Source organism: Scyliorhinus torazame, chromosome 15 (assembly GCF_047496885.1).
Source record: "Scyliorhinus torazame isolate Kashiwa2021f chromosome 15, sScyTor2.1, whole genome shotgun sequence".
NCBI classification, from domain to species: Eukaryota; Metazoa; Chordata; class Chondrichthyes; order Carcharhiniformes; family Scyliorhinidae; genus Scyliorhinus; species Scyliorhinus torazame.
In genome coordinates, this window is record NC_092721.1 from 69641973 (window position 1) to 69786151 (window position 144179).

The window sequence follows — 144179 nt, forward strand, 5'->3', positions numbered from 1 at the left end:
TGATCAGTGTTCCGGGTTCAACTATTTACAATCAATGTTAATAGCTTGGATGAAGGGACAACTGTTTTGTAGCCACATTTGGTGACGATGCTAAGATCAATGGGAAAGCAAATTGTGAAGTTGATATCTGGGGCGAGATCCTCCGACCCCCCGCCGGGTCGGAGAATCGCTGGGGGTTGGCGTGAATCCCGCCCCCACCGGTTGCCGAATTCTCCGGCACCGGATATTTGGCGGGGGCGGGAATCGCACCGTGCCGGTTGGCGGGCCCCCACCCCCGCGATTCTCCGGCCCGGATGGGCCGAAGTCCCGCCGCTAAAATGCCTGTCCCGCCGGCGTAGATTAAACCACCTACCTTACCGGCGGGACAAGGCGGCGCGGGCGGGCTCCGGGGTCCTGGGGGGGGGGCGCGGAGCCATCTGGCCCCGGGGGGTGCCCCCACGGTGGCCTGGCCCGCGATCGGGGCCCACCGATCCGCGAGCGGGCCTCTGCCATGGGGGCACTCTTTCCCTTCCGCCTCCGCCACGGTCTCCACCATGGCGGAGGCGGAAGAGACTCCCTCCACTGCGCATGCGTGGGAATGCCGTCAGCGGCCGCTAACGCTCCCGCGCATGCGCTGCCTGGAGATGTCATTTCCGCGCCAGCTGGCGGGGCACCAAAGGCCTTTTCCGCCAGCTGGCGGGGCGGAAATTCATCTGGCGCCGGCCTAGCCCCTTAATGTTGGGGCTCGGCCCCCAAAGATGCGGAGCATTCCGCACCTTTGGGACGGCGCGATGCCTGACTGATTTGCGCCATTTTGAGCGCCAGTCGGCGGACATCGCGCCGATACCGGAGAATTTTGCCCAAAGAATCTACAAAGGGATGTCAATAGGTTAAGTAAGTGGGCAAAATATTGGCAGCTGGTGTATAATTTGGAGAACGTCTCCACTTTGGCAGGAAGAATAGAAAAGCAGAATATTATCTACATGGTGAGATACTGCAGAATGCTGTGGTACACAAGGGTTATCTTTTTATTTCAAAAAGGGGATCTTCCGGTCACACCCAGGGCGCACCCCCGCTGTGGAAAACGTGCAGTGGATTCAATTGAAAATCCCATTGACAACAGTGGGACCAGAAGATCCCCACTGCTGGTCAATGGTGGGCTGCCTCCCGCTGCCGAGAAACACGATGCGGGGAGGCCATAGAACCCTGCCCATAATTTTGGCCTGTAGACTGCTGCTACTGGCCTTTATTGCAATAGAGCTGAGCATTAATGTTGGGCAGTATCTCCAGAACTTTATAGGGCAATGGTAAAACCACACCTAGAGTACTGTGCACAATTTTGGTCACGTTACATGAGGAGAGACACACTTGTATTGGAAGCAGTTCTAAGATGGCTCACGAGGCTGATATTTAAAATATATTTTTCTCGGATGCAAGCATCACTGGCTTGGCCATTCCTAATTGTCCTCGAGAAGTTGGTGCTGAACTGCCTTCTTGAACCACTGAAGTCCATGTAGTGTAGGTACAGCCACAGTGCTGCTAGCAGGGGAGTTTCAGGTTTTGATCCAGTGACAGTGAATGAAAAGTCATATATTTCCGAATCAGGATTGTGGGTGGTTTAAAGGAGAACTTCCAGGTGATGGTTTATCAATTTGTCTGCTTCCCTTGTCCTTCTAGATGTCATGGGTTTGAAAGGTACTGTCTCAGGAGGCTTGGTGAGTTCCTGCAATGCAACTTGTAGACAGCTACCACTGCGCTGGTGGTAGAAAGTGTGAATATTTGTGGATGCAGTGCCAATGAAATGGGCTACTTTGTCCTGGATGGTGCCAAACATCTTGAATGTTGTTGAAGCTGCACTGATCCAGGTGAGTGGAGAGTATTCCATCACATTCTTGACTTGTGCCTTGTAAATGGTGGACTTGGAGGTATGGTGGAATGGCTTTGGGAGTCAGGAGGTAAGGTACTAGGATTCCTAGCTTCTGAGCTGCACTTTTAGCCACAGTATTTATTTCACTGGTCCGGTTCAGTTTCTGTTTGATGGTAATGCCATAGATGATAGTAGAGGATTCAGCGATGGTGGTCCCATTGAATGTCATGGGACAATGGTTGGATTTTCTCTTGTTTAAGATGGTCATTGTGTGGCGCAATGTTACTTTCCACTTGTCAGCCAAGGCTTGGATATTGTCAAGATCTTTGTGCAATTTGTGCATGGACTGCTTCAATATCTGAGGAATCATGAATGGTGCTGAACATTGTGCAACCGTCAATAGGGATTTGCCTTATAATGAAAGACTGAGAAACAGATTGAAAGTATAGTTGGGACTGAAGCATATTAAATTATTACTGATTCTTGTTAGGCCAGTAGTAAACAGGCTACTGGACTTAAAAAGATCCATACCTGCAGAGAATTCTGATGGAGTCAGATTACATCAGATTATTTCACCTTGCACATGACACATGAAGAAAGCTGTTAAAATTAATAGTTAATTGTTGAGCTCTGCAAGGATGTTATATTTATATGCTTCCACGTGGCAGCAGTGTGTTGAGGCAGGTGCTGAGTTCTTCTCTATTTTTGTAATGCTGCCTCGCTATTTGGAAGCACAGCGTAGAATAGAAGCACTCTGTGTGTGCATTTTTGCCATTTGTTCTGTGACAAGAACAATCTTTCAGAAAAATTAATTGATTAATTATAAATAACTAAAAATCAAACTGTGTTAAATGTCTAATTTAAATGTTTTAGTTTTAAGTAGGGTTCAGTATAGATGTGTAAAGAACCATTGTTGGGTCCCACTGCATGTGTCATTGTTGCAATTTTACATTAAAAACTATCACAATGACAATGGAAGCTGATGTGAATATAGTGTAAAAAATAACCCACGATAATTCACCAATGTATAATCAAAAAAGGCGATATCAAAAGAACAGGTTTTAAGGAGTTCAGGGACGTGGTGAGGTGAAGGGGTTTAGGAAACGTGGGGTCTATGCAGGTGAATACAATAACAATAACTGATATTTATACATGCGCTTCACAGGAGCATTATCAAACAAAATCTGACACTGAACCACTAAAGGTAATATTGGCGCAGATCACAGGATCCCTGCCGTGCTGAAGGAGGTCATTCGGCCCATCAAATCTGATCCGACCCTTCGAAAGAACACCCTACCTAGGCCCACTTCCCCACCCCCTTTCCCCATAACCCCACCTAACCTTTGGACACGAAGGGCAATTTTACCATGGCCAATTCACCTAATCTGCACATCTTTGGACTGTGGGAGAAAACCGGAGCACCTGGAGGTAACCCACGCAGACACGAGGAGAATGTGCAAACTCCACACGACAGTCACCCAAGGTTGGAATCGAACCCGGGTACCTGTCTCTGTGAGGCAGCAGTGCTAACCACTGTACCGTCATGCACAGTGATTAAAGGTTTGGTTAAAGTGGTAAGTTTCAAGGAGCATCTTACATGAGGAAAAAGAGGAAAAAAACCAGAGAGATTTAGGAAGGTAATTCCAGCGGTTAAGGCCTTGACAGCTGAAAGCACAACTGCCAATGGTGGGGAGATGAAAAGCTGGGATGCTCAAGATACCAGAATTGTCGGAAGACAGGTATCTTGGAGAGCTGCAGGCTGTGGGTGATTCCAGATAGAGGGAGGTGCAAGGCCGTGGAAGACAAGGGTGAGAATTTTAAGGGCGCTGCCTGACGGGGGCCAACGTGGGCCAGCAAGCACAAAGTTGGTGGGTTAACAGCATTTGGCATGAATTAGGACACACAGCAGAGTTTTGTATGATCTCAAGTTTATTGAACATAGTACAACAGCCAGGAGAAATTTGGAATAATAAGTTTGGAGATAACGAAGTCATGGATGAGTGTTTCATCAGCTGATGAGTTGAGGAAGCGTTGGTATTTGGGGGATACTAGAGAGGTGGAAAAAGAAGTCTATGTGATGGTGTAAGTATGCAGTCAGAAGCTTAGCTTTGGGTCAAATTTGACACTAAGTTTGCAAATTGTCTGGTTCAGCCTTCAACAGTTTCTAGCAAGAGGGATGAAATCAATGGCCAGGAATCAGAGTTTGCGAATGTGACCAAAGACGATGGCTTCAGCTTTCCCAATGATCTGGACGAAGGTATAGGCGGTCTGATTAGCAAGTTTGCAGATGATACTAAGATTGGTGGAGTTTCAGATAGCGAGGGAGACTGTCAGAGAATACAGCAAAATATAGATAGATTGGAGAGTTGGGCAGAGAAATGGCAGATGGAGTTCAATCCAGGCAAATGCGAGGTGATGCATTTTGGAAGATCCAATTCAAGAGCGGACTACACGGTCAATGGAAGAGTCCTGGGGAAAATTGATGTACAGAGAGATCTGGGAGTTCAGGTCCATTGTACCCTGAAGGTGGCAACGCAGGTCGATAGAATGGTCAAGAAGGCATATAGCATGCTTGCCTTCATCGGACGGGATATTGAGTACAAGAGTCGGCATGTCATGTTACAGTTGTATAGGACTTTGGTTAGGCCACATTTGGAATACTGCGCGCAGTTCTGGTCGCCACATTACCAGAAGGATGCGGATGCTTTAGAGAGGGTGCAGAGGAAGTTCACCAGGATGTTGCCTGGTATGGAGGGTGCTAGCTATGAAGAAAGGTTGAGTAGATTAGGATTGTTTTCATTGGAAAGACGGAGGTTGAGGGGGGACCTGATTGAGGTCTACAAAATTATGAGAGGTATGGACAGGGTGGATAGCAACAAGCTTTTTCCAAGAGTGGGGGTGTCAATTACAAGGGGTCACGAATTCAAAGTGAGAGGGAAAATGTTTAAGGGAGATGTGCGTGAAAAGTTTTTTTACGCAGAGGGTGGTGGGTGCCTGGAACGCTTTGCCAGCGGAGGTGGTAGAGGTAGGCAAGATAGCATCATTTAAGATGCATCTAGACAGATATATGAACGGGCGGGGAACAGAGGGAAGTAGATCCTTGGAAAATAGGTGACAGGTTTAGGTAAAGGATCTGGATTGGCGCAGGCTGGGAGGGCCGAAGGGCCTGTTCCTGTGCTGTAATTTTCTTTGTTCTTTGTTCGTTGTTCATTGGAGGAAATTTCTGCTCATTTAGTACTGGCTGTCGGACACCAGCCTGTCAATTTTGAGATAGTGGAGAGATTGAGAGAGGTGGTGGTGAGGTAGAACTTTGTGTATGTGTGCACATGTGGGTAGGCGGGGGGGGAGGGAAGAGTTTGTAAAAGTCTGATGGCATATCCATGGCCCTTCAGGAATATTCCTTGCAGCCAATTGAGAGACAGGACAGACTGCCTGGCTCACTGGGTGAAAAATGTGCAGTGAAAGAAGGAAGTTTAAAAAAAATGGACACATACCTTCCCAGACAAGAGCCATGGAGGGAGGGCAATGACAGCAACATATGACCAGAGCCAGGGTAACTAACCATGACAGAATCACCACAGAGCACAGTGTTGTAGTCACCACTGATTGTATGATAATTGTTATTAGAGGTAATACGATAAGGCTCCTGTACTACAGGTACGGGGATAAATCCCTGCCAGCTGGCTCTGCCCAGTAGGCAGAATATAAATGTGTCTGCACACCGAACTGCTCTCATCCTGGTAGCAGCTGCAGGAGGCCACACATCTCTGCTTAATAAAGCCTTGATTACTCTTGTCGTAATTGATAGTGCATCAATTTATTAAGCAGAGATGTATTACAGCGATGGAACTACGCATCAAGCCTGATCGCCTACAGCTGCACCCTCAAGTAGCCAATGCCACGTCGGCCTTCAACCACTGGCTAGCTTGCTTCGAAAGCTACATCAGATCATCGACTGAACAAACCCTCAGACGCACAGAAGCTCCAGATCCTGTACTCACGGGTGAGCTCCGATAGTTTTCCCCTTATCCGGGATGCGTCCACTTGCACTGAAGCTATGGAGCTTCTGAAAGGACACCATATCCGGCCGATCAACAAACTCTATGCCAGGCACCTCCTGCCCACGAGGCAGCAACTCCCCGGTGAGTCATTAGACAATTTCTGGTGTGCCCTGCACATCCTGGCGAGGAACTGCGATTGCCAGACAGTTTCGGCTTTCAAACATACAGAACTCTTAATCAGGGACGCTTTTGTTATGGGCATGGGGTCGGCGTACATCCGCCAGCGCCTATTAGAAGGGGGTACGATCAATTTTGCAGCGACCAGACAGCTCGTGAACTCGCTAAAGGTAGCCTCCCATAAAATACAGTCGTATTCCCCCGACCGCACGGCGCCCTCATGGACATCATGGGCCCCACCAGCTGCTGCCCCCGGCCCACCGCAAATCTGCGCCGCGCGGCAGCCAGCCAACCCTGGGGGGGGGCCCAAATGATATTTCTGTGGGCAGACCAAACACCCCCGGCAGCGTTGCCCAGTGTGCAATCTGCAAGACCTACGGGAAGAAGGGACATTTTGCTGCTGTGTGCCAGGCCTGGTCGATCGCAGCTGTATCTAGGCCCAGCGTTCCTGCACCCCCCACGTGCGACCCATGGGCGCCACCATCTTCCTCCCAGCAGACCACGTGCGGCCCGTGGGCGCCGAAGGATGCCGCCTCAGGACCCCTGCTCATCGGGGACTTTGTCTGGCCATTCATTGCCTGCCACTGCCGCCGACCAGCCCGGGGCCTACCACCACCAGCCGCAGCTCGCCTCCATCACGCTCAACCAGTCCCAGCCGCACAACCTCGCAACCGCGACAACGACGGTGAAAGTCGATGGGCACAAGATCTCCTGCCTTCTTGATTCCGGGAGCACGGAAAGCTTCATCCACCCCTCTACGGTAAAGCACTGCTCCCTCGCGGTACACCCCGTTACCCAGAAAATCTCCCTGGCCTCCGATTCCCATTCCGTGGAAATCCGGGGGTACTGCATCGCCACCCTCACCGTCCAGGGCTCAGAGGTCAGCAACTTCCGGCTCTACATCCTCCCCGACCTCTGCGCTGCCCTGTTACTTGGCCTGGACTTCCAATGCAACCTCCAAAGCCTAACTCTAAAATTCGGCGGATGCCTACCACCCCTCACAGTATGCTGCCTCACGACCCTTAAGGCCGACCCACCGTCCATGTTTGCAAACCTCACCCCGGATTGCAAACCTGTCGCCACCAGGAGCAGACGGTACAGTGCCCAGGACAGGACCTTCATCGGAGGTCCAGCGGCTGCTGCAGGGAGGCATCATTGAGGCCAGCAACAGCCCCTGGAGAGCCCAAGTGGTAGTAGTAAAGACTGGGGAGAAACACAGGATAGTCATTGACTACAGTCAGACCATCAATCGGTACACGCAGCTCGTGCGTACCACCTCCCACGCATATCTGATACGGTCAATCAGATTGCACAGTACCGGATCACAGTACCGCGTTCGAAGCAGACCGCCGCCTTTACCATTTCTCGGTCTTCCAACGTGAGATGGACCAAATGGTCGACCGGTACGGGCTGCGGGCCATCTTCCCGTACCTGGTCAACGTCACCATCTGCGGCCACGACGTTAACCTTCGCAAATTTCTCCACACCACCAAACACCTTAATCTCACGTACAATAAGGAGAAGTGCGTGTTCCGCACCAACTGCTTAGCCATCCTTAGCTATGTTGTGGAAAATGGAGTTCTAAGGCCCGACCCCGACCGCATGCGCCCCCTCATGGAACTCTGCCTCCCCCACTGCCCCAAGGCCCTGAAAAGATGCCTGGGGTTTTTCTGCTATTATGCCCAGTGGGTCCCTAACTATGCGGACAAGGCCCGCCCACTCATCCACTCCACCGTTTTCCCCCTGATGGCTGAGGCCCGCCAGGCCTTCAACCGCATCAAGGCAGACCTCGCCAAGGCCGCGATGCACGCGGTCGACGAGACCCTCCCCTTTCAGGTTGAGAGCGCTGCATCGGACGTCGCTCTGGCCGCCACCCTCAACCAGGCAGGCAGACCCGTGGCATTCTTGTCCTGCACACTCCATGCCTCCGAATTTTGTCACTCCTCTGTCGAAAAGGAGGCCCAAACCATCGTGGAAGCTGGGCGGCATTGGAGGCATTACCTGGCCGGCAGGAGATTCAATCTCCTCACTGACCAACGGTCGGGTGCCTTCATGTTTAACAATACGCAGCGGGGCAAGATCAAAAACAATAAAATCTTAAGGTGGAGGATCGAGCTCTCCACCTACAATTACGAGATTTTGTATCGCCCCGGGAAGCTCAACGAGCCCCCCGATGCCCTATCCCGAGTTACATGTGCCAGCGCACATGTGGACCGACTCCGGGCCCTACACGATGGTCTATGTCACCCAGGGGTCACCCGGTTCTTTCACTTCATAAAGACCCGCAACCTGTCCTACTCCATTGCGGAGGTCAGGGCTGTCACCAGAGATTGCCAGGTCTGCGCGGAGTGCAAACCGCACTTCTACCGGCCAGACCGAGCGCACCTGGTGAAGGCCTCCCGCCCCTTTGAACGCCTCAGCATGGACTTCAAAGGGCCCCTCCCCTCCACTGACCGAAACACGTATTTGATAAATACTCCCGATTCCCCTTCGCCATCCCATGCCCAGATATAACGTCTGCCATGGTCATTAAAGCACTCAACAGCATCTTCGCCCTGTTCAGTTTCCCCGCTTACATCCACGGTGACCGGGGATCCTCCTTTATGAGTGATGAGCTGCGTCAGTTCCTGCTCAGCAAGGGCATTGCCTTGAGCAGGACCACCAGCTACAACCCCCGGGGAAATGGGCAGGTGGAGAGGGAGAATGGGATGGTCTGGAAGGCCGTCCTGCTGGCCCTGCGGTCTAAAAATCTCCCGGTCTCCCGCTGGCAGGAGGTCCTCCCTGACGTGCTCCACTCCATTCGATTGCTACTCTGCACTGCAACTAATGAAACCCCCCATGAAGTCTCCTTGCCTTCCCCAGGAAGTCCACCTCCGGGGTTTCGCTCCCAACATGGCTGGCAGCTCCTGGACCTGTCCTTCGCAAACACGTGTGGATCCACAAGGTGGACCTGTTGGTCGAAAGGGTACAACTACTGCACGCGAAGCCGCAGTGGCGTACCCCGACGGGCGCCAGGACACAGTCTCCCTCAGGGACCTGGCACCAGCTGGATCCCCACCCACGGCCCACCACCCGACACCCCCTCCCCCTCCGATTGCCCCGGCGCCACCCACCCTCCCCCCAGCGCACCTCACTACAGCCCCCGCCCCAGGATGATCCATCCTCCCACTGGTTCCACCCGGGGATGAAGATGAGGACAACATGCTCCCGGAGTCACAGGCAACCAAGTCGGTGCCTGCATCACCACCGGGACCGAGGCGCTCACAGCGGAGAATTAAGGCATCCGACTGGCTGAATTCGTACATTTTCACCAAACTGTAAATTTTTCACAGACCTGTAAATTTTTCCACCACCCCCGCTGGACTCATTTTAAACGGGGTGAATGTGGTAGTCACCACTGATTGTATAATAGTTGTTAATAGAGGTAATACGGTGAGGCCTGCTGCCTCCACCCAGTAGGCGGAGTATAAATGTGTGTGCACACCGAACTGCTCCCATTCTGGTAGCAGCTGCAGGAGGCCACACAACTCTGCTTAATAAAGCCTCGATTACTCTCTACTCTCGTCTCATCATAATTGACAGTGCATCACACAGCAATATGGAGGAGGAGCTATTAGCCTGAGCACACGGTTTACTGACTTTGAAGAAGATATCTCGGCAATGAACAAGGTGCAGTGCAGGCGAAGAGTCTGAATGCCAAAAGAAATGATTCGAGACATCTGTGCCATGATGAAGAAAGATTGTGTGCCACACTCAACTGATCCCAAACCCTGCTTGCAGTGAACGTCATCGTGGCCCTCGATTTCTTCTTTTTTCAAATTTAAAGTGCCCAATTTGTTTCTTCCACTTAAGGGGCAATTTAGCGTGGCCAGTCCACCTACCCTGAACATCTTTGGGTTGTGGGGGTGAGACCCACACAGACATGGGGAGAATGTGCAAACACCACACAGACAGTGATCCGTGATTGGGATCGAACCCTGGTTCTCAGTGCTGCGAGACAGTAGTGCTAACCACTGCATCACCGTGCCGTCTCAATTTCCACGCGGCCGTCTCCATCCAGGGGTTTGCTGCATCTCTGTGGCAAATCTCAATCATCTGTCCACTGATCACTGGTGCACGTGACAGCAGTGTGTGACATCTGCAGTGTACAGTACACGATGACATTGCAGCACAATGAGGATTGGTGTCAACCCGTGGCCTCTACCATCGAGCTGGAGAAAGGCTTCAATCACAGGGGAGATTCCACAAATGCAAGCTTCGCTCAAAGACACATCACATGCTGACCTGCTGAGCAGCCACTGCATCATCACCGTGGTACACTTGTGTGTATCTGACTGTCTTCAATGCAGCATTCAGGGTAGAACCAAACCAGATGGATTGGATGTTATGAAGAAATGGGATCATTGCTACTTACTCAAATCTACCCATTGATGGACAACAAATGCTGGAATGGCTTGTTATGTTCTTGGTGGACCACCTTCTCTAAATATCTTGATAAAGATCTATACTTCCATTGCGAACATGCATGGCCAAAATGTTTACGCTTGTACCATCATTTAGGCGTGGACTACTGTCTGCGGTCTCCATTGCCACTGGTAAAAACACATTGCTTCTTGTACACCTGGGTAATTGTAGCTATTAGTATTCAGTGACACACCAACACATCCATTGTAGAAAGTACATAGGGCAGGATTCGCAGTTTCTGAGTCTAAGGGTGGGATTCTCCGTTGGCTGACGGTGAAATCGGGAAAGGCGAGTGGGCGGAGAATAGGTTCCGACGCCAAAATCGCGGCTAGCGCCGATTCTCCATCACCTCGACAGCGGCGCCTATGAATTCCAAGTACAGTAGACACCGTTTGGATATCATTAGCGGGCCAGATGGTGCAGTTCATGTGTGCTGGCAGTAGGGGTGCGTGCAGCCTCTGCCATCTGCCCATACCACACGACACCCTGGAGCTCGGGTCGGAGGATGACAGTGATTTCCTCTCACAGCTGTCTCCAACACCCTTCACCATCCCAGAGTCATAGAATCAGAGAATTTACAGTGCAGAAGGAGGCCATTTGGCGCATCGAGTCTGCACCGGCCCTTGGAAAGAGCACCCTACCCAAGCCCACACTCCATCCTATCCCTGTAACCCAGTAACCCTACCTAACCTTTTTGGACACTAAGGGGCAATTGAGCATGGCCAATTCACCTAATCTGCACCTCTTTGGACTGGTGGGAGGAAACCGGAGCACCCGGAGGAAACCCACGCAGACATGGGGAGAACGTGCAGAATCTGCACAGACATTGACCCAACCTGGGACCCTGGAGCTATGAAGCAACAGTGCTAACCACTGTGTTACCGTGCTGCTGTGCAAGTCACTCATCTTGGTTTGGGCACTTTGCTGCAGAGGCTCCTGGGCACTGTCTGGTGTGCATCACAAAGTTGACCTGGTACAGCATATGGAGGTAGGAGCCCCTGAGGAGGCAGACGGTCGGAGGGAAGGCCGATCCCAGGGACTAGCTGCCGTCCAGATGGGTTTTGAGATTCTGGAACAAAGTTCCATCCATAGTGGAGATGCAGTCAGAAAGAGAGACAGTCAGCAAAGTCATGCATCCCTTGACCCTCCATTTTCTAAATCTCATGGTCAGCCTGCTTATGACAGCTGACCAACCCTCAACATTCCCACTGCTCAGCGCAGCGTTGATGAGCTGCTGGTCACAACCGGTAATTTGCACAGCCACTTACACTGCCTCATGTCCCCTAATGTTAATCCATTGCATCCAGTCCGGGTGACCTCTCCCTTCACTCCCTCAGTAATGGTCACTCTCAAGTTCAGGTGACAGTAGACGGCCCTGTGTGGCCCCATTGCCATACAGCTCAAAACCTCCATTTGACTGCCACTTCCTTTGAGCTATGTTTGGATATTGAGTCTGAGATATAGCTGGAATCCCATTGATGATGGACAGTTGTTAGGAGGCTCTAGCTTAGCAGAAATTTGAGAGGGCACAGGTGATTGCAGAGGCAAGGAAGGATGCCCAGTGGGATGGTCAGGATTGACCATCACACCACCTTATTCATGATATGTAGCTAAACTCCAAACTGCTGGGCAGCCACTAAAGGACCAGGCACTTTAACAGTGAATTCCAGCCCTTTTGGCTACTACCACCCCCCCACCCCCCCCCCCCACCCCGGCCCTTTCCAGGACATTGACTTGACACTAGTGCTCTGTGCCCGTCAGTGAGTTGCATTCGATTTCGCTACGAGAATGTTTTTTCCTCACGATCCCTCCCTGCCAAATGAGGAACAAGTGGCCGTAACAAAAGGTGTTTGCAATGGGCTCTGCGCGCCTTCTCCTGGGTCTCCCAGGGAGTCTATTGGGGGGGCGTGGGTGTGTGTGTGTGTGGTGGGAGGGGAGTCACCATTGAGTGACCCTTGTACCTTCTTGCCAGAACTGTTGCTGCTTGTGTTGTGGAGAAGTTAATTCTGTGCAGGCATGCGACATTATCTTAAGAAACTGGGGCGTCATTCTCCGACCCCCCCGCCGGGTTGGAGAATCGCCGGGGGCTGCCGTGAATCCCGCCCCCGCCGGTTGCCGAAGTCTCCGGTACCGGATATTCGGCGGGGGCGGGAATCGGGCCGCGCCGGCTGGCGGGCCCCCCCCGCTGGATTCTCCGGCCCGGATGGGCTGAAGTCCCGCCGATAAATTGCCTGTCCCGCCGGCGTGGATTAAACCACATTTTGACGGCGGGACAAGGCGGTGTGGGCGAGCTCCGGGGTCCTGGGGGGGGGCACGGGGTGATCTGACCCAGGGGGGTGCCCCCATGGTGGCCTGGCCTGCGATCGGGGCCCACCGATCCGTGGGCGGGCCTGTGCCGTGGGGCACTCTTTCCCTTCCGCCTCCGCCACGGTCTCCACCATGGCGGAGGCGGAAGAGACTCCCTCCACTGCGCATGCGCGGGAAACTTTCAGCGGCCGCTGACGCTCCCGCGCATGCGCCGCCCCGACATGTCATTTCCGCGCCAGCTGGCGGGGCAACAAAGGCCGTTTCTGCCAGCTGGCGGGGCGGAAATTCCTCCGGCGTCGGCCTAGCCCCTCAATGTTGGGGCTCGGCCCCCAAAGATGCGGAGCATTCCGCACCTTTGGGGGGCGCGATGCCCGGCTGATTGGCGCCATTTTGGGCGCCAGTCGGCGGACATCGCGCCGTTTCGGGAGAATTTCGCCCCTGAAGTGGGGGCACAGCTTAAAAATGAGAGTTATTGAGAGATGTGTGCCTTTGCTGGGAGCTTTGCAGCAATGAAATATGGAGCCAGGGTTTAACACAGAGGTTCTTGTCATGATATTCAAACATACACATCATGATAGACACACCAACAGACAAATCAGAACACACAACACCACAACCAATCACAGAAAGATATAAAAGCACAAACACAACACCTGGTGGTCAGTATTAGCTGGAGAGGAGGACCAGGACAGACCTGCTACACGACACACTCAGGGAGACAGCACGTGCAGAGTATCCAGAACGAACTGTAGATAAGAGTTAAAATAAAATAGAGTTGTACTACATACAACTGTGTTGGCTCATCTGTGCACCAGAGAACCCAACACCACATGGTACAGGAGTGGATCGATACCTGCCGGCATACCTCAGTGTACACAGACAACCAGCAGTGCCCAGGCAAAATGATAGAGCTCCCGGTTCCGCAGCCGCTCCAGTGCCACGGCGATTCCCGTGAAAACTGGCGGCGATTCCGGCAAGTGTTCGAATTGTTCCTGGTGGCAGCTGAACTCCAAGACCTGGATGATAGCGAAAAAATTGAATTTCTCCTCACCATCGCAGGTGCAAGGGCAAGACAAATATTCACAAGGTTCAGGTTCTTCAGGAGGCAGCAAAGGTACGATTACCAGGCAGTCCTGGACAAATTCTCCAAGTACTGTGAAGAAAACGCAATCCAATCGGCAAGTAAAGGTAAGAAAAGCGGCAGTACTCACCTCGTGGCCGGGATCCTGGAGCCCGAATTCCCAGAGGCCGAAATCCCGGGCCTGAGAGAGGGCTGGGTCGAGGTCGGCGGCCATCTTGCTAAAGGTATCACGCTAGCACAGTTGCGCGAGCAGTGCGCAGAACCGGAAGTTTCGTTTGCGCATGCGCGAGATGCTGCGCATGCGCAGTCAAGAAAACGGCCATCGGTAAAGGAACAGCGATCTGAGCATGCGCAGTCGCTTCCTACGTGCTACATACCGAGCGTCAGGATGTCAGAGGCCCCAGACCGCACCAATTTAAAGGGGAAACGTCCCAAATCAAAAAAACAAATCTGTTAAAGCTGTAAAACAACCTTCCCTCACCTGGAATGACAGCACATTGCCGCAAATTGACCCAGGAGATGAATTTGACCTCCGAAGAACCCTCCGACAAGCAGTTACCTACGCACAAGCCGATGATTCCGACCTCGAATACTTCGATGATGATCTTTACAGTGTTTCCGGACCTCGCGAGCCCAATGATAGCTCCGTGGTCCTATACGACTATGACTCGGACGAACCTTTCGTGTTGCACATTGGCGGCCCCCACATTGAATCCGACGCAGATGCGGATTCATTTTTCGGATTTGAGGATCTTCAACCCAGCAGATATGACGTCCCAACTTATCAGTACCGGATGATGCTGCAGCCTGACATTAACAGACAGGGAGCGGTGCAAGCACACGGAGAGCGCCCTGCTGACACTCAGAGCGTGGTCCACGTCCCGCTCAACGTTCCCGACTCTATGAAAGAAGACATGCAAGACTCCAGAGCGCAGTCCTCGCATGAACCAGAAGTGACTCCAGAGTCACAAGCCTCCACACAGAGCTCGTGGACAGACTCCACAATTGCAGAAACGCAAGACTCCAGAGCGCAGTCCTTGCACGAACAAGAAGTGACTCCAGTGTCACAAGCCTCCACAGAGAGCTCGTGGACAGCCTCCACGATAGAAGCAACGCAAGACTCCAATGTGCGGTCCTTGCAGGAACAAGACCATGAGGATCTAGCAACCTCTCCTGACCAACCAGCGGCAGACGATGCAAGTCTGCCATGCTCACATGAACAGCAAGAAGGCTATAACAGCCTACCATGCTCCACTACACAGCAGCATGACCATGACGGTCTCTCATGCTACAATGAAGGGCACAGCGCTGAAGACTGTTCCAGCCCAACTGAAGACAAGCCAAAGGAATCGCCTCTTCCAAGCCCGAAGAAAAAAGGTTTATGCGCTGACCTTCAGGATCATTATAGCCGAACAGAGATTAATAATGCTGCACGGTCACAGAAGGATGCTGAGGATTTGCTAAAGAAATTAATTGAATGTTTAACTTGCAAGGAGCAGACTGAGAATTGCCAGTGATTTAGTACGGATCGAAAAAAATGGACAAGACATTGATCCTCAGGTAATGGAAATAACACAACCTGAATCACATCTACAGCAGGGACAAATGTCTCCCTTCAACACAACGCCGCAAAGTCCCAACTTCGGAGACCAGCAGTTAGTCAGTAATGACTCTTCAAACCTTGAGGGGAACATTAATTGCATTGAACCTATACACACTCCACTGATAAATGAGCAGAACATTGGAGCAAGAATCCTGAGGACACCGACATCGAGTAGCCAGATAACGAATTTAAAACCCGCAGCAGTTTCAAGTGAACCAAGTGTGCTTTCCACTAATGGTGAAGATGCAGATAAGGTCGACCCAATTATCCATTGTACCACACTAACCCCAGTGATTAAGCAGTTATGTATGGGGAGTATAATGTGGGCAATTGAGAACAGTAAAAGAGAGACTGTGACCATGCCAGTCCCAGCAAAATCAGACCCAGAGACCATGAAGGCATGTACATTTGACAAAGATACATATGAGGTACCTGAGAAGAAAAGTGAAACGGAATGTTCTTTGGAAAATAGTACAATGTCGATAGAAACATTGGATCCTATATTCGAGACAATATATATGGGAGAATTTGGGGGTAATAAACAAGGTTCTGCAATGTCTGGGGGAAGATTTAAAATTCCAAAGAAGAAAAGCCCAAATGAAGGACAACGGCAAGACAATGACAGTCCACCGACATGGTGTGCACCACCAGATGAAAACTCTGACAATTTACCCAACCCTAGTGAACAGCAAGCTGCTAATGAGGATCTATCCACGGGATGTGAGACGAGTGACGACAGCATCCCACTTCCCATGCAAAAGGTGCAAGGTGACAGACCTCGCCTAGTGCGTACCGAGGCACTCGACGATCACGGTGGGACCACTGACGACTGCGGTGGCGGCGCACCGCTTCCACCCTCGATGGCTCGAGCCTCTCCACTGGTCGGTGCATTCCTGCATGTTCCGACTCCAGAAGTGCAGCTTCAGGGAAGCTCGGCTGCCTCCAGTGAACCTGTTGGGACTCCGGACAGGGAGCATCGACGGAAGGCAGACCGGACTCCAGATGGGGAGCAGCCAAGCGCCAACTCTGATTCGCGCACGCCAGACCTTGCTCCAGACGGGCGGTGTCGCGGCCTCGGTGATGGCACGCTCAGGGTGACGGCGGATGCCACGGCGACAGGGAATGGATCGCGTGGCAGTCCCACTGGGCCGGCAGTGGCGACCAGCACCGGCGGTCCAAGACGGACACACCAATTCGCGCCATCGCCAGACGTTGATGCGAGCAACAATTCTCTCTCCAAGGCGACATGCTTCGACGTTTCTCTGCGGAGTCGCCCTTCCGGCACAGCAGGTGGCCGGAACCAGCGTGCACGGTCTCGGCCAACTTCCACATCTGGCACAGTCATCGCCTTGCATGATATTAGTGATGGTGCTTCTTCGATGGCAACAACCCATCGGCTACAAGATGCCGTCCACCACAAACATGAAAAGAAAAAAGACTCCACCTTGTTCCTGGCATGCAGGGCGGATGGATTGGTGCGTAGGCGCAATCAGCGAGCTTTGCGCCGCCTTCCACGCTCGCAACTGAACTGTACGCACACGCCGGATCCTCCACTGGTTCCCAAGGATGACTTTGTGGAGATGCCACGGATCATGCCCCTTCCATCGCCACCAGAACCAAACCACAGCCAAGGCAACACTAACAAAGATGTTGAATGTTATATTTGCACGAATGAAAAACCAAGCACTGCACGAAGTACAACAAATGGAAAAGTAGAGACTTCGGCAGCAGCATCACCTCCAACAGTCCAAGGTGAACCAGTGTGAACCCAAATCTCCACAGCTGAACCGGCTTGAGGACCAGCCTATTCTTGAGGCGGTCACCCATTAGACTGGACTTATAACGCTGTTCATACGTTCAAAAAGTCAAACACTTCTGCATTATAACCTGTTGTTGTTTATCGTTCCAGATATCGTCTGACCGGACCACTGTTCAAGTTTTTTTTTCTCTCGCATTCATGTTTTGTTATGGTACAACCTTGTTAGTGTGACGCACCCGACATCGCCCCATGTAAATAGTTACGTCATATACACACGCTGTACACAACACACACACACTCTTAGATGCACTCACGACACGATTATATTTATAACCACGTAGGCACATACCTTTGTAAAAAGGGGGGATGTCATGATATTCAAACACACACATCATGATAGACACACCAACAGACAAATCAGAACACACAACACCACAACCAATCACAGAAAGATATAAAAGCACAAACATGACACCTGGTGGTCAGTATTAGCTGGAGAGGAGGACCAGGACAGACCTGCTACACGACACACTCAGGGAGACAGCACGTGCAGAGTATCCAGAACGAACTGTAGATAAGAGTTAAAATAAAATAGAGTTGTACTACATACAACTGTGTTGGCTCATCTGTGCACCAGAGAACCCAACACCACAGTTCTGTCATTATGCAGTTCAGATCTCCTGGGTGAGTGGGGGATTCATAAACTCATACAGTGTGATACAAATGGGGCTAGGCTGACCTGCGGGGCCAGGAAAAATCGCCTGAGCACTAATAGAGAGTTGGCTGCGTGTCTCATTCTAACCGGAGCTGTGTGGCAAAGAGGGTTTCTGCAGTACCTGGTGCAGCTGGTATTTGTGTAAACTAAGCTCTGCTAATCCCCTGCTTCATCTGCTGTGGAGCTGGCCATCTAACGAGTCCCATGAGGGGTCCCAATGCCTGGGGTCCTCAGATTCAGCTTGACCATGTCCATCTCTTGATCAGAGTGCTGATACCATTATGAGGGTTTCCAGATGGGTGGGGTGTGAGGAACCTACATGAGCAGGAGACCTTACAGCTCTTCAGTGAAACTGAAATCATACAACAGCATTCCCAGTCAGGTGTCTGAAAGTATCATCTAAGCAATGAGGTGCTAGTCTTTCACAGGTCACCAGGCAGAAACCCTTAACCAAGCCTGAATAAAATATGAACGGCACTTAACTACTTGCACCAAGTCATGCCCACGTGACTCCTGTCTGGGGGGTGGGTGGAGCAACACATGAGGTCCTTGAAACAGGCTTCAAATGAATACTGATGAGCACTTTGCATGTTCCCGCTGGCACGGGACTGGATTCCCATTATAGATGGCGGGGCAAGCCAGTGAGAATCCTGATTTTGACCCACGGAACACTGAATTCAGTGGGCCATCACAAATCCTGCTACTGGCGGGCAGCCCTGATGAATCCCGGCCTACAAGTCACCAAGGAGCAGCATACGCTTGAGGCAGAGAAATGCAAGGGCGGTTCCTTGGAAACTTCCAGGCATGATACGATGAAGATGGGAAGCGAGGCCATACTGGAGATTCTCCGGCTACAATAAGATAAGTAAGAGTGGAGCAATGGAAGGACAAGTCTACTGAGTGAGATAATATTGGAGAGACATTGAAGGAGATGGTGTAGTTGCCTGTGCAGAGATGTTGAGGAGGACGAAAGGGATTTAATGCAGTGTAATCACATTAATACATTTATATTATTCATGATTTGGTTGGAACCATTTCAAGTCTGATAGATATGTAAACCAGTTCTGAAAGGTTTAAACAGGTAAATGAAGAAGAGATTGCCACAATTGAGAGGGAACAAAATGTTGAATTTTAGAACAGAAAGATAAGTATGAAGAATAGAAGAGGAGAGTGGGCGATTTGAGGACGTGGTGATGACAGGAGTTTTGAAAGGGATGGGGACAGTACCTGAGGATGCAGAATAATTTATTATATAAGTTGACATAGGGCCAAGAAAGGAAGTTTGGAGGTGAATAGTTTAGGGAGAAATTGGGACTGCAATGTATTTGTTAACAAATACACATTTTGCTTAAACCTTTGTGGTGCTCTGGGTGAGGGAAGCAGATATTTTATACATTCCTCTCTAATGCATACAATTAATTGGGTGAAATAGTGTAAAATGGAATCATTCACAGACAGAATGACAGTTTTTTTTCAGCATCCTAACTTTAACAAAAAAAACACAGAAAGAAGTTCCTTTTATGGGTCAGACAACCTCCTCTTTTCAAACAATGGAGTATGTGTGTTGCCCTGTGCACTCACTGTGGCCTTGAATGGGTTAGTTCTTTTAACTGAGTTTCCAGCACTGAAACAAACAGCAAACATGCACCTCCCCCATGTGTGGCTGAAGATAGTTGAACAAAGAACTCAAATAATCCAAATACTGAGGAGTCTCTGAATTGGTTTCCTTGGTGAAAGGGGACTTGGAGTCTGAGTAGAAAGCCACAGAACTGAGAAATAATTTACCCAGACATAGATTGAGATGGCTGGGAGTATTCTTGCTGTTAACTGGCTCAGGCACCAATTTTCTATCCTATCAGTGTTACAAACAAGCCAGCGCTATGAGGCAGAACGATTAGGCAATAAAAATAAATTAGAGATGCCAAACGATAAAAAATATACCTGGCTGCATTTTGTAATATATATTTTATTGTATTGTGAAGCAGTTGTTCAGCATTTTAGACCCACTGAATGCAATATTTATATAGCCCATAAAATAAGCTTTTAGTACAAAAAAGCAAAGTGATTCTTTAGCTGATGTGAGAAGAGCTCAGATGGCACACGGATATGTGAAAAGAGGTGAAGCTGTTTCAAGTGCCAATGCAAAGTGTGCCGAAGACCACCCTTGCTGCAGCTCAAATAGGCAGCTTTTCAACTGAAGTTAAAACATAGGAAAAGAAGCATCAGCACTTTCAAGGCAAAGATTCAGAAAGATTCACATCCACACCTTGCAGATGAAATGACCTTATTATAAACAGTGGTGCCCTTTGTCTGACATTTTCTCACACAATGAAGCCTTTTACTGCTAAGTTCAATTCCGTTTGATTTAGTTGTGGATGCTATGAATCCAGTGAGGAGGAGAAATGCTGCAGTGATAGACATGGAGCTTCGGAGTTGCTGAGCATTTCGCTAACAACGCAGAAGAAAATTAAATTAAAATTATCCTGATATTGGTGCTGTACCCAGAACAAAATGCTGCTTAATATACATGGGAGATTACACGTGTGCCTGCTCTGCCAGCAGGGATGCTCCAGAGAGAGGGAACTGCGCTCTTGAGATCTTCAACCTGTCTGCTTCTTTAGACAAACTTCTCCATAGCGTCACTAGATCTCGCATTACAGTGAGCTTCTGAACTGTCTTTGTAATTTTGAAAGCCTCAAAATTACTCTCCGAAATAAAAGTGGACTGGAATTAAACATGCCTCTGTCTGTGGGATTCATGGAGGTGCCAGCCAATATTGAAATGAATCTAATTCTCAGAGTGATGTCCTTCAAATTCTGAAGACATTCACCCTGATCCTGCTGATAGTTCTAGATTTGCATTTTTGAAAAGTCTTTGAAATGTGCAAAATACACATCCGATATTGTCTAACGTCTAATGCAGAATATGACAATATTAATGTCATCGCGACACGACGGACTTCCTACAGAAACTCAGCACCCATGGACCAGTTGAACCAGGAACATTCCTCGTCACAATGGACGTCTCGGCACTCTACACCAGCATCCCCCATGACGACGGCATTGCTGCAACAGCCTCAGTACTCAACACCGACAACTGCCAATCTCCAGACGCAATTCTGCAACTCATCCGCTTCATTCTGGATCACAACGTCTTCACCTTCGACAACAAGTTCTTCATCCAGACGCACGGAACAGCCATGGGGACCAAATTCGCACCCCAATACGCCAACATCTTCATGCACAAGTTTGAACAGGACCTACTCACCGCACAGGACCTTCAACCGACGTTATACACCAGATACATCGATGACATTTTTTTCCTTTGGACCCACGGCGAAGAATCGCTGAAACGACTACACGATGACATTAATAAGTTCCATCCAACCATCAGACTCACCATGGACTACTCTCCAAAATCAGTTGCATTCTTGGACACACTCGTCTCCATCAAGGACGTTCACCTCAGCACTTCGCTTTACCGCAAACCCACGGATAACCTCATGATGCTCCACTTCTCCAGCTTCCACCCTAAACACATTAAAGAAGCCATCCCCTATGGACAAGCACTCCGTATACACAGGATCTGTTCAGACGAGGAGGAGCGTAACAGACATCTACAGACGTTGAAAGATGCCCTCGTACGAATGGGATATGGCACTCGACTCATCGATCGACAGTTCCAACGCGCCACAGCGAAAAACCGGACCGACCTCCTCAGAAGACAAACATGGGACTCAACCGACAGAATACCCTTCCTCGTCCAGTACTTCCCCGGAGCGGAGAAACTACATCATCTTCTTCACAGCCTTCAACACGTCATTGATGACGATGAACATCTTGCCAAGGTCATCCCCACTACTTGCCTTCAAACAACCGCGCAACCTCAAACAAACCATTGTTTGCAGCAAACTACCCAGTCTTCAGAACAGTGACCACGACACCACACAACCCTGTCATGGCAATCTCTGCAAGATGTGCCAGATCATCGACATAGATACCACTATTACACGTGAGAACACCACCCACCAGGTACGCGATACATACTCGTGCGACTCGGCCAACGTTGTCTACCTCATACGCTGCAGGAAAGGATGTCCCGAAGCGTGGTACATTGGTGAGACCATGCAGACGCTGCGACAACGAATGAACGGACATCGCGCAACAATACCAGGCAGGAATGTTCCCTTCCAGTCGGGGAACACTTCAGCAGTCAAGGGCATTCAGCCTCTGATCTCCGGGTAAGCGTTCTCCAAGGCGGCCTTCAGGACCCGCGACAACGCAGAATCGCCGAGCAGAAACTTATAGCCAAGTTCCGCACACATGAGTGCGGCCTCAACCGGGACCTGGGATTCATGTCGCATTACATTCATCCCCCACCATCTGGCCTGCGAAATCCTACCAACTGTCCTGGCTTGATACAATTCACACCTCTTTAACCTGGGGTTACCCCATCTCTGGATCTGTAAAGATTTAATCACCTGTTAATGCTCGCATTCCTAGCATTGTTTGGCATCTTTGAATTTGTCTATATATGTGTTTCTGGAACAGACCTCTTCATTCACTTGAGGAAGGAGCAGCGCTCCGAAAGCTAGTGACATCGAAACAAACCTGTTGGACTTTAACCTGGTGTTGTAAGACTTCGTACTTGGTAAATTCAGTCAGTTATCTGGTTTATTGATTTATCTGAATGGGCATATCAAATTTCTTTTAAGGCTGATTCATCTTAAGTACCTCTTCCTTTCTGCAGCTATACCGCAGGTTCATTTACCATATACCATGCAGTACTCTCCAAAAATCTCCAGTCTGTTATCTGGTTTATTGGTTTACCTGAATGGGCATATCAAATTTCTTTTAAGACTGATTCATCTTAATTATCTCTTCCTTTCTGCAGCTATACCGCAGGTTCATTTACCATATACCATGCAGTACTCTCCAAAAATCCCCAAGTATCAGGTCAGATTGAAACCCAGCCACTGCCAACTGTGGACACCTAAAGAAGCAGGTCACCATTGACAGCCTCTGAGTGACAAATGCAAATTGGGGGCTAAAGTCTATTGGTTATCGTGCAGGATTAGGAACTCTGAAGTCAGGAGTGAAAGTCCAGTGATAGTAAGTTTGCAAAATTGAATTCAATAAAATCAGGAAGTTTTTAATCTGCCGCCATAAAAATAACCAGGAAAGCTGCCAACCTGTTGTAAAAACATAGCTGATTCAACTACTTCCCTGTCCGACAAGGAAGGAAGTCTGACACTGTGTGACTCCAGTGATTGGATCTTATTGCCACCACACAAATAAGATAAGAAATCAATATTGGCTTGTCATTTTCAACTGCATTCCAAGAAGAAATGTTTAAGAAAAAGTATTTAAGAAAAACTCATCATATTCCAAGATAAAAGGTTGGGTGCTTTCTTGTGAGGGTTTTCCCATTTGCCTAGTGGAAGAGCCATGGAAAGCAATTGCCATTTACATTTAATTCCATGATTGTTCCATGTATGGCGTCCTATACCTCAAACAATTCACGGAGAGGTAACTTGCTTCAAGATTCTGCTCTGTGGCATTCCAATCGATCACCAGATAATCTGCAAGCAGGGCCTGGATTGAACATTCAAGGCATTGTCTGATCCTGCAGGAAGGGAGAGAGCCCAATTTCAACATGGTGGCTCACCACAATATCCATGGAACAATAGAACCACAGAATACCGACAGTGCAGAAGGAGGCCTTTCATCCGTTGAGTTTGCAGTGGCGCACTCCCCTGCCTTATCCCCGTAAGCTCTCCTAACCTGCACATCTTTGGATTGTGGGAGGAAAGCGGAGCACCCGGAGGAAACCCCGCAGACACGAGGAGAATGTGCACATTCCGCACAGTTACCGAAGGTTGGAATTGAACCCGTGTCCCTGGATCTGTGAGGCAGCAGTGCTAACTACTGTGCCACTGTGCCGCCCCATATTATCTTGTGGTACAATGTTTTTAAGTTTATTCTCACCACCTTTCCTTTCTAAGAGATTCCACAATAACTTGCTCAATTGATTCATTTATTCTGACTAACTTTGGAAATAAATTCGTTTTTCAGAGTATTTGCCCTATAGCCTCTCAGATAGTTTTCGAAGAGTGCATTCATGGCAATGGTTTCTATTTTGCACTTAAGATAGCCGTGAGGACAGTTTCTATTCTCTTTGCTCCCGATTAAGAGTATGAGAACATAGGTTTTACTGTCTTGTTTTTACAGAGGAGTTCACAAACACTTGGTAATTGATTAGCAATATTATAAAATGCAACTTAAAAAATTAAAAAGGGAAAATAGCTGCTCATCAGAATTTTAATAACATGCATTATCATTCGGTGAAGCCGTATATATATATATATATATATATATATGACAGTCAGGCATTTCCCCCTTTATTAGCCAACTGCAGATTCTGGTCTTGCGGCTTACTGCCTTTCCTCTGAATATAATTGATTGGTTTGAAACTGGACTGCAATATGGGCACCTCTTGTTGGGCAGAGCATACATCAAGAAAATTGAAACTTCCATGGTTGGATCAGAGTTGATGATGGCTGACCTGTAGCCTGAAAAGAATTCCCTGTCCTTGAGAAACTGTCCTTCATTCATCATAGTCCACATTTTGCTTTTACTTGACTGACTTGTTTATGTGAAGGTACTCATAACCTTCTTCATTGGCATCTTGTGTCTCTCATTGACGTGTTCCTAGTGAGGGAAATTGGCTAGCTGCTTGCTCAGTTGGAGTGGGCATTTTGCTGACCCTTAAGCTTTTTCTTCTCATGTGTTATCTCTGATCTCAAGAAAGTTTGCTCCTCTTCAGCATCACATCCTCCACCGTGGATGCAGCATTAGAGAGCGGTCAAGACCCAGGGCTGCTCAAAATCACAACAGCAGCCGTTTGAAGTGCCCCCAATGTAAGCTAAGCAATATGTTGCCTCCCAACTGTAGCCACTGGGAATACACTCAGCAAGAGCACTAGGAAAGGGAAAGGAGTAAAAAAATACAGATACTAAAGGATGTTTTAAATTATTTATGTTACCTGTTAGATATAGATGGAGTTACGGGCAGCACGGTAGCATTGTGGATAGCACAATTGGTTCACAGCTCCAGGGTCCCAGGTTCGATTCTGGCTTGGGTCATGTCTGTGCAGAGTCTGCACATCCTCCCCGTGTGTGCGTGGGTTTCCTCCGGGTGCTCCGGTTTCCTCCCACAGCCCAAAGATGTGCAGGTTAGGTGGATTGGCCATGATAAATTTCCCGTAGTGACCAAAATTGGCCTTAGTGTTAGGGTTGCTGGGTTGTGTGGAAAGGGTGGAGGTGTGGACCTTGGGTAGGGTGCTCTTTCCAAGAGCCGGTGCAGACTCGATGGGCCAAATGGCCTCCTTCTGCACTGTAAATTCTATGATTCTATGAGTTGTTTGATAAATTTGTTTTTTTGTACTGGATTTGGTAGTTACATAAATAGTGAAGTAAATGCAAAGCCCATAAGGCTGGACTAAAGGAAAGAAACCAGATGGAGGGTGGTGATAAGGATTATGAGGTCATTCGGGATTGTAGGGTTGGCGAAGCGCTATTTGGTGAAATACTAACATTCATTGGCAGCTGGGGACTCTTGCGGTCGCTGCCTCTTCTGTTCTTTGTGCTCCTCTTTATCTTCCTCCTGTTCCTGCTGCACGTCATGTTACCCAGGTGGTGGGAAGGAGTGGTCTTTCAGGTTTGTGTCCTGACCAATGATTAGTCCATAACCAACACATAACCATAACCTAGAGCGTATTAAGTAAAAACAGAAAATATGAGAAAAAAACCATCATGTCAGGTAGCTTCTGTGGAGAAAGAAACAGAATCAAGTTACTGACCTTTAGTCAGAATTAGATCATAGCAGAAAACAGACTGCATGGCCAGTATAACATAGCTGTTTTGCTAATGTGCACAAATTTACTGCTACTTTTCTAACATTATAACAGCGATTACAACTCAAAAGTACTTCACTGATTGTGAAGTACATCGGGATATATTGAGCTACCACATAAATGCAAATTATTTCTTCATTTTTCTTCTTTAATATCTTGTCTTGTGCAAACTCGCACAATCTGGAATCAGTTTCTTCAAGCAGAGGTTTCTGTAATATTTCATCTTACCATCTGGTAAAGTTTGAGGATATATATTTTCGAATTCATTTTTACGGGATGTGGGATTTGCTGGTGAGGCTAGCATTTGTTGCCCTTCCCTAAATGCCCTTAAGAAGGCGGTAGTAAGCAGCCTTCTTGAACTGCTGCAGTCCGTGTGATGTAGGTACACCCAGAGTGCTGTTAGGGAGGGAATTTTAGGATTTTGACCCAGCGACAGTGAAGGAATGGCAATATATTTCCAAGGCAGGATGGTAAGTTACTTGGAGGGTAACTCCCAGGTGGTGGAGCTTCCATGTGTCTGCTGCCCTTATCCTTCTAGATGATAGTGGTCATGGGTTTGGAAGGTGCTGCCTAAGCAGCTTTGGTGAGTTCCTCTAGTGCATCTTGAGATGGTATACACTGCTGCTACTGTGCATCTATGTGGAGTGATTGAATGTTTGTGGAAGGGGTAGCAATCAAGCAGGCTGCTTTGTCTTGGATGGTGTTCATTTTCTTGAGTATGGTTGGAGCTGCACTCATCCCAGGCAAATGGGAAGTATTTGATCATAGTTCTGACTTACGCCTTACAGTTTCTGGTCAATGATAACCCACCCCAGGATGTTGATAATGGGAGATTCACTGATGGTAATGCCATTGAATGTCAAAGGGTGATAGTCCGATTATGTTTTATTGGAGATGGTCATTGCCTGTCACTTGTGTGGCACAAATGTAACTTGCCACTAGTCAGCCCAAGACTGGATATTGTCCAGGTATTGTTGCATTTGCACGTGGACTGTTTTAGTGTCTGATGAGTCGTAGCTTATGCTGAACATTGTGCAGTTGTCAGCGAACATCCCCACACCTGACCTAATGTTGGAAGGAAGGTCATTGATGAAACAGTTGAGGATGGATTGGTCTAGGACAACACCCTGAGGAACTCCTGCAGTGATGTACTGGGACTGAGATGACTAACCTCAAACAACCACAACCATCTTCCTTTATGTTAAGTATGACTCCAACCAATGGAGATTTTCCCCCCTGATTCCCACTGAGTCCAGTTTAGCTTGGGCTCCTTGATGCCATACTCAGTCAAATGCTGCCTCGATGTCAAGGATAGGCCCTCTCATCTCACCACTGGAGTTCAGCTCTTTTGTCCATGCTTGAACCAAGATTATAATGAGGCCAGGAGCTAAGTGACCCTGGCGGAACTCAAACTGAGCATCAGCGAGCAGGCTATTGCTAAGTAAATGCCACATAATAGCACTGTTGATGACCCCTTCAATCACTTTACTGATGATTGAGAGTAGACTGATAATGCGGTAATTGGCTAAGATGGATATGTCTAACCTTTTGTGTACAGGAAATACTTGGGCAGTTTTTCACATTACCGGGTAGATGCCAGTGTTATAGCTGTACTGGAACAGCTTGACGAGGGGGCGCAGAAAGTTCTGGAGCACAGGTCTTCAGTACTATTGCTGGAATATTGTCAGGGCCCAGCCTTTGCAGTGTCCAATGTCTTAGTAATTTCTTGATATCATATGGGGTGAATCAAATTGGCTGAAGATTGGCATCTGTGGTGCTCTGGAGGAGACCGAGATGAATCATCCACTCGGCACTTCTGGCTGACGATTATTGCAAATGCTTCAGCTTTGTCTTTCGCACAGATGTGCTGGGTTCCTCCATCATTGAGAAAGGTGATATTTGTGGAGCCTCCTCCGCCAGTGAGTTGTTTAATTGTTTACCACCATTCATGACTGGATGTGACAGGACTGCAAAGCTTAGATCTGATCTGTTGGTTGTGGGATCGCTTAGTTCTATCTATTGCTTGCATGCCGAACAACATAAGCAGTAAGTATTGTTGTAGCTTCACCAGGTTGACAATTCATTTTTCCACATGCCTGGTGCTGATGGCTCACAACGCCTCACAGATGCTCAGTTTTGAGTTGCTGGATCTATTCTGAATCTACCCCATTTAAGACAATGGTAGTGCCACACAATACAATGGAAGGTATCCTGAATGTAAAAATGAGACTTTGTCTCCACAAGGCGGTCACTTCTACCGATACTGTTATGGACAGATGCATCTGCGGCAGGGAGGTTGATGTAGGGATGTTTTATCCTCTTGTTGGTTCTCTCACCACCTCTTGCAGGCCCACTTTAGCAGCTATGTCCTTTCGGATCAGCTTGGTCAGTAGTGGTGCTATTACCCCCACCCAGATTGCATGCTGTGCCCTTGCCACCCTCAGTGCTTCTTCTGTGATATTCAACATGGAGGAGAACTGATTCATGAGAATTCATGGGGTTCAGAGTCGATGTTAAGGATTCCCAGGACAACGCCCTCTGTGCGCAGGACATGCCCTGGAAGGTTGTCCGTGTGTGTGACAATGTTGACTAGTCTGTGAGACAACTCTCCCAATATGTTAGTAGTGTCAACAAGGTTTGCCATTGTCCTTTCCAGTGCCTAGGTCAATTTCCACCATCTGCCATGGTGGGATTCAAATCCAGATCCCCAGAGTATTACCCTAAGCCTCTGGATAACCAGTCCAGTGACAATGCCACAATGCCACTGACTCCCCCTTGTTCTAACCATGATTTGCAGATTGTGAGAGAACATTTGGGAGAGGCCATTCTTATAAAAACAAACATTCTTAAATTGCCCTGCACTGGACTATTTCTCATGCAAATATTCCCTTGTAATCCCATCCAGTAATTTGTATTATACAGTCAACGGAGCCAAGATAGCTGATGGTAATTACAAAGATCTAATTCAACATTTGATTTGTCAAATACTGGAAAGATGAAACAATTAATAGATGATGAATGCACTAATCAGACCCAAGGCCATGTTTGTCATTGGATCATTTAGTTACAAGAAACTGCTTTAAATAATTTATGACATTTAGCTAACAATGGAACCTAAGTTGTAACAAAAATACATCGGTTTTCATCATTTTTACCATGATTATTTTGTTTACTTTATTTACTCTATTTACCCTCGAGCTGATTTAATGGATGTTGTGTTAGAAAATGAAATCCAATGTACTCAAAAATTCTTCAACTCATGAGAATATGTATGCATCCTTTTTGACTTCAAAGGTATATGAAGCCACAGCAATGTAGCATTGTGTTTGGAAATGCAAATACTGGGCAGCTTTAACATTAAATTACAAGCTGGTAATGTCTTTGGTACCAAACAAAAAATTGCTGTTTGTACTGCGTCCTTTGATTTTGTTGTTTGAACAGACGAAATGATTGTTATTTAATCGTGCCTTTTGTGTTCTGTATTATGCATAACGGCACCCTGTCATCATTTTGAAGCAATGTCACCATCTACTGTCCAGTTGTAAAACTGTGCCTGAACAAACGGTCTGAGAGAAACGATTGGGGCAGGGGTTTCTGCCCAGTTGTGTCAAGTTGTTCAGTCTTACTTGTCCAAAATCGGCCAAACCCACAGTAAAGTTCAAGGTATTTCAAGTACAAATTGCATTCGATACAAGATGTGTTTCCGCACACTTTTGAGCCAATTAAAAGAACACTGAGATAGAAACTGGTTCCTGTCCACGAAACTGGCCACATCCTCGGTTCAAATTAATTATCATTTCAAGTTTCTAGTAATTATGCCTGCTGGCGGGCTTTGAGAGGGCTTTAGAATTAAGCATTCTGTAGGCATAGAACATAATTAGACCTGTATAAAAGTTTTATATATATATACCTTTAATTGACTATGAAATTAACTACTGTACAGCAATAAAATGAGTAAATGATTGTGTATAGTAGTGTTTGAAAGTCATTTTCAGTTATTTATAATTGGGTTCCGAACAAACAGTGGACTAGACCAGTGTTTTTCAAACTTTTTTTCCCCAGACCCGCTTTTTGCCAACCTGCAAACCTTTGGGACCTACGCTGGCCAACATTCATGACACATGCCACATTCGCTTACGTTTAATGCAAGACGGGAGTCTGCATGGTCCTCATGATCTTACTCCAATCAGGTGCACAGGAGGGGAGGGCAATGAGCATATTGGTGCAGACTTCAGCCAGTTCCTTTGTGCCGACAGCGGCTGTTGGGCGTTTCTCCAATGATCTGGACCACCGCGGGAATGCAGTTAATAATTACTCCGTGACTCTCCGTGCACTTTGTAAAAGCCTGGACTAGACGCTCTGATTTGAAATGTATTATTTTTTGTGATAACCCATATTCAGTTGTATTAATAAAACTGCAACAAAACACCACTATATTTATCAAATCAAAGAATCTCTACAGTGCAGATGGAGGTCATTTGGCCCATCGAGTCTGCACTGACCCTCTGAAAAAGCACTCCACCCAAGCTCAGTCCCCTGTCCTATCCCAATAACCCCTTAACCTAACCTACACAATGTTTTTGGACACAAAGGGACAATTTAGTATGGCCAATCCACCGAGCATGCACATCTTTGGACTGTGGGAGGAAGCCCACACAGACATGGGGAGACAGTGCAAACTCCACACAGACAGTGGCCCAAGGCCAGAATTGAACCCAGGTCCCTGGCGCTGTGAGGCAGCAGTGCTAACCACTGTGCCACTGTGCCGCCCTATTATTTTTCATTTTAAAAAAATTACACACTAAGCACTACTGATTGTGTGAGTTCATGGGAGAGATTTTACAAGTGGTGATATCTGAATGTTTTTCAAGGGAAATGTGAACAAATAATTTTTGAAAACATGCACAATTTGTACCTGGATCTCTGATTGCATCAAACTCTTGATCTTGATATCCTGAACTGTCTGTGACATTGCATTTGTTTTTATTATTATTTCCTTGTAGTTTAATAGAGTTTTCTAAAGTTAATTTTTAGTTTTGTTATGGATGGATGGGGGGTGCGGGGGATTAATTTAAACAGCCCTGAGTTCTCCTCTCACCACCTGCCTGTAAACAGAAAGGTGTCTTGATTTGCTTCCCCATTTATAAATGGTGGCATGTTTCCCATCCTCTCAGTTTTGATGTGATCCAATTTTCTAATATTAACCCTACAGTAAACGCAAGATGGGATGATCTCAGAGGGTTAGTTTATTTGCACACACTCAAAATGCAGGTGGGGGGTGGCAACATAATACCTAGGAGCTCATACAATGCAAAGATCGCAGAGAAAATAATTATTGTTTCACGTGTGTCCAGAGTCCAGAATAAAGACCAATGGTACATTCCTTGAACTGATGCTGGATAATTCACTTTTCAAATGACGTTGATGTCCACCATGAGATGGGCATGCAGAAATGATTCAGTTTAGTACGTGATGGCGCAGAGTGTGCGCAAATAAATTAACCTTCTTTCTGAGTTCATCCCATCTTGCGTTTGTTGTGCAGTTAATAACAGTGCTGCACGATCAATGACCACTAAAGCGAGGTTGTAGTCCAACTGAAGGCATTAATAAGCTAAATGTTTCCCCCAGCAGCTCAGGTACAGAATGGGGTGGCACGGGCTCTTATACCCCGCCTAGCAGAGCGGAGCTACCATACAGCTTGACCAATAGGAGGCATACAATATCTACCAATGGTGTTCCAGCATTACCAGGTACTGTAATACCTCTACACAGACTACCACAAATAATAAATTGGATCACACCAAATCTGAGAGGATGGGAAACTGGCCACCATTTATAGTGCGGAAAAAATTCTATATCCGCTTTCGGCTGCATTTGGCGGGGTGTTTCTCAGCAGCTGCAGTGCCAAGATTGACCCCGCTAGTTAACGGTACTTTGCCATTTCTTTGTGCCTCGGAGAGTTTGTTCCCATCAATGTCAGCCTTTAGCACTTTACCTGCACTGGCGAGCTCACCGGCTCCTTGCAAACGGGGCGCTATTTTGAAAGACTGCCCCGATCGTTGCACCCTCCACTTTCAGGCCTCCCCTTCACCACCCCAATACATTTATGTCCCCTTGAACCCCCATCACCCTCCTTCCTGGGCAAGGGCCCCCAGGTCTCAGCCCCTGGCAATGCCAACCTTGACACTGCTATCCTGGCAGTGCCCAGATGGCACTGCCAGGGTGCCCATATATCACTGTCAGAGTGACAGGCTAGCAGTGCCAGGGTGCCGGGGGAGCGCCAGGGTACTACCCTGCTCAATCCCCAATCACTGGGGGGGGCCTGTAATGGTGTGAATGCAAGTACCTTCTGAATCCATCAATTCAATTTCAGTGAAGATTTCGTGCTCTGGAAACATGGCTAACCCAGAGTTACTGTTGAAACCTGGATATCATATTTAATTCTGAAACTCCTCGTTGGAGTGGATTGGCTGGCCCTGCACCCAACCTCAGGCCTAAGGTAACGCTAGAAACAATGGGTGTAGATGGGTTTGGGTTGGGAAACAAATATTTCAGACGTTGAGATTCTCCCCCATACAACTCGAGACCTTAATTAGTGTTAAAATCAAGCTTTCGGCTTTCAGAGATCTTAAAAAAATATAATTTTCTTTGATGCATTGATATCTAAACCTCCTCTGATTCTTGCAGTATAATGGAATCTTAAACATTTATTTCATGTAAGGAACAAAAGAGCAAAGAGAATAAGTTTCCATTTATACAGAGCCTTAGCCTTAGCGCTACTCTCAGAAGCATGACAAAGCATTTTCATGCACAATGAGTTACCCTGCAGTCCAGCCCTTATGCGTGTGTCTATGAAGAGTGCACCAATTTGTCGAGAGCTGGGCAGCAGATAATGAATTCCTCTCAAACAAAAACATGAAAATGCTGGAACATCTCAACAGGTCTGCCAGCACCTGTAGAGAGAGAAATAGAGTTAATGTTTCGAGAACATATGACTGGAGCTTTTTCTGTTTTTGTTTCAGATTTTGAGCATCCGCAGAATATTGTTTTTATTAATATTAATCTTTATAATTGTCACAAGTAGGCTTACATTAACACTGCAATGAAGTTATTGTGAAAGTCCCCTAGCCGCCACACTCCGGTGCCTGTTCGGGTACACAAAGGGAGAATTCAGAATGTCCGATTCACCTAACAAGCACACCTTTTTGGGACTTGTGGGGTAAACCCGGAGGAAACCCACGCAGACACACGGAGAACGTGCAAACTCCGCACAGCCAGTGGCCCAAGCGGGAATCAAACCAGGGATCCTGGAGCTGTGAAGCAACAGAACTAACCACTGTGCTACCATGGTCTCATTATGCTTGTGTTAGCTGAGGGGAAGATATCAATTAAAATACTTTTCTACTTTTGTTTGAATATGCTATGTATCTCTGAATGCATTCTTGCTGGTTGTGGATAGTGCACCTGTGACTTTGCCTCAAGTTCAAAGATAGACAAGAACCGATCCAGTGATGGGGAAGACGATGGACTTGGTTCAAAAAGGAACGTTGTCAGACATTCATAGGAAAAATCCAGACCTCAAGCCCTGCATCACACGAGGATTTGAGTTAGTTATGCAGAATGGAGTTCTATTCTGAGGAATCTGTGTGATTATTCCAACTGTATTGGGACATCCTGGTCTGCTGTGGATGAAGAAATTGGCATGCAGTTATTTCTGGTGGCCAGGATTAGATGCTCAAACTGAAGAGAAAGTTGGGCAATCTTGTGCAAAACCGAGGAACTCTCCACCATTACAACCATGACATCGGTGGGAATGGCCAGCTCAGCATGGCAGAGAATATACATCAATTATGTTGGTCCACTGGAGGGCCACATGCTCCTTGTGATTGTGGACATGCACTCGAAATGGCCAAAAGTCACAATGAAGTCAACAATGACTGAGCAGACCATTGAAAACTAGACAAAATATTCACAAGATTTGGAACACCAGAGCAGATTGTCAGTGTATGGTACTTAAATTACTTCAAAGGAGTATGAGGACTACATGAAATGAAACATTACACACCATATCAAATCAGCTCCAAATCAACCAGTAACAAACGTTTTTTGCAATCATTAAAGCATTTTATCAAAGCAGCGAAGGACTGGGAAACATTATCAAGATGAGGAAACAAGTTTCTAATATCTTCTTAGGACAGAAATCTTTGGATCCTCGCTGTCTTCAGGGGATGTCCCGGAGGACTGGAGAATAGCCAATGTTGTTCCTCTGTTTAAGAAGGGTAGCAAGGATAATCCCGGGAACTACAGGCCGGTGAGCCTTACTTCAGTGGTAGGGAAATTACTGGAGAGAATTCTTCGAGACAGGATCTACTCCCATTTGGAAGCAAATGGACGTATTAGTGAGAGGCAGCACGGTTTTGTGAAGGGGAGGTTGTGTCTCACTAACTTGATAGAGTTTTTCGAGGAGGTCACTAAGATGATTGATGCAGGTAGGGCAGTAGATGTTGTCTATATGGACTTCAGTAAGGCCTTTGACAAGGTCCCTCATGGTAGACTAGTACAAAAGGTGAAGTCACACGGGATCAGGGGTGAACTGGCAAGGTGGATACAGAACTGGCTAGGCCATAGAAGGCAGAGGGTAGCAATGGAGGGATGCTTTTCTAATTGGAGGGCTGTGACCAGTGGTGTTCCACAGGGATCAGTGCTGGGACCTTTGCTCTTTGTAGTATATATAAATGATTTGGAGGAAAATGTAACTGGTCTGATTAGTAAGTTTGCAGACGACACAAAGGTTGGTGGAATTGCGGATAGCGATGAGGACTGTCTGAGGATACAGCAGGATTTAGATTGTCTGGAGACTTGGGCGGAGAGATGGCAGATGGAGTTTAATCCGGACAAATGTGAGGTAATGCATTTTGGAAGGGCTAATGCAGGTAGGGAATATACAGTGAATGGTAGAACCCTCAAGAGTATTGAAAGTCAAAGAGATCAAGGAGTACAGGTCCACAGGTCATTGAAAGGGGCAACACAGGTGGAGAAGGTAGTCAAGAAGGCATACGGCATGCTTGCCTTCATTGGCCGGGGCATTGAGTATCAGAATTGGCAAGTCATGTTGCAGCTGTATAGAACCTTAGTTAGGCCACACTTGGAGTAAAGTGTTCAATTCTGGTCGCCACACTACCAGAAGGATGTGGAGGCTTCAGAGAGGGTGCAGAAGAGATTTACCAGAATGTTGCCTGGTATGGAGGGCATAAGCTATGAGGAGCGATTGAATAAACTCGGTTTGTTCTCACTGGAACGAAGGAGGTTGAGGGGCGACCTGATAGAGGTATACAAAATTATGAGGGGCATAGACAGAGTGGATAGTCAGAGGCTTTTCCCCAGGGTAGAGGGGTCAATTACTAGGGGGCATAGGTTTAAGGTGAGAGGGGCAAAGTTTAGAGTAGATGTACGAGGCAAGTTTTTTACGCAGAGGGTAGTGGGTGCCTGGAACTCACTACCGGAGGAGGTAGTGGAAGCAGGGACGATAGGGACATTTAAGGGGCATCTTGACAAATATATGAATAGGATGGGAATAGAAGGATACGGACCCAGGAAGTGTAGAAGATTGTAGTTTAGTCGGGCAGTATGGTCGGCACGGGCTTGGAGGGCCGAAGGGCCTGTTCCTGTGCTGTACATTTCTTTGTTCTTTGTTTGTTCTTTGACACTGTACATGCTATCACACAAAGTTCACCGGAAATGCTGTTGTTCAAGTGGACACTACAAACACAGTTTGATTTGTTAACTGTACCTGATACTTCAGAGATTGTCAAATGACAACAATAAACACAAAAAGACATCGATAGGATGCAGAGCTGGGCCGAAAAATGGCAGATGGAGTTTAACCCTGATAAGTGCGAGGTGATTCATTTTGGTAGGACAAATTTGAATGCGGATTGCAGGGTCCAGGGCAGGGTTCTGAGGAATGTAGAGGAACAGAGAGACCTCTGAAGGTTGCCACTCAAGTGGATAGAGCCGTGAAGAAGGCCTGTAGTGTGTTAGCGTTTATTAACAGGGGGCTTGAGTTTAAGAGCCATGGGGTTATGCTGCAACTGTACAGGACCCTGGTGAGACCACATTTGGAGTATTGTGTGCAGTTCTGGTCACCTTATTATAGGAAGGATGTGGAAACATTGGAAAAGGTGCAAAGGAGATTTACCAGGATGCTGCCTGGATTGGAGGTAGGTCTTATGAGGAAAGGTTGAGGGAGCTAGGGCTTTTCTCATTGGAGCGAAGGAGGATTAGAGGCGACTTAATAGAGGTTTATAAGATGATGAGGGGGATAGATAGAGTGGACGTTCAGAGACTATTTCCTCGGGTGGATGTAGCTGTTAGAAGGGGGCATAACTATAAGGTTCAGGATGGGAGACCCAGGAGGGATGTCCGAGGTAGGTTCTTTACTCAAAGAGCGGTTAGAGTGTGGAATGGACTGCCTGCTGTGATTGACGAATGTGATATAAAATAGTTACTTTAGAGATACTAGTTAATGTAATGTAGAAATAAGCCACTTTGATTCTTGCAGTTAGGGACAAAGGAATTCGAGACCGCATGGAAAAAGCAGGAAGAGGTGTGTCTATAAGAGTGAGGCTGCATTGATAGGGGCCAGAGAAAGGGATTGGAAGTGAGCCAATCAGAATAGATTAAACAGGTCAGGAGGGACCTAGGCTGACCTATGTCCGTCGAGTATGTGAAACTTGATACCATTTGAACTGATTTTGCAGAGATTCCTTTGTCTTTTAGTCAGTCGTTTTCTGGAGTGTAAGAGGCTGGATGTCCTGTTACATTTCTGTAAGATGATTAAGCTTGCAAGCTAAATAAATAACTTCTGTTTACGTGCGAATCCGTCTCAACTTTTATTGAGGCCAGACTGACAGAGAAAGAAATTTGGAGATCAACATTTGGTGCCGAAACCCGGGATTTCTCTGGGCGATCCTGATCCAACTGCGAAATCAGAATTAGACTGATTATGAACAGGAGGACGGGAACAAAGGGCCCTCAATGTAGAAATGGAAAACGACCAGCATTGATTGTTCCCCTCTTCTTATCGTCTGATTAGTCTGGTCACTCGCGGTTGGCACAGAAAGACCGCCTCGACGAAATCACAGGTCAGTCTGGGGATTAGCACTTTAATTGATGGGATTTCATATTGTTGTTTCGGCTTGGGTTAGGGTTTTGGGCTGATGGGACTTTAAATAATAAAGGTTCAGTCTATTATCAGGGTTCAGAGGCTGATGTGACTTAAATAATAAAGGTTCAGTCTATTATCGGGGTTCAGAGGCTGATGTGACTTAAATAATAAAGGTTCAGTCTATTATCAGGGTTCAGAGGCTGATGGGACTTTAAATAATAAAGGTTCAGTCTATTATATGGGTTCAGGGGCTGATGGGACTTCAATAGATGGGGGTTCAGTCCAGTATAACTGTTTTTAAATCTGAAGATGGTTCAACTCTATGTGTGAGTGTTTTAAATATATAGTTGATTAATCTAAAATTGTCTCCTTGGACTGTAAAGTTCCGAGGTCTAGTTGAGATTGTGAGGTTGAAGCAGAAGTCTCTCAAAGGGTTAACTCTGCAGGCGGAGTTGAAAACAGACAGTGCTTCTCACTCAGGTGTAGTGTAATCGGATACCTTTCCTTTGAGTCAGTGAACACCAGCAAAGTTACGTTTTGAATTAATTAAAGGAAACCAGTGGGTTTCTCCACCTCTTTGATAAAAGTTATTATTTTCGAAAGCAATTGATTGAAATTGCCAGAATCTTAAATTTTACTTACTTGAAATAAGGTTTATCTCATTTTATCTGGAGATTAATAGAAACTTAAAGAAGATCATGGACACCATTTTAAAAAGTGTCAATCTGGAGATGATAATTGATTTTGCTAATACTTATGATAGTTGATTTTGCTAATACTTATGTGTATGTAACAGAAAAAAAAACTTGTTAAAAGAAAAAATTGTTAAGATAAAGAAATAATTAAGTTGTAAATGTTATACAAGTTTGTGTTAAGCAAATTGTAAATTTAGTTCTGAGTTGAGATCAGAGCTAAGCTTGCAAGTTGCAGTAATTCAATTTGAATTTTCAAACATTTTTAAGTTTTAAAAAAAAAAGAGAGCAAATAGAGAAAAGAAGGACACAGATCTTGAATGCGTTGAATAGCACATTTCAAAGGCCCATAAATCTTTCTGTTATCTTAGACCTAAAACCTAGGAAGATTGATGAGCCATAGGAATGTCTGGGGCGTTTTAATGAAATCTACCGGGGGCAGTCAGGCGATTTGCTGTATCAAAATGGTCAGAATTCCCCTCAATACTGTGCTATGTTAATGCATTGCCTACCACCTTCTGTGGTTACTGCTGTGAAATGTAATAACATGAATTGGACAGAGAACGACCCTTCCCAGATGGCAAGGGCAGTCAGATTTTACTGGAAGGAGGGTGTAGGCCAAGAAGGAGGCTCAGTTACAAAGGTTAAGACTGAGTATGTAATGAAAAAGGATGATCTGCGATCCCAACAAGCGGCAGAAATGGTAGTTTACCAGCAGGAGCTCCAATATAGTGACTTTGGGTGGATCAGCGAAGAGGAGGATGAGACAACAGTGCTATATTTCTATCACCCCCCAGTGGTGGACGTTAGACATTGAACAGTCACTGCATCACGTTACCCTGGCCTATGACAGAACTGGACGAAACAGGGAGTTGGAGGACAAATACCGGCCATTACTTGAGACCGAATGGCCAGTCAAGGTTACAGCCACAGTCACGGGAAAAGAAGGTACAGCCGATTTTGTTACAATATCACCACATTTATGGCCACAGTCAGCTTCGGTAAGCCCTCATATTACACGTCAGGTCCATGACCAGTACCATGCCAGGGATATGGGGCGAATGGTCAGCATCTTACCGCAGCTCGTCAGAATAGGTATGAGATATACCTTTTGAACAATCCACGTCTGACATTTAAATACTGTACCACTATCAATCCAGCCTGTTTTCTTAGTGGTCCCCCTGTCCATGAAGACGCACCTGGCCACGACTGTTTAGCCTTGATTCAGGAAACTACCACAATAAGGGGCGATTTGAGTGACATTTCGTCAGAACAACCTGACATGATTATGTGTGGTCAAATATCCCACCGGGGTTTAGTTAATGACCTACTGCAGGCCCTCCTTCTGCCAGCGCAGATTTCCGTTATTAAATGCGCTGCCCACACGAATGGTACAACCCCAGTTGACGTTGGTAATGAACGAGCAGATTGTGCAGCGCGCACAGCCGCACAAATTCAGCAAGTGATGGTGCCTAAAATGTTAAGTCAGACTAAACGATCTACTATGAATGTGTCTGCTTCTGACAAGCCAATGCCAACCATCCAAGACGTCATAAGGTTACAGGAGGACGCTCCTGAGAGTGATAAACAAATGTGGAAACGGTTAGGTTGTACATATGATTCTGTTTCCTCTTTATGGACCACGCCTGCACATCAGACTTGTATGTCTGATGTGCTGGCTTTATGGGTCATCGAATGTGTACACTTTGCAACTCATTGTGGGGCTCGGGGGACTAGTGATTTGTTGCTGGACACTTGGTGGCACCCTAAAATGCAGGGGTTGGCCCAAAGTATCAGTAATCGGTGTTTGATTTGTCAGCAATATAACACCGGAAAAGGTATCCCTTGTGGGAAGGGGCAAACCCCGTTGCCCAGTGGTCCCTTTGAGACGCTCCAAATGGATTACATTGAGTTGGAAAGGTGTCAATGTTATAAATATGTTTTGGCCATTGTGGATGTGTTCAGCAGATGGGTTGAGGCGTATCCGACTATCTATAGTAAAGCTGCTACTGTGGTTAAAGTCTTGATGAGGGAAATCATTCCCCGGTACGGTATACCAGCTCAGTTAAGTTCTGATAATGGGCCTCATTTTATTGGACAAATTAACAAGGAGTTTTGCTCCCAGTTGGGCATACGCCAGCAGTTACACTGTGCTTACAGACCGCAGGCAGCCGGGGTGGTTGAGAGACACAATCAGACCCTCAAAACTAAATTGGCTAAATTAAGAGCAGACACGGGACTGACATGGCTTAAGTTGCTCCCCGTTGCCCTCTTCCAGCTGCGGGTTACACCTGCGGGACCAGCCCGGCTCTCTCCCGCCGAGATTCTTTATGGCAGGCCTCTTAGAATTCCTTGGAGCCTGCAGGTTCCCAGACGGGTTCAGTTTCATCAGATGACTGAAGAAATGACCACCTATGTTCTAGCCTTTACGCAAGTGCTCAAGGAACTCCATGGCCCAGTCCGTGCGGCTCACCAGCCATTGCCCCAGTACCTAACTCACTTTCAGTCCAGCCCGGTAGTTATGTAATGGTCAAAAATTGGACTAGGAAGGGGTCGGAGCCGCGATGGGATGGGCCCTTCCAAGTTCTCCTTACCACCCCCACAGCAGTTAAAGTGGAGGGGCGAAGTGCTTGGGTCCACCTACATCACTGTAAATTGAGTCCATCTCCACTACTGTAAAAGGTCGGATACTAACCTGCCTCCCTTCTCCAGTGCTATTTTACAGGTGTGGAGCATGATGGAGTGGCTACGCATCGTCTGTCTGATATTTGGCCTCACTTCGCTTGGCGTGTTATTGGCGATGGACATGGAAAAGGGGAATATTATGTATCTGTGTAGCCCCAACCAATCTACAAGGATACATCACCTATGCACAGGTGATGTTCTTCACTGCCCCCATATACGAGGACATGGTATCGACTCATGGAAGGTCATCAAAGTTAAGGAGAATGCGGGAGTCATGAAGCAGCTGCACCGGCCCCGGCGATGGGAAGGGAACATTATATGGACATTGCCTTGTTTTTGGAATACATTCAAATTTGATTTTGGATGTGTTAAAAGTGGTACAATAAAGGTAACATCAGGCTGTCAGAAGAGTGTAGGAAGAGACCATGAGAAAGAGAAAGGGACTAGAGAGAGGACGGGGCGTGTGAGAAGGGAAGTACAGCTAGAACGTAGGTTACCGGGAGATGCACTTAAGTTAATTAAAGGCCAAACTGAGGAAAACCCGGGTAGTATGAATCTCTTCTACCAGATTTACCACCGTCTGTATGGCCAGGGACGGGTTGTCTGCTACCCAAACCCCGCAGCGGTGTCTCGGTTATTTTCTGTTTCACCGCTTTGGGGCGCTCCCCAAACGGTGGTTCATTGTCAGCGTTCCGAACCATTGCCCGAGCACGTCACTCTTCCTTACGATCCGGATTCAGCACCACCGGCTATTTGCCTTCCCCTCCCTCGGGATAATTCCCATTCACAGTACGATAGGCTGCGACGGTGGAGGGCGTACATACCTAGCCACTTCACTCCCAATAGGGATTCCCGGTCGTACGAGAATTGCTTCAGCAGTGAAGGATATGGCTGTTTGCTGGTAGAGGTGGACACAAATATAACATGTCTGTTTCCCACCTGTACGGACAGGAGGTGCCATATCACCCAGGCGTCTGGCCAATGCGTTTGTTATAGCACCACTTGCGTTCCATTGAACGCTGGCCTCCAGCTCCTTTGTGGCTGGGCGAATGTCTCTCATATCACTGTTGGGAATAGGGCTTTCTGCATTGCTGGGCGGCCCGAATGGGCATTTCAAAATTGGATAAACTGGGCTACTGGGAGGTCCTTACGCAACCGATATGCTGATTGTGATGCTAGTCTCCACACGGAACAAGGATACTACTTTTTATTTAATGGTACGGCGACCAACGTTTTGTCACCCCCATTTCCCCGCCGAATTGCTATAGGGACTCTAGTCCCTACCACAGTCCCCTGCCCTTCGGCGTGGAACCTGCATAATCAGTTAGCACGCCGGGCAGTCTCTGCTGAATTTTGCGAGAACTGGAAAAAACCTCAGGTTCTTGCACCCAACCGGGGCCACTCAGCCGGGTGGGGCATTCTGAGCGTATTGACACTGGGAGGTGTGGGGGGTTCCTTGGCTGTTAGTGATCGGAATTATTTTATTTGCGGCCTTACCATCTTGGGAAATGAAACCTTGGGAGCCCTCGGGGCAATAACTAAGGAGTTGTCTCAGCTACGGTTGTTTGCAATGCAGAACCGGTATGCTCTTGACTATCTTCTGGCCCGTGAGGGTGGGGTATGCGCCATAGTGCAGGGCAAGTGTATCATGGGAGTTCAAGACTTGACCGCTAACATTACTAAATTTATGGATCGCATACGGGATCACTTGGACGGGATGCAGGATCCTGACTCTTGGGGTAACTGGGGATCTGGAGGATGGAAGGACTGGTTGATAAATATGGCCATGTATCTAGTGGTAGCTATCGGCTGCATCTTTGTGGGCCTGGCCATCCTTAAATGTGTGATGGGTAGAATGCGGGGTGCACTGGATCAGATCACCGCCCCAATCACCGAGAAAAAAAAATTTAACTGTTAAAATCCATGAGGGTGAAGCAGATGAAGGGGGGCTAAGACAGGAATTTGTTAAAATCCATGAGGGTGAAGCAGATGAAGGGGGGCTAAGACAGGAATTGGAAATGCAGCGACGAATCTTTTTAGATGAGGAACCGTAGCTATAGATTGGATAGTTCGGTTATCATGGAATGATAAAAGGAGGGAATGACGAATGTGATATAAAATAGTTACTTTAGAAATACTAGTTAATGTAATGTAGAAATAAGCCACTTTGATTCTTGCAGTTAGGGACAAAGGAATTCGAGACCGCATGGAAAAAGCAGGAAGAGGTGTGTCTATAAGAGTGAGGCTGCATTGATAGGGGCCAGAGAAAGGGATTGGAAGTGAGCCAATCAGAATAGATTAAACAGGTCAGGAGGGACCTAGGCTGACCTATGTCCGTCGAGTATGTGAAACTTGATACCATTTGAACTGATTTTGCAGAGATTCCTTTGTCTTTTAGTCAGTCGTTTTCTGGAGTGTAAGAGGCTGGATGTCCTGTTACATTTCTGTAAGATGATTAAGCTTGCAAGCTAAATAAATAACTTCTGTTTACGTGCGAATCCGTCTCAACTTTTATTGAGGCCAGACTGACAGAGAAAGAAATTTGGAGATCAACATGATAGTGGAGTTGGACACTGGAGGAACTTTGACGCGGTTATTGGATAGGCACATGGAGCACACCAGAATGACAGGGAGTGGGATAGCTTAATCTTGGTTTCGGACAAAGCTCGGCACAACATCGAGGGCTGAAGGGCCTGTTCTGTGCTGTAATGTTCTATGTTCTATGTAAATTGCTGGGAGGGAGAAAATCTCTTAAAATCGAACATCTAACCAAGACGAGTGAGCGTTAGCTAGGAATTACAGCATTAATGAGAAATGGTACCAGCTACGATCCTAGCAAAGACAGGTCCAATATCTTATACCACACAGACGGATGATGAAAGAGTTTGGCGACGTCATGCTGACCAGTTACTTGCTGCACAAGGTGAGTTTGCAGAAACATCTCAAGGCGTTTAACTTTTAGAAGATCACTTTCTGATGCAAAACATGCTGTCAACTGAGACAAGCAGACACTTTGAAAGGAAAACAGAATTAATAGGGTAATGTGATATTAAAACAATGATCTAATACTATTCAATAGCTTTGAGCAGTCACAGGTGAACATACAGCTGAAAAACAGAAAGAACAGCCAGTCCAGATGATAGCCCCATAAGGGTTCTCAAAATGGGATTGTACTGTGCCAGCCATTCTGCAATGAAACGTGGATGATGGAGCTGGGGGTCGGGCATGGTGTGGTTGAACACCTGTTAGTTGGCAAGGAGCATTGAATTCTCCCTCCGTGGACCCGAACAGGTGCCGTAGTGTGGCGTCCAGGGGCTTTTCACAGTCTAAATGTGTGTGTATATTATATTATATTATATTATCTGGGTAGTAGCGTGATAATACATCCCTAGACACTCCCAGGTATCAGGGATGTTCACTGACCTGGAATCTTTGCATGGCTGGCTTCTGAGAGGTAAAGGATACCCTCTAAGAAGCTGACTAATGACCCCATCAAAAGCACCCTGAGCGGTTATGACCCCTAACTCCCATGAGAGAGACATAACGGGATTTAGGGCAGCGGGGAGCTCAGTTTGAGATCTACCCCGGCACCTGCCAGCAATGTAATGAGGTTCAAAAGGGGCATGATCCTGCTTACCATGATTTTACATATAGTTAAATATCATTAAAGGGCTGAACATCATTGCTTCCAGGATAATAGATACCCCCCCCCCCCCCCCCCCCCCCCCCCCGCCACCAGCTGCTGGCGTGACTAAACATAATGTAGGAATAACTGATAGTTTCCAAAAACGGAAACCAGTCATGATGACCATGTCAGGGGTGCAGAGGTGAGTATAACCCATGGGTAGTGAGGGACATGGCAGGGCAGTGCCCCCTGCCATTGTGCTGGGGATGTTCTCCTTGTCTGCTGGGGGTCCTGGTGTCCGTGGAGAGGGGGGCAGGGGAGGCGGTGGGAGGAGGGGAGGCCTTTACTTTGACTTTGAGATCAGGGCATCCCCTAAAAATGGTGCCCTGATCTGTGTGAAGCTGGGCTTGCTGGCTCTATTTGGCCCTGTGCCACCAAAATGACAGTGCAAAACATGCCCCCCCCCCACCGCCACTCCACACACACCCCGGTTGTTTTGACAAAATATCAGAAAATCTCAAGTAAAATCCTGCCCATGTTTCTGTGGAGAAACATGCTGGTCTTCAGTCAGAGCCTGACACTTCTGTCATTTTTAAGGAAAATTCCACCCACAGTCTATGGGGATAATCTTACTGACATCAGTGGGTAAGACATCCTGACCCTATAGACTCGATTTGCAGGGCAATGCCTTCACCTCCCTCTGCCTAGCTGATGTTGCTATCTCCCCTACGCAGTCCCTTGCTCTGCAACAGGTTGTCCACTTTGCTGGAACTCATGGTTCACCTGTCACTGGCCAGCTGCCTTCCTATTTCTTCTCCTTACTGAAGGAAATGCCTCCAAAAGAATGGACAATTCTATAGGAGACTAGTGTAAGGCACAAATGCTGTAACGATCAATGTTGATTGGAACTCTTCAGTTTTAGCCCCCTCCTTGTGGAAATGCCCTAATTAGCACCACTACTAAGTCTCCCGACTTCAGCAGCAGATTTTTCTGCGAAAGACAGCCCTAAGTCCCACTTGTAGCCTTTATATGCAGCTTTCCAAACACTTCAGGTTAAATAGGAGCACGTTTCCTTTGCACCCATCACATTATGGAGTGGGCAACGTTTTATTCCAGCCAATTGGATTGTAAACAAGCTTAAATGGCTGTTTAAAAATGAAGGGGAGACTGCTAATTTTGGCCCTCGCTCGATCAACATGTTATGGCGGACTGGCATGATGATGTAAGGTTCATGACCGGTTTGTTAACACACCAGATTTTAAGCATGTGTGAGAGTGAACAGTCCTGATTTGCACACCTACACAGAGCAGAATCCTTACTAATATGTATGCCCAACACAGGCCAATACGGTTGGATGGAATACTAATGTTATCAAGTCTGAAGTCATTCCTGCTGGAGGTAGCTGAAGTGGAAAAACATTGATGAATTTTAAATAACTACATTTTTTCAAATGAAAGCAAATGTGGGTGCGGGATTAGAAATTGCACATTTGTTTTAATCCAAGTATATTTATTAATGGTGGCCAATGAAGTAGATTTTTAAATGCCTCTCAATGCAGACACATTCAAATTAGAAGATGTTGGATGACACTGAGAGTTTCTGAGAAGAACTGCAAGCGACTAGGGGATCTCAGCCCTCCAAAATGAGAGCCTAGGGGATGCATATTGTGGTGATATGCATCCCCTAGGATGTAAATACACAAGGGGTTAATGTACATACACTACACCTAGCTAGACACCAGAGGGAGCACCAGAGTCATCAAGACACCCAGATGTGACACTACCACAGGGGGGCATTACACCAACCCATATATAAGGACACAGCACACATGCTCTTTCTCTTTCCAGTGGAAACTCTTAGTGAGTACAGACAGGGTTGATTGAAACACATCACACCCACCACGTGCATTGTAGCAGACTGGTTAGTTTGTCTGAGTAGCTACAGCAGGATTAATAGGAGAGTCGAATCCAAGTAGGAGAATTGTTAATAGTTTAATCAATGTGTTAAAGCTATCTCCAAGTCTGAACCTTCCTTTGTCAGAGTGTACATCAAGGAAGCAGCTTATGCTACGTCAAGAGCATAACAAAACACATATGTGTGTGGGTTGGGGGGTTGGTAACAGTGGGGAATAGTAGTGGCGAGGGTGGTGGTGTGGAGTTGGGAGTACGGGAAGGAGTGGGAACTGGCTGTGAAAGGCCTGGAATCTAAAGTGGTGCAACAAAAGTCCTTGAAGGGAATAGATGCCTGAATGCATAGTCAGGCTGCAAGGACATCTGAGAACAAACTCAATTAGATTGCTACTTTTTATCCCAGTGGTAGGGGAATTATTGGAGAGGATTATTCAAGACAGGATTTACTCCCATTTGGAAGTAAGTCGATGTATTAGCGAGAGGCAGCATGATTTTGTGAAGGGGAGGTTGTGTCTCACTAACTTGATTGGGTTTTTTGAGAAAGTGATGAAGATGATTGACAAAGGTAGGGCAGTGGATGTTGTCTACGTGTACTTCAGTAAGACCTTTGACAAGGTCCCTCATGGCAGACTGGTACAGAAGGTGAAGTCACACGGGATCAGAGGTGAGCTGGCAAGATGGATACGGAACTGGCTCGGTCATGGATGACAGAGGGTAGCAGCGGAAGGGTGCTTTTCTGAATGGAAGGCTGTGACTCGTGGTGTTCTTCAGGGATCAGTGCTGGGACCATTGCTGTTTGTAGTAATAGAAATCATTTGGAGGAAAATATAAATAGTCTGATTAGTAAATTTGCGGATGACACAAAGGTTGGTGGAATTGCGGATAGCGATGAGGACTGCCAGAGGATATGGCAGGATATAGATCGGTTGGGGACTTGGGCAGAGAGCTGGCAGATGGAGTTTAATCCAGACAAATGTGAGGTAATGCATTTTGGAAGGTCTAATACATGTGGGAAATATACAGTAAATGGCAGAACCCTTAAGAATGTTGACACGCAGAGGGACCTGGATGTACAGGTCCAAAGGTCACTGAAAGTGGCAACACAGGTGGATAAGGTAGTCAAGAAGGCATACGGCATGCTTGCCTTCATCAGCCGGGGCATTGAATATAAAAGTTGGCAAGTCATGCTGCAGCTGTCTCGAATCTTCGTTATGCCATATTTGGAATATAGTGTTCAATTCTGGTTGCCACACTACCAGAAGGATGTGGAGGCTTTCGAGAGGTTACAGAAGAGGTTTACTAGGATGTTGCCTGGTATGGAGGGTGATGAGGAGAGGTTGGATAAACTCAGTTTCCTCTCACTGGAACGACGGCGGTTGAGGAGCGGCCTGATAGAAGCCTACAAAATTATGGGGTGCGTGGACAGAGTGGATAGTCAGAAGCTTTTTCCCAGGGTGGAAGAGTCAATTATGGGGGGGGGGGCTTAGGTTTAAGGTGTGAGGGGCAAAGTTTGGAGGAGATGTGCAGGGCAAGTTTTTTTATACAGAGGATTGTGGGTGCCTGGAACTCGCTTCCAGAGGAGATGGTGGAAGCAGGCACAACAGTGACGTTTAAGGGGAATTTTGACAAATACATGAATAGGATTGGAATAGAGGGATACGGACGCCGGAAGTGTGGAAGGTTTTAGGTTAGATGGCAGCATGTCGGCGCAGGCTTGGAGGGCTGATGGGCCTGTTCTTGTGCTGTACATTTCTTTGTCCATATAAAATAAGTTACAATACCATGGCAAAGTTCAAAAAGTCTGAAATCCGTTGAAAACTCTTTGGTCACTCCACAATATATTAATTTATTCTCAGGATATAATTGATGTTGGCATGGCTGACATTTATTGCCTATCCTTAGTATCTCTAACAATGTGGTGGTGGGGTTTCTCCTTGTGGTAATAGTGTTTCCATGCTGATGATTTTGGGTGGGGAATTCCAGAATCTCAGCCTCTTTGATAGTGACCTGTGAAACCTTCAAATATACAAAGACTGCATTAGCTATTACAGTCTGACTTTCATAATGCTACAAGTTGTATGCCTCAATTATTATTTTACAGTTTTGTTTATTTTTACATGTTCACCTTTGAATTGCATCAACATATATGCTTCTACTTTCTTAATTTAGAATTTAAATGCTGTTCGTGAATATTTGCAGTCAATTTTGCAATCCCAATATAGCTTTGGTTACTATAAGAATTATTTTATGTTAATTCGAATAATCATCACTTCTGTGTCCTAAGTCTCATTTTTATGACCATGGCCATATACCATTCAAATTGCACAAGGCTTTCAGTTAAAAATTGAATGAACATCTTGAGTCCCTTGTCCCAGGTGGGCCTTTGTCCTGTCATTCCTTCCTTCATTTACATATTAATGCAGTGTGCAGTTTGAATAATTGCACCATTTCATGAATATATTTACAGCACTTGTTATAACCCTGAACTTTCTACGTTTTGAAGAACTGCTCCTTGCATAAAATAAATGAAATAGTAGGGCTGACCCAATACATTGTACAATGTTTGCATGATTACTAAGGCAACGACAGAACTTCAAAAGAAAAAACATAGGACGAGATTCTTCAGCCGCGCCCGGCTGTCGACTGGAAATTCCCACCCGAGGTCAATGGACCTTTACATTGTCTGCGTCCCACCCATGGCGATCTTGCGATGGGCGGGGCGGAAGGATCCAGCCCATAGGCTCTGGCAACTTGAAACAAAAACTAGAGGGTCAGAATTCTCCGGCAGTTGGGATTCTCTTTTCTTGCCGGCAATGCGTCCTCGCCTGCAGGCATCCTGGCGGCATGGGGTGACTTCAATGGAAAATCCATTGACAAGCGGCGGGATTATAGAATTCCGCCAGCAGCGGACGGCGCGTCGCCAAGAAACACACGGCTGAGGGAACCAGAGTATCCAGCCCAAGATGTTGGAAATGTAATGCGGATCAGAATTTAATGCAGTTTTCTCTCAAATTTGGAGTCGCATTCTGTGCATTTTCAGCGCCCTCTTCTTTGAATACAAAAAACCCTGATTTGCTGCTGTAAATATTTATAGTGGATAAAGCTTCCTGCGTGCCTTGTTATGAAAATTACAGGATTCTTTTCACAAATTTATGATTGCACAATTGCATATCACAAACTCATGATGTGTTTGCAGAATGACGAAAATTCTTGAAGATGCACATCCAAATTCTCAACAGATGCAACTTCCAGCTGGGAGAGTGAAGTCATAAAATGACTTGATTATGCTCGAAATTTTTTTGCCCCTGTTTTTGTTTTTGGGGTTGTCGGTGGTAGTGGGGAGGGGGGTCGGGAGAGGGAGATAGCATGATCAATACCTGAGATTTTTGCCACTGAGCCACAACTGGCACTGTTTTTGTGTGTCAATCAAAATGTGTACCACTTAAACTATCCCAGCATGTCACCCATGTTGTTAATGCTGCGGTAGAGGTTATGCTGTTGCAAAGCAGTATGAGCTACTGTGGTGTGCAAGTGGGAGAGGAGTGCACATCTGCACAGAAATAATTTGGAAAGAAACTTGTAGGAAATTTCCTTGGAGAAAGTGAAGTAAATGGCTGATCCTGAAATTTTTTTACGGTGCCCGACATACTGCAAATGAATAGGTAAATAACATTTTCCTCACTGCAAGTAGAAAAATGAATTTTCCTCACTGCAAGTAGAAAAATGAATTTGTTCTCCTGACAGCCAAATGGGTTGCAAATCCTTCCAGTGACAGTGGTAAGAGTGGGAGAGATTCCTGTTCAGCCATGCAATGGGAAGAAAGTTGGCACCTCTACCATCACAGCTCCATGTGAAAGTGCATGTTGCCACCAGAGCCTGGACTCCCTGAGTAATCTGGAGCACAACACCACCATTTTGCCTTTTCTATCTTATCCAGCTGTCTCTTCGAAAGTATTTCATAGAATTTACAGTGCAGAAGGAGGCCATTTGGCCCATCGAGTCTGCACCGGCTCTTGGAAAGAGCACCCTACCCAAGGTCAACACCTCCACCCTATCCCCATAACCCAGTAACCCCACCCAACACTAAGGGCAATTTTGGACACTAAGGGCAATTTATCATGACCAATTCACCTAACTGTGGGAGGAAACGGGAGCACCCAGAGGAAACCCACACACACACGGGGAGGATGTGCAGACTCCACACAGACAGTGACCCAAGCCGGAATCGAACCTGGGACCCTGGAGCTGTAAAGCAATTGTGCTATCCACAATGCTACCGTGCTGCCCCCTACACCTAATACACTTTCGTGTATTACATAATAATAACAATAATAATAATAAATAATTTTCTTGTCACAAGTAGGCTTACATTAACACTGCAATGAAGTTACTGTGAAAATAGAACCGTTTGGTACATTTATGCCTTTTATTCAAAACCTCCCTCTAAACCTGAATAATGGTGCAATCCGCCCATAATTTATTTTGAGCAATGGTCGGTATTCAGTGTTGAATATAAGCATCAGTCAAAGAAATACTGATGGCCAACTTACTTAGATTATAATTAAATTATAAAAACCTGGCCCGTATTACCCCTGACTGTGTCTTTTCCGCCTGTCAGTGTTCTCCTCGGCCATCGTTTTGGCTCAAGAAAGGATTGATTGAGATAGCTTGTACTGAAAAATATAATCTGGTTATTCTTGCTGTTTTGAAAAAAAGTTTCGGTGAATGTTTTTAGTCGCAATGTTAGAAAGGGGGTTTGATCTGAGGTAGGGAAATGGAGGAGGAGTGCAATGTCCAACAAATTATATGGGCATTTGAGTCAGAGACAGTGAAGTGACTACATCAGATCATGTAAAATAAATAACTACTGGTTCTCTTACTCATGGCAGCTGGACAATTAAATTACTCGCAAAGATACATAATGAACTCTTTCTGTAAATAATAATTGATTTACATTCTCAGCATAAACACATATAGCAAATGGGCTGTAATTATCGAGCTGTTTCTGGCGATCCACCTCAACTCCTCACTGTCTCTTCCTGTCTGTTTATTGCTCACTCTTGCACATTTCATAATAGCATAGAATGGAACTTGTTTACCAGTAATGCACATGGTGATTCTCCTAATCACCTGCCTGAATTTCAGAAACCCACAAGGAATACACTTCAGGAAAGGCTGAACAGGCTAGGACTCTTTATGTAGAAAACAGAAGAATGACGGGTCACCTGATGGACACCTTTAAGATAATGAAAGGGTTTTAGAGGGTAGAAGTAAAGAATAGGTCCACTTGTGGGAATTCCAAAACTAGAGGTCATTAATATAAGATAGGCGCTAATAAATTCAGTGGAGAATTCATGGGCTGCTTCTTAATCCAACTGCTGATGAAAAAGTGGAACATGCTGCCAAAAGGAGTGGTTGAAGCAAATAATGTAGATACAGTTATTTATTTATTTATTTATATTTATCCAATTAAGGAACAATTTAGCATGGCCAATCCACCTCCCCTACACATCTTTGGGTTGTTCACTTCATTGCAGTGTTAATGTAAGCCTACTTGTGACACTAATGAAGATTATTATTATTATGGTTACTACTGGAAGTCCATTTTATTATGCTCATAGGTTTGAGTGAAGGGATTTTCTTTAAATAGACATTGGAGAATTCACCCAGCTGGGCAGGTAGAAGAGATCCTTGTGAGTCGGGAGCAGCTTCGGAATTTAACGACTATTTCTGCTGTGATTGCGGTGAAATGTATGAACATGGTATGGGTTTCTCAGTTGTGCTGAGAAGTTAAGAGGAAATTGCTTTTCTGTAGCTTTCTATCTCAAGGACTTTTCAAGCGACACTTCGGGCTACAGGGATGGTTCCTCGGGGACAAAGGTTATCTCCAAGGCCTTGGCTGATGCCGCCAAGGCAGAGGCAACAAACCGAAGTGGAGACCAGATATAATGAATCTCACAGTGCAGCTCGCTCAGTCATCGAGTAGTGCACTGAACTCTCAAAGACACGTTTCCACTGCCTTGACAGGTGCAGTGGAGTCCTGCAGTATGGCTCGCAGAGAGTCTCCTGCATTGTTGTCATTTGCTGCACCCCCCACAACCTTGCTCTGCAATGAGGTGAAGAGCTTCCAGATGATGGCCTGGAGGAGCAGCCCATGTCCTCAGGCGAGGAGGACATGCAAGAGGACACCGAGGAGGAGACTGCTGAGGAGGCCGTGAATGGAGGCCAGGTGGGGTGAGGGTGTGCATGGCGAGGGCTGGAGATGCCCTCATCAATTCTCATTTCATGGAGGGTGTCTAGTTTGGTGGAACCACACATACACTATCTGGTTTCTATAACCAGCGGCGTCAAACTTCCAGACAGTTCAGGCTCTCAGGCTTCACAGTGCAGCATGAGTGTGGGGGTTCATTCTGACTGCACTCATCCTCCACCTGTGTGAGTGTCTTCAGCCCTTATGAAGCTGGGAACCACCTGTTCTCAGAGTCCATGCAGCCAGGCATCTCATGGGACCCCACACAGGCGCCTCATCATCACCCCTATGCTGTTTCAATGGAATCATCTGCTCCCACCCACTTTCCAGCTGCCACTCTGGAAGGGCAATCCCTCAGTAGTGATATCACCACAAGCCCAGCAAGGAGGACATGGGAAGTGCTGCCTGCAAACTAACCGTCAACCCCTTTAAACTTAGAAGTTCAGTTCACAGTTCACAGCCATGAAAGTTCGCTGAGACCAGCGAGTGAACCCTCACTCCGAGATGCCGATACTTCCCCAGCCCATCCTGGCCCCTCCCCTCTCCACTGCCCCTACAGTTGGTGCCTGGAGGGTTGTGATATGGTGCGAATTAAGTAATGGCATGATGGGAAAACTGGTCAATGGGAAGACTGGTCAAAAGGTTTGAGACAATACCAGATAGACTGAAACTACTCATTCCAGCTCCCAGGCCCAGGTAAAGAATGCTGCCCTAACCATTTTCAGAGCTGTATGGCCGTAGGCCAACTCTGCATAACTTGAAGTCTGAAAAGATCAGCGAAGGTCGAGCCATTCCAAAACACCGGACCTCGGCAACTCCTGATAAAACTAACTCGTCATAACCCAGGGCCGTAGGAATTTAAAACAAAGATAGGTTCAGGAAGAAACAAATCTATTCTGACTTTTCAATGTTCCCTCTGAGGACTAAATAATGGTATGAGTGATATGACCAAACATGGTCTGGTCTTTGCTACCGTTTGTATTTCCGATTAAACTCCTGACCATACTGTTGTCACATAATCTTAATAAAGTTAATGTATAAATATTGAGCTATTTCTCCACGAAAAGCGCGGAACTTGTGACAGATTGAGCAGTTTTGTTGACGCTCTCTGACTTCAAGTTTCAGCCATTACTGCAAGCAGTTGTTTTCGAAAATAAAGCTATTCTGTCTTAACGAGTGTGTTGAATTTTTCTCTCACAAGAAGCAAAAATATTGACTTTCACAGGGTGATGGCGACCTGAGCGTTTGCGTCCAATACCCCTATCGGAGGTGAGGTTGCCAGGTTCTCGTTTTTATATAACTGTTGTAAATCACGATGGTGTGAGTATCCAGTGAGGCAGGAAATCCCAGTGGAATTGCTTGCTCATAAGATGCTAATATATTTAAATGAGATTCCCAACCTTCCGCGGTGGGATTCTCATTACATCACCAGTGAGGAGCCTGGAAAATTGGACAACGCAAACATGCCGGCAAGCATTGAGTTTCCTAATCCTGCTGTATTTTGCACCCGCGTCGTCGACGGCTAATGCAGGCATAAAAGTGCTGCCATGGAATTTTCGAACAGTGCTCATTGATCACACAATGTGTTGTTCATAGGAAATTCATGGCCTAAATTTTCAGAATAGTGAGCACTCAGTCATCTTGAGAGCCAGCAGGAAATGCATACCCGCCAATCCGACAGGCCTCTTACATTTCATGTTCAGTCGAGCTGTGATTGGAAGCAGGTGGGATTCCTGTCTGAGACAAATCCCAGGACTGCACTTCTGGTAAGTACCAGGGGTACTGGGGAATGGATGGTTGTGGATGCCTTGGGGTGTTGGGTGGGGTCTACCTTGGAGTCAGGGGGTAGGCTGGAGGGCCTGAGCCCCCGGTTCCTGAGGAGAGAGTGCTTCTAGTCGAAAGATGCCTCCCAATTGAGGCGGTGCCCTCTTCCTATCCAAGATCAAGGGTGGGAACCTTTTCAGTATTCTATTCTCAGTTATTGGGCACCCACCATCCTAAACATTGAGGTAATTTGAGGGCTTTAATAGGGGCAAGGGCAGACTGCCCATGAAAGGCACTGTCCGCTCCACCGTAAAATCATGTCTAGGTTGGCAGGCAGGATCCTTGACGCAATCACATCCATGCTATTTTACACACACCCTGCCTCAGAACCTGCCGGGGTGGTGGGGGAAGGACTGTCGATGGGAGGTCGGGGGAGAGCTGTGGGGATCATAGAATTCTAGTTCTTATTTTTAAGGACTGAACCTTCTGAGGAAATGGAACTAAAATGATACATTTGGGAGAAGGATTGGGGTCATAAGGGTTCAGGATGGGCATGGGAGCAATTGGTATGGATAAGGGTTATGAGGAACGAATGTAGTAAAGACTTGTGAAAAGTGGTACTTGGGTAAAGGAATGAGCTTTAGTCGGGAAAGATTGGAGCAGTTAGCAGGCAACCCATTTCTTACATAGTACATCTGTCCAGCGCAACGATGGATGTCGCGTTGGACTCTTCATGGTTCTTCACAATTAATTTTTATACTTCACTCCTCTTGCTCCTGGTTTTTGCCTTGACAAATGACATAGGCAGGTCTTTAACTGATGTCACTCTCCCCTATCAGGAGAACCAGTGACTGCACCTTGTCTGATTTCTATTTTGGCCACTCTGATTTAGATGGTCTTGCCAGGAGCTTTACTCCCTGCAGTACAGTTCTTAGAACCAGAGGAGCATGCAAACGTTCACAGCACATCAAGATACATTGCATATGGAAGGGAATAGTTCAGGGTGTAAAATGAATTGGAATAGTGAAACTTTTGGCTGATAATTATTTGCTGCTTGAGCATGTGAGGCACGATCAATTTGGCTGGAGACAAAGTTGAATTCAAACTGAGGCTTTATTAGTATCTGAAGTGTGGCCTCCTACAGCAGCTGACGAAATGGCTGCTAGCTGAAGGCCACGCATATTTATAACCCGGCTCCTGGGCGGAGCTAGCATGCAGGGGCCCAGGTGAACCTGTAGTGCAGGTTCTACCGTACAACCCTTAATATAGGAACACAGTGGTTTACCACAGCATGATGGCGGGAACTAGGAATGATGCATAGCACCAAGGAACATTTGTGAATAATTGGGAAGGAAGGAAATCATTAAGCATGATGAGTGAAAAGAATTAGCTCTATACTGTGGTTGGCTAAATGTGTGTAGAAACTATAATAACAAGTAAATTAAATGTAAGAGTTTTTAAAGCCTAAAACATGGAATGAATTGCTATTAATATACATCCCTGACCTCCTACCTGCTTTTCTAAACATAGACTGAGAATTCCTTTAAATTTATCTGGAAATAACAACCTCCCGTGCTTTCTGGATGGGTGCAGGAACTGGCAGAATTTGGGCTGATAGAGGTGTAAATAGAAATTGTTAGGAGTGAGGTAGATGTGGTGATTTCTTAGCTTTCTTCTCTGACTGAAGACAACAAAGTCTTTTTTAAGAAACACAATTCTGTAACCAACACCTTCTCAACAGATATGTTCACTGCCTTCCCCCGTCAATGCCTTCGCTGAATGACTTCTCATCCTCAGTGATTTCAACTCATCTTTGCTGTCTCCCTTCTGAATTCATTGCCCCTTTCTTCTTCCATGTAAACTCCTGACACATATTTACAGCCACTTTGGTGACTTTGTCATCTCACGTGGTCTTGCTAGTCTCATTTTACCATTCATAGGTAAGACCATCTCTGATAACTTCCCTGTATCACCTTCTACCCAGATTACCCTTCCAAGCCCCAACCCTACTTCCTTCTATATGTTCCTCTCGGCACGGTAGCACAATGGTTAGCACTTGTTGCTTGCACTTAGCAGTTAGCACTGTTCCATCACAGTGTCAGAGTCCCAGGTTCGATTCCCGGCTTGGGTCACTGTCTGTGTGGAGTCTGCATGTTCTTCCCGCGTCTGCGTGGGTTTCCTCCGGGTGCTCTGGCTTCCTCCCACAAGTCTCCAAAGACGTGCTGTTAGGTGAATTGGACATTCTAAATTCTCCCTCCGTGTAAGCGAGCAGGCACCGGAATGTGCCAACTAGAGGCTTTTCACAGTAACGTCATTGCAGTGTTAATGTAAGCCTACTTGTGGCAATAAAGATTATTATTATTATTTCACTTACAATTGCACTTTCAGAATCATGACTGTCTAACCTCTGGATCTCCATTCGCCGCAGCATTTCTGCAGTTGCTGATTTGTTCCCCTGTATCCTCATCTTCACCTTTAATACCCTAGGTCCAGGTAAAACCATTACTTTCACTCACCTTGTTCATTCATCTCCACTCCCTAAAGTTCAAGTGCCTCAGACCTGGAGGATATGCGGGACGAATGGTTTTATCATTCAACATCAGATCTGGTTGGATCACATTGTTCGGCTATCAGACCAGGCAACTACATTCGTTAGAATACCGGATGAGAACATCAAACAATTTTTTAAAAAATTTGTAAAACTGTGAAGAAAGGATACTTCACCACCAGGAGTGATGACTCTGACAAAGAGGTATATTTTATGTTAAAGCAAACTTTAATTTAAACATGGAATTAGCCACATTACCATCCAATAAATAAAGTTACAATTCACAGTTGAACAGTTCTTAAATAAAAGGAAAAACTTAAACTTTTATCTACACCTACCACTAATTCAAATTAAGCAACCCAGTACCGCTAAAATGCCACTTATAAATATGAACAAAACAGGTTACATGCTTATCTGTGCAGATACTTTTAGAGAGAGACCCCTTCACGAGCAGCTCTAGTACACTTCAGTCTTGTCATACTCATCTCCTATGGTTAACCGCCGGTCAACTTGAAATATTTTGGCAGACTGCAAAACTACAGACAGACCTGGCTCCTCCCTTTAATTACATTATCTGTATCCCACTAAGTTCCATGACCTGCTTAGCTAGGACTAAATATAGTCCCTCATAAATTATCTGCACTCCAGGGAATCTCCAGCAATCAAAGCATGATTCCATTTGCCTTTTATCTGTAACCAAGTAGTGGTTGGAATGAATGATTACCTCACATTTTACAATTTCTTCATTATAGCTTTAGTACACATGCTACCAGTATGTATTTTAAACCATGTTTTTTGATTATATTAGTGCCTCAAATATGAAATATAATGAATAACAATTTCTGCAGTCATCACAACATAAAATACTAAAGGGAAATTTGAGTTTGACTTTAACTAACGCCTGGGAAATGAAATTCCAGCCCCAACTCTCTCCTCAGCAGCTGTCTGAAACAAAATTAGACAGTTTGCAATCTTGGTGTCATATTTGACCCTAAGATGAGCTTCAATTACATAATTGAGCTATCACTAAGACCACCTATTTCCACCTCTGTCACATCCCCCGGCTTTGGCTCTGCCTCAGCTCATTAGCTGTTGCAGTCCTCATTCATGTTTTTGATACCTCTAGACTTGATTACATCACAGCATCCCTTACTGGTCTCTCATAACCCACCCTCCATAAATTTGAAGTCGCCCAAAACTTTGTCTTAACTTGCATCTCTGACTTCTATGCTCGCTGACCTACAAACTATATTGACTCCAGGACAAGCAACATCTCGATTTTAAAATTATCATCCTTGCTTTCAAATTCCTCCATGGCCTCTCCCCGCCTTACTTCTGTAATCTCCTCCAGAACTCTCGAGGTATCAATTGCTGTGATCTCTTGAGCATCCTCAATTTTAATTGCTACTCTAATGTTGTCCATGCATGCCTTCAGTTGCCTTTGCCCTAAGTTTCGGATTCCCCTTCCTATTCCTCTCTGCATCTCTACCTCGCTTTTGTCCTTTAGGATATTCCTTAAAACTTACTTATTTGATCAAGCATTTGATCATTTTTTTTCTATGGCTCATGTCATATTTCGTTTTAAAGCCCTCCTGTGATATCCCTTATTAAATGAAAGGTGCTATATAAATAAATCAATTTTCGCTTCTGGTGGTGGAAGATTGTTGGTATGATCTGTTACACGCACTCCCCCCCCCCCCTTCCCCACCATATTAAATGGAAAATTGTGTAGATTATGTCATGAAAAACAAATTCACTTTTGCCAGGGCTGGAATCCTCTGGCCATTGGTATTCTCAGTTCCCACTGGCACCTCACCCCCATCTGGGGTTTCCCTGTAGTGTGGGGTGGCTTCAATGGGAAATCCCATTGACAAGCGGCGGGAGTAAAGAATCCCGCCGCCAGTGAATACCGAGTCACCGAGAAACACGTGACTGGGGGACCGGAACATCCAGCCCCCCAAATAAAAAATTACCCTGTTGTATATCACATGATCTAATGACAGTAACCCTGTCAATGAAATATTCTCCAGCTCAGAATATGTTGTAAACATGTTGAATAAAGTTTGACCAAAACAACGTTTGGTTACAGAATAATCAAATGAATTCACAGGTGTTCATTTAGTTAATATACTGCTGGTATAATGTTGTTTGCAACGAAAGGAAAAGTCAGCAAAATCTTTCAACTGTGCTGGCTAAATAACAGATAACCAGCAGGGGTCACCCTTGTTTGTGAGCAGTGTTCAGCCGACTCCCAATATGTTCATCGGCATTGTTGTGTTTAATGTTTGGAAATGTGAGCAGCGAGCATTAACAACAGCCGCATTATCTTCTATATATTTAAGTTAACGGGACGGCAAAGACTGTCCTTGTCTTTGAATGGAGCTCTGGTGGAGCTAATTACCAAAAAGCTTCGGCTATTTTCACGAGCAATACATTTGGAGGGTTCAGTCAGTCCATTTTAGAAAGATTTTTTCAGAGTAAATGGGATCAAGTTTAATCCTGCATGGACATTAGGCAGGTGCTGGGATGTGGCAAATGCTCCTCTGTCGAGCCTCCTTTCCAAGAGGTCTGAACTATGTTGAGGACTGAACCTTTTTTACCAGCACTCAAGAGACAGATTGCGGCTCAAAGTGATCAGTAAATCTGGTAGCTTCTCAGCAGAGCTGAAGCTGGCATCTTATTTGCCAGAGTGGAGGCAATTGCCGGAGTGGGCACAGATAGGGTTTCTGCTGGCCACGTGAAGCATTCTTGCTCATTTGTTTAAAAGGGATTAGAAGTAAACTTGATATTGTGAAATCTAGACCCATGTGTGGATGATTTTTGATTTGAACTTTGTTTGGTGAAATGGTGGGAGGCAGCTACACAATGAATCCTCATGGAAACCATTTTTGATTTGGGTCCGAAACCGAATGAATTTCGGGAAAAACTAGCATGAAACTTGTGCCTCCAGTAAGCAGCTCATATTGTGGAGCAACAAATTGGGGCAATCAAATCTGAAGCAGGAGCTCAAAGAGGGCGTCAATAAGCATTTCGAGTGGCAGGCGAAAAGTGTGCAGCAGCAAGTAAATTAAAGAGTTTTTAAAACCCAAAACAAGGAACGAACTGCTGTTAATATAGCTCCCCAACCTCCATTCGGTTTTCTAAACTATAGCTGAGGATTCCTTTAAATATTTTAGGAAATAACATCCTCCCATGCTTTGTGGATAGGTGCAGGAACTGACAGAATTTGGGCTGACAGATGTTTAAATGGCAATGGTTGGGAGCCGGGTGGATGTTGTGGTTTTTCTTAGTTTTCCTCCTGACTCTGATTTTTTTTGCCTTTTTCTCACTGCAACTGTGGTTGACAGAATGAAAAGGCGGCACGGTGGCAGAGTGTTTAGTACTGCTGCCTCACAACACCAGGGACCTGGGTCAATTCCGGCCTCGGGTCACTGTCTGTATGGAGTTTGCACATTCTCCCATGTCTGCGTGGGTTTCCTCTAGTTGCTCCGGTTTCCTCCCACAGTCCAAAGATGTGCACGTTCAGTGGATTGGCCATACTAAATTGCATTTAGTGCCCAAAGGTTAGCTGGGGCTATGGGGATAGGGTGGGTGAGTGTGTCTATGTAGGGTGCTCTTTCAGAGGGAAGGTGCAGACCCAATGGGCTGAATGGCCTCCTTCTGCACTGCAGAGATCTTATGATTCTAATGGAAGTTTGTCCAAAATTTATGATTGATGGCAACTTGACAGTGAGTTAACACTACCACCAGGAAACAAAGTTTGATCAGAATGCCATTACTTTTTAAACATGATTCCTTTCAAGAAAGGTTGGAGTGTTCCTGCTTCTAAATACGTCAAATCAGATTTTCCCACCCATTCATTTTACCAGACCTAAAAAGAAAACCGAGTTGGTCAGAGCAGAGTGGCTAAAATGTCACCAAAACGATATACACCCTCCCTCAAAAATAATGGCACAGGTGAAATGCTCCTCATAGTGGTGGTTCTTCCATCTAATTTCATTCATTTCCAATGTAGGAGAGAGCAGTTTGCACATAACTAACCCACACAAAACCAGTTCCCTTGGGGCAACACGGTAGCATTGTGGATAGCACAATTGCTTCAGGGTACCAGGTTCGATTCCGGCTTGGGTCACTGTCTGTGCGGAATCTGCATATCCTCCCCGTGTGTGCGTGGATTTCCTCCGGGTGCTCCGGTTTCCTCCCACAGTCCAAAGATGTGCAAGTTAGGTGAATTGGTCACGATAAATTGCCCTTAGTGTCCAAAATTGCCCTTAGTGTTGGGTGGGATTACTGGGTTATGGGGAGATGTTGAACTTGGGTAGGGTGCGCTTTCCAAGAGCCGGTGCAGACATGATGGGCCAAATGGCCTCCTTCTGCACTGTAAATTCTATGATGATCTGTAGGGCCAGTATGGGGTGAGCTTCTCCGGTTGAGTCACACTGCTGTGGGAGAGTTGACTGTTACTCTACATTTGGCCATCTTTTACTTGACCTGCGGGTGATTAAATATTCTTACATTTTTTTATTGGATTATGATTAATATCAAACTAATGGACCTATAATTTTCAAGTAAAACATTTTCCCTTTCCCTTCAAATAAATTTGAGTGCAAAGGGGATTTACAAAGATTATACCAGAGGTGAGGGACTTGAATTATGTGGAGAGGTTAGAGATGCTGGGCTTCTTCTCCCTGATGCAGAGAAGGGTACAAGATGATTTAATGTAGGTATTTAAAATGATGAGGGGGTTTTGTTGGAGTAAATATGTTTCATTAGCAGGAAGGTCTGTAACAAGAGAATGCATATTTAAAAAATAGACAAACGAACCAAAGGGGAGATGAGATTTTTATGATTTGAAATTCACTGCCTAAAAGGATGATGAAAATGATTCAGACAAGGGATTTGGATACATTCTTACAAAGTGCTCTGGAGAAAGAGTAGGGGAGTGTGTCTTGATCGAATAGCTCTCCCAGAAGCTGATGATAGATCAAATAGTCTCCCATACACTTTTTAAAATTCATTTTCAGCATGTGGGCATCTAGCACTTAGTGCCACCCCTAATTGTCCTGGAACTGAATGGTTTGCTAGTCCATTTCAGGGGGCAGTTTTAAGAGTCAACCACATGGCTGTGAGTCTGGAGTTACATGTCAACAAGATTAAGTAAGCATTTCCTTCCCTAAAGGACATTAATGATCTGATGTGTTTTTAACAACATCATTAGATTTCTAATTCCATTGAATTCAAATTCCACCATCTTCGGTGGTGGCATTCAAACCAGGCCCCCCAGAGCATTACCCTGGGTCTCTTGATTACTAGTCCAGCAACATGACCAGTACACCACTACCTTCTTGTGAGGAGGCAGCCGGCCTGACTCCATCCTGTTCTGTCTTCCTGACATGAAAATATAGTGGGAGGGACCTCATTAAAGGAGATGGGTTTGCCGAGTTGGGAATTTCTCGCCTTGACCTTTCCACTTCCTCCAGGAAAATCCAGCTCCATATTTAATATGATATATTAGTAAATTGCTGACAAAGCAAACAATGATATCATTTTGAAACTATGCAAAACTAAATAAAACTAGGATCTCTGGCTGGTATTCACAGACCGTCCACGGGTGGGATTCCCGCATCAGTGGACCCCTGCCTGTGGATTTCCCGGCAGCATGGGGTAGCTTCAATGGAATTCCCACTGACAGTGGCGGGAGCAAAGAATCCCACCGCCAGCGAACAGTACGCCGTCTCCGAGAAACTCACGGCTGTGAGGTCTAAAAATCCTGCCTTCTGATTCGAGACAAACCAGCATCCAGTGTGAATGTAAAATTAAACCATTACAGTATCATAGAATTCATATAGTGAAGAAAGTGGCCATTCGCCTATCGAGTCTGCACTGGCCTTCCGAAAGAACACCCCACTAGGCTCACTCCGCCACTCTATCCCTGTAACCCCACCTAACGTGTACATTTTTGGACACTAAGGGGCAATTTATCATGGTCAATCCATCTAACCTGCACATCTTTGCACTGCGGGAGGAAACTGGAGCACCAGGAGGAAATCCATGCAGACATGGGGAGAAAGTGCAAACTCCACATAGTCACCCAAGGTCTGAATTGAACCCGGGTCTCTAGTGCTGTGATACAGCAGTGCTAACCACTGTGCCATCGTGCTGACCAATCATACAACTGTTAGATAATGAACCAGTGGGATCAGTTTCGTATTATAAGAAGTAGAAAATTGCGCTTGCTTGGTTTCACAGATTAATCTCCATGATACAAGTTCAGCAGAGCTTACATTCATATCCCATTTTACCTGCTTGTTTATAGAAAAGTCAGTCATTTCCAGTTATGGGAAAACTGATTTCATTATCTGAAAGCACTCTATCACTGGCAGTTAAAATGCTTGGAAAGCAACTCGAGTGTTCAAGTATTCATCTGACCATGATGTAAGGAGGATTATATGGCAACAAGCCAACATTAGCAGGTGATCATTATAGGACACATGAGAAATTGAAATGTTTAATTTTCACCAGCTAGTGTTGGTAAAATTATTCTATTGTTTTCAGTGATATTATTATGTTTATTATTCTTCAATAATGCAATTCTGAAACGAAGCATTGGGTGACGTGCTGATTTGAATTCATAAAATCTAAATTACAATTACACTACTCAATTATAATCAATGCAACTCATGTACATCTTATATTAAAACAATAAATTCAACAACAGAATTAATTTTCATACACTACTCTTCAAACAAGTGATTCTTTACTCAATTATAAGAGAAGGAAATGCCTAAAAGGCAGTTAAATTCCATTACATTTATTTTATCTTCAGTTGCATCAACTGTACCAATAAGCATGTTAAAATATTTATTGCTCCACCATGGTCAGGAAGTTTGAAGTCCACCCAGAGATGAGTACTGATGTTAAGGTCAGTTCTAATGAATAGACAAATATAAAATATACATTTCTGGAGATAAGGAGAGCAACTGTATTTTAACAGTAATTTCAGCTCTGGGTTCAGCTCAGGGACCTGAGTTTTATCCACCCCAAATTAATGGGAGGGAAGTCTTTTCACTCTGAGTGATTTTAGCACAGAGACACGGGGGTTCACAGCACTAAATCATTCAGAATATTGCACAAACAAATTGATTGTTATAAAGCTCACTAATGCGAGAACTGGAAAAGCTCATCGGAAGCGGTAAGTAATCTTTTCCTGAATCTTTTTTATTTTTGCAGAGTATAGAGGTTTATTCCCAAAGGTCAGTCCTATACCTGACCTAAGGATACAAAATACTGACTCTTGTTAAAAAAAGTGGAATAACTACTTCCCCATCATTAAAATTCTTTATGCTTGTAAGCACAACATGCACCATTTAGAAACAACTTTACATGTTAAGTTATTTGTAATAGGAAAGGAGTTTAAATTATTCCATTGGATTCAACAATTCCCCATAACCAAAATCGATTAAAAGTTGTGGGTCAGGTGAACTCCATGATATACTTTGGTGTTCTCTAAACCCTGGCCCATAATACCTTCCTCAATCCTCTAAATTTAAGATAAAATAGTCCATGTTTGCGCAACCTGTTCTCAGAATTTAATGCTACATGTCCCAGAAACACTCTGGTAAACCTGCTCTGTCCCCCCTACGATGGTAATATATTATTTCTGAGGTGCCTAGACAAGAAAGAAATGGCTGTGATCTACTGGCCATATCCTGCGGCCGGCAGATCCCGGGAGAAGCCTCCCCCTGGATTCCCTACAGGCATCAACCGTCAAGTGATTCAACCAAGTCTTGTGAGATGTCACCATTGTGGGCGGGACCCAGTCTCACTCGGCTAAGTGAGTTTAAGAACCCACTTTGCCGTGCTCACGCAAGATCTAATGGCCATCTGGCTGTGTTCAATACTGGTCCCCACAAACAGGGATTAGGCGGAACTGTACCTGGTGGGGTCACCCGGCTGGTTGGCCCTCGGGCAGGGTGGCAGACTGGAGCCACATGGGCAACTTAGCACTGCCAGCCTGGCACCCTGTCAGTCCACCCTGGCACCCCAGCAGTGCCACCCAAATGCCATACTGGCACTGCCAAGATGCCGAGTTGGCATTACTAGGCTGGCAGAGGCACTGCCAGGGTGCCAGGAGGACATTTTTCCCAAGCCTGGAGAGGGCCAGGGCCTGGTTGGGGGGGGGGGGAGGGGAGGGGGAGGGGGGGAGGGAGGAGGGGGAGGTGGGAGGGGAGGGGGAGGAGGGAGGAGGGGGAGGTGGGAGGGGGAGGTGGGGGGTGAAGGCGGGGGAGGTGGGAGGGGGAGGTGGGGGGTGAAGGCGGAGGTGGGGAGGGGGGGAGGGGGTGGGGGGGAGGGGGTGGGGGTGCCCTGCCCGTGTGATGTGGGGTGTGGGAGGGGCCCAGGCGTTACAGCGGGAGGTTGAGAGATTGTGACACCATTTAAAAATGGGCTCTATTTGTTTTTAGGTGGATCGTGCCCTATATTCAAGGATTCAAAACCAGAAAGCGGATTAGGATAGAGATTCTCAATCCTGATCTTACGATAAACATTTCTTAGTCATGTCATCAGGACATGTGACAATTTTGCATATCATCTGAATTGGTTGGTGTGCCACTGTTTGGGTTTACAGGATGTGGAAGACCAGGCCCATTCAAATTTGGAACTGACATCTCATTACTGATTGACAGATTGATTGATACACCTCAGCGTGAAGTAAGAGTCAACCACATTGGGTGGAACAGAGCTATCAATAAGTGAAACAATAGAATTTTTCAGACAATAGTCGGACTCATGCCTCTCAAATACTAGTCCAGTAAAATATAACTACCCAACGATGACAAATGTTCCCATTTTGAATCATAAATTGCCAAATTTGGAAAAGCCGATAATAACTGAGTTCAAATCCGGGGACGTGGAGGAATCAGCCATGATCTAACTGAATGGTTCAATGGACAAGAGGAACTGAATGGCCTCTTCCTGTTTCTCTGTTCCGAATTTGTAACATTTTGCATCTGAGAAGTTTACATAATTTAAAGAGCCGCCTAAAATGTGGCAATGTCTAAACTCTTCTCTTTGACCTATATTTTAATTGATTTTTCATTGGAGGTGCCATCTTTTGGGTAAGGTTAAACTGAGGCCTCATCAACGTTATCAGATAGATGTAAAAACCTCAAATATTTTGAAGAGGGGCAGAGAGTTCTTTCTGGTGTCCTGGCCAATATTTACTTGTCACTCAACATCCCGAAAACTGATTACCTTGTCATGATCACATTGGTGTTTATGGGATATTGCTGAGCACAAATTGGCTGCTGCTGGTCCTACTTTCCAACAGTGACTACACGTTGTAAGTGCTTCATTCGCTTTAAGATAGCTTGCAGTCGTGTAAGGCATTAGGTAAATGCAAGTCTTCCTTTTCTACACCAATACTAATTTTGAACTCTTCTTTTGCTGGTTATGTTTAGCTTATTTCCTAATCTCTTCCTGCTTCCTGTCTCAAATTAATTTTAAAAAGATGAAAATTAATGTCCCAGGTTGAAAAAAAACTAATTGCCACTCCTACACTCCGGATGTACAATATGTACCTAAAACCACTTAAAAGGCATCATAATTAATCCTTTTAAGCAACATGGGAGTCGAGAAAATACTGAGCTCCCTCATTTAGTTAAATGATTAAAAGATAATCAAGTACCATCATTGCTGTCAACAGTGACAAATGATTTTCTGGAAAATAATATTGTGCACAATAAGCAGATGGTAGCAATTATTCTCAGTGAGTAAATGTTATTTGCAAGTTAGGCAATAAAAAAGGAACCTGCCTGACTCACTTTTAAAATTGTCTGGTGTGTCTCTTTGTCTTTGTCATTCAAAAATAAGCTAATTGCCCTCTTCGTGGTTATAGCTTTTTCCCTGTATATCACAGGGAACCAAATCCATGTTTCGAAATACTGGACAGTATTATTGTTCAGGGACGGAAAATGTAGCGAGGTGTTCGAAAGGAAGAGCATGGAAGGCTAAACAGGTTGAGAATCACTGACAGGGCACTGCGGGAAGGTGGGGAGGGGGTAAGGAGGCGAGGTTGTGATGGGGCAAAGGATTGGTGGGGCTGGGAGGAGTGGGGAACGTGGGGTGGCAACATTGGGGGCAAGCGTCACTTGGAGACACATGAGTCTAGCATTAAAAAGCATTGCTCTTGCAAAGTCTGATGCCTCTGCCACGTTCTTCCGCAATGAGGGCTGACCATCAATCCCCTACCCCAGCCCACCAGGCATGGAGGTCCTGGATGCCTCCCCAGCCCTACCGAGGCACACTGCGTGCAGGTGATGGGTCTGAGCGAGCACTCAGCAGACAGGCAGGAGTCAGACTATGGCATAGATTGAGGAGCACCAGCGCTCAGCTCTCAGCGCTGCCGCTCTGACCTCGACATTGACCCGTTGACAGTGCCAACACAGTCCCATCACACTGGAGGGCTGTTATACAGACCCTGGGAGGGTGGAACAGGTGGGGGGGGGGGGGGGCGGTCAGGGGGAGGGGGAAGGGAGAGGGATGTGGGAAGGGGGGAATTGAGGAGGGGAGGGGGAAAGGGGAGGGTGAAGGATGGGGCGGGAGGTGGAGGAGAGTGGGTGGGGGGGGATGGCGGATGAGGCGACGTCCTATGCGAAGTGGACGAGGTTGAGCGCCCTCCTGACCCTCCCAGCTTGCCGGGCCCTTGCCACTGCCATCTGTCCTCCATCCTCCGGCTGGTCCTGTGGGTCCGTACTGGGCTCGCCCCCATCCACTTCTGGTCTGGTACCTCCTCGTCCTCCTCATTTTGGTGGCCAGATGTTCCTCCCCCACCACCTCCAGCACGTTGCCCCACTGCTGGACCAGGTTGTGGAGGGCACAGCAGACCACCACAAAGTGGGAGGTGGACTCTACTGCACCACCAGAGCAGTTTAGGCATCGGAACTGCATTTTTAATCTTTAATTAATCTTTTTATTGTCACAGGCAGGCTTACATTAACACCGCAATGAAGTTACTGTGAAAAGCCCCTAGTCGCCACACTTCGGCGCCTGTTCAGGTACACAGAGGGAGAATTCAGAATGTCCAATTCACCTAACACGCATTTCTTTCGGGACTTGTGGGAGGAAACCGGAGCACCCAGGGGAAACCCAGGCAGACACTGGGAGAACATGCAGATTCCGCAGACAATGACCCAAGCCGGGAATCGAACCTGGGACCCTGGCACTGTGAAGCAGCAGTGCTAACCACTGTGCCTCCGTGCTGCCCACAGGAGCCTGATGCACCACCCAGTGACAGCCCCTGTGGCCGCATGAACCTCGTTGTATCGGGTCTCCACTCGTTTACTGGCCTCCGTAATGGCATCATTAGTCAGGTCCTCAGTGTGTACCTTTTATCCCCCAAGAACCAACCGGCCATCCTGAGGTGTTCCTCGAAGAGGCCGGGGATGTCCGGCTGCCTCAGGATGTAGCTGTCGGGCTCACCCCTGGGAAGCGTGCACTCATGTGCATCATCTTCATGTGGTGGTGGCACACGAGCTGGACATTCAGGGAGTGGAACCTCTTCCTGTTGATGTACGGCACTCCCTGACGGCCCGGTAAGTGCAAGGCGACATGCGTGCCATCTAATACCCCCTGAACCTGGGGCATCCTGGCGATGGTGGAGAATCCTGCTGTCCGGGCATCTTGTTGGGCCTGGTCCATGTCAAAATTTATACAGTTGGCTGCCCAGGCAACATGTCTTACATGAACTCACAGATGCACTTGGGGCTGTAGCTTGTGAGATGCTGCATAAGTCCCCCCTTGAGCCCTGGAATGATTCTGAGGCGTAATGGTTCAGGGCTGCGATGACCTTGGCAGCCACCGGGAGTGGGTATCCTCTTCCTTCACGTGCCAAGTCCGCGAGGACATGGCACAGGTGGTGTACCATCCCCTAGTTGAGGCAGAGCCTCCTGTGGCATACGTGTACATCATCTGTTCGAAAGACCAGCGACATCTGTACACCATGGGACCTCGCCTGCCTCCCCCACAGGGTCCCTCAGGGTGTGGGACGGGGCACTGCACATGGACCGACGCCACGTGCCTCTGTCGATGCTGCTGCCGCTGCTTTTTCCGGCAATTGGCCATCTGGCCGGCGAGCAGCAACACAAGGGCAGCTTCTGCGGCGTCCAAGATATCATTCATTCCATGTCATATCTGTAAGAATTTGTAAAAGGTGTGAGTATGACAACCAGTGATGTCTTCTACCCCTGGACCTCCATTCCCTCATTGCTCCCTCCTCCCCTGCCATCTGACACACCAAACCCACGCACCCCCGGCTGCAGCGGAGGCCTCTGGTCACCGGACCCCACAACCTGTTCCCAAGGCACCCGCGTGTAACGTTGCTTGGACTGGGCACACACAGCCACCCTCTGGTCGCAGAAATGTCCCCGGTGCTGGGGCCCAGCCCCTGGGTGTTCTGATGTTGGCCCCTGCACTGTGGTGTTGATTCCTGCCAGTGTTCAGGCACAGTGTCTAGGCATCACAGTCTGATTGGATGCGAGGCAATAACTACCACATGCTACATGGCATGCCTATCCACGGGAATCCACTTGGGACCTGTGAACTGCTCACAACTAGGATTTCCAATTCCCTGTCAGCAATAACCTTCAGCCATGTGGCCAGAGGCCTCCATGGTCAGTGGGAGTAATGGATGGTCGGTGGGGCAGACAGGCATGGGCTGGGATTGCCCCCGTAATGGGTACACATGATCCAGGGGGTGGCTTGGAGGACCCGTGGACACTGAGAAACCTGCCCCCCCCTCAGCCCATGAGTGACCCCCCCCCCCCACTCAATTGATGGTGCCCCACTCCGACCCAGGCTGCCCACCCCCTCTCTCACCCACCCCTCCCCAGCACCAGGGCTGCAACCATAGTGTACCCCAGCTCATTGCCTGGGATCGGACATGGCTACTCACCTCCTTGGATCCCCACAGCATCCCTTCCACCAGCTTCACGTTTTTAAACAAGGTGTACTAATAGGCGCCAATGACCACTTGCTGGGGAGGCAAGTTAGATCACAGGAGGCGATTAGATGGGGGGTCGCTCCCGTTAATTATATGAAAATTGGCCTTAAGTAGTGATTATTGGTTTCTCGCCATGCCACGGCGGGATCCTGACTTCGTCAACAGGAGCTGACCAGTTTGATTGCAAAATAATTGATGCCGGCTCGGTTATCGATTTTGGCCTCTGCTGCGATCTAATGGCCTTGTTGCACTTCCGCTCAAGCAGCCATTAAATTGCGCCCGTTGTATCTCATTATGCTCCTGTGATGTATATCTATATGAATAGATGTTTATTCCAATCTATGTTTGATGAAAGCAAATTACTGTGGATATTGGAATCTGAAACAAAAACAGAAAATATTGGACAATCTCTACAGTATCTGTAGAGAGAAATGGGAACTAACATTTTGAGTCTGGATGACTCTTTTCAAAGCTAGAGAGAACTCAAAATCAGTTCAGATTTATACTGTTGTGTGGAGTGCATGGAGCGGTGGGGCTGGATAGGGGGCAAGCGATAGGTGGAGATTGACAAAGATATTGTGGACAGAAAGACAAAAGGAATGTAAATGAGGTTGATTAAGGCTAGGAAGTGTGCTGTTAGTGGCTGTGGAAGGGAAGTTAATGAAATGAAATGAAAATCGCGTATTGTCACAAGTAGGCTTCAAATGAAGTTACTGTGAAAAGCCCCTAGTCGCCACATTCCGGCACCTGTTCGGAGAGGCTGTAACGGGAATTGAACCATGCTGCTGGCCATCCTTGGTCTGCTTTCAAAGCCAGCGATTTAGCCCTGTTACCAATTTAGAAGCATGCTGGGAATATTGACTATATTTTAACACTGCTTTTATCGAAAATACGTAGGTCAAGTCATGTAAACTAAATACTGCTTAGTATTTTGTACTCTGCATTATTGTGATAATAAGTTGTTCTTCCGAAGGACAACAAAATGCGTACTCGAATTGTTTTTAAACCAAGGGCAAAACATTCATATTTCCTCTTGCGTATGTTCCCAAGCTTTATCTCTTCAAAGTTGTTTATTTCACACTATAAATGTAATGGTTTTTGACTGCATAACTCAGAGTGCAGTGCCTTGACTTTGCAGCTGAAACACTCTCTCTCCACAAGTATATTTGTGTAAATAAATTTCCTTAAATCGGACCTCGAGGAATTTGTCTTTATTTTGATTTCTAAGACAGTGGCACAAAAAGAGATTAGAATGTGCTTGATATCTTATACATGTTTGATATCTTACATCTGTTATATTACTGTTTTGTAATATAAATATTACTCATTTGTCTTGCCGAGTTGTGTTGAATTCTGATGAGAAATAGTCAATGTCTTCCAGATGATGACAAATTCTTTATTGAGTAATTTATAAAAAGTGATTTCTTTCACTTCAATACTAAGCTAGTAAAACAATTAAGTAAGTTTATATTAAATTAACAATTATAATAATACACTGCACTCTGACCTGATCACGCCTTCACTCCAGCTGTTCTCCACCCACACACACTAAGAAAAGTGTGGGAAACTCCTTTTATAGGTCCTGTTAGTGTAGCCATCTAATGATCATCTGACTGTACTGACTTTACATTACTTGAACATGTATTAACACATACAGAGATCACTATAACATCTATCTGCATTTGCTGTTTAGAAATCCTTACTTCCTGTTGCACTTTTGTGTCAGCTTTTTCGATTGGAAGTTCACATTTATAATAGAAACCTAGATAAACTTGCCAAACTTTCACCCTCCACCAGTGGTAGTCCTGCAGCACCTCAACTTTGAACCAACTAGCTCCTTAGCCCATATTGCAGAGAAACGCCTGTAATACTTGTTATCTGACTGTTCAACTGTTCCAGTTCCCTTGATTCTAGCCTTACACATTGCACCCTTTTGAAGCTTGAGTACAACAAAAGCTTTGCTGGCATATTTTAGCTCAAACTAAGGATGGAATCTTCCATTCTGCAGACTACATTTGGTGGCCGGCAGGCAAGTCGGAATAATTCCTGCTGGGCGGCAAGACGGCTGAACACACATGATCTTCTGCTGTTCAGCTCATTAATCATGCATCTGCGTAGAGCACAGCAAATCGTATGGCGAGGCAGACAAGAAGTCACCCACCCCACCATTACATCATGGAGTCAAAAGTCCTCACGCCATTTTTAAAAGGCAACTTGTTACGACCAGGTAAGAACAAAGAACAGTACAGCAGGAACAGGCCCACCGGCCCTTCAAGCCTGCACCGATCATGATGCCTGTCTAAACTAAAACCCTCTGCACTTCTGGTGTCTGTATCCCTCTATTCCCTTCCTATTCATATATTTGTCAAGGTGCATCTGAAACGTCACTATCGTATCGGATTCCATGACCTCCCTGGCAGCACGTTCTAGGCACTTACCGCCCTCTGTGTAAAAAACCTCCCTCGCACATCTCCTCTAAATGTTCCCCCTCGCACATTAAACCTATGTCCGCTAGAATTGACTTTTCCACCCTGGGAAAAAGCATCTGACTATCCACTCTGTACATGAATTTTGTAAATCAGAATTTTGTAAACCTCTATCAGGTCGTCTGTCAACCTCCATCGTTCCAGCAAAAACAATCCGAGTTTATCCAACTTCTCCTCATAGCGAATAACCTCCAGACCAGGCAACATCCTGGTAAACCTCTTCTCTACTCTCTCCAAAGCATCCCCATTCTTCTGGTGGTGTGGCAACCAGGATTGTATGCAATATTCTAAATGTGGCCTGACTAAGGTTCTGTACAGCTGCAGCGTGACTTGCCAGTTTTTATACTCAAAGCCCCGACTGATGAAGCCAAGCATGCCGTATGCCTCCGTGACCACCTTTTCCACCCAGCAGGCTCACATGCAGCACAAGCCTACTGGGGGGCTTGAAGGTGAAGAAGAAGACAAAGGGTTTACATGGCCTGCATGTCCTTCATGGAGTTGTCGGACAATATATACCTTAACAGGGAGACAGCCTGGTACCAGTGCAACATTCCAGTCAAGTTGGAGCCTCGTGGAGGAGGAGGGCGCCCGCTACTTGTGGTCATGAAGACAGCCTTAATTGCTACACCACAGAATTGTTCCAGGGCTCAACAGGTAATGTAATATAGGAACATAGGAATTAGGAGCAGAAGTAGGCAATTCCACCCTTCAAACCTGCTCTGCCATTCAATCAGATCATGGCTGATCTCTTCCTGGTCTGAAATCCACCTGACTACCTGTATGGCATCTTGCGGTCATCCGCCCACAAATCTTAGAGTAGATCACAGATGCACTCTAAGCCAGGGCACTGTACTGCATTAATTTTGAGCTGGACCAGGCCCATCAGGCTGAGAGGGCTGTGGGAATCTGGACCATTGACGGTATGCCACAGGTGCAGGGGGCCATCAATGACATGTATGTGGTTCTGGGCACCATGGCATTAGAGAGTCCCCTTTATTAACAGGAAAGGATTCCACTCCCTTAATTTCCAGATGGCCTGTGACCACCAGATGAGGATTATGCACGTGTGCATGTTTCCCAGGGAGAATGCACGATAGCTTCAACCTTGGGCAATCTGAGATATTTGAGTGCCACCCTTGGCTGCAGAGATGGCTTGTGGGGGACAAGGGATACCCACTGAGGTCTTGGCTGATGATGCCAGTGCGGTGTCCTGAGCCCGATGCAGAGGCCCGGTGCAATGAGGGTCACAGTGCCACCAGGTCTGTGATTGAGCGGTGTTTTGAGCTGCTTAACATGCGCTTCTTCTGCCTCGACAGGTATGGTGGGGCCTGCGGTACAGTCTCTAGAGAGTCTCTTGCATCGTCATGGTCTGCTGTGCCCTACACAATTTTGCACAGCAGTGGGGCGACATCCTTGATGATGACCAGGAGGAGTGGAATGTCTCCTCTGATGAGGTGGAATTTCAGGAGAGTAAGGCCGAAGAGGAGCTGAAGGATGGAGACTAGGCAAGGGTTTGCCTGGACAGGAGGGCCAGGGATGCCCTCATCGCTTCCCGCTTCGCACAATAGCACTATCCTATTATTCAACAGCTTTACAATCGCATCCCCCAAAAGCCTTATGACCCCTCCGGGACCAAGGGAGGTTCACATGAAAGCCAAACTGTCAGGGTACTGGGCCTGGGGAGTTCTTGGGCCTGCTTTGCCAGTCAGTGCAGGAGGGTGATAATGACTCACAGTGAAGAAAGATCTGATACTCCTCAGCTTTTACTTATGTCTGACTCCTGTCTGTCTGCTGCCAGCATCCTGACTCCCTGGCACATGTGCAAGTGAGGTTCGGGGCCTACATCACTTCGTCCCACAGCTCTAGAGGGGGATTAGGGGCAAGGGTATAGGGTTCACTGATTAATGTCAGAGTCCTTCCAGGTTGTATGTTACTCTCGGTTTGAGTGGGCCTAACCGTTTCTCTTACATTGAGGACATGTTAGAAAAGCTGTTTTGGTGCTTGGCTGGTCAAAATAAGTGCACTAAAAAACTTCTAGTTCATGACTAGTGAAATGTTTATTGTTGAGCAATAACTTGGGTTAGATAACCATAAGAAAATTATCAAAAACTACTAACTATTATAAATTATCTAAGAGCTACTACAAATGTGACTATCCACTACGACGACTATCTCCAGATTTCCTGAGGCAACAGTGTCACATAGTTATTCTCTACTGCCACCGGCTGGTTGGAGGTTGTATACATTACTATTTACATAATTGCTTGTGCATATCATGACAGGATGAAGACCTATACCAGTGGGAGCTGGGTCAAAGAGAGTGAGAAATTAAGGTTGTGAACAGCAGGTGGTTTTAATAAGGTGACAAGCGCAATTGTGGCATTTCATTATGACTCCAAGCTATCTGTGCCTAACTTCACCCATGCCTACTCTGTGCCCCTGCAACTCCTTACACTTGCAAACCCTCCCACAACGTCCCTTTGTATCCACAGGATGCACATCAAAAGTGGACGGGGCCTGCTGCCTTCCATTGATGGGGTCATCTGGAGGGCCAGGCCCTGGAGGGCTCCGGGCTACTTTTGGGGGGGCTGTGATGCTGCTGCATCACCCAGTTCTGCCTGCAGCCCCAACAACGTTGGATGGGAGGGTGAGCTGTGAGAAGGATTCTTCAGCAGGATTTGGACAGGCTGAGTGAGTGGGCATATGCATGGCAGATGCAGTATAATGTGGATAAATGTGAGGTTTTCCACTTCGGTAGCAAAAATAGGAAGGCAGATTACTATTTGAATGGGTGCAAATTGAGAGTGACCTTGGTGTTCTCGTGCATCCGTCATTGAAAGTAAGCACGCAAGTACAGCAGGCCTTCATAGCGAGAAGATTTGAGTATAGGAATAGGGATGTTTTACTGCAATTGTATAGGGCATTGACGAGGCCACACCTAGAGTATTGTGTGCAGTTTATCTGAGGAAGACTTTTCTTGCTACGGAGGGAGTGCAGCGAAGGTTTACCAGGCTGATTCCTGGGATGGCAGGACTGTCATATGAGGAGAGACTATGTCGGTTAGGATTTTTTTCATTGGAGTTTCGAAGAATGAGAGAGGATCTCATTAAAAATTCTAACAGGATTAGTTACGGTAGATTCAGGAAAAATGTTCCCGATGGTGGGGGAGTCCAGAACTAAGGGTCATAGTTTGGGGATGAGGGGTAAACCTTTTAGGACTGAGGTGAGGGAAATTTCTTCACCCAGAGAGCGGTGAATCTGTGGAATTCACTCCCACAGAAAGTAATTTCAAGAAGGAATTAGGTATAGTTTTTGGGGCTAAAGGGATCGAGGGATATGGGGGGGAAGGTGGGATCAGGATATTGAAATTGATGATCAGCCATGATCGTGATGAATGGCAGAGCAGGCTCGAAGAGCCGAATTGTCTCCTCCTGCTTTTATTTTCTCTGTTTCTATAAAATGCGCCGTATCAGGAAGGGGGATTCAGAACGACTAGTCACTCCCAGGCTCTCCTGCGGGGGAAGGCCACAGAAGTTGCTCCAGCGCTTCCTCCTTCCTTGGTGCTCATGCACCTCTAGGTTACTCCATGGGATGGAATGGCAGCTGGACTGAGCTCCAGAAGCCACATCATCTGGCACTGCCAGTCCTGGGCCGGCCATTGTTTGCATCATGGTGTTGAAACACTCAGCCATGGTCCTTAGGGACTGAAACGAAAGAGAAAATGCTGGAAAATCTCAGCGCTTTGACAAAGAGTCATTGGACTCGAAACGTTAGCTCTTTTTTCTCCCTACAGATGCTGCCAGACCTGCTGAGATTTTCCAGCATTTTCTCTTTCGTTTCAGATTCCAGCAATGTTGGTTTGGGTTTCACGCCATGCGGGCAACATCTCTTGCGACTGAGGGCTTTGGGACTCATCCAGTTGCAGGAATGTCGCTGGCACCCGCTCCTGGTATTCCCGGCACTGCCTTTGCATCTCCAGCAGCTGAGGGACAAATGTGTCCAGAGGCACAGCACTCAGCTAGGGCACAGCTGAGTCCTGGGATCCAGCAGACCCCTGACAGTCTGATTCCTGAGACCACCTGTCTCTATCGGATGTGCGTAGGAAGCAGGGTTGTACTCACCGGATAGTGACTCAGAAGACTGTCTGCTAAGTTCACCCACTGAGGTGCTTGTCGCTGTGGTGGTGGATGGTGCAGGTGAAAGCTGTGACATGTCATCCATGTCCTTCTTGGAGATCTCCTCCGAGGTGGTGTTGATGGTGACCGGGGTGGGTGAGGGAGGGGGGTGTGTGGCGGCACTATTTGTTGTTGGCTGAGGCTCATCGGTTGATATTCCTGAGAGGCCAAGGCATCTGATTTTCGTACATGACAGGTCAAGGGTTTGGACAACAAAAAACACATTTGTGACTTGTTAATCTGGATGAAGGTGCAATGGATTCTCACATTCCTGTCACAAGCCAACCTCATTAACGAGATTGAAGTGGCCTCCTGGGAATTACCCGACTCCTCAGCGCAAAATCACCCCAGTGTTGTTTAGTACTCCTTTTCAAAAGCATGAAGCTGGCGCAATGGCTGCTGAAGGGAAATGAGGAGGTGAGTCGCAATTTCCATTTCCCGGCATGTGGGGGTGGGCACTCTTCAGCAGAGTTGGAGTTGCTGAAGCATTCCGGATCGGCGATCGCCCCTGGGCCGGAGGGTTGCGTCTGTGAGGCCGTGAAGTCATCTTTAAATATTGCGGAGACGCATAACAGGGGCAACCACATTTATTTAGGGAGGCTTTCAGAGTGTACTTGTAGTGTTGCCTCTGCCCTCCTAGTGAATGCTTGCCATTGCGGAGCATGGAGTAAAGCACTTGTTTTGAGAGCCTTGTGTTGGGCGTGCCGCAATGTGACCGGCCCATCACAGCTGGTTGAGCATGATCAGCACCTTGATACTAGGGATATTGGCCTGGGAGAGGATAGAGGATACTCATGTTGGTACGCCTATCCACATATTTGTAGGATTTTGCAGAGGCAGCATTGGTGCTATCTCTCCAAGGATTTGAGATGTCTGCTGTACATTGTCCATGTTTCAGATGCATACAGGAGGGTGTGGACCACAGCTGTTCTGTAGACCATGAGCTAGGTGCTGGGTTTGAGGTCTCGATCTTCAAACACTCTGTTCCTCAGGAGTTCGAAGACTGCACTGGCGCATTGGAGTCGTCATTAAAGTCTTCTGGCACCGAGAGGAGGCTCCCGAGCGATGGGAAATGAGTCATATTGCCCAAGGGCTCACCATGGATTTTGATGGTTGGGGGTCAGTTTTGTGTGACAGGAGCAGGCTGGTAGAGATCCTTGTTTTCAGTTTAGTCTGAGGCCCATTCTCTCAAAGGCTCAGTTAACACATAGACGATGGCTTGTAGCTCGGCTTCTGAACATGTGCACACACAGGCCGTCTGCGCGATGGTTGGGGTGATCTTGGTTCTTGCCCGGAGGTGTCGGAGGTTTGACAGTTTCCCGCTTGTCGGGTAGGTTAGCTCCACTCCAGCGAGGAGCTTCAAGGAGACAGGGTGGGGTGTTGCTGCGAGGAAGCTGGAGAAGAACATTGGCGTGATGACCCAGTTTGCACATGTATTGGGTCTATGGTGGTTCCATTGGTGAAGACTACGGCTTGCTTGTCATAATAGAGCAGGGGGAGAATGGTGACAAATTTCTGTGGACAGCTGAATTTGAGGAAGATGCTCCACAATACCTCAAGGTTGACAGAGTTGAAGGCCTTTGTTAGATCGAAGAAGGCGATGGACAGAGGTTGATGCTGCTCCCTGCAATTTTCCTGGATTTGTCAAGCGCTGAAGGTCATCTCCATTGAACCTTTTGATGGGCAGAAGCCGCACTGAGACTCAGGGAGGAGCTCTTTAGCCACGGACAGCATGGTAGCACAAGTGGTTTGCACCATGGCTTCACAACGCCAGGGTCCCAGGTTCAATTCCCTGCTGGGTCACTGTCTGTGCGGAGTCTGCACGTTCTCCTCGTGTCTGCGTGGGTTTTCTCCAGGTGCTCCGGTTTCCTCCCACAGTCCAAAGACGTGCAGGTTAGGTGGATTGGCCATGCTAAATTGCCCTTAGTGTCCAAAACGGTTAGGTGGAGTTACTGGGTTACGGGGATAGGGTGGAAGTGAGGGCTTAAGTGGGTCGGTGCAAACTCGATGGGCCGAATGGCCTCCTTCTGCACTGTATGTTCTATGTTCACTGGGAGGAGGCGGTTGAGGAGGATTCTCGTGATGCCTTTCCCGTAGCAGAGACTAGGTAAAGAGCAGAGGTTCGCCATTGAGGCTCTTCTCACGGCCAAGGAATAAGTGCTTTGGATGAGCGGAGGGCAGCTAAGCACGGCCTAACTAATGTTTGTGGTAGTCACCACTGTTGTATTGTATATACCGCGTACGAGGGGTATTACAGTAAGGCCCCTGTACTACAGGTACGGGGGTAGATCCATGCCTGCTGGCTCCGCCCAGTAGGCGGGGTATAAACATGTGGGCTCTCCGAGCTGCAGCCATCTCTGCGTAATAAAGCCTCGATTACACTCGACTCTCGCCTCGTCGTAATTGATAGTGCATCAATTTATTACGCAGAGATTTTACAACGATGGAACTACGCATCAAGCCTGATCACCTGCAGCTGCACCCTCAAGCAGACAATGCCAAGTCGGCCTTCGCACATTGGCTAGCTTGCTTTGAAGCATACATCGGATCTGCGACAGAACCACCCTCAGAGGCACAGAAGCTCCAGATCCTTTACACGCGGCTGAGCTCCGATATCTTTCCCCTCATCCGGGACGCGCCGACCTACGCTGAGACCATGGCACTACTGAAGGAGAACTACACTCAGCAGACCAACAAAATCTACGTCAGGCACCTCCTGTCCACGCGGCATCAACTTCCCGGTGAGTCTGTGGAAGATTTCTGGCATGCTCTGCACGCCCTGGTGCGAGGCTGCGATTGCCAGGCCGTTTCAGCCGTTGAACATTCTGACCTGCTAGTTAGAGATACATTCGTTACGGGCATAGGGTCGGCCGACATCCGCCAGCGCCATTTAGAAGGGGCTACCTTCGACCTCGCGGCAACCAAGAAACTAGCAATCTCGTTCACAGTCGCCTCCGCAATGTACAGGCGTATGCCCCCGACTGCACGGCCCACCCCTCCTGTGCACCGTGGACCCCGCCAGCGAACACCCCATTGTGGACCCCATCAGTGACCGCTCCCAGCTAACCCCAGGCCTGCGCCGTGCAACCCCGGGGGACCCAAGTGCTACTTCTGCGGACAAACAAAACACCCCCGGCAGCGCTGCCCGGCACGGAGCACGCTCTGCAAAGCCTGCGGGAAGAAAGGACATTTCGCTGCTGTGTGCCAGGCCCACACGATCGCCGCTATTGTCCCTGCAACCCCACGTGCGACCCGTGGGCGCCGCCATCTTCCTCGCCTCAGTCCACATGCGGCCCGTGGGTGCCGGCGTCTTGCTCGCCTCACAACACGTGCGGTCCATGGGCGCCACCATCTTGCTCGCAACACAGCACGTGCGGCCCCTGGGCGCCGTCATCTTGCCTGCCTCAGGACCCCTGCTTGTCGGCCACCTCATCGGGCCGCTCATCGCCTGCAACCACCGCTGACCAGCCGCGTCTCGCCTCCATCACGATCGACCAGTCCCGACCGCACAACCTCGAGGACCGCATCGAAGCTAGTGAAGGACGATGGGCACAAGATATCCTGCCTTCTGGACTCCGGGAGTACTGAGAGTTTCATCCACCCCAATATGGTAAGGCGCAGCTCCCTCACGGTACACCCCATTAACCGGAAAATCTCCCTGGCCCAGGGCGTAGAGTTCAGCGGCTTCCGGCTCTACGTCCTCCCCGACCTCTGCGCTGCCTTGCCACTCGGCCTGGACTTCCAGTGCAACCTCCAGAGCCTAACCCTGAAATTTGGCGGGCCCTTACCACCCCTTATTGTCTGCGGTCTCACGACCCTTAAGGTTGACCCACCTTCTCTGTTTGCAAACCTCGCCCCGGATTGCAAACCCGTCGCCACCATGAGCAGACGGTACACTGCCCAGGACAGGATCTTCACCAGGTCTGAGGTCCAGCGGCTGCTAAAGGAAGGTATTATCGAGGCAAGTAACAGCCCCTGGAGAGCCCAAGTGGTAGTTGTGAAAACCGGGGAGAAAAACAGGATGGTCGTTGACTACAGTCATACCATCAATCGGTACATGCAGCTCGATGCGTACCCCATCCCATGCATATCTGATATGGCCAATCAGATTGCACAGTACCGGGTCTTCTCGACAGTGGACCTGAAATCTGCCTACCACCAGCTCCCCATTCGCAAGGCAGCCCGTCCATACACCGCGTTTGAAGTGCACGGCCGCCTTTACCACTTCCTTAGGGTTCCCTTTGGCGTCACTAACGGGAGATGGACCGAATGGTTGACCGGTACGGACTGCGGGCCACCTTCCCGTACCTCGATAACGTCACCATCTGCGGCCACGACCAGCAGGACTATGACGCTAACCTTTCCAAATTCCTCCACACCGCTAAACTCCTCAACCTAACCTACAACAAGGAGAAGTGTGTGTTCAGCACGAACCGATGAGCCATCCTCGACTATGTGGTCCAGAACGGAGTGCTAGGGCCCGACCCCGATTGCATGCGCCCCCTCATGGAACTCCCCCTTCCCCACTGCCCAAAGGCCCTCAAATGATGCCTGGGCTTCTTCTTGTACTATGCCCAGTGGGTCCCTAACTATGCAGACAAGGCCACTCATTCACTCCACCGTTTTACCCCTGACGGCCAAGGCTCACCAGGCCTTCAACAGTATGAAGGTTGACATCACCAAGGCCACGATGCATGCAGTCGACGAGATGCTCCCCTTCCTAGTCGAGAGCGATGCACCAGACGTCGCTCTGGCCACCACCCTCAACCAGGCAGGCAGGCCCGTGGCATTCTTTTCCCGCACCCTCCATGCCTCCGAAATTCGGGACTCCTCCGTCGAAAAGGAGGCCTAAGCTATCGTTGAAGCTGTGCAGCATTGGAGGCATTACCTGGCCAGCAGGAGATTCAATCTCCTCACTGACCAACGGTCAGTTGCCTTCATGTTGAACAACACACAGCGGGGTAAGATCAAAAATGATAAGATCTTGAGGTGGAGGATCAAGCTCTCCACCTACAATTATGAGATTTTGTATCGCCCCGGTAAGCTCAATGAGCCCCGTGATGCCCTATCTCGAGGTACTTGTGCCAGCGCACAAGTGGACCGACTCCGGACCCTGCACGACCATCTCTGTCACCCAGGGGTCACCCGCTTTTATCACTTCATAAAGGCCCGCAATCTGCCCTGCTCCATCGAGGAAGTCAGGGCTTTCACCAGAGACTGCCAGGTCTGCGCGGAGTGTAAACCGCACTTCTACCGGCCAGACCGTGCGCACCTGGTGAAGGCCTCCCGCCCCTTTGAATGCCTCAGCGTGGACTTCAAAGGGCCCCTCCCCTCCACCGACCGAAACACGTACTTTCTTAATGTGGTCGACGAATATTCCAGATTCCCCTTCTTCTTCCCATGTCACGATATGACGTCTGCCACCGTCATCACAGCCCTCAACACCATCTTCGCTCTGTTCGGTTTCCCCGCCTACGTCCACAGCGACCGGGGATCCTCATTTATGAGCGCTGAGCTGCGCCAGTTCCTGCTCAATAGTGGCATTGCCTCGAGCAGGACAACCAGCTACAACCCCCGGGGAAACGGGCAGGTGGAGCGGGATAATGGGACGGTCTGGAGGGCCGTCCAGCTGGCCCTACGGTCCAGAAATCTCCCGGCCTCCCGCTGGCAGGATGTCCTCCCCGATGCTCTTCACGCCATTCGGTCACTCCTGTGCACCGCGACTAACAAAACTCCCCATGAACGTCTCTTTGCCTTCCTCCGGGGTTTCGCTCCCAACGTGGATGGGAGCTCCAGGACTCGTCCTCCTCCCAAGCACGTGCGGCTACACAAGGTGGACCCGTTGGTTGAGAGGGTACATCTACTTCAAGCGAACCCGCAGTACGCCCACGCAGCGTACCCCGACGGCCGCCAAGACACAGTCTCCCTCAGGGACCTGGCACCAGCTGGGTCGTTCCCCCCCCCCCGCCCCCACTGCCCCGGCGTCACCGTCCCTCCCCACAGCGCACCCCACCACAGCCCCCGCTCCAGGACGATCCGTCCTCCCCTTGGTCCCACCCGGGGATGAAGACGAGATCGACACGCTCCCGGAGTCACCAACGACTGAACCGATGTCGAAATCGCCACCAGAACTGCGGCGCTCGCAACGACGGATCAAGGCGCCCGATCGTCTGAATTTGTAAACTTTTCCTTAAAATGTTAAACACCTGAATGTAAATAGTTTTCCACCACCCCCGCTGGACTCTTTTTTTAACAGGGGATGAATGTGATAGTCACCACTGTTGTATTGTATATACCGCATACGAGGGGTATTACGGTAAGGCCCCTGTACTACAGGTACGGGGGTAGACAGGAGGCAGCACCCCACAAGTTTGGGACCGCCACAAACCCTGAAGACTCATCTGCGCCATAAAGCTGAGAAGGGTCCCAGATGGGAAGACCAGCAATGGTACAAGGTGTACAGGCATTGTTGGTCATTTGATGATCTGCCGGACAGCATATGCCGCAGAATACTCCGTCTCAGCAGAGAGACAATGCGGCACCTGTGCTACGTCCTCAGGGACATGGCACCCAATAGGGGAGGAGGACACCGCTACCGGTGGCTGTGAAGGTCACCGCAGCCTTCAACGTCTATGCCAGGGCTCGAGCGGGACCATTGTGGTTCATCCTAATCTTCCGCCCATTGGGGCATCCGGGAGGTGACAGCTGCTCTATATGCACAAACATCAGACCATATCACCTTCGATCTGGACCAGGCCCACCAAGATGACTGGGCTGCAGGATTTGCTGCCATCGCCAGGATGCCCCAGGTCCAGGGGTCGATCGATGTCATGCATGTTGCCCTGCAAGCACTGGGACACCAGGGAGTGCTCAAGAATTAACAGGAAGGGGTTCCACTCTCTAAACTTTCAGATCATGTGCGACCACCGCCTCAGAATCATACACATGTGCCCGCTACGTTGGGAGCGTGCAAGACTGCTACATCCTGGAGCACTTGGGAGCTCCCAGTGTCTTCAAGGACCAACGCAGGTTTATGGAAGACCTGCTGAGGTCATAACTGTTGATGCCAGTGCAGAGCCTGAGCCCGAGATGGACACGCGATGCAATGAGGCCCACATTGCCACCTGTGCTGTTGTTGAGTAATGCACTGGGCTGCTGAAAATGCAGTTCCGATACATTAACTGCTCTGGTGGTGCCCTGCAGGACACCCCCACAGAGAGTCTCCTGCACTGTGACGGTCTGCTGTGCCAGCTATAATCTGGCACAGCAGCACAGTGACATGCTGGAGTGTGAGGAGGAGGGACATGCGATCACACCTGAGGAGGAGGGTGAGGAAGACCAGGAGGGGCTGGAGGACGAGTCTGAACAGTAGACCGAGGATGGAGGACAGGCTGCAGTGGGGGTCCGACATGAAGGAGGACCAGGGAAACTCTCATCGTTTCCAGATTCTCCTGGGACGAGGCTATATCCAGCTCAACACCCCCTTAGCCCCTCCTTGACCGTCACAATATCCCTCCCTCCTCCAACTTCCCCACACCCCTATCTACTTCCCTCAGCCTCCCCCCACCTTCCCTCCCCTCCCCACACACCTCCCCCTCCAATCTCCTTTCCCGCCAAACATGCCCAAAACTGGACTTTAACTTTGGGCCGCTGAATCGCGTCCAATAACATTAAATGCTGCTGAGGAAAATGGATGTCTCAGTATGTTCAGGAAATGTGGATATATTTTGGGAACAAGAGGTAACCTCAGATAAAACAGGACGGTTAATTATTAATATGCTTAAGTGTCATAGTGTATAATAGTCTTGTGTCATGTAGTTTTAACATTTTCTTTTACTTTAATTAATATTCTTCATTGATTGTTTACACAACGACTGGTCTGGTCCCTCACTGGGTTGTATATTGTTCATCATATTATTCCAAACAAATATACACCATTAAGAACCAGTGTTTCAAGTTATCCTTTAGGGTTTTGAGACACTCTCGCAGGTAACATCAGTAGGTTCTTGACATGAGTAACGTCTTTCACATATCCTTCATCGTGCCACTGGTCTTTGTTGAATTTGCTCCTCTTCTGGAGCATCTTTGACTTGTTGGTGTCCTGCTCCCTTTTGCTGCTCAAGCAACTGATCTTCCCAGGTAGGAGTCAATCGGTGATGGGCCTTCTCCTTCTCTTTCAAATTAAAGCTATAAACAAAGTATTCGGTGGCGTAGTCTTATTGTCACTGGACTAGTAATCTAAAGTCCCAGGGCAATCCTCTGGCAACCTCAGTTCGAATTTCACCATGGCAGATGGTGAAATTTAAGTTCAATAAATATCTGGAATTAAAAGCCTATTTATTACCATGAAAACAGTGTTGTAAAAGCCGATCTTGTTCACTAATGTCCTTTGGAGAAGAAAATCTGCCATCCTTACGTGGCCTGGCCTATATATGACTCCAGATCAATAGAAACGTGGTTGATTCTTAAATGTCCACTGAAATGAACACTCGGGTATGGACAATAATTGCCAGCCAGTGATGCTCATGTTCCACAAATGAGTAGAAGAAAGATTCTGCATTCTCCAACCCTATTTGCAAATGTCAATGAATAGATCATAGAATTTGCAGTGCAGAAGGAGGCCATTTGGCCCATCGAGTCTGCACTGGCCCTTGGAAAGAGCACGCTACTTAAGCCCACGCCTCCACTCTATCCCCGTAATCTCACTAACCTTTTGTACACTAGAGGGCAATTTAGCATAGCCAATCCACTTAACCTGCATTTCTTTGGACTGTGGGAGGAAACCGGAGCACGCGAAGGAAACTCACGTAGACATGGGGAAAAAGTGCAAACTCCACACAGACAGTTACCCGAGGCCGGAATTGAACCCAGATCCCTGGAGCTGTGAGGCAGCAGTGCTAACCACTGTGCCACTGCCACCCTATGCCAAATTTGGTGGGTAGATGTTTCTCCCCCAAATCTCAGGATTGCCCAGATTGCTCGCCATCCTGAAAGTTCAAGACCTCGGGCGAAATTCTCCGTTATCGGCGGAAAGTCCGCCGATCGGCGCAAAAAACGGCGCAAATCCGACTTGCGTCACGTCGGAAAAATGGGTCGAAAGTCTCCGGCCCAAAATGGGCTAGCAGCGACGTAACGGGATCCGCGCATGTGCAGTGGTTCACGCCGTGCAGCGTCATACTGCTCCCCCCCGACCCGACCGGAACACCCGACCGGAACACCCGACTGGATGGCTGGCCGCCGCTCAGCCCCGAGGTTCGAGTCACGGGATGTGGAGGCGCCCCTGGACGCGGTGGAGCAGAGGAAGGACGCCCTGTATCCCGGACACGGCCGCAGAGTTGCCCCACGCCACAGCCGGCGTCTGTGGAGGGAAGTGGCAGAGGCCGTCACCGCTGCGGCCCTGACACCACGGACAGGCACCCAGTGCCACAAGAAGGTGAACGACCTCGTCAGAGCAGGCAGGGTGAGCCTCTCCATATCCCCCCTCCCCCATATCCCCCCTCCCCCATATCCCCCTCCCCCATATGCCCCCCTCCCCATATCCCCCCTCCCCCATATCCCCCCATATCCCCCCTCCCCGATATCCCCCCTCCCCATATCCCCCCTCCCCATATCCCCCCTCCCCCATATCCCCCCTCCCCCATATCCCCCCTCCCCATATCCCCCTCCCCCATATCCCCCATATCCCCCTCCCCCATATCCCCCTCCCCCATATCCCCCCTCCCCCATATCCCCAAGTGAATCCAGCCCTAACCTTAACCTCTGCAATGCACGTGCAACCGATGGCGTGCATTCATATACCTGCCTAACAGTGTTGCCTTTTACCCCTGCCACCCCCCCCACCCCCCCCCCCCACAGGAGAAGCGCGCACACAACAATAGGGAGCATGTGAGGACTGGAGGAGGCCCCGCTGATGAGAGGCCACTGACCGACCATGAGGAAAGGGCCCTGGAACTGGCTGGCAGACCTGAGGACCGGGAGGTTGCTGATGCAGAGGGCGGGGGCGTAGTAGCAAGTGAGCCACCGACAGCCCGTCCCCATATCCCCCCTCCCCCATATCTCCCCTCCCCCATATCACCTGATCACTGCCTGATGTCTAACCATGCATGCTTCATTGTGTATCGCAGGACCAAACGTCCAGGCACCCATCCCCGCAGATGCAGACCGCCCGCAGGATGCCCCTCGGAGGCCACGGGAGACGGAGAGACCCGGACCCTCCAGCATGCGACGCCCGCAGGATGCCCCTGGCACACCACGGGAGTCGGAGAGACCTGGAGCAACAGGGAGACGACACCCCCGTCACGTGCGGGAGCGACCACCCAGCGGCGAGGGGGGCAGCCACAGGCCCCCGTCACATCCGAGCCAGGACACCACTACCCAGGACACCACTACCCAGGACACCACTACCCAGGACACCACTACCTGGGACACCACTACCCGGGACAGCACGGCCCAGGCCACCCTTACCCGGGACAGCACTACCCAGGAAGATGAAATACCGGACAGTGACTCAGAGTGGATGGGTGGAGACGAACCCCCACCCCAAAGTGCCATGGACTCAGAGTGGGACGAAGAGCACGACACAACGCCACTGCTGTCACCACACCCTCCACCATCGCAGAAACACTCACCACGGTTGGGCACTTTAGTGATGAGGCGTCTGGTACACTCACTGGTGCGCACAACACAGCCGTCCCGGTACAGCAGGTGGAGGTAGGAGCAGCAGAGGGACCGGGCGGTCGGAGGGCAGCCCAGCCCAAGCGAACATCTGCCGCGCAGATGGATCCCGGGTTCCTAGAGTTACCACACCCACCCATAGATCCGATGCAACCACCGACCCGGAGACGAGCGAAGAGGGTGATGGCCGGCTTGCGGCGGCTGCAGTCGCAGGTGGAGGAGTCCACCCGCGTCCAGGAGCTGGGAGTGGTGCCGGTCATGCGTGCCACCCAGGCTGACACCGCACGCGTGGCGTCCGCGGTGGAGGCAATGGGTGCGACGGTGTCAGACATGGGGAACGGTTTGCGAGGCCTGGGGCTTTCCGTGCAGGCGGCGTCTGTGGCCCAGGACATGGCTGCCCTCTCACAGGAGGCCATGAGCCAGTGCCAGCGCCAGATGGCAGAGGCGCTCAACGCCATAGCCCAGTCTCTGCAGGCCATGGCCCAGTCTCAGCAGGCCATGGCCCAGTCTCTGCAGGCCATGGCCCAGTCTCTGCAGGCCATCGCTGAGGGCATCGGCGCCAGTGGCCATGTGCGAGCCGGCGTCGCACTGTCACAGACAGGGTTTGCCAACCCCCTGGGCTCCATGGCTGCAAACCTGCAGACCCCTGTCGATACCAGCACGGGCCTCCAGGACTGGCAGCGCCAGATGTCGGGGGGGCGTCGGATGGCCAGTCCGTTCGCATCCCCCACCCATGTAGAGGCCTGGGGGCCATCGGGCACCCCGAGGGAGGAGGAGGTGGTGTGGTCCATTCCGGCTCCCCCTGTAGGGGAGGTCCCGGTACACCGCGACACCTCGGACTCCTCCCCCCCCCTTCCGTCCCAGGTGCATTGGGTGGGCAACGGGCAGGACAGGCTGGCAGCTCGCCATCCCAGTCGCCCGGGCCGCAGCCTGGCCCATCTTGGCCAGGACGCCCCAGGAAACGGCTGCCAAAGGGATCCAGTGTCAGAGGGCAGGAATCACAGGAGTCCACCTCCAGTTCTGCTGTACCGTCTGGGGAACCACGTAGACGTAGTCAAAGGGCCCGTAAGGCCAAACAATTAGACACTGAGTAAGTTGGCACGGGTGCAGGGCACAGATGAGTTTTAGGGGTTAGGGCACGTGCATGAACTCCTTTGGTTATTAAAGTCAATGTTACACCGACAGAAGCTGCCTTTGTGCTCTGTCCAAAGCGTGCGGAGGTTTCATGTACGTTGAGCGCAAGTGTGTGTGTGAGGGGTGGTTTTACCTCAGCCCCAGGTGAGTCTGCCCCCTTCCCCCTGGGCCGCCATCAACATCCCCCGGGCAGAGGACGGGACCGTGCGCTGCAGTGTCACAGCCGCATGCAGGGATGGTCCGGGTGGATGGTGGTACTGTGGCATTGGGTCAGACATAGTCCAACGATGTGGAGCCAGGAGCTCACCGCAGGGCGGGTTGTCATCATCCTCCATGGCCTGCAATAGACACGCGTCCACCTGCAACTGTGTGAGCCCGGCCCGTTATGCCGCAGGTGGATCGGCAATGGGGGGGGGGGTGGTGGTGTGCATGCGGGTGGGGTGGGTGGGGTTGGGGAGGGGTGTGAGGGTGCTGGGTGGGTGGATGGGTGGGGGGGTGTGGGTGGTCGGCTGTTGCCATGGTGTGCGGTCTGTGGCCATACTACCCGATTCCCACGCCCATCTAGTCAGTGAAGCGGTCGGCTATCAGCCTGTCCCGTGCCCGCTGGGCCAGCCGGTAACGGTGGACAGCCACCCGCCTGTGTCTACCCCGTCTGCCCTGACCATTACCCCCATCCCCCTCATCTGGGGAGGACTGCGCCTCTTCCTGCTGCTCCTCCACTCCGCCCTCCTCTGCCTGCGGCACATCGCCCCTCTGTTGGGCTATGTTGTGCAGGACACAGCACACCACAATGATGCGGCCGACCCTATCTGACCAATACTGGAGGGCGCCCCCAGAGAGGTCCAGGCAACTGAAACGCATCTTCAGCACGCCAAAGCACCTCTCTATCACTCCCCTTGTCACTACTTGGGCATCATTGTAGCGGTTCTCCGCCTCATTGCGTGGCCTCCGTATAGGCGTCATCAGCCACGATCGCAATGGGTAGCCCCTGTCGCCCAGCAACCAGCCCCTCAGCCGGGGATGGCGTCCCTCGTACATGCCGGGGATGGATGACCGTGACAACATGTATGAGTCGTGTACACTGCCTGGGTAACAGGCGCAGACGTGCAGGATCATCATGCGGTGGTCGCAGACCACCTGTATGTTTATCAAATAGGTCCCCTTCCTATTGGTGAACACGGCCCTGTTACCTGCAGGTGGCCGCTGGCGACGTGCATCCCATCGATCGCGCCCTGGACCATGGGGAACCCGGCCACGGCAGAGAAGCCCATGGCCCGGGCATCTTGGCTGGCCCGGTCCACGGGGAAGTGGATGTAGCGGTGCACTATGGCATATAGGGCATCTGTCACTGCCCAGATGCACCGATGCACCGATGTCTGCGGTATGCCGGACAGGTCCCCACTCGGTGCCTGGAATGACCCCGTTGCATAAAAGTTCAGGGCCACCGTAACCTTGACGGACACGGGGAGAGGGTGTCCCCCGCCAGTGCCACGCGGTGACAGGTGTGCCAGCAGGTGGCAGATGTGTGCCACGGTTTCCCGCCTCATCCGGAGTCTCCTGCTGCATTCCTGGTCCTGGTATGACTGCCGGGGCCAGTACCCACGGGGCGCCCTCGGGTGCCTCTGTTGCCGTGGGGCCGCGATGTCCTCCTCGCCCTCCTCGTCCTGTCGGTCAGGTGTCCCTCCAGCCTGTGCGGCTGCCGCCTGTCCCTCTGCGGCAGCCTGCGCCGCCTCTCTGGCACGCTCCTCCTCCTCCTCCTCCTCATCCAGGGCAACATAGACATTAGCGGCTGCCGCCACGGCGGCCAACATCGCTGGATGATCGGAAAACATGACGGCCTGGTGGGGGGGGGGAGGGGAACAACGACATGTCATCATTGCCCATATCCCCTCCTCCCCCCAACCAGGTGGCATGGAACGCATGGATCCAACTGTTGGAGGCTGGCACCTGGCCAGGTGGGCCAACTCACTTGCCCTCGCATTCCCCTCCCCGGCACGGACCCCCCCCTCCAACCTCCTCCCCGGCACGGACCCCCCCCCAACCTCCTCCCCGGCACGGACCCCAACCGCCTCCCCGGCACGGACCCCCCATCCCCCTCCCCAGCATGGACCCCCCCCCCCCCCCAACCTCCACCCCGGCACGGACCCCCCCATCCCCCTCCCCGGCACGGACCCCCTCCCAACCTCCTCCCCGGCACGGATCCCAACCTCCTCCCCGGCACGGATCCCCCATCCCCCTCCCAACCACGGACCCCCCCCCCCACCTACTCCCTGGCACGGACCCCAACCTCCTCCCCGGCACGGACCCCCCATCCCCCTCCCCGGCACGGACCCCCCTCCCGGCACTCCCCCGGAGCCCAGCCCACTCTAACCACCCCCCCCGCCGCACACACACACACACAACCCGAGACACACCTCTCCTCACACATTCAGACTGCGGCGACGCCATCGCCTGCCCAGCGGCCAACCTCCCAGGCCGTCACTCACCTCCATGCTGGTTGGCGTGAACCTGGAGCACAGGGTCACGCCGATGAAAAGGAGGTTTAATTTACGTCGACGTGAACGGTCATCACGTCGACGGGACTTCGGCCCATCCAGAAGGGAGAATATCGGCAGGCCGAAAATCGGCTGCCTTGCGCAGACCCGTGCCATTCTCCGACGGCAGCAGCGACATTAACGCCCCGCCGACTTTTCTCCCTTCGGAGACTTCGGCAACCGGCGGGGGCGGGATTCACGGCGGCCAACGGCCATTCTCCGACCCGCTGGGGGGTCGGTGAATGACGCCCCTCATGTTCCACAAGGATCTATGCTGATGCTGCAATTACTTATGGAATGATACAACATTGAAGGAGGCTATTCCCTCACATTAAGCTCATGCTGACTCACTGAAAGAGTTAAACGATAGTTCCCAAATCCCTGCTCTGCAATATTTTCTTTTTCAAGTATTTATTAATTACCCTTTGTAAGCTATGTAATCTGCATCCGTTACATTCACCAACTGACATTTTAGCAGCGGTGGGATTTGAACCCAGATGTCCATAGAGACTGAAGCCCAAATCCAGTGCCTTAGACCGCTCAGCCACACTACCACTACAAGGCACCACTGCATGCCCTGCTGAGAGGGTACAAGCACAAATTGGAAACTTCAGCACATCAAAGGTGACCCACTGGTTTCGGCCCATCAGTTCCTTCAGAGTTGACCCACAGGCTCCTGCCGGTCAGCACCAAGCTTCCTCACTGTAGGAATGGACTTTTTTCCTATTTCTTCCAACAACGCAAAGGATACTATAGGCAGCTTTGATGGAACTGATTTTCACAGGCCAACTTAAGGCCTCACTTGGGTGCTGCCATCTTTAAGAAGTCGTGGATGCCAGTCCATCAATCATTGAATTTGGAGCCCTACATTAAATCACTTTCAGCCGCATTTGAATGATTAATAATTACATGTACAATGAGCACAATTGACTTCCCGTCGCAAAAGGCAACACTACCTTGAAGGCTTCCTGCTGTGGGCCAATGTCCTGGTGTCAGGCGTTTGCAGAGTGCATCCTGCGTCCCACCTACCCACCTCACAACCTGACTGAACAGGCAACATTCTTGCAATTGTAGAATTGAAGAATCGGAGAAAATGCAAGTTAAATTTTTTTAAATATAAAAAATGTGTCCTCAGGGATGACTCTGAGGATTAACAAGGAACTTTATTAAGTCTGTTGATGTGTAGATTTACCAACAAGAAGTTACAGTCACAATGGGAGTTGTCTGGAAAATCGTGGGAACTCGACCTGCGATCTCCCACCTATTTAAATTCCATGTCTGGCCTGCAGCAATACGTTTCATATTCCCACAACCCTTTCTATTAAAGGTTTGTCTCCTGGGCAAGTTGTTTAAAGAGAAAATGCTGGAAACAGTTAAGAGGGCAGGCAGAATTTTGGAAAGAGAAACGGATGAATCATTTTGGGTCATTTTAGCAAATGAATGTTTTTTAAGCAGGTTTTGAGTGAGAGAAAGGGAGGCAGGAAAGGAACTAAAGGGGAGGTCTACAGTAAGGTGGAGTGATTGAATTATGGAAGTGAAATTGGTGACAGGAAAAAGGGGGTGACAATAACACAAGTATAGAATCAAAAATTGTAGTCGGGCAGCAGGGTAGCATTGTGGATAGCACAATTGACTTCCCGTCGCAAAAGGCAACACTACCTTGAAGGCTTCCTGCTGTGGGCCAATGTCCTGGTGTCAGGCGTTTGCAGAGTGCATCCTGCGTCCCACCTACCCACCTCACAACCTGACTGAACAGGCAACATTCTTGCAATTGTAGAATTGAAGAATCGGAGAAAATGCAAGTTAAATTTTTTTAAATATAAAAAATGTGTCCTCAGGGATGACTCTGAGGATTAACAAGGAACTTTATTAAGTCTGTTGATGTGTAGATTTACCAACAAGAAGTTACAGTCACAATGGGAGTTGTCTGGAAAATCGTGGGAACTCGACCTGCGATCTCCCACCTATTTAAATTCCATGTCTGGCCTGCAGCAATACGTTTCATATTCCCACAACCCTTTCTATTAAAGGTTTGTCTCCTGGGCAAGTTGTTTAAAGAGAAAATGCTGGAAACAGTTAAGAGGGCAGGCAGAATTTTGGAAAGAGAAACGGATGAATCATTTTGGGTCATTTTAGCAAATGAATGTTTTTTAAGCAGGTTTTGAGTGAGAGAAAGGGAGGCAGGAAAGGAACTAAAGGGGAGGTCTACAGTAAGGTGGAGTGATTGAATTATGGAAGTGAAATTGGTGACAGGAAAAAGGGGGTGACAATAACACAAGTATAGAATCAAAAATTGTAGTCGGGCAGCAGGGTAGCATTGTGGATAGCACAATTGCTTCACAGCTCCAAGGTCCCAGGTTCGATTCCGGCTTGGGTCACTGTCTGTGCGGAGTCTGCACATCCTCCCCGTGTGTGCATGGGTTTTCTCCGGGTGCTCCGGTTTCCTCCCACAGTCCAAAGATGTGCAGGTTAGGTGGATTGGCCATTATAAATTGCCCTTAGTGTCCAAAATTGCCCTTAGTGTTGGATGGGGTTACTGGGTGTTGGGTGGGGTTACTGGGTCATGGGGATAGGGTGGAGGCGTTGACCTTGGGTAGGGTGCTCTTTCCAAGAGCCGGTGCAGACTCGATGGGCCGAATGGCCTCCTTCTGCACTGTCAATTCTAAATTCTATAAGGTGTAAGTGACTACAGCAGAATAGCTGAGGGGAAGGGAAATATGGAACATCGAGCAAAACAGCCAGCCCCCATCTTCCTGGATTTCCTTCAATGATGGGGACAGGGTATCCTAACATCACATGATCTGATGCTTCCTTGTATTGTTAGAGTTCATCAAACGAAAATTGTAATATCATCTGTCAAGGTTAGGTGAGAATTGTTGCATTGGTTTTCCTCTTCTTCAACTGCTCAATTGATCACAATGCGTTTAAAAAAATAATATGCTTGTAAGTTCAGTAAATATTTAACGGTTGAAGTGGTGTGACTTTAAAAAAAAATAGGCAGGCAGGTTTTCTTATAAGTTCTTAAAATAAAATAATAAAAATGCCTCACTCTCACACACATGCATTCAAGAGCACACAGACACACACACACATTACAAAGTGGGGGGATAGGTTAATAGTACAAAAAGAAGTCAGTTGGAAATGGATTTGACAGATTGACACCGTTGGATTGTTTTAGGATGGGTGAAATGGCCTTTCCAAATTCTGCAATGAGGTGATTTATAGATGTTGATGGATGATTTATTTTTTTGGTACCATGGAGTGAGCAACTGCCATACTGATTTTTAAATGCCACGGCGTACAGTTCGTCAAACGACAGGTTGAATGTATTATCATAGATTATCATAGAATTTACAGTGCAGAAGGAGGCCATTCGGCCCATCGAGTCTGCACCGGCTCCTGGAAAGAGCACCCCATCCAAGGTCAACACCTCCACCCTATCCCCATAACCCAGTAACCCCACTCAACACTAAGGGCAATTTTGGACACTAAGGGCAATATAACATGGCCAATCCACCTAACCTGCACATCTTTGGACTGTGGGAGAAAACCGGAGCACCTGGAGGAAACCCACGCACACATGGGGAGGATGTGCAGACTCCGCACAGACAGTGACCCAAGCCGGAATCGAACCTGGGACCCTGGAGCTGTGACGCAATTGTGCTGTCCACAATGCTACCGTGCTGCCCCCTATTGAGAGTGGGAAAGAAAGAAGAGAGAGAGATAGATAGAGAGAGAGTATCCACTCTTCTCCTTCTCTTCTGACTGGTCTGGAGGAAAGAAATTGCTTAAAACAAAAATAAAAAGGACTCATCATATGAAACCCTTTCACCAGCTGACCAGTTTCCCGAACGTGGTCATAGGACGTTGATTCCAGGTCCATGGTTTAGACATGATTAAGCTCTCCACAAGCTTTGGGGTGCACCCCCCAACAGAAGTATTGGGGGCTATTCCCCTCTTCCCCGCCCCATGGTTCTGTCATTGGGGCGCTCCCACCTCTTCCCCCACCAAACGTAAGGGGAACTTCCACCCCCTACAATGGAAAAGGGTTTACCCCCCACCAAAGCCCACTTAGCAGCCCCCACTTCAGTGATCCCTGCCAGTTCCCACTTCAATACCAACCTGGCATCACCAACCAGACACTGCCAATCTGCAATGATGATATGCACCGAGTGGGCATAGGTGAGCCTAGGCACTTGTAGACAAAAGTCACCATAATGAACCTCCATGCTGTCAGGTCATGGTGCCATGCAGTATCCCTTTAAGGGGTTGTTCCATGCTCTGCAAATCCCAACGCAAAATTGGCACTTTATCCCTGTGCAGCGTGAGAATGCAGTGCTATGCCTCTTCCACCTCCCGCACTGACAATGCCTGGCACAGGCCCTGTAATGATATGCAGACACATAACCAATGGGTAATCAGAACAGGACACAACCAATGGGTAATCAGGATACCCAGCGGTGGTATCACCACAAGAGGGCACCACAGACCACTATAAAAAGGACAAGGCACACAGGCCCTGCCTCTTCCACCGGCAGAAACCTAGAGAGCAAGATGTGTGTGGTTATCAGCACCGTCACACCATAGCACGTGGTCTAGAGCAAGCTCATATAGTTAGTAGAGTATACTGTGTTACTAGAGTCAGATTAGTGGAGTGTAGAACTTATTTAGGAGCTTTGTTAATCGCTCAATAAATACAATCAACTTACCTGAAGGTCTGGAGTATCCTTCAGCAATGCCTACACCAAGTAACGGCATATGTTACTCAACACATGGTGCAGGAGTGGCTACTCAATCTACCTAGTTCAACTGAGCAATGTCAGAGATAAACTCAGACAAACAGCTACTGAATCCAGGCACGATGGACAAGATACAGGCTCCTCATCAACTCAGTACCACCGGTAATCTTAATACTAACTGGCGTTCGTTTAAACAAAAATTCCAACTATAAGTAGAAGCATCCGACTTGAACAGCGCGAACGATGCTCGGAAGATAACTCTCTTACTGACCACTGCGGGTGACCACGCGATAGAGATCTTCAACTCGTTTCAATACACAGAAGAGCAGGACAAAACAAAATACCAAACTATCCTGAAAAAATTCGACAGCCACTGCGAGGTTGACACAAATGAAATATTTGAGCGCTACATCTTTAAACAAAGGATGCAAGGTAAAGATGAATCCTTCAATAGTTATCTGACTAACCTTAGACTGCTAGTGCAATCCTGCAACTTCGGTGACACAACTGACTCCGTGATCAGAGACCAAATCATTTGTGGAATCCACTCTGATCCTCTGCGAGAGCAATTGCTAAAAATCAAACACATGACCTTAAAGATCGCTATTGAAACGTGCACTGTAAATGAACATTCAAAAAATCGTTACTCACAATACAAAACTGCTGAGAGTGAAAAACAAACCTCCCACGAGGTGGAGAGTGTTCAGGCCACCTCCCGCATGCAGCGCCTCCTGTTGCTCTCTTTTGTGGCTATAAATATGGCAGTTAATAAGGTCGCCTTTCTTACATTAATTATGAATATGCTTCCAGAGTCGCCAGGTATCTCTTAATACCGCCACAAGGCTCAACCGAATATTGATCAGAGTCAATACACCAGTTAGTTAGTTCAAAGTCAATGCTACTTTATTTACACACAGTATGATTTACTCATGCACAATAACACTACAGGCTAAACTATGTCTATCACTAACATCTATACTTAACTTCGGGTGCCCACTTAGGTCAGAGGAACAGTAGCCGTTGTTCGGATCTGAGGCTGTTGGGTTCAAAGAAGTAGCAGGAGTACAGCTATGGTCGTCCGTAGCGAGCGTTGAACGTGAACTTACTTGCTTCTGGTGGTGCAGGTGGAAGGGTCTGTCGAGTTGAGAGCAGATTCCAAGAGACGGAACACATGGCGGGGTTCGTTCTTATACTCAGGGGGGCTTCGCGCGCTTTTAGGCGGGCCTTAAACTTGGTCCCAATCAATTGGGCAGCTTCTCGATCACCGCCATCGATCGGAGCCAATAAAGGGGCGGGTGCCTTGAATGCAGGGCGTGTCCTAAGTGGCAGTTGGCTTTACTTTGTTTGTGTCTTCTTGCTGAGGCAGTGGCGCCGGAATGTCTGGGACGGTATCGGCTACCTGAGCACTAGTCCTTTGTTTATCGGAGATGGGCCATCAATATGCAAATCGCCCAAGAGTTTCGGTTCTGTCTGCAGTCTGTCTTCTAAATACACATTCAGGCTCTGTGCCTGCTTGTTGCTTTGTATTGTCCATTTTTCCCTGTATGCTCTGCGAGTGTCCATTTTATATGCTGAAAGTGGCCATCCCAGATGGCTACACTCCACATCTCCGACGGCAGCCATTTCGCGTGCTCCTCCTGGGGCCCGGCGCATGCGCGGTACGAACCGGGAATACGAATCGGCCGAGAACCGCAATGCGCATGTGCAAATGGCCGAGAACCGCACCGCGCATGTGCGACGATGCACGGAACGTCGATGTCATGACATGTGCAAACTGTGGAACCGCCCACTTTAGAAAAAAAAGCCCTGCAAAAGGCAAACAATGTCTCCAATGTGGGAAACTCAACCACTATGCAGCGCTGTGCAGATCTGCACCACAATTCAGGAGTCAGCGACCACAGTTCAAACAGAACCGCATCAGAAGTGGGCAAAACCAAACGCATGACTCTGATCAAGGGAGTGCAACGGATCCAGACGATGACTACCTGGATAAAACTTACCGAGTAGGCATCATCACGAAGTGTGAATACGCCACAACGGACACATTGCAAGTCCAATCAATCCTTGCCGTTGAGTCCGAGGATGAATGGAACGCAGTGATGGATGTCAACCGATGCCCCATCCAGTTCAAACTGGACACAGGTGCCTCCACCAACCTGATCTCGAAGTTGGACTTCACGAAAATCAAGAAGGCTCGCAAAGTCCTTCCAGCTGCTTGCTAACTCCAGGACTACAATGGCAACGCAATTACGGCACTGAGGTCATGCCATCTGACAGTGTCCAACCGACACATAGAGACAAGCCTGAGATTCGAGATTGTCCAAGCAGACAGGGCGTCCATACTAAGTGCGCAAGCCTGCAAGCAACTGAACCTCATCCAAATGGTCTACACCATGATGCCGTCTCATCAGGATCTTCAGGCCAGCATCGACGACATACTGATCCAATACCCAGATGTTTTCAGCGGAATGGGCACACTTCCATACGAGTACAAGATTCTACTGCGGCCTGGTGCAAAACCAGTGGTCCACCCACCAAGGAGGGTCCCTGCTCCACTGAGGGATCGACTGAAAGCAGAACTCACAAGCCTACGAAAGAAAGGCATCATCTCTAAGGTCACTGAACCAACCGACTGGGTCAGCTCGATGGTGTGCATCAAGAAGCCTTCGGGGACCTGTGGCGCACAAAGACTCCGTGAGACAAATAGAGTGAAGTCGATGAGGCTTTATTAAGCGTGTCTGTTCCCCAGCAGCCCGATAGTAAACTGGCATGCGGGGGAAGGCACCGGCTTCTTATACTTCGCCTTCAGGGCGGAGTATGAGGTCAACGGCCAACCAGGACCCGGGATCTGTCAGCCAATGACATTAGGGCTTCCAGTCCCACATGACCCCCAATACATACTACCACAGGACCTACATATCTGCACCGACCCCAAGGATCTAAACATAAACATTATACGGGAACATTACCCAATCCCAAAAAGGGAAGAAATCACGAGCGAAATGGCACACATGCGCTTCTTCACAAAACTGGACGCATCCCAAGGATTCTGGCAAATTCAACTCGAAGAATCCAGCAGAAAGCTCTGCACCTTCAACACACCTTTTGGCAGATTCTGCTACAACCGAATGCCATTTGGCATCATCTCGGCATCAGAAATATTCCACCGCATCATGGAAGAGATGATGGAAGAAATAGACGGGGTTCGTGTCTACGTTGACGGTGTCATAATCTGGTCTTCAACTCCGGAGGAAGATGTGTCACCACTGCAGAGACGCATACATGAGCATGGCCTGAATCTAAACAAATCCAAGTGCTGCTTTGGGACGTCCACCCTGAAGTTCCTGGGTGATCAGATATCGAAACACGGTGTACGCCCGGACAAAATAAAAGCCATTGAGGCAATGAAAGTCCCCGAGGACAAGAAAGCAGTGCTGCGCTTCCTTGGAGTGGTAAACTTCTTCGGCAAATTCATCCCAAATTTGGCCACACGCACAACATCCCGAAGAAAACTGATCAAGAAATCAACCGCCTTCGAGTGGAAGACGGAACACCAGACAGAGTGGTTGGAGCCGAAGGCCAAGCTCACCACTGCACCCGTCTTGCATTCTTTGACTCAGATTGAGAAACTAAGATCTCGACCGATGCGAGTCAGGATGGCATTGGAGCGGTACTGCTACAGAAAAATGACACATCATCATGGGTCCCAGTAGCATACACATCACAGGCAATTACACCGACCAGGTGCGCGCAGATTGAAAAGGAGTGTTTTGGTCTTCTCACCGGCTTTCTCAAATTCCATGACTACATCTACGGCTTGCCAACATTTACCGTTGAAACAGATCACAGACCTCTGGTCCGCAGCATCCAAAAGAACCTGAAGGCATGACGCCCCGATTGCAGAGAATTCTGCTCAAACTCCGGAGGTACGACTTCAATCTTGTGTACACACCTGGCAAAGAGCTCATCATTGCAGATGCATTGTCCCGCTTCGTAACCTCACCGTGTGAGTCGCTGGCGATCATCCAGCACATTGAATCGCAGGTACAAATGTGCGCAAGCAACCTCCCTGCAACAGACAAAAAACTCGTTCTCATCAGAGAAGAGATGGCCAAAGACCACCTGTTGCAGTGAGTCATCCACATGCTCAACAATGGGTGGCCGAAAGGGCAAAGCCGTCAATTCTACAACGTCAAAGACGACCTAACGCTGATCAACGGAATCCTGCTAAAGATGGACAGAATAGTGATCCCGCTGCGTCTCCAGCACATGGTACTGCGGCAGATTCACGAGGGACACCTGGGCATAGAAAATTGCAGACGCAGGGCCCGACAAACCGTCTACTGGCCCGGCATCAACCAGGACATCACGGACATGGTCCTGGACTGCGAGACCTGACAGAAGATCCAACAAGCACAGGGCAAGGAGACGCTACAACAACACGACCTGGAAACCTCTCCATAGTCCAAGTTCGGTATTGACCTATTCCACGCGAATGGTCATGGCTGCATTCTACTCATTGATTATCTCTCAAACTATCCTAAGGTGCTGAAGCTGTCCGACCTCACCTCAAAGACCGTCATCAAAGTGTGCAAAGAGATGTTCTCACGGCATGGCATCCCGAATACTGTCCTGAGCGACAATGGCCCGTGTTTCCACAGTCGAGAATGGACCACGTTTGCTAAAGGCTACAACTTCAAACACGTTACCTCCAGTCCGCACTACCCGCAGTCCAACGGCAAAGTCGAAAAGGGGGAGCACATCATCAAGCAACTTATCCACAAAGCCTCGGACTCCGCCTCCGACAGACATCTTGCACTATTAGCGTGCCAGGCGACTCCCTTATCAACTGGCATGTCACCAGTTCAACTGCTGATGAACAGGGACCTGAGGACAACACTTCCAGCACTACACCTGCCCAACCCAGATCAACTACCGGTACTACAACAGATGCAGCAGCTTTGTGACAGTCAGAAACAGCACTATGACGCACATGCCACTGATCTGGACCCGCTATCTCCAGCAGACACTGTCAGGGTCAAAACACCTGATGCTGGGTGGTCTGCCCCAGCTGTCATCATTCGGCAGGCCGCACCCAGATCCTATGTGATAAAAACGGCTGACGGCACCATCATTCGACGAAATTGAAGGGCACTTCGGAAAATCATATGCCCACAACCAATTCCCCCTCCACTTCCGTCTGTTGAAGTGCCACCGCAAGTCACCACAAACCACGATTCCACCAGTCGTGACTCCCACACACCTATCAAGACACCGGCATCTCCTCCGCCACCTCTCCGGAGGTCATCAAGGATAAGACGGAGACCCCAGAGACTGGACTTATGAACATTTGCCTTCTTATGTCCACTGTATATACAAGTCATACATATCAGGTAGTTTTCTTTAATACTGTCAACCATAGCTACCATTACCACATTAGACAGGCATATAAAAAAAAGGGGGGAGATGCAATGATATGCAGACACGTAACCAATCAGAACAGGACACAACCAATGGGTAATCAGGACACCCAGCAGTGGCATCACCACAAGAGGGCACCACACGACCACTATAAAAAGGAAAAGGCACACAGGCCCTGCCTCTTCCACCGGCAGAAACCTAGAGAGCAAGACGTGTGTGGTTATCAGCACCGTCACACCATAGCACGTGGTCTAGAGTAAGCTCATAAAGTTAGTCGAGTATACTGTGTTACTAGAGTCAGATTAGTAGAGGTAGAACTCAGTTAGGAGCTTTGTTAATCGCTCAATAAATACGTTCAACTTACCTCAAGGTCTGGAGTATCCTTCAGCAACGCCTATACCAAGTAGCGGCTTATGTTACTCAAAGTAACATAACAACACAAGCCCCAGCCCCATCACTGCAGGGCACTTGTCCTGGCCGTGTGCAGTGACATGTCGATGTCGCTTTTTGATTGCAATCGAAAGAATTGCGAACGCGACTGGCTCCATGATTCTCCAGATTCAAAAACTGAAAGGAGGAGAACATCAAAGTGAGCGATGAGGAGTCCTGACAATGCCCTCAGCTCTCTCAGGATCTGGGACACCCACCTAAGCACATCCCCCTATGTGAGCATCTTTATAATAATGACCTCACCTCCCCCCTGTCGCACAACAGCCGCTTCCCCACAATTACCCCTGTCAGCTCCACCTGAATGAAGTGCCTCAGGGGTCGGCGTAACACCGCCACCACCTCCAATACCCCCACATGGGTACGGAGTTAAGTACATTCAATGGACCTGCATTCTAATTTCACAGGGAATAAGACGCTGCCCCCCCCCCAGAATTCCTTGTCCAGGGTGACTGATGAGCGAATTCACCATAATGTCTTGCACTAGGAGTGACATCTGTTTCACCTCTGTTATCTAGACGTGAATATTATCCTTAGAGTTCAATGCTTGGGGACTCGGCTTCCAACTATTTTGCGTGAAACAAAGTAAACTAAATCAAATAAAGTGAGGGACAAATTAAAGCGACAACCACTTAAAGGGATACTGCCTTAAACAAAATAAATCACAAATGAAACTTTATACTCCAAACTAAAATATGGTTGAAGGGGTCAGGGAAGCACCCCAATCTCTGCGGTGCGTACCAGGCGATGGGCAGCACAGTAGCACAACTGATTAGCACTGTGGCTTCACAGCGCCAGGGTCCTAGGTTCGATTCCCTGCTGGGTCACTGTCTGTGCGGAGTCTGCACGTTCTCCCCGTGTCTGCGTGGGTTTCCTCCGGGTGCTCCGGTTTCCTCCCACAGTCCAAAGACGTGCAGGTTGTCATAATACACACCAGTATATTATGGTGCAGACACACACACACACACTGATGGACATGCAGTGGGACCAATCAGCATACACAGCACCGCAGCCAATCACCAGTGAGAGCACACACAATATAAAGACAGGGGACAGGAGAGTTCCCGCTCATTCTAGTAGCAGCCAGCTCGGAGCACAGAGCTCACAGCCTGCAACACAGACATTCACCATGTGCTGAGTGCATCACCTGGTTAGGACTAGGCAAGGGTCAACAGTTAAAGCTGGTATTGCAAATACCCAGAGTTCAAGTATGTTAATATAGTTAACCTTAAAATAAAATAGAGTTGCACCACTTCCAGTGTTGGTGACCTATTTGTGATCCAGAACACCCAACACGTCACAGGTTAGGTGGATTGGCCATGATAAATTGCCCTTAGTGGCCAAAAAAAAAGGTTAGGAGGGGTTACTGGGTTACAGGAATAGGGTGGAAGTGAGGGCTTAAGTGGGTCGGTGCAGACTCGATGGGCCGAATGGCCTCCTTCTGCACTGTAAGTTCTATGTACTAAGTAAGCACGGAAGGCCTCGACAGTGCAGATGGACACTTAATGCTTCCTCTCCAAGGATACTCGGCTAAGAATGTAGCCGCGGTAGTGGGGCAGAGGACCCCCTCTGTCGTTTGCTGTCTGGACCTGCTGATGGCAAGTTTGGCCAGGCCCAGGAGCATGTTCACAAGGGGGTCCTCCTCCTTTCCTACCCCTGCAGAGGGTCTCCCACTTTGTGGTGGTCTGCTGTGCCCTCTACAATTTAGCATGACAGCAACGTGCTGGAGGAGGAGGGGGAACAAGACGAGGCTGAGGGAGGTGCAACCTCAACTGTGGAGGAAGTCCAGGAAGGGCTGGAGGACAAACCCGAGGAGGAGCCGAAGGTTGGAGAACAGTCGGCGGAGAGGGTCCAACATGCCAGGAGGACCAAGAAAGCCCTCACCATCTCCAGGTTCTCCTAGCACGATGCCATGTCTGTCAGTTCAACACCCACACCCCATTTCCCACTTTCTAACCCCAATTTCCCCTCACCCATTTTTCCTTCACTCCCCTCCTTGTCCCTCCTCATCCCATTTTCCACCTCCCCATTTCCCTCCCACCATTCCTCTACCCATCAGTGGACTGGTCCATATTTAAGAACTCAGCGACCAACTTAAATGAGTATGCCACCACCGTCACAGACTTCATCAGCAAATGTGTGGACGACTGCGTTCCAAAGAAAGCAGTACGTGCGTTCCCCAACCGGAAACCATGGTTCAATCGCGAGATTGACTCCCTACTGAAGGACAGATCTGAGGCGTTCAAGGCAGACGACCCTGACCTATACAAGAAATCCAGGTACGACCTCCGCAAAGCCATCAGAGATGCCAAGAGAGAATATCAAACAAAGCTAGAGTCACAGACAGACGCTCGGCGGTTGTGGCAAGGACTAAACAACATAACGGGCTACAAAGCGAAGCCGAACAGTATCTCTGGCAGCAGCGCAGCCCTCCCCGATGAACTCAATGCATTCTATGCTCGGTTCGAGCAGGTAACCAACAATCCGCTGTCGAGTGCCCCAGCAGCCCATAATTCACCCATACCCAGCATCACAGCTTCCGAAGTCAGATTGGCCTTCCTGAAAGTGAACCCACGGAAGGCGACGGGCCCGGACGGGATCCCTGGTCGTGCACTCAGAGCCTGCGCGGACCAGCTGGCAGAGGTATTCGCGGACATCTTTAACCTGTCCCTACTCCACTCCGAGGTCCCCACCTGCCTTAAGAAGACCACCATCATACCGGTACCAAAGAAGAACCAGGCAACATGCCTCAATGACTACCGACCAGTGGCCCTGACTTCAGTCGTAATGAAGTGCTTCGAGAGGTTGATCATGAAGCGCATCACCTCCATACTCCCAGAACGCCTTGATCCACTGCAATTCGCATACCGCTGCAACCGGTCCACATCAGATACCATTTCCCTGGCCCTACACTCATCCCTAGAGTATCTCGAAAACAAGGACTCCTACATCAGACTCCTATTTATTGACGACAGCTCCGCCTTCAACACCATAATCCCAGCCAAGCTCATATCAAAGCTCCAAAACATAGGACTTGGCTCCCCACTCTGCAACTGTATCCTCGATTTTCTGACCAACAGACCACAACCAGTAAGAATGAACAACAACACCTCCTCCACAATAGTCCTCAACACCGGCACCCCGCAAGGCTGCGTACTTAGCCCCCTACTCTACTCCCTGTACACACACGACTGCGTGGCAAAACTTGGTTCCAACTCCATCTACAAGTTTGCTGACGATACGACCATAGTGGGCCGGATCTCGAATAACGACGAGTCCGAATACAGGAGGGAGACAGAGAATCTAGTGGAGTGGTGTAGCGACAACAATCTCTCCCTCAATGCCAGCAAAACTAAAGAGCTGGTCATTGACTTCAGGAAGCAAAGTACTGTACACACCCCTGTCAGCATCAATGGGGCCGAGGTGGAGATGGTTAGCAGTTTCAAATTCCTAGAGGTGCACATCTCCAAAAATCTGTCCTGGTCCACCCACATCGATGCTACCACCAAGAAAGCACAACAGCGCCTATATTTCCTCAGGAAACTAAGGAAATTTGGCATGTCCACATTAACCCTTACCAACTTTTACAGATGCACCATAGAAAGCATCCTATCAGGCTGCATCACAGCCTGGTATGGCAACTGCTCGGCCCAGGACCGCAAGAAACTTCAGAGAGTCGTCAACACCGCCCAGTCCATCACATGCCACTAATCTGTCTATTTTATTGCAAATACTTTGTGCATTCAGATAGAGTGTCCTGAATTTTAACTTTTTACCAGTTTTCCCTGACTTCTCCTAATTGCCTGATATTTTATTACCATTAAAATCTCTGTCCCTTTCTGGAGGAATTAATGAGACTAATATCTGACAAATCCCATGGACATGATGAGCTGCATTCTGGGTGGGAAAAATACAGCTCACAGGTCCCAAAAGGTCTTCGGTCGCTTCTGATCCAGCCTGCTGTCTATGGCTATGGCCAGGAGCCAAAAACCACAGGAAGTAGTTTTAGTTAACTTAGCTAACAATAGAATGGATCCAATGGCCACAGGAAATGTTTTTGTGTAAGGTAGCCAATGATTGGTGGTTGGTGTTTTTGAAGAATGCCATGTGAGAGGTGGAGAGTGCATGTGGAGGACTAGTGTGAGAAAGGCGATGTAAAACCCTCCCAAGTGTGGTTGACGAGAGCATTCATGGATTCAAATTTATTGTTTGGTTTTTAGATTGCAAAGGTAGATTGGCACAAATGAAAGACAGAGATGAATGTCCTCAGTGAGGATTCAGGTCAGTAAGCGTACCAGGAGGAACGTAACAGACATCTACAGACGTTGAAAGATGCTCTCGTACGAACAGGATATGGCGCTCGACTCATCGAGCGACAGTTCCAACATGCCACCGCAAAAAACCGCACCGACCTCCTCAGAAGACAAACACGGAACACAACCGACAAGCGTACCCTTTGTTTTCCAGTACTTCCCTGGAGCAGAGAATCTACGACATTTTCTTCACAGCCTTCAACACGTCATCAATGAAGATGAACAACTTGCCAAGGTCATCCCCACATCCCCACTACTTGCCTTCAAGCAACCGCGCAACCTCAAACAGACCATTGTTTGCAGCAAACTACCCAGCCTTCAGAACAGCGACCACGACACCACACAACCCTGCCGTGGCAACCTCTGCAAGACGTGCCAGATCATCGACATGGATACCACCATTATACGTGAGAACCTCACCCACCAGGTACGCAGTACATACTCCTGCGACTCGGCCGACATTGACTACCTCATACGCTGCAAGAAAGGATGTCCCGAGGCGTGGTACATTGGCGAGACCATGCAGACACTGAGACAAGAGATGAACGGACATCGCCCGACAATCGCGAGGCAGGAATGTTCCCTTCCAGTCAGGGAACACTTCAGCAGTCAAGGACATTCAGCCTCTGATCTCCGAGTAAGCTTTCTCCAAGGTGGCCTTCAGGACGCGCGACAACGCAGAACCGCCGAGCAGAAACTGATAGCCAAGTTCCGCACGCATGTGTACGGCCCCAACCATGACTTTGGATTTGTGTCGCATTACATTCACCCACCATCTTGCTTGGGCTTGCGAAATCCTACCAACTGTCCTGGCTTGCGACAATTCATATCTCTTTAACCTGGGATTAGCCCTCTCTCCAGTTTCTCCGTCTGGACCTGCAAAGGCTTAATTACCTGCAAAGACTCACCTTCCAAGTATCGTCTTACATCATTGACTTTGTCTATATATGTGTTTCTGGAACGCACAGTTTCATTCACCTGAGGAAGGAGCTGCGCTCCGAAAGCTAGTCATTCGAAAAAAACTTTCTCGACTTTAACCTGGTGTTGTAAGACTTCTTACTGTGCCCACCCCAGTCCAACGCCGGCATCTCCGCATCATTACTGTTAGATGTGCTGGCTGCCTCTGAGATATCTTTTATTGTCTCCACATTTTCTTTCTCTTTACTGATAGTTCTTGCAACTATATTGTATATCACGAAAAAGCAGCATTTATCCTGGGAAGGCAAACAAAATGCTGCGGATTCTGGAAATCTGAAATGAAAGCAGAAGTAGTCCTTAGCAGGTCAGACTTCATCTGTGACAAGAGGAACTGAGTTAATATTTCAGATCAATGGCCATTAAGAATGCATAATAAATGCCATAACAAACCTTAATGGTCACTGTTTTCAACAGGATTCATTTTATTCACTGTGATCTACGTCAGAGTTTTTCAAACTCAGGGCAGAGACCCACGGGTAGATCGTGGGCGGGGGTCAGGAGGGTCGTGGAGCGATCGGTCGTGGCATCCAACCGCAGAAGAAGAACCCAACAGCTGCAACCGCCTTTTCAGAATGTCGGCCGCGACCGGCCTTTAAATGCAAACAATGGAGTCTTCCCGTCAGAAGTGGCAGCAGAGGGCAGGTCACATGCCTGGCAGGGACACTGCCATCACACAGTGGTGTCCGTGCTTAGGGAGCAAAATTGTGAAGGACAGATTCCTCCATTTTGCAGCTGCCAGCAACAGGAATGTGTGAAGAACTGAAGATGGATCATTTTGTATTAAGGAAGAGAGGGCCAGAGACACGAAGAGGTCAGGATCTCACAATTGAATTTGCTGGAGAGACTTCATCAGGAGGGTCCATGGCAGGATAAAGCAGCGCTGGTGTGAGCTCCATACAGAGCTCTGGGGCCTCTGGTGAAGAGCCAAAAGAAAAAAATTAAATCGGGAACAAAGCAGTATACAGGTGATTTCTTGAGGTATGGCATTGTTAATTTTGCCAATAGAAATCAGATGCAAAGCCCATATGTGTTATACGCAGGGAAGTGCTGGCAAATTAAAGAATCCTTGTGATTCTTTTCAAAGGATGCAGCGAGAACTTAAATCATCAGCTGAAGTCCTCAGCAGAAATGTAACATTGAATGGAAAAACAAGTGAGATCGTGAGGACCAAGTAGGCTCACCTGTAGCATTAAAGGTAAGCGAAAACCGTGTGTCACGAAGATTGGCCGGTTGGTAAATGTGGGCCCTGGGGAAAAAAGTTTGAAAAACACTGATCCATGTCATTGGTTGATTTCAGTTAGAAATAACATCCATTGACCTAAATGTTTTTGCAGCTTATCAATTTACTCGGCATATCTGTGTGTTGCCAAAACAAAGTGCTTTTCAATGGCCCAAAGTGAACATGGCAATAAAAAAGAAAATGGATAATGAGTGTCGGGTTTTCAACATGCCATTTCGTTTTTCACAAATGTGGTTGTATGCCTGACTTGTCGTGAGAGCATCGCAGAGTGCATGGGGTACAATTTGTATCACTATTTTTCAATTATTCATTGAAAATGGAAAATGAAAAATCGCTTATTGTCACGAGTAGGCTCCTCAATGAAGTTACTGTGAAAAGCCCCTAGTCACCACATTCCGGCGCCTGTTCGGGGAGGCTGTTACGGGAATTGAACCGTGCTGCTGGCCTGCCTTGGTCTACTTTCAAAGACAGCGATTTAGCCCTGTGCTAAACCAGCCCAACGTGGCAGCAATTTAACAGCTGAGAAAGGGCTGAGAAACTGAGAATATTGCCACTTATGTAAAGGTTCGCAAAGCATTTTTGCACGTCAAGTTACAGCTCAAAAAAATCACTACAGGGGCGAGTTTTGCTTTGTTGTTGAAAATTGCTAAACAAAATAAGTGTTTTGCTGAAGGGTGGGGCCAGGGATGGAGGTGATGGTTGGTGGGGGAGGGGGATGAATGAGTTGTTGAAAGAATGCACGGCTGACATTGTTGGCCTGCCTGAATACTAAAATTTTGTTGAGATAATTAGATTGTCGTGAGGAACCATTATTCGGAGTGTAGAAATGATTGATGAAGACATGGCTTCTGAGTTGAACAAGAAAAGCACAGTGCTCCATGATGTTAATTGTTAGCTGTCAATGACAGTGCTCACATCATTCACACAGCACAACTCTTAATTTTTGTCAGGTAAATTAACAACAAATTTGAAATCACAATTTTTTTTTCTGAACAGTATCGATGAAAAGCACAACAAAGGAATTGGATTTGTGGAAGAGGGTGTCTGGCTGCATTGAATATCTGAAGCTTCCCTGGAATAAACTTGCAAATCTGCCCCAGATGGATCGCCAAATTTAATTGGGAAAACGTGAGACTTTTAAAATGAATTGAAGCCAAAGAAGACAGCCCTGAGAAAGAGGTAATTTTTCTGCATTTTATTATACATCAAGGAGAGTTTCATACAAAATGTCCTGTTCACACAGTGGGGTAAGTAGTGAACGACATTAGAGCAAGGAGTCTTCATCATCGGCAATGAGGCAATTAATTTCCCCTCTTCAAGACATCGGTGCCCAGAACTAGGACTTACTTTATCATATGGCAACACATAGAATGTAGCCGTTCAAGAAGACAGCTCGTTGCTACCATCTTAAAGGCAATTTAGGATGGGTAATATATGTTGACCTTGCCAGAAATGCCCACACCCCAGGAACATATTTTAAAAACGGGATATTATTTCCTCCCAGTTGATTTGTGCATTCGGAACCGCATGCTGTGACAAGTTAAATCTGTAGCAGGGATATTCAGTTCAATAATTTTCCAAGAACAGGGAGATTGATCTAAGTTTTAAATGCCTGCTTTTAGATTTGATCGCGAATTACAGAATTGCAGAACTGATTGAGGGATGTGGAGATCATTAACTCTAGGCATAAATTAATTGTTGCCCAATCAAGGCACAACTGGAACACTTTGAACATCTCAATGTCTTGTCATGCAGTATTCCTTTGCATTTCAAATCAGCTTTTAGCCCAGGTCATGAGACTCAGCCACTTTTGGTGCAATCACTTTCTCCGGTAATCCAATCCTTTCTGCTGGCCCTTTCTCCTCTTTCTGTGGCTGCATTACTATCTTTCAATAACCATGAAACTCTTTTTGTTGTATTCTTCTTTATCGTGATATCAGTCTATTTCCATTCTGCTATACATTTAGCTAGTTGTGAATGATCATTTCTGCACTTATTGCTCCTTTGTTGATGCTGCCAATTAATGCCCATCCTATTACTGTCACATTGCAAGAATTGCTGTTTTGGTTCTTTCTGTCCATATGAGCCCATTTTCTTTAAAAAATATATATATATATTTATTTAAGTTTTTAACACAATTTTTCTCCCTTACAAACAATACCCCACCCCCCGTAACAAAAAAGAAAAAAAGAAACGAGAAATCGCCCGGAGCAAGATATATACATGACAAAATAATATATTTACATATCTTTGTACACTGGCTCTCTCCCGTACGTGCCAGTTTCCCCGACTCTTCATGTTATCTCTTGCTCCTCCACCACCCCCCCCCCTCAGGCAGCTCCCCCTCCCCGGACGTCCCCCTCCCCTCCCCGGACGTCCCCCGTCTCTCCCCCCCCCCCCCCCCCCCCTCCAGGTTGCTGCTGCTGCTGACCGACCTTCCTCTAATGCTACGCAAGATAGTCCAGGAACGGTTGCCACCACCTGTAGAACCCCTGCGCAGACCCTCTCAAGGCGAACTTAATCCTCTCCAACTTTATGAACCCAGCCATATCGTTTATCCAGGCCTCCACGCTGGGGGGCTTCGCCTCCTTCCACATTAGCAAGATCCCTCGCCGGGCTACTAGGGACGCAAAGGCCAGAATACCGGCCTCTTTCGCCTCCTGCACTCCCGGTTCGTCCACTACTCCAAATATTGCTTGGCTTGACCCGGATTTTCACCACCTGAGATCTTGCTCCCGCCACTCCTCTCCAGAACCCCTCCAGTGCCAGGCATGACCAAAACATATGGACGTGGTTCACCGGGCTCCCTGAGCACCTTCCACATCTGTCCTCTACCCCAAAGAACCTGCACAACCTTGCCCCCGTCAAGTGAGCTCTGTGAACCACCTTAAATTGTATCAGGCTGAGCCTGGCACATGAGGAGGAGGAATTAACCCTACCCAGGGCATCAGCCCACAGACCTTCCTCGATCTCCTCCCCAGTTCCTCCTCCCATTTACACTTCAACTCTTCTACCAGCGCTTCCCCCTCTTCTTTCATCTCCTGGTGTATTGCCGACACCTTGCCCTCCTCGACCCATGCACCCGAGATCACCCTGTCTTGAATTTCTTGCGCCGGGAGCAACGGGAATTCCCTCACCTGTCGCCTCAAAAAAGCACTCACCTGCATATAACTAAAGGCATTTCCCGGGGGTAGCTCAAACTTCTCCTCCAGTGCCCCGAGGCGCGCAAACGTTCCGTCAATGAACAGGTCCCCCATTCTTCTGATCCCCGCCCGATGCCAAATCTGGAACCCCCCCCGTCCATCTTCCCCGGGACAAACCGGTGGTTACCCCTGATCGGGGACCACACCGATGCTCCCATTGCACCCCGGTGCCGTCTCTACTGGCCCCAGATCCTTAGCGTTGCCGCCACCACCGGGCTCGTGGTATACTTTGTCGGCAAGAGCGGCAGCGGTGCCATCACCAACGCCCCCAGGCTTGTTCCTTTGCAGGACGCCATCTCAATCCTCTTCCATGCTGCCCCCTCTCCCTCCATAATCCACTTGTGGATCATCAACACATTTGCTGCCCAGTAGTAGCTCCCCAGGTTTGGCAGCGCCAACCCTCCTCGGTCCCTACTGCGATCCAGGAACCCTCTCCTTACCCTCGGGGTCTTATTCACCCACGCAAACCCCATAATACTCCTGCCTACTTTCTTAAAAAAGGCCTTAGTGATCACGATGGGAAGGCACTGAAACACAAACAAAAACCTCGGAAGGACCACCATTTTGACCGATTGCACTCTACCCGCCAGCGAGAGCAGTGGCATGTCCCATCTTTTAAAATCCTCCTCCATTTGGTCCACCAACCTCGTCAGATTCAGTTTATGTAGGGCCCCCCAACTCCTGGCTATCTGGATCCCCAGATACCGAAAGCTCCCCTCCGCCCTCCTCCGCAGTAGGTCCCCTATCCCTCTTTCTTGGTCCCCCGCTTGTAATACAAAGAGCTCACTCTTCCCTACATTGAGCTAATAGCCCAAAATCTCCCCAAACTCCCTGAGAGTCTGCATGACCTCCACCATCCCCTCCATTGGATCCGCCACGTACAGCAGCAGGTCATCCGCATATAGCGACACCCGATGCTCTTCTCCCCCTCGGACCACCCCCTCCATTTATTAGACTCCCTCAATGACATGGCCAATGGTTCGATCGCCAATGCGAACAACAGGGGGGACAGGGGGCACCCCTGCCTCGTCCCTCGGTACAGTCGAAAGTACTCCGACCTCCGCCGGTTCGTCACAACACTCGCCATCGGGGCTCTGTAAAGGAGCTTAACCCAACTGATAAACCCTCCCCTGAACCCAAACCTATGCAGCACCTCCCAGAGATACTCCCACTCGACTCGGTCAAAGGCCTTCTCCGCGTCCATAGCTGCCACTATCTCCGCTTCTCCCTCCACCGATGGCATCATTATCACGTTTAAGAGCCGCTGCACATTGGTGTTTAGCTGCCTACCCTTTACAAATCCTGTCTGGTCCTCGTGAATCACCCCCGGGACACAGTCCTCGATCCTCGTGGCCAGCACTTTTGCCAGCAACTTTGCATCCACATTGAGGAGCGAGATCGGCCTGTACGATCCACATTGCAGTGGGTCCTTGTCCCACTTTAGGATCAAAGAAATTGTCGCTTCCGACATTGTCCCCTCCTCTCTTGCCTCATTAAAGGTCCTCACTAATAGCGGGGCCAACAGGTCTACGTACTTCCTGTAGAACTCCACCGGGAACCCGTCCGGTCCCGGGGCGCCCCGCCTGCATGCTCCCCAAACCCTTGCTCAGCTCCTCCAACCCAATTGGTGCCCCCAGACCAGCCACCTCTTGCTCTTCCAACCTCGGGAATCTCAGCTGGTCTAGGAATCGTCTCATACCCTCTTCCCCCGTTGGGGGCTGGGATCTGTACAGCTCTTCATAGAAGGCCTTAAATACCTCGTTTATTTTCGTCGCACTCCGAACCGTAGCTCCCCTTCCATCTTTGACTCCACCTATTTCCCTCGCTGCCATCCTTTTACGGAGCTGGTGTGCCAGCATCCGACTAGCCTTTTCCCCGTACTCATAGGTCGCCCCCTGCACTTTCCTCCACTGTGTCTCCGCCTTCCCTGTGGTCAACAGGTCAAACTCCGTCTGAAGCCCTCGTCTTTCACCAAGTAATCTTTCCTCCGGGGCCTCTGCGTATCTCTTGTCCACTCTCAAAATCTCCCCCACTAATCTCTCCCTTTCCATGCCCTCTGTCTTCTCCCTATGAGCCCTAATGGAAATTAGCTCTCCCCTGACCACCGCCTTCAACGCCTCCCATACCACTCCTACCCGCACCTCCCCATTGTCGTTGGCCTCCAAGTACCTTTCGATACACCCCCTCACTTTCCCACACACCACCTCGTCCGCCAGCAGTCCCACATCCAGCCGCCACAGCGGGCGTTGGTCCCTCTCCTCTCCCAGCTCCAGTTCCACCCAGTGCGGGGCATGATCCGAAACGGCTATGGCCGAATACTCCGTCCCCTCCACCCTCGGGATGAGCGCCCTGCCCAGAACAAAAAAATCTATCCGGGAGTAGGCTTTGTGTACATGGGAAAAGAAAGAAACTTCCCTGGCCTGCGGCCTTGCAAACCGCCATGGGTCCACTCCCCCCATCTGATCCATAAACCCCCTAAGTACCTTGGCCGCCGCCGGCCTCTTTCCAGTCCTTGATTTGGAGCGGTCCAGTGCTGGGTCCAACACTGTGTTGAAGTCCCCTCCCATTATCAGGCCTCCTTTCTCCAGGTTCGGAATGCGCCCCAACATGCGCTTCATGAATCCTGCATCATCCCATTTCGGGGCGTATACGTTTACCAACACCACCCACGTCCCCTGCAGCCTACCGCTCGCCATTACATATCGCCCTCCATTGTCCACCTCAATAGTCTTGGCCTCAAATGACACCCGCTTTCCCACTAATATTGCCACCCCTCTATTCTTCACGTCCAGTCCCAAGTGGAATACCTGTCCTACCCATCCCTTTCTTAACCTGACCTGGTCCGCCACCTTCAGGTGAGTCTCTTGGAGCATGACCACGTCCGCCTTCAGTCCCTTTAAGTGCGCGAACGCTCAAACCTACTTCACCGGCCCATTCAGCCCCTTCACGTTCCACGTTATCAGCCGGATTGGAGGGGCTCTCACCACCGCCCCCCCTGCCGACCAGCCATCTCCTTTTCTGGGCCAGTCCCGTGTCCATGCCTCCCTCACCCTCCAGTCCCCCAGACGGAGGACCCTCGTCCCGACCACCTCTTCCATGTCCCATTCCCTTTCGGCCAGTGCAACAGCATCCCTTTTCCCCCCCCTTTCCCTCCCCCCCCCCCCCCCGCTAGACCCCTGTCTAACTTTTTTGCTCCCCCCATGTCACTCCCGTAAGTCAGCTGACACCTGCTGACCCCGGCTATCCCCGCTATCCCATTGACCTCCCCGTGTGGGAGTTCCCCCTCCCACCTTTCTTCCCGCACGCGGGAAAAACAAACCCCCGCGCTTTCCAAAGCCCGCTCCGCCCCTCTGGCGCAGCTCCTAACACGGCCTTGTCTCTCTCCCACAGCCCTTGTAACATTTCCTGCGCGTGATTGTGATTGACCCCCTATATACAACAACCATCACACATCAAACCTCAAATATCCCCCCCCACCATCATAAACCCTCAGTTAGAGTCCAACTTTTCGGTTTGTATAAATGTCCACGCTTCTTCAGGCGTTTCAAAGTAGTAGTGTTGGCCCTTGTATGTGACCCACAGTCGCACCGGTTGCAGCATTCCGAATTTCACTTCTTTCCGGTGCAACACCGCTTTGGCCCGGTTGAAACCCGCTCTCTGCTTTGCAACCTCCGTGCTCCAGTCCGGGTATATTCGGATCTCTGCATTGTCCCACTTACTGCTCCGCTTCTTCTTGGCCCATTTCAGGACCCACTCTCTGTCCGTGAACCGGTGGCACCTCACCACTATCGCTCTTGGCGGCTCATTTGCCCGGGGCCTCCTCGCCAGCACCCGGTGTGCCCCGTCCAACTCCAGCGGCCTCGAAGGGGCCTCCTTGCCCATCATCGCCCCGAGCATCGTGCTCGCATATGCCCCGGCATCAGCCCCCTCCGCTCCTTCAGGCAGACCCAGGATCCACAGATTCTTTCTCCTCGACCTGTTCTCCAGGTCTTCGAGTCTTCCCGCCCACCTCCTGTGTAGCGCCTCGTGCTGCTCCACTCTCACCACCAGGCCCGAGATCTCGTCCTCGTTCTGACCAACTGTTTTTTGTATCTCCTGGATCTGAACCTCGTGGGCCTTCTGGGTGATCCCTAGTCCTTCGATTGCCGAAAGCATAGGCGCCAGCATTTCCTTACACATCTCCTCGTGATGCTCCTCGAAGCAGTGCTTAATAAACTCTTGCAGCTCCACTTTGTCTCTGGCCGCCGCCATTTTATCTTTTTTCCCCGGTTTTTCCTGTTGCTCCAATGCCACTTTTGTGGCCGTTACGCTTCGAGTCCGTTTCATACAAGTTGGGGGGGGGACCTCCCTCTTACCTTCCACATGGATTAGTTTCAAAACAAGTTCCGTTGGGGCTCTTCTCGCGAGCCCGAAAGTCCGTGGTAGCCGGAGCTGCCGAATCGTGCGGCTCAGCTCCGCATTGCTGCACCCGGAAGTCCATCATGAGCCCATTTTCTGCATCCGTTGATTTCCACTTTGAGAGCTTTCCCGGGCACCTTCTGTGCCAATAAAATTTGAAACCTAGTTCATCTTTTGAAAATGTTCTGAACATTGAATTGTGAAGGACTTTGAATTTGTATTTTCCTACCATTTGATTGGATGTAATATAACACCCTGGAGTGGCTGCTTGGCCAGCTAATTATTGCATTTTTGTTTTAGATGGCTTTAATATTTCCTTTCAATTCACTTTTTATTTTAAGTACTTTGAAAAAATACAGAATAAAATTCTCGCCCATATATGAACATACTGAGAAGAAATTGATTGATTTGCAACATTGATCTTCAAGGGAAAATAATAAAGGATAATAAAATTGACCGGGATTTTGAAAACCAGTTCATCAGATTTTTGGTCACTTGGTATTTCACTTAGAGTTGTATCCAGTATTGAAACATTTCTATAAGCCAAAAGTTAGCCATGTTTAAGTTCTTTTCTGCTTTCCATCAGAATACTAGGCAATTTGTTAGTGCATGGTTAATGTAAATAAAAACTGTTTATAGCTCTATCAAAGGATAATAAAAATCATCAAGTTCATAGAGAAGCATTCTAATAACATTATTTAGTTTTGGGTTGGATTTAATTTTACTTGGGCATAAAATGAGTTTTCTAATTAGACTCCGTTTCAGGATACAAGTCCAGTCATTGCAAATGAACTACCATCTGCATGAGACCAGTGAAGAAACGACTTGACATTATTTGGGCTAGCTGCCTTTCTCATTATTGGTTTAACTTTATTGCAATATTTCTCATGAGTAAAATGAGGACTGTGTGGCTTGCTAGGCAATTTCAAAGGTCAATTAAGGGGCGTCTGGACTCACAAGCGGGCTAGGTAAGGCTGGTACATTTTCTTCCCTAAAATGCATTAGTAATCCAAATGGGCTTCTATGATACTTGATGAAATGAAAATGAAAATCGCTTATTGTCACAAGTCAGCTTCAAATGAAGTTACTGTGAAAAGCCCCTAGTCGCCACATTCCGGCGCCTGTTCGGGGAGGCTGTTACGGGAATCGAACCATGCTGCTGGCCTGCCTCGGTCTGCTTCCAATGCCAGCGATTTAGCCCTGTGCTAAACAGCCCCTGATGATGAGTTCATGGTTACCATTTCAAAGACTAGCATTATATTGCAGATTTATTAACTGAATTCAAATTCCACCAGCTGTCATCGTGGGATTTGAACCCTTGCCCCAGAATATTAGCAGGGTTTACTGGATTACTAGCCGAGCGACATTACCACTGTGCCAGCATTTTCCCCTAAAGTCCTTATGCCATTTGGCTTAGTTTAAGTTAGCAGACTTGTATATTTTTGCTCTGGTGGAAGGAATTTTATTTGGTCTGTGTGTATACAGTCAATGCATCATCCCACAGTCATATTAGGTATCAGCAACATTATTGGCTTATGTATTATTGCTTTAGGATTAAGGGCAGGATTTACCAACCACCCCGACGCAAGTTTTTCAACAATTGAGACAGACCGCCAGCGGGATTTCTGGTTCTGTTCTCAATGGGATTTCCCGTTAATTGCACCCCTCGTCGCCGAGAAACCTGTGTGTCAGCATGGGGTTGAAATATCCCACCGGCGAGAACAGCCGGTGAATCCTGCCCATATTTTCTCCTCTTTTGCCCCTTTTATCTTGGAAACACAGAAAGCTCCACACTCATCCTTCATTGCCTTGTCCAGCTGGGTGTTCTTCTATTCTAACTTATCCTATGAGTATGAGCACAACTTTGGAGGGAAAGCTGAAGTCAATCATGACTTCACTAGACATACACATATATGTACATCTTCCTCAGCATGGATCATTAGACGCTGATTGGGAGCAGGAATTCTCATCTTTGCCCAGTCAGCCAAACTCATTGAGACCAATTGTAGCATCTCATATGTTGGTCGATTTGGTCATATGTTGTGGCGAATTCAGCTACACTATTAGGCAGCTTTCCCAAATAGAAAAATAGTTTCTTCTTTATTTGCCTTGCCAAAGGGTGTGTAGATAATTTGTATCTGCAACATTGATGCACAAATGCTTTATGCCATTTTTGATGTTGCAAAATTGCGTAAGTACTCAAAGAAATGAAATATTAAGTCATACCCTTAATAGCCAATAAGGTTGTTTAATTATACTGTGGAGGTGTTGCTAACTTTTGGTTGGCTCTTAATTCGTAATTTGCTCTGTTTGTTTAACGTTTGCTCTAGAGTCGCCAGGTATCTTTATGATACCGCCACGAGGTTCAAGTAATGATCAATAACTCAACACACCAATTAGTAAGATTCAAATCAAAACACATTTATTATACACAGTAAATCACTACTCATGCATAAACTCTACTTTCTAGACTATTCCTATCACTAAAAGGCCTATACTTAGCTTCAGAATTGGCCCACCAGGTCAGGGGAACAAATGGCCTTTCGTTCAGGTCCTGAGTCTGCAGGATTCAAAATCTGGTATGGACTGGTAGCTAGGAGCACCTATCTCGTAGCGAGCATTGACTGGAGACTTACTTGGTTAATGCGGCGCTTAGACAGGTCACTCTCACGGGTTGATTCAAGTTGCTGAGTGCCTCTGCCAAAGAAGAATGATTTGAACTTGGGGGCTTTACTTTATAGTCCCCAGGGGTTTCCCGCCCTATGGGGCGGACCCCGTACCTGGTTCCAAATGATTGGATTGCGTTCCGATCATTTGGATCGATTTCTCCAATACTGGAGTTGTTCCCTGATCGCTGGACGGTCCCTAAATGTCCGTTGGTCTTCCTTTGTCTTGGCTCCTGCTGGCGCCGAGGAGTCTGGCTTGGCTTTATTCACCTTGAGTGTTGCAATTGTGCCTTGGAATTGCTCATTACTATGCAGATGGCTGCTGGTTTCAGCGATGTCTGGTTTTTGCAAGTTTCAATACACATGATTTCTGCACTTGCTCAATTTTGCCTGTGTTGGCTGAATTTCCCTTCAGTCTTTGCAGTTCTCCATTTTAAGTCGGGAAGTGGCCAACCCAGGTGGCTACATAGGAAGCTGTGTTGACCTTCTTATGCTTGGCTTTGTGCTATGCAGGATAATGAACATTGCAGCCTCCCCAGTTTCCCAGCAAATTTTTGTTCCAACAAAGATGTGTAAAGAAAATGGAATGTAATTATAAATTTACTTCAGGCAGAAGGTAATATAACAGTGACAGGTTGACGTTGATGTGAAGAGCCAGTAGAGAAGCCTTTAGTGCATTAAAAGTGAATTAATGTCTTGCTAATTCAGCATTGACAGTGAATTTAGATTTTTTTAAATGTAGGTGAACTCATCATTTTGTTCTAATTTTAAGATTAAACATAATTTGCAATACGTCTGAAAGTAGAACACAAATGATTGCTGCTGTTCAATTATTAATTTTGTGGTTAATTGGTTTTCTTGTAATGCTTATAATGCCATTGCTTCTTCGAAGTAAATCCAAGAGTTTCAAGAAAAACCTTATTGTAATCATGAATATAGATGAACATTTTTCATAACCTCAGGATGTTCCAAATGCCTCACAGCCGATTAAATATTTTGATGTGTGGTCACTGTTGTAATTAATGCAGGGGGTAGCGACCAGCAATTTGTACATAACAAGACCCCACAGCCAGCAATTATCACAACCTGATCATTTGTTTTTAGTAATTTTGAATGATGGATAAATATTGGCCAATAGATCAGTGGAACTCCTGTACTCTTCTTTGAACATTGTCTTACGTCTGTTGTGTTATGCTTCTTCATGTAGCATACGCTGCTTCCTTGATGTATACTCTTACAAAGGAAGGTTCAGACTTGGAGATAGGTTTAACACATTTATTGAACAGTTAACAATTCTCCTACTTGAGTTTGACTCTCCTGCTGATCTTGCTATAGTAACTCAATCTAACTAACCAGTCTGCTCTAATCCATGCGGTGGGTGTGATGCTTCCTGATTTGCCCCTGAGTCTCTGAGTGTCGCCTATGGAAAGAGAAAAAGCATGTGTGTCCTGTCCTTTTATATGGGTAGCCCCTTTGTGGTAGTATCACCTCTGGGTGTTTCTTGACTGCCCATTGGTCGTGTCCTATCTTACTGACCTATTGGTTGAATATCTGTGTGTCATGATGTCTCTGGTGCTTCCTCTCGTGTCTACTTAGTTGCAGTGTACCTACATTAACCCCTTGTGTATTTACAGTGATGCAAATCACCACAACATCCACCTCAGAGAATAGGCAAGTCCTTGCTTTGATATCTCACTGGAAAGGTGGAAGCTCTGACAGTGCAGCACTTTCTCAGGACCACAGTGAAATATACGACTAAATGTCCTTTAGAGTCGCTTTTCAACCGATGACTTTCTGTCTTTCAGGCAAGAATGATATAATTGAGTCAAGTCCAATCAAAAGGTACAACTTCCTGCAATTAAATAGTGCCAATTAAATAAACTAAAATAATTGTAACACATCAGAATATTAAAAAACATTTTTTTATCAAAATTATTTTGTGGATGAGCGTGTTTCTCTCTTTCAGGAAAATAGTGTGAAGCAAGTCATTCATAAAGGTATTATAATTTGAAAACTAAAGGGAACATTTTTGCAAAGGCCAGGTTTAGATTTCTGGGCCAGAAATGCGGAACTCCATCTTAGTGTAAAAAACAAGAGCAGATGGCAATCCAACAATGCTTGTCACCATGCAAAAGATTTGGCCCATTATGTTCTGAGGTTTGCAAGCACGCACGGCTGGTTCAGTAGTCTGTATGCTATGTATTGTGATGCGCTGTTTGCCACTGCCCGCCAGACACTGGGATATACAGCATCTGTGCCTGACATTGCATCGGCACTGAAATTGATATACCACATTACTCATTTATCTTTTTGCCTTGACGCAGCATCCCATTTGTGTACTGTGTAGTAGCAGAGTGAAACAGCTAGCTCTACCAATTGTTCAATTGTTTGAGATACCTTAACCTTCCAGGGTAATCCCCTGCAATGTTGCCACTCCCATTACTCTCATTGTTATTCCATTTCACAGTTAAAATGAATTGAATTCCCGAAGGGACAGAGGGCCCAAGGCCAATGCAATACTTCGCTAAGAAGTTGGCGGAGCTGTTGGGGGAGGGTGAGAGCCCCACCCTGTACGAGCCAGACCGAGCTCATCGGTCATTAAGGCCGAAGCCCAAAGTGAACGAGCTGCCAACGGCAGTAATTATCTGCTTTCATAAGTTTTGCATGAAGGAGAAAGTATTAAGCTGGGCGAAGCAGAAGCGTGAGGTGCTGTGGGATGGTACTGCGGTTCGGATCTACCAGGACTGGACGGCGGAGGTGGCAAAAAGACGAGCGGCGTTTGGGCGAGTGAAGGCGGCTTTGTACAAGCAGGGGGTGCGATTTGGTGTGGTGTACCCGGCGAAGTTGAGAGTAACATATAACGCCAAAGACTTTTATTTTGAGACAACGGAGGCGGCTGAGGCGTTCGTGAGGGCAGAAGGCTTGGGACAGACGTGAAGAGCGGAACTGGAAGAGAGACTGTGGACTGTGTTTGAGCGGCTGGAAAACGTACAAATGTTACAACTTTCTTTTTACAGATTTGTATTGAAATTTACTTCTCTTTGCATTGTTACAGAGTTCAAGTTAATGGCGTTCTGTGTTAGAGTCATAGAATCATAGAATTTACAGTGCAGAAGGAGGCCATTTGGCCCATCGAGTCTGCACCAGCTCTTGGAAAGAGCACCCTACCCAAGCCCATACCCCCACCCTATCCCCATAACCCAGTAACCCCACCCAACACTAAGGGCAATTTTGGACACTAAGGGCAATTTAGCATGGCCAATCCACCTAACCTGCACATCTTTGGACTGTGGGAGGAAACCGGAGCACCCGGAGGAAACCCACGCAGACACGGGGAGAACGTGCAGACTCCGCACAGACAGCGACCCAAGCCGGGAATCGAACCTGGGACCCTGGAGCTGTGAAGCAATTGTGCTAACCACTATGCTACCGTGCTGCCCTGTTGCGACGGTTAAATGTTATGTTAGTGAATTGTAGGGGTTGGATTGTTGGGTTTGTTTTGGTGTTTCTTTCTCTGGGACTGGGTGGAAGGGGGCGAGAGGTCTTGGCGGGGGGAGCCACCCGCGCTAGCTAACTGAAGTCAGTTAGTGAACGGGTGTGAGGTGAGAGCAGGACTGCGGACGTTGGAGCCTGGATAGTAGGCTTCAATGGACCTACGAGGCGAGCAAGAGGGGGTGGAGGGATGGATGTTGGGAGATGTTTTTGTAGGGGGGGTTCTTGGGAGGGGGGGAAGGGGTTCGATGTTAACACTGTACAGGGGCGGGTCAGGCTTATGGGGCAGGGCCCGGTGGTATGGTGATGGTGGATAAGAAAGGTGGGGGGTGGTGAGAGACCCCCAGGAAGGATAATCACATGGAACCTGAGAGGGCTAGGAGGTCCGGTCAAGAGGTCAAGGGTGCTTGCATATCTTAAAAGTTTGAAAGCCGATGTAGCAATGCTGCAGGAGACTCACTTGAGAGTGAAGGACCAGGTGAGACTTAAAAAAGGCTGGGTTAGCCAAGCGTTTCACTCCGGGTTTGATGGAAGGGCTCGAGGGGTAGCGGTGCTGGTCAGCAAAAGGGTACACTTCTAGATGGAGAAGGTGGTGGCAGATCAGGGGGGTAGATATGTGATTGTGACAGGGGCACTGGAGGGGAGATTAGTGGCGCTGTTAAGTGTATATGGTCCCAATTGGGACGATGTGGGATTCGGGAGGAGGGTGTTTGGGGCTATTCCCGACTTGGACACGCATGAGCTGATTGTGGGGGGGGACTGGAACTTGGTGCAGGAGCCAAGGTTGGACAGATCATGGCCGCGCTCGCTGGTCCCATCAGGGGGGGGGAGGGGGGGGGGGGCAAAGGCGCTGGCTGGGCTAATGGTGGAAATGGGAGGGGTGGACCCTTGGAGGTTCCTGCACGCAAGGGAACGAGAGTATTCGTTTATCTCAGCGGTCCATAAGGTTAACTCGCGGATCGACCTTTTTGTGGTGGGGAAGGCTTTGCTGGCTGGAGTCAAGGGGTCGGAATACTCTGCAATTGCAGTGTCAGATCACGCTCCACATTGGGTGGATATGGTGCTAGAGAAGGGGTTAGTGCAGAGACCGGGGTGGAAACTGGATGTGGGGCTTTTGGGGAACCAAGTATTCTGTGAGAAAATTGAAAAGGTAATTAAGGAATATGTAGGTTTCAATTGTACCGGTGAGGCGTCGAAGGCAGTCATCTGGGAGGCTCTAAAGGCGGTGGTGAGAGGTGAGGTAATTTTGTTTAAGGCCAGGGTGGATAAAGAGGAGAGGTTGGAGCAGCAGAGGGTAATAGATGAGATGTTGGAGGGAGATAGGAGGTACGCAGAGGATGGGGACCCGGCGAAGCTGGAAAAGAGGAAGGAACTACAGGTGAGCTTCGACCGACTGTCCACCAGGAAGGCGGTGCACCAACTGAGACGAGCAAGGGGTGCAGTGTATGAACATGGAGATATGTTAGCAGGTCAGCTCTGGAGGGAGGCAGCGGCAAGGGAAATTCTTCAGGTGAAGGATAGGGCAGGGAAGTTGGTGGTGGCCCCAGTGCTGATTAACAAGGTTTTTGAGGAGTTTTATGAGAGGTTGTACAAGTCAGAGCCACTCAGGGGAGACCGTGAGATGCAGGAATTTCTAGATGGGTTGGAGTACCCGAGGTTAGGGGAGGGGGACAGGGCTACATTAGAAGGAGCATAGTGGAGCAGGAGATAAAGGATGCGATTGGGAGGATGCAGTCGGGGAAGGTGGCAGGGCCGGATGGGTTTCCGGTGGAATATTATAAAAAATTTAAGGAAAGGTTGGCACCCCTGATGGTGGGATGTTTGAGGAGGCGATAGGGAAGGGGGTGTTGCCGCAAACCTTGGGGCAGGCATCGATTTCCCTGTTACTAAAAACAGATAAGGATCCGACGGAGTGTGAGTCGCATCGGCCCATATCACTTCTGAATGTGGACGTAAAAGTGTTGGCGAAGGTACTAGCGGGTAGGCTGGAGGAGTGCCTTCCGAAGGTAATAGGGGAGGATCAGACAGGGTTCGTGAAAGGGAGGCAGCTGTTTTCGAACATTAGGAGGGTTTTGAACGTTGTTATGGCACAGGTGGAAAGAAAGGAAACAGAGATAGTTGTGGCATTGGACGCCGAGAAGGCGTTTGATCGGGTAGAATGGGAGTACCTGATGGCAGTGCCAGAGCAGTTTGGGATTGGACCAAGGTTTGTGAACTGGGTAAACTGGGTGAACTGGGTATAAGGAACCGAAGGCGAGTGTCCGCACAAATAGTATCAGTTCGAGATACTTTTCTCTCCACCGTGGGATGAGACAGGGATGTCCTATGTCCCCCCTGCTGTTTGCACTTGCGATTGAGCCGTTGGCCATCGCATTGAGAAGTTCGGGAGCACGGAAAGGAATAGTGCGGGGGGGGGGGGGGGGGGGCATAGAGCATAGGGTGTCCTTATATGCCGACGACTTGCTGCTGTATGTGTCGGAGCCGAGTGCGTCGATAGGAGGAATATTGGAGCTACTGCTGGTATTTGGGTCTTTCTCGGGGTACAGGTTGAACCTGGACAAGAGTGAGTACTTTTTGGTGTCTCGGCCGGGGGTGGGGGCAGGGGTGGGGGGGGGCTGCCATTCCGTAGAGCAGGGACTCATTTTAGGTATCTGGGGGTGCAGGTTGCCCGGGAGTGGGGGAGGTTTCGCAGGTACAACATCACTAGTTTGGTGGGGAGAGTGAAAGCCGATCTGGCAAGGTGGGATGGCCTTCCTCTGTCACTGGCGGGTCGGGTACAGGCGGTTAAAATGAATGTGTTGCCGCGATTCCTGTTTATTTTTCAATGCCTACCGATTTTCCTGCCAAAATCTTTTTTCAGGGAGATTGAGGGAAGGATTACCTCATTTATATGGGGAGGGAAGGTGGCCAGAGTGAGAAAGGTGCTGCTTCAGAGGGGAAGGCAGGCAGGGGGTTTGGGTCTCCCGAACCTGTTGTACTACTACTGGGCAGCAAACGTGGAGAAAGTGCGGAGCTGGGTCAGAGGGGTTGATTCTCAGTGGGTCAGAATGGAGGAGAGTTTGTGCAGGGGGTCGGGGCTGAAGGCACTTGCAACAGTGCCGCTCCCGATAGCTCCGGGGAAATATTCAGGGAGTCCGGTAATAATAGCTTCATTGAAAATCTGGAGGCAGTTTCGCCAACACTTCAGGTTGGGTTTAGGGTCAAGGGAAATGCCGATTCGGGGGAACCTCAGATTTGAGCCAGGGAGGTGGGATGGAAGTTTTCGGAAATGGGAAGAGAAAGGGATTAAGACGCTAAAAGATTTGTTTCTTCGGGGTCGGTTTGCAGGATTGAGGGAGCTGGAAGCAAAGTATGGGCTAGAGCAGGGAGAAGTGTTTAGGTACATGCAGGTTCGCGATTTTGCCAGGAAGGAGATACAGAGCTTCCCAGAGGAACCGGCCTCCACATTGCTGGAGGAGGTGTTGATGACAAGGGGACTGGAGAAGGGGGCAGTGTCAGCGGTGTACGGAGCTATTCTGGCAGAGGATAAGGCACCACTGGAAGGGATCAAAGCAAAGTGTGAGAAGAGCTGGGAGAGGTTATAGGGGAGGGAGTCTGGTGTGAGATTCTCCGGAGAGTGAATGCCTCCACCTCATGTGTGAGGTTGGGGCTGATACAGCTGAAGGTGGTATATAGAGCGCACCTCACGAGGGCGAGGATGAGCCAATTTTTTGAAGGAGTAGAGGATGTGTGTGAGCGTTGCGGGTGGGGGGGGGTGGGGGGGGGGGGGAATCACGTTCATATGTTTTGGTCCTGCCCAAAGCTAGGGGAGTACTGGAAGGAGGTATTTAGGGTAATTTCCAAGGTGGTGCATGTGAAACTGGACCCGGGTCCCTGGGAGGCCATATTCGGGGTGTCGGACCAGCCAGGGTTGGAAACAGGAGCGGAGGCAGATATCATAGCCTTCGCCTCGTTGATCGCCCGAAGGCGGATCCTGCTGGGATGGAGAGCAGCCTCTCCACTCAGTGCCCTGGCATGGCGGGGGGACCTGTTGGAATACTTGACCCTTGAGAAGGTTAAGTTCGAACTGAGGGGAAGCTCGGAGGGTTTCTACAAGTCATGGGCGCTATTTATTATGCACTTTCAAGAACTGGATAACATCGAACATTAGTTGGGGGATGGGTGGGGGAGAGGGGGGCTGTGTAGATTAAGGGTGACTACGGGTAATCCCCGATTCCTTTTTGTCATTTGTTTATGTAAACATGCGGGCTGATGTTTGGGGGTTGGTGGGCGGATGGGATTGTTGTTATTATGGGGATTGACATATCTTGCTGATTATTGTTTATTGTTGATGGGTGTAAATGTGGGAGAAAATGTGAAAAAGGAGGAGAATAAAAATATATATATAGTTTTTTAATGAATTGAATTCATCACACATTCATATTTCACATTTTGTTCAAGCAATCTCTCATTTTACATTGATAAACTGACAAATTTGTAATACACCACAGTTGGACCCCAAGAGATATATTTGAAAGAGAGTGTAAAGAGAATTGGCTAGCCAGAATTGGAATTATTTCAGATCCTGGAGTTAAGATAAGGAGAATGACAGCAATTTTAGTTCTGTGACAGTTTTCTTTTTAAAATTGCAATTGCATGAAAGGTGCGAAGGAAAGATTCACTAATATGGTGAAATGATAGGAGGGGCAGTGACAATCATATCCATCTACAGTGACCATTTGAAAGAGCTTAGCGAGCACTGTAGATGAAGTACTTTTATTTTCCTTTCTCTGAAGGAGGATTACTTTGTCCTGGCACTATTTTGAGAATTTGTTTCAGTGGTTCTATGCAATTGAAGATTATCTCCTGCTGTGGTTTATCTCTTTTTTGAGGCTGTTATGCACACATCCACTATCTTGAAGATTTTGAAAACCAGGAGCATAGGACCATAGAATTAGCAGCAGAAGTAGACAATTCAGTCCTTTGAGCCTGCTCCGCCATTCAATCAGCTCATGGCTGATCTCTTCCTGGTCACAAATCCAGCTCCCTACCTGTTCCCTATATCCCTTTAACCCATTTTAAAAATCAGAAGTATATCTATCTCCTTCTTGAAACAATTTAATGACTCAGATGCCATGGCACCATGGGGTAGTGAGTTCCACAAATTCACCACCTCTACGAGAAGTAGTTCCTCCTCATCTCAGTTCTAAGTCTACCACCACTCAATCTACATCTGTGACCTCTCATTCTAGATTGCCCTATGATGGAGCACATTTGTTCTACGTTTACTTTATCAATCCCTTTTATTACTTTATAGACCTCGATCAGATCCACTCTCATCCTTCTAAACTCCAGTGACTATAAGCACAAACTGTTTAATCTTTCCTCATACGTAAACCCTTTCACCACCGGAATCAATTTGGTGAGCCTCCTCTGAACTGCCTCTAATTCCACCACATCTTTCCTCAAAAAAGGAGACCAAAACAGGACACAATACTCCAGATGTGGTCTGACCAACACCTATAAATTGCACAACTCTAATCAAGAAAATTGTACACCAATGGATATTTTATGCAGTCATTGAGTTTCCTCATTCTGTACATGCAAGAGAATATAATGAGACAATTACAACAATAATTACTTGCATTTAAGAAGCATTTTTAATTTGGAAAAATGTGTCAAGGATTCACAGGAGCAAAGTTTGACATGAGTTGACACCAAACCAAATTAAGGCAAAGTTAGGAAGGGTGAAAAAAAGCTTGGTTAAAACGATTGGTTTTAAGGTGTATTTTAAAGGAGAGAGAGGTGGAAAGTCTGTGGAGAGAATTTCAGTGTTGAAAGGCTTAGTTAGCCAGAGGTATGGCTGGAAATGTTATGGGGAAGATAATGGGTGCTATGCATTTTGGATAAGCTCAAGTTTATGAAGCATGGTAGATGGGAGGTTGGTCATGGGGGACATTGGAGTATTCAAGCCTGGAGATTTTAAAAAGTGTAAATGAGAGTTTCATCAGCAGATAAGCTGAAATAATAGCAGAGGCTGGCTATATTGTGGATATGTAAGTTGGTGATCTTTCTGGAGGAAATGTGAAGATTATGGGGTCAGAAGCTCAGTTTCAGGTTAAATATGATGTCAAACTTGCAAATAATCTAGTTCACTCTAGAGGGGGGCTTTGGGGGGAGTAGAAATCAATGGCGAAGCAATATAGATTTGGCAGATAGCTAAAGACAGTGGTTTCAATCTTTAAATGCGTAATTGGAGAAAATAGCAGATCACCCCGGATTGGAGTCTGAAAACAAACAGACAGGGTAGGTATCAGACAAGTGGTGGTGAGTGTCATCAGTGTACTTGTGGAAGCTGACATCATGGCTGCGATTTTCTGGACCCATTAGCAGGAACTGCAGCAGATTCTCTGGCTACAGTGGATAGGTAAAAATTGGAAAAACAAACAGGGCCCCACTCAGCTTGACAACACAGGAGAGACATTGGGAAATGATGGTGTGGTCAACAATGTCAAAGTCTGCAAGGACTTGTCATGATATTTAGATCAGCATATCATGGTGCAATCACACACACACTGATGGACATGCAGTAGGACCAACCAACGCACACACAACATCACGGCCAATCACCAGTGAGAGCACACGCACTATAAAAACAGTGGACACTACAGTTCCCGCGGATTCCAGCAGCAGCCAGCTCAGAGCACCGAGCTCAGAGCCTGCTACTCAGACATTCACCATGTGCTGAGTGCCCCACCCAGATAGTGGTAGGACAGGGTCCACAGATTAGCTGGTAATGCACGTACCCAAGTTAGCAGTGTGCTGTTACAGTTGAGTAGTTAATAAAATTGAGTTACACCATCTCCAGCCGTGTTGGATCATTTGTACATCAGAACACCCAACTGGGCATGATACCAGAAGTGGATGCAAACCAGTGCCTGTGAGACCGACCTGCAACATATCAGCATCCGCCGTCCTGCACCATGGAGAACATCAACCCGCCGCCGCCGCTCCGAATCGCTGGCAATCTCGGGGTCAATTGGAAACTGTTCAAGCAGCGCTTCCAGCTCTTCCTCGAGGCCACAGACAGGGAGAATGCATCGGACACCAGGAAGATTGCCCTTCTTCTCTCCACGGCAGGGCAACACACCATCCACATCTTTAACTCCCTTACATTTGCGGACGGCGAGGACAAAACCAAATACAAGACGGTGCTCCTGAAGTTCGACGAACACTTCAGCGTTGAAGTAAACGAGAGCTTCGAAAGGTACCTGTTCCAGCAGCGCCTGCAGGGTAAGGACGAATCTTTCCAGTCTTATTTAACACACCTCCGCATCCTCGCGCAGTCCTGTGGCTATGTGACCAACTCTGACTCCATGATACATGACCAGATAGTTTTCGGAGTCATGTCGGACACCCTGCGCCAGCAGCTCCTTCAGGTCAAGCAACTCACCCTGGCGACTGCTGTCAAGACCTGCGTCCTGCATGAGAATGCCACCAGCTGGTACTCACGCATCCAGGCAGCCAAAACGGCGTGGCACAGGCCCCACGAGGTGGAGCGTGTCCAGACGATCGAGTACCTCCCGGGCCGCAGCCTGGAGGAGACCGGCCATTTCGCGCGCTTTCCAAGACCTCCCGCGCTTGTACGCGCCAAAAGAGGGGATGCTGACGCAGAGGAACGCGATGCACAGGTGCGCACTACGCAAGACCGCACCGCGCATGCGCGGTGGTGCAACAAACGCACTGACCTCATGACGTGCGGCAACTGCGGACCTGCCCATTTAAACTGGCAATGTCCTGCCAAAGCGCAACAATGCTTACGCTGTGGCAGGTTGGGCCACTATGCTGCCTGCTGTCGAGCAGCTCATGCTGCCAACTCATACCCGTTTAACCAGCCTCGCAGAAACGTTCGGGCAATTCAACCCACGTTCACCGAGTCCGATCCCGACATCACACAGACCAGTGACACTGAGGACAGGGAGCCCTTCCGCGTTGCTGTCATCAACAAGAACAAGTTGTCCCCGAGTCGAAAGAACCAGCCGCTGTCAGTGCACAGAATTGATCCGGCCGACGAGTGGTGTGCCACCCTGACGGTCAACCGATCCCAGATCAGATTCCGCCTGGACACTGGTCTCCGCCAATCTCCTAGCATGGTCAGCATTCCAGACCCTGAAGGTTAAACCACCTATTCTGCCATCCAACTGTCAACTCGTTGACTATAATGGCAGCGTCATCCCCGCCACGGGGTCGCGCCAGCTCGAAATGATACACAACTCATGTAAAGCCATACTACCATTCAAAATCGTGGGCTCCTCAAAGGACTCTCTGCTAGGCACACAGGCGTGCAAAATCCTCCACCTCGTTCGGCGTGTGCACTCGCTCTCTCCAGAAGGCACGTCCGACTTCCCGGATGCAGACTTTAAGGCGCAGCTCAATCCTCACGCACAAAATCCGGTTTAAACAGGATGCCACCCCGGTAGTTCATGCACCTCGCAGGTTCCCAGCACCCCTCAAGGACCGCCTCAAGCAGCAGCTGCAGGACCTTCAGGACCAAAGAGCGCTTTCCCGGGTAATGGAGCCAACTCCATGGGTCAGCTCCATGGTGTGCGTCAAGAAGCCTTCCGGCGAGCTCCGGATCTGTATAGACCCGAAAGACTTAAATCGCAACATAATGAGGGAACACTACCCCATACCCAATACCCAAACGTGAGGAGATCACGTGCGAGATGGCTCGGGCAAAAATATTCACCAAGCTTGATGCCTCAAAGGGCTTCTGGCAGATTCAATTGGATCAGTCCAGCAGGAAGCTGTGCACTTTCAACACTCCATTTGGCAGATACTTCTACACTAGGATGCCATTTGGCATCATATCGGCCTCTGAAGTGTTCCATCGCATCATGGAACAGATGATGGAGGGCATCGAAGGGGTGCGCGTCTATGTAGACGACATCATTATTTGTTCCACCACACCGCAGGAGCACATCAGTCACCTCCAGCGCGTCTTTAAATGGATACGGGACCAGGGCCTGCGTCTTAACCGAGCCAAATGCTCTTTTGGACAAACCGAGCTGAAGTTCCTGGGGGACCACATCTCCCAGTTGGGGGTGCGGCTGGATGCTGACAAGGTGGCAGCCATCACGGCCATGCAGAAGCCCACAGACAAGAAGGCGGTGCTACGCTTTCTCGGAATGGTCAACTTCCTGGGGAAGTTCATCCCTAACCTTGCTTCCCACACTATAGCTCTCCGGCACCTTGTCAGGAATACAACTGAATTCCAGTAGCTTCCCACCCACCAGCATGAATGGGAGGATCTCAAGGTCAAGCTCACAATCGCCCCGGTACTGGCGTTTTTAGATCCTGCAAAGGAAACGAAAATCTCGACTGACGCCAGCCAATCCGGCATTGGGGCGGTCCTCCTGCAACGGGATGACGCCTCATCATGGGCCCCAGTCACCTATGCGTCACGGGCCATGACCCCCACAGAACAGCGTGATGCACAGATTGAAAAGGAGTGCCTAGGCCTGTTGACTGGCGTTGACAAGTTCCACGACTATTTGTATGGCCTTCCCCAGTTCACTGTGGAGACTGACCATCGCCCGCTGGTTGGCATCATTCAAATGGACCTCAATGATATGACCCCTCGCCTCCAGCGCATTCTGCTCAAACTCCGGAGGAACGACTTTCAACTTGTATACACCCCCGGTGAGGACCTGATCATAGCAGACGCTCGGTCCAGGGCAGTCAACCCGCCGTCCGACCCTGAGGGGTTCGTTTGCCAAGTTGACGCACATGTAGCCTTCACTTCTGCCAATCTGCCGGCCACTTATGCATGCCTGGCCCACATTCGACGTGAGACTGCGGCTGACCCCCTTCTGCAACTTATGATGCGCCACAGGACAGACGGGTGGCTCAAGGGACAATGCCCACTGTTTTACAACGTGCGGGACGACTTGGCAGTCGTTGATGGCGTCCTCCTGAAGCTGGACCGCATCGTGATCCCACACAGCATGCACCAGCTTGTCTTAGAACAACTGCACGAAGGCCATCTCAGGGTTGAGAAGTGCCGGCAGAGGGCCCGAGAGGCTGTGTACTGGCTTGGAATAAGTGAGGACATTGCTTAACTTAAAATGCCTCCTGAACTGGTCCTATATCCTGATAGTCGGGTGGCATGGTAACACAGTGGTTAGCACTGCTGCCTCACAGCTCCAGGGACCCGGGTTCAATTCCAGCCTTGGGTAACTGTCTGTGTGGAGTTTGCACTTTCTCCCCGTATCTGTGTGGGTTTCCTCCGGGTGCTCCGGTTTCCTCCCACATTCCAGAGATGTGCGATTGGCCATGCTAAATTGCCCCTTAAGTGTCCAAAATGTTAGATGGGGTTACTGGGTTATGGGGATAGGGTGAAAGCATGGGCTTAAGTAGGGTGCTCTTTTCAAGGGCCGGTGCAGACTCGATCAGCCGAATGGCCTCATTCTGCACCGTAGGGATTCTATGATTCGGTGACAGTCAACTGCATCATCAGACTCCCCGTATACTCCCTTGGGGCTAACAGCAACGAGGCCGTCACCAGGGCCCTCAAACTAGAACCCCTGCAGGACTCTTCCTGCAACCTAATCCACCCCCCCCCCCCCCACCCACACTCCCCACCAATGCCTCACCTTCTCCACAATCGCAGGCCAGTAATAATACATCAGGTTTTGGAGCATCAACCCCCCTTTCTGTCTTTGCCTCTGTAGCAGAGCCTTTGTCACCCTCAATACGTTCCTTACTCATTAAAAACTCCAAAATCAGTGGCTTCACCCTCCAGAAGAAGGCCTTAGTGAGAAACATCGGGAGGGTCTGAAAGACAAACAGGAACCTTGGCAGCACATTCATCTTTACCACCTGCACCTTCCCTGCCAACATCAAGTGTAAAGCATCCCACCTCTTGAGATGCTCCTTAACCTCCCCCACTAACACTGCCAAGGTTTACCTGTGCACTGTGGCCCACGCATGCATCACCTGAATACCCAAATACCCAAACCATTCTCTTGCCACCTTAAAAGGTAGTACCACCAAATTGCCGCTCTCCGTCCCGCTACATTCATCGGGAACACCTTGCTCTTCCCTATGTTCAGCTCCAAACCTCTTCAACAAGCCCCTAATTCTGCCGATACTCTCGACAAACAACGGCAGGTGGTCTATGTACAACAATGCCTGAGCTCCCCCTCACAATCCTTTGCTACTCAGCTGACCACCGAAGGGCCACCGCCATGTGCTCAATCGGCAGTGCAAATAACAATGGTGACAGCGCACACCACTGCCTCGTTCCGCTATGCAGCCCAAAATACCCTGAACTTGTCTCAATCGTATGCACGAATGCCACCAGGGATGCATACAAAGGATGCAATCACACCACAAAATTCAGCCCAAACCCAAACCCACCCAGAATTCGAACAGGCACCTCCACTCGCATCCACAGATACAATTACCTCCAGTGCCCGCCCCCCTGACAAAGTCATAACTACATTTAACAACCTCCTAATGTTGCTGGAGAGCTGTCTTGGCTTCACTAAACCTGTTTGGTCCTCGGAGACCACCTCTGGCACACACCCCTCCAACCTACATGCCAACACCTTCACCAGTACTTTCACATCGTGTTCAAAAAACAGAAGCACCCCTCGGTACCTGATTTACAGAGAATTGATACTGGATAACAGCCAAGCTGACACTAAACGTTTTACTGAATTCAGCTGAGGAGAGCACCTACGTGTCAGCCCCAGCTTAATTGTTACAAATTAAGCACACCACACAATAGGAGATGTTGTGAGGGCTCTGCTATCTTTACCCTGGCGAGGTAAATCTATTTCGGCAAATTTACTATCAGGTTAAATCCTCAACCAGAAGAAATTTCAAATCATCAGAAGAGCTTAAAGCATTTATGCCAGCTATTGGATTTATTTTGAGATAAAGTATCCTGTCTCGCAGGAGTATTTAGATTAAACAAAGATAGCTCAGAATAAAACATACACTTTATACATATTATTATAGCAATATAGCATAAATGTCTCTTTCAGAGTTTACCTTTCCCACAACTCAGAATTCACTCTTAGAGAATCCGAGAAGTGTTAGAGTCTGTGTGGTTAATAGAGAGAGCCTACAACTTTTTATAATGTTTACTTAATAATGCTTCATGATATGTAAATCATGGATTACACTCTTCTAATAATGTTTTGAATATTGCAAGGTTTCATGTAAGATAAACTAATCAATCTGTCGATAAATAAAGTCCAAAATCAGTTAAAAATAAATGAAAGATTTAAATCCATTTAAAAAATAAAAGCAGGATATTCAAACAGATAGTAATTAGTTTTTTTATACTCACAAGCAAAAGTATTTTTTTTTGGTGTTTTTGTCTCAGCTTGGAAGGAAACATATAAGGGGCGGGATTCTCCATTAGCCAGCGCTGAAATCGGGGCGTGCGATCAGGCGGAGAATAGCTTCCGATGCCAAAATCGCGGCAAGCAGCAGTTTGACGCCAAATCACGATGTGCAGTCACCTCGAAAACGATGTCAATGCGGCGCACACCGAGCATACTTTAATCCAACTGAGCCTGCTCGGTTGGAGTAAAATGGCTGAGGCTCACGACATAACAGATTTCAGTATTCCTTTCACTGATTATTGGCTCACAGGTAATATACAAAGACCAATACTTTGTTCCCTTTAACTTACACACACTTGGCTCTTTAATTTCAAACTGTATCCACCAACACAGGTCCCCCTAATTCTCCTTCATTTCAAACAGTACCCAAATACTGTCCTTAATTTGAAACACTACTCACCCCGGCGATCACTCAAAGATGTTCCCATCTGCACAAATTATCAAGTCCACTGCACAGTTTCCTTGCCTACCTTTGCTCCAAAACAAAAAATTATAATGCAAAAGTCAGACCCGTGACAATGATTTATATAATACTCCTTCCCTTTGATTGAACCATTATGATTTGATCACCTTCCCATCCTGGGTCAGTGAATAGCCATTATCACAGAAGGAAATGTCCCCATTCTGTCTGATGATTAGCACTGTCTCAAAATTGATGGGGAACAATTCTGGGTTTATCATCAATTTGACAGGTTATTGAGTGAGATTTACTCCAGCAATAATTTTGATATTCTCATTTCAAAGGGACGAGGGGACAGATCCAGACTTTTTTTATTCGACATAGAATTTACAGTGCAGAAGGAGGCCATTCGGCCCATCGAGTCCGCACCAGCTCCTGGAAAGAGCACCCCACCCAAGGTCAACACCTCCACCCTATCACCACAACCCAGCAACCCCACCCAACCCCACCTAACACTAAGGGCAATTTTGGACACTAAGGGAAATTTATCATGGCCAATCCACCTAACCTGCACATCTTTGGACTGTGGGAGGAAACCGGAGCACCCGGAGGAAACCCACGCACACTTGGTGAAACCATTACAGTAACTTTGTAAGTCTTGTCAACAGTTTGTCAACAGAAGTGGCAGATGGAATACAATGTGGAAAAGTGTGAGGTTATGCACTTTGGAAGGAGAAACAGAGGCATAAAATATTTTCTAAATGGGAAGATGCTTAGGAAATCAGAAGCACAAAGGGACTTGGGAGTCTTTGTTCACAATTCTCTTAAGGATTAACGTGCAGGTTCAGTCGTCAGTTAGAAAGGCAAATGCAATGTTAGCATTCATGTCGAGAGGGCTAGAATACAAGATCAGGGATGTACTTCTGAGGCTATATAAGGCTCTGGTCAGACCCCATTTGGAGTGTTGTGAGAAGTTTTGAGCCCCGTATCTAAGGAAGGATGTGCTGGCCTTGGAAAGGGTCCAGAGGAGGTTTACAAGAATGTTCCCTGGAATGAAGAACTTATCGTATGAGGAACAGTTGAGGACTCTGGGTCTGTACTCGTTGGAGTTTAGAAGGGTGAGGGGGGATCTTATTGAAACTTACAGGATATTGCATGGCCTGGATAGAGTGGACATGGAGAGGATGTTTCCACTTGTAGGAAAAACTAGAAGCAGAGGACACAATCTCAGATTAAAGGGACGATGCTTTAAAACAGAGATGAGGAGGAATTTCTTCAGCCAGAGGGTGGTGAATCTGTGGAACTCTTTGCCGCAGAAGGCTGTGGAGGCCAAATCACTGAGTGTCTTTAAGACAGAGATAGAAAGGTTTTTGATCAATAAGGGGATCAGGGTTATGGGGAGAAGTCAGGAGAATGGGGATGAGAAAAATATCCGCCATGATTGAATGGCGGAGCAGACCTGATAGGCCGAGTGGCCTAATTCTGCTCTTATGTCTTATGGTCTTATAACCCTGCATGGGACTCATCAAGCTGGGAGTGATTTTTCCCTAGAGCTGATTGGGCTGTTAGCACTAGTATAACAGGTCAGCTGGTACAAAAAGGAGTGAGGACCATGAGATTTCTAACCGGGTCCTGCGTAAATACTGCTGTTCTGCTGAATAAACGTCTTTCTTATGAATTCTTTGGAATTATGTTGTTTACTTCAATTTTCTTCCCTGCATTTAATGCAGGAAACTGCACAGCCGAAACAAGCAGCATCGAACTGGGAAATAATCTTGGCTATTACTGACTCATGCTCACAGTTGCTCCGTGAGAAGCATCCAGAGGACTACTTGATTTAAATGATCTTGGCATCCACCCAGACCTTCTTCCATGTGACTTGTCAGTTGTATCTCAACAGACATATAAAGTTCATTGAAAATGCTAGATTTTAACTTCATCTCACAGCAGGACAACAGTATGGTTTCCAAATTGAGATTGACCTTCCACGTCCTTGAATTAAACTTGAAGCATCACAGTTAGCTGCAGAAAAAGCAAGGCAAATTTAAATACACCAATAATATGGAAGTACTTGAGCCATTTCAAAACCATGTCTGAATCAATTTCTCATTGCCAACCATATAAGAATAATAGCACATTACATACAAAAGCAAAATAATGTGGTGGTTTGAGAAATCTGAACTAAAAATAGAAGAATGTTGGAAATGCGTAGCAGGTCGAGCAGCAATGGTTGAAAGACAAACAGAATTGTGGGTGGAATTTAACATCAGAGACGCAGATCACAGTAGTCGATCCGGAAGTGGAACCTGGAAATGGGCGCAATTGCAGTTTTGAGTGGAAGTGGTTAGCCGAACATTGTTATGTGGCAGACCGCCAATAAACAAGATGGAAGTGCAGGTCCTTGCAAATCAAGTGCCAGGGTTACCAGAAAGGCAATCTCAGCATCAGCTGATGGGGTACAAATGCTGGCACCATTTTTAAATGGAGGTTAGACCAGATGTCATGCTTCTGAGCTTACTGCATCGCCGTAACAGCGACAGTGGGGACCCACCTTCTTGTCGAGAGCAAAAGATGTCAAGTCACAGACCAAGGACTATCAACTCTGAGAGCAAAAAATCCAGCAGCCCCCAGGACAAAAAACCATCAACCCCCAGAGCAAAAAAACATCAGCGCCCAGAGCAAAAAAGCATCAGCTCCCAGAGCAAACAAGCATCAGCTCCCAGAGCAAAAAACCATCAGCCCCCAGAGCAAAAAAACCATCAGCCCCCAGAGCAAAAAACCATCAGCTCCCAGAGCAAAAAACCATCAGCTCCCAAAGCAAAAAACCATCAGCTCCCAGAGCAAAAAACCGTCAGCCCCCAGAGCAAAAAACCATCAGCCCCCAGAACAAAAAACCATCAGCTTCCAGAGCAAAAAACCATCAGCTCCCAGAGCAAAAAACCATCAGCTCCCAGAGAAAAAAACCATCAGCCTCCAGAACAAAAAACCATCAGCCCCCAGAGCAAAAAACCATCAGCTCCCAGAGCAAAAAACCATCAGCTCCCAGAGCAAAAGACCAGCTCCCAGAACAAAAAACCATGAGCCCCCAGAACAAAAAACCATCAGCTCCCAGAGCAAAAAGCCATCAGCCCCCAGAGCAAAAAACCATCAGCCTCAAGAGCAAAAAACCATCAGCCGCCAGAGCAAAAAACCATCAGCTCCCAGAGCAAAAAACCATCAGCCCCCAGAATGAGGGCCATCAACTCTGAGCAAGAGCCATCAGCTCCCAGTGCAAAAAGCCATCAGCTTCCAGGGTAAATGTCATCAACTCTCAGAGAGAGGTCCATCAACTCTGAAAAAGAGGCATCAATCTGCCGAGCAAAAGCTATTAACCCCTGTGTTTTAAGTGTACAGTTAATGAGGGGAGAAAGAGTCTGTAAAGTGGAAAATGCAGCAGGGCAGACCAAGGGTGGTCCCACAATTCAGCATTCCCTCCCTACAGGCTCTCCTCCTGTAGCAGGGCTACAGAGAGTGGTATTAGAAGAAGAGACTGCCCCACCTGTCTAAGGAAACTTTAATGCAGATAGCAGTGGAGGTTAGCAGCAGATCAATGGAGCAATTCAATATTTCCCAGCAGCAGATGCATCTTGAGGAATGGCTGCATTTGGGTGACCATCATCTGCCACTTGGTGCCAGTGTCTTCCAAGTGAAAGAGAGTGGGCATAATAATGAAACATCAGGGAGTCCCTATTAACCATCCGAGGTGTCGTGTTGGGTGTTCTGGTTCACAAACAAGCCAACAATGCTGGAAGTGGTGTAACGCTATTTTATTAACTGTTCAACTATGCTAACATACTGTAAACGTGGGTATAAGCAATACCAGCTTAACTGTGGACCCTTTCCTATCACTAGCTATGGTGAGGCACTCAGCACATGGTGAATGTCTGTGATGCAGGCTGTGAGCTGTTGCTCTGAGCTGGCTGCTGCTAGAATGAGTGGGAACTCTCCTGTCCCCTGTCTTTATAGTGCTTGTGCTCTCACTGGTGATTGGCTGCGGTGTTATGGATGCTGGTTGGTCCTACTGCATGTCCATCAGTGTGTGGATGTGATTGCACCATTATGTACTGATGTATATTATGACAAGAGGGGTCAGTTCATCATTTGGGGGAGTCTCACCTTCCTCACCTGCCTGCAAGAGGAAAGAATCCACAACACTAGAGAACAGGTGAAGGTGGGTGGAGGTGTGCTGAGGAGGAGGCTCATTAGCAGGACAGAGAGCAGAGAAGCCTTTCTATAATGAATGGCAACATTGGTTTAGAGAGTGAGGAGGCCGTTAGCTTGGTGTCCATCACTGGTAGAAAGGGAAAACATGCCAGGCATGGGTGGGAAAAGTGAGCAAAAGCTTTCTCCCTCATTGTCTGTATTCTCCAATGCAGGTTTTTGCACCCTGGACACATGGGCTGCAACCTCGGCAGGGGTCCTTCAGTCTTCCTCTGTAGAGGAGAACTCCACAGAGGATGCAGTTTTGCACCATTCCCCCACACAACCTCAACAATCCTGTAAAGTTTATGGCCGTGAGTCTGCATTTTCAACTCAATTCTAGCGAGTGAACAATTCAAAGATATAACAATGCAGTTGATGGAGGCTGTGACAAGTGAGAGAAGACAGCTGGAGACCACGCCTATACTGAGTCTGAGGCTGATGATGAACCTCTGGCTTTGACCGCATGAAACCTGCTGTCGATGCATTGACAGGTAGAAGAACATCTGGCAGAGCAGCCAGGGGCTATGGGAAGACAGGCACAGAAAATGGAGGAGGCCATCCAGGCCATTAGTTCTGCCGTGTCTCAAGTGTGTGTGTGTGTGTGTGTGTGTGTGTGTCAAGGGAGATTGGGGCTGCCGGATATGTGAACAGCCAGGAATGCCATTCAGTTGGCCTGCCCATGAACCCGGGGCAGTGCTGGGCAGGTAAGAGGGGGGTTCATCTCCTGGACTCCCCTCTGAGTATCCTTCCATCTCTGATAGAAAAGGAGGTGTTTTAATGCACCAACAGTGAGGAGGAGTGGCAATCTGTCACTTCTGGAGCCTCCTGTTAAGGAGCTGTACAGGTAGTCCTCAGTTCCTCAGTCCCTCTTCTAGTGACCCGATTACCTCCAGTAGCCACAGCAACAGAGGAGGCAACTGCATCTGGGCAGGAGTCTCTGGGTAGGCCAAGGCCCTTTAGACCTCAGACAGCTGGAGGATGACAGCCAAAGGCATCGTGGCCATGGTGAATCATGGTCAGCAGCCAGCTTCCACTAACCTGAAGAGGCCAGAGCCACAGCTGGTTGGAGCACTCAGAAGTACGTAGGAAAGTGCACCGAGATGCAACAGGGTGGCGTGGATGGTTATACCCTTCATGTTACTGACTAGTGTTTGTCTCAATAAATAGTGTTATATGTTCATTCCTGTATCATTTATCCAATAAGATGTTGCCTTCTCACGTGCGATGTGAGCCTTTTCGACCTAATTTGTCTGCCTGTCGGGAGAAGGCAGAGTCTTGCCCTCATCGTGGGTGGAAAATTGGGCAGGGATAGACTGAGTTGGCAAATGATAAATGTAATGAGATGTTAATGGTAACAGGAGTTGGAGGTCCTTATGCAGAAGGCATTTCAAGGTCTGAGAGTAAGTGTGAGTGGGGTTGTTATGAGCTACTCTAGTGCATCTCTGTATGGCTCCTGCCTCTGGTGCAGGCCTCCCATCCTGCTCTCCTGCCAGCTTTGTTCTCATCAGATGAGGAGTGTGGCTTGTGAGTGCTCTTCAGGAAGCAGGCACACATATTAGGTTGTGTTTTCCGGTGATTACATACTACTTGGACGTTGATCGAGTTGAACTCTTTCTGTTGGTGAAGGATGTATGATGGTCTAAGGGAGCTTTGATTGCTACATCGGTGCAATCAATTACACCCTTATCCCGTAAGGAGATTACAATGACCCTAAAGCCAATATTCCCGTCTGCCTGGCTATCAGGTTCAGTGCAGTTATTTACATTGTCACTTAGGTTCCCACTGAGTCTCATAGGTCACTTAGGTTCCCACTGAGTCTCATAGGTCACAGGTCATCCTGTAACATCAAACACAGGTCGCTGACCATCTCCCTTGATTGCCGCAGTCATCCTTGGCACTGGCCGGCATCTAGAGGTAGCTCATATGACTCCTGGAGTTCGAGGAGGTGGCACAACCCATTTTCAGATTCACTGCTGCCGTTCCCCTTGACGTTCCTGTGCGGTCTATCCACACAGAAGAGCTGCAACTCTTCCTGCTGCTGCTCTGGCATTGATGCCCCTGATCCACTCTTCCTATGCACGGCTCCTCCTCTGGTCAGAGGTCCAAGAGGATTGAGTGATGAGTTACATATCCGTTTCAATCCCCATTTACTGTTTGCTACCCGATAGCACTTCTTCTGTCGGCCGCAGGCCTTGTCAATACACCGCGCAGCTGACAGATTGCCCCATAGCTCCTCGGAGATGCCCCTCAGCAGTTCAATATTTCCTCTAAGCTTCTGCTCAGTTCCACCGAGCTGCCCCTGAGCTTGGTGATTGTGATGGTGCCGTCTCATCATTCAACTGTCGTTTCCATTCTAATGGAAGACAGCTGATGGCCTATCATCCCCTCAGAGTTTGAGGCCTCACTTGGATACCTCCAACTTTGAATCTGACAGCCTATGGCCTCCATGCACTGTACCTTTAATTCGCAAGGTACAATTGAATTGCATTCAGTGACATACAAATGTGACATAAATACCTCTTTAAGGAGATCAGTTGCCTTCCTGCTGCTTCCATGTGGCATTGCCATCTCACTGCCTTCCTTCTGTCAGCATATTACAGCCTGGGGTTCATGATGCCATGCTTAGAACACAGCATCTCCCATGTACTTCTACCACACTCCCCAGCCCATCAGGCTGAATACCTCCTCCACAGTATTTCAAGTTAATACACATTTATCAGAACTGACACAAGGCCATTGACCTGAAACATTAACCCAGATCCGGCTGTGTGTCATTATTTCGAGCAAGAAAGTGTTTGAACGTTATCGTAATTTTACAGGAAGTGAGTGGGTGACGGGGGCTGAAGTAGAAGTGGTTGTATTGTCCATACCGGCTCAGTCTCATGTTCCTGAATCAATAATGCTAATAATTTGCTGGCCGCTTGGAATCACGGAGGCAGAAAGGCCTAGAGTGGGCTGGAAGGTGGAAGCGCCTGTGGAGGCTTACTGACAGTGACAATCTTCTCAAGGGGTGGACTAGAGGGGAAGGTCAGAGTGCATTGCAGAGGTTTGCAGTAAAAGATATCAGTAGGCAGATGTTACAGTACTGGACCAGACCCCAATTTATATTCGGAAACCGTGTGAGAGTACCCAACGGTTTTCAATTTGTAAACTGTGAGGAAAGGATACTTTGCTCCAGGAGTGATTCCACTGACAAAAAAGAAATATTTTGTATTAAAGCAAACTTTAGTATTAACACAGGAGTGTTACAGTGTCACAGAAAATAGCTTTTCAATTAACAGTTCAACAATTCGGAAAATTAAAGGAAACGCTTTAACTGCTAACTTATACGTTCTCTACAATTAAGCAAAGCCCATTACAGGGCAAAAGCCATTGGTAAATGAAGTTAGTAAGCACAGGAATACTGGCTGTACTATTGTGTAGTCATTTCCTTTCAGAAAAGTTAAGGCGCAACTTGCAAATCCTTCTGTCTCTGTCAGACTAAAAAATCCTACAGTCAAAACTGCATGCTGCAGACCTGGCTCCTCCCATTAATTACATCATCTCCACCTCACCCAGATCCCATGATCTGCTTACCTAAGTTTAAACACAATGTCTCAAATTATCTACTTTCTTGGGAATCTCCAGAAATCATGGCAAAGTTCCATTAGGCATCTCTTTGTAAACAAGTAAATGGTTAAAATTAATAATTAGCTCACTTTTACGACATCTTAATTGCAGTTTTAGCAGGCACAGGTTTGGATACCTTAACATAGGTTCTTTAATATTGCTGCAGCAGATCTATATATACTTTATCCCAGGCTTTTAATAATATTACTGATATATATATTATATATATATTTATGTAATACAATCTATATAAAAAGTTCCTACATTCATCACACAGATATGATGTGGAGATGCCGGCGTTGGATTGGGGTGAGCACCGTAAGAAGTCTTACAACACCAGGTTAAAGTCCAACAGGTTTGTTTCAAACACTAGCTTTCGGAGCACTGCTCCTTCCTCAGGTGTTTGAAACAAACCTGTTGGCGTTTAACCTAGTGTTGTAAGACTTCTTACTGTGATCACACAGGCAGCTGCAATGCTGTCAACTCCATTGTACCTGAATCACTGTGGGTCAGTGGATGCTGACTACAGAAGGTCACACACCATAAGGGCTTTCAGAGAGTCAACCATAACTTTCACCCATTAGAATTGGCAGAGGAACATCCAGAGATGGCCCCATGGTTGAATAATGGCTTGCAGTTAACCTTCCTCCAGGCTGTCAGCAAAAGGTGTTTTTTATTCCCTCAGTGAGATGGCAAGTTGAAACCTCTCCATCTGACCAAAAAGCCAGATGGAGGTGGAACATGAGATCAGTAGTTATTGGAGTGCACATAGGATGTGGCTGGAGTGCAGGAAAAGGCTGAATGGCCTTTGACTTTCTGCAAAGGTGAGTAAAGATTCTAACTGTCAATGTGCCCACCCGACTATGTGAGGGTATGCATCTGACCCAATTGGGAGGTGTCTGTCAAGGATATGGATCTATGGTCTTGGCACATCAAAAATGCTGACTGAAGCTTTGGCACCCAGCAAGGCTCTAGAATGTTAGGGGCATGATGGCTGGAAGAGATATTTATAAGTGGAGCAGAGCTGCGCTGCACAGTTGCAGAAGGGCCAGAGGTTGTGGCTACCTACGTAAGGGGTTCATCCATCTAGATTTGGAATTCAGCAATGTTCCATTTTCTTCACAGGAAAAGAGGACACACAACGGCAACAAAGGCTTGATAACATTTGACAAAGTATTGAACTTGGAAATTCTATTGCAGATGGAAGAGAACGTCCTGGATCTGAGCATAAGTCACAGGACTAGATTGGTTGGAAGAAGAGAGACTGGAGTTAGAGACAAGGATGGTGAGTTTCATATCGACCCACCGTTAATAATGGAGATAATGGAGTCTGGCAGAGGTGAGGGATGGGTGTGTGTGGTGTATAGGGGAAGATCACCACATTTACACAGTGCCTCTTATCCTGCATTTGTCTGAGATGCAGCTATCTTTAGTCAGTTTTCCTCCTCATTGTTGACTCATCTGTTTTATACCTTCTGCAATGACCCTCAACAGCCAGCGTAGACATTGACTTTGAGGGGCTGGCGCTATTCTCTGAGGAAGAGGAGGGAAACTAACAAGGTGCAGTTGGCCATCCTCATTCCTGCCCTGGCACCAGGACTGATAATGGGTTTGCACATACAAGCTGAGGTTGTTTAAGCTTATGATTTTATTTGATTTCAATCCGTCAATATTTGAATACTTGTAATGTCAAATGATGGCTAAATGAAACACAGGTGATCAAAAATTCATGCATGTGATGCCTATTGAATGCAAAATGATGCCAAACTTTAATCGGCCTGACATCATCACTCCCGATCTTACATCAGATCAATTGGTCATTCAGTTCAAAGGCAATTGGGGATGGGAAACAAATGTTGGCTTGCCATTGACATCCACATCCTAGTAAAGAAAATATTATTCATGTTTTGTACCATTGCAGTAAACCAGCAGTCGAGAAGCTCCATGTCTGTGGAGTGGGATGTCATTGGTGAGGGTGGGGCGGGTGCTTTTGGTGGTCTGAGTTTGGCACTTATCACCAGGGGGTATGAGGGGGAAGGGGGGGGAACATCCATGTATCACAAAGCGGCAGATCAGAGGGATTCATCACAGCGTCATCCCCCCACCCCCCGCCAACCCAATCCCA